General features: G+C 43.3%; 3 protein-coding genes across 5 annotated transcripts; 1 reads left to right on the forward strand and 2 right to left on the reverse strand.

Moving 5' to 3' along the window:
* Nucleotides 1-4,123: 4,123 nt before the first annotated feature.
* Nucleotides 4,124-33,025, reverse strand: snta1 (syntrophin, alpha 1). Its single transcript, XM_068595228.1, has 8 exons — nt 32,735-33,025; nt 26,333-26,518; nt 9,579-9,774; nt 9,110-9,299; nt 8,620-8,750; nt 7,990-8,186; nt 6,385-6,572; nt 4,124-5,780 (listed from the first exon to the last, which is right to left on the reverse strand). The coding sequence occupies exons 1-8, from the start codon at nt 33,015-33,017 to the stop codon at nt 5,688-5,690; spliced, it is 1,464 nt and encodes a 487-aa protein (XP_068451329.1). The 5' UTR covers nt 33,018-33,025; the 3' UTR covers nt 4,124-5,687.
* A 9,707-nt stretch (nt 33,026-42,732) lies between these two features.
* Nucleotides 42,733-77,941, forward strand: cbfa2t2 (CBFA2/RUNX1 partner transcriptional co-repressor 2). Of its 2 annotated transcripts, none has more exons than XM_068594572.1 (11): nt 42,733-43,052; nt 68,048-68,200; nt 68,413-68,657; nt 68,759-68,848; nt 70,914-71,098; nt 71,193-71,452; nt 73,075-73,160; nt 73,470-73,662; nt 75,042-75,110; nt 75,280-75,470; nt 76,000-77,941. In XM_068594572.1, exons 1-11 carry the CDS (start codon nt 43,025-43,027, stop codon nt 76,372-76,374), a joined length of 1,875 nt encoding a protein of 624 aa, XP_068450673.1. In that variant the 5' UTR covers nt 42,733-43,024; the 3' UTR covers nt 76,375-77,941. The 2 variants fall into 2 exon arrangements, with proteins under 2 accessions (XP_068450673.1, XP_068450674.1); XM_068594573.1 differs by lacking the exon at nt 42,733-43,052 and adding an exon at nt 56,482-56,950.
* A 9,501-nt stretch (nt 77,942-87,442) lies between these two features.
* On the reverse strand, nt 87,443-120,735 carry necab3 (N-terminal EF-hand calcium binding protein 3). 2 transcript variants are annotated; one of them, XM_068595108.1, is made up of 13 exons: nt 120,441-120,735; nt 115,122-115,146; nt 107,083-107,191; nt 105,227-105,252; nt 103,386-103,483; nt 101,822-101,958; nt 98,832-98,953; nt 97,125-97,204; nt 95,165-95,218; nt 92,413-92,525; nt 91,851-91,928; nt 91,106-91,197; nt 87,443-88,431 (listed from the first exon to the last, which is right to left on the reverse strand). In XM_068595108.1, the coding sequence occupies exons 1-13, from the start codon at nt 120,567-120,569 to the stop codon at nt 88,403-88,405; spliced, it is 1,092 nt and encodes a 363-aa protein (XP_068451209.1). In that variant the 5' UTR covers nt 120,570-120,735; the 3' UTR covers nt 87,443-88,402. The 2 variants fall into 2 exon arrangements, with proteins under 2 accessions (XP_068451209.1, XP_068451208.1); XM_068595107.1 differs by having other exon boundaries at nt 101,801-101,958.
* Nucleotides 120,736-121,162: the final 427 nt, after the last annotated feature.

Genomic DNA, 121,162 nt, shown 5'->3' on the forward strand with positions numbered 1-121,162 from the left:
TGTTCTGAATTAGGTCAGGACCAATCAAAGCTTAAATGCTCTCTCTCTCTTTCTCTCTCTCTCTCTTTCTCAACACTAATGCTCTTTGTGATTCCTCTGTATGGAGAGACAGAGCCCCCTACTGTTCCTGAGCGTACATTCAAACCATGCAGACTTCTCCTCCTTCAATAATCTACTGCCATCTGTCTGCCATGACACACGCTGCAGAATATGATGGAACCGGCGTCTGCATGTCATATGTGCAACCATGTGTGGGAACATCACAATGGCATTTCTCTTAGTATTGGGAAGGACTGGAAGAAGTATTTTAGAGCCTTAGTTGTTTGGCGATTCGTCAAAAGACAGCAGCCGAGACAGTCGCTGAGTTGATTAAACCGTGTGTTTCCTTTTTATACAATCTTTTACTATTAAAATATATTGTGTTGCTCATAAATGCTCTGACAGAATGGTGACGCGCAGATGGGGACTGTCGAGTTTAAGTGAAGCATCCAGAGGGTTGGCTGGGTGTTTTGTCTGTTTGTCAGTTGTATTAAAACCTGTGTGTGCCGCTCTGTGTCAAGAAATAATGAAAAGCTGGCTGCAAAAAGCTTCCTTTTAAAAAAAGTACAAATACACTATAAACCTTCCAGCATGTAATATCTTTACATTTCTATCTTTGTATTATCAGAAACATGTACTCTAGAACGTCTCCTCTCAGTGTGTTTGTTATATTACAAAATGGATTTTTATGTGTAACGCATTACATGTAGCTGGTCGAATTGGAGCTATTTTAACGACTGCATGTTGTATACTTTAATCACATTTTAAAAGGTCACTTTCTCGTTACCAGAAATGTCAAATAAATGTGATGGAGTAAACAAAGGAACAAAGATCTTCTCTGAAATGTGTTGAAGTCTAAAGAAGCATACAACCATCATACTCCAGTAAAGTGTAAATGGACTTCATTCACATCGCAGCAGATCTCATGCTCAGACCCAGGAGTTTAATCAAATGACACAGCATCCTCACGCTTTCTAAAATGATGATTATGCACATTGTAAAGCCGATCTGTCCACCGTGTGATGATCAGCCGACCTGCAGGACAAGATGCCCGGCTTTCATAATGACGACGATCATAGTGAATATATTGACGAGTGTGACTTTACAAAGGAAGAGGTGGAGACAGAAACACAAAAGGAGCTGGACTACTGACTGTGATCAACACCTGAACTCATAATAATAATGTTCATTTTACAGTTTACTTTTGTGTAAATGGAGTGATGAATTCCTAACAGAGTAATCAAATGTGAAAATGATGCCAAATGGACACGCTGGGTCTGTGCCATCCCAGGATGCTCCCCGGACAATTATTTAAGAGGGCATTTTGATGTTTTCATAAAAAAAAGACATATCCACTTTCGTTGCTCATCATTTAAATAAAAAGAACTCTTCATTGTTGTTTAATTCATTCGTTTAACAAAGAATTCAACACAGAATTTTTGAAATGATTAAAAAAAAAGGAAGATAATTTATAAAGAATGACAGATTGTAATTGGTTTAACTTTTAAAAACACTCAGTGTGGAACCTCAGACTATTTTTTAACAAAGCCATAAAACCTGCCATTAGCCTGAGAGAGAGAGAGAGAGAGAGAGAGAGAGAGAGAGAGAGAGAGAGAGAGAGAGAGAGAGAGAGAGAGAGAGAGAGAGAAAAGCCACAGTTATGGAAACATTTTATTGACTACATGCAGGAGCCGGAGTGCAATAATAATTTATTTGGTTGCAGTGCAGCAAACAAGGAGAATGTTCTCCTTATTCTTATATTTGTAAGTTTGTTTTGCGTTATCGAGCAACAGAATTAATTTGACCAAATCATGTACAATGTGGACTGAAACACATCAACAAGCGCAGCAGTGTGCGTAACCTTCGCCAGCCCTGACTTGTCCCATCATCTCCAGTCTTTTCATCCTCCTTTATGTCTTCTTTTGTTGAAATTCAAACAAAGACGGTAATGTCTGATTGGCAAAAGTGTTACCATCGCCCAATTCAGCCCTATTTAGAGTCAATAGTCCTTCTCTTTTTTGTGTGATCGTGTGTGCTCTCCAGGCTTCAACACAAAAGAAGGGATTGCAGAGTGCATCCTCTGCAGTGCAACATTCTCTCCGAGACCCTTTCCTTTCCCAACGTCATATTTCCAGACAATTTTCTCCCCCTTTTCCTCTCTGTCCTAAGTGCCCTTCTATATTTGTTAATCAAAATATATTCACACAATCTCCTCCTCCTCTCCAGCCGATCTGAGAGGCTGATTGGCAATTTCAGCAGCGAAACCCACAGTTCAGGGGGAAAGAGATGGACGCAGCCAATCGGAGCGCTCCCTGCCGTTACCATGGTAACATCTCAACAAGAGGCGCAGGGGGCTCAAAGGGGAGAGACGGAGAGAGAGAGAGAGAGAGAGAGAGAGAGAGAGAGAGAAAAGATATGATCAAATGTGAACACTCTATTCTGATTTGACGGGCTGATGTACAAGTCACAGTTTGTTATTACTAGACTCTCCCACATCCAGTTGTTGTTTGGGCACACGCATGCACACACACACACACACACACACACACGTGTGTTTAAAAAGCAGACGCACGCACACAGACTCACCCTTTTGCACGGCAACACGCAGCATCTGCGCCTCACTGGTAACCCGGCCCTCACGGCAGTAAAAGCATACGAGAGGGTACTGTTTGCGTGCTCCTTTCACAATGGCGAGCAGCAGGCCCCGCCGTCTCCATCACACACCCCGCTGACTTAAGCATCTCATCATCATCATCATCCTCATCCTCCTCATCGTCTCTGCTCTTCCCATTCTACGGATCTGTCTGGACTTAATAAATCTGTCGGACCACCAACTGGGACTGTTAAATGAAAGACTAGATGTGCTGTCTGAAGCATGAGATCGTTAAAGACCGCGAGATGTGACATCAAAACTTGCAGCTGGATATAAAAAGTGCATTAGGACGGAGTTAAAAGGGACTCCACAAGGCTGTTTGAGAGCGCTATTACAGCAGAGAGACAGACAGGCAGACAGATATAGACAGTTAAACAGATACACAGACAGATATAGTGACAGATGATATAGATAGATAGATAGACACAGATATATAACATATAAAATAGATATACAGAAAGACATATATACTGACAGATAAGATAGACAGATAAATAAACAGATGGATAACAGAGAGACAGATACATAGGCAAACATATATACTGACAGATAGATGATGTAGATAGATATGTAATAGACAGATAGATAAACAGATAGACAGATAATTACTGTATATAGACAGAAAGACAGACAGACATATTGACAGACAGACACATATTGAATCTCTTTTTCAGGATTCAGAGTCCCAATAGTTGGGTTCACTGCCTGTAATGCTTTTGTTCTTTTTCATTTTTGAAAATCATCCGGCGGTTAAAATGTTAACAAACACATGTGGGTATGATTTGAGCGTGCATTTAAGAGACGTCAACTCCACCACCTCCACCTCTTCTGCCGAATGTGGATTTTCTTTGACGGCAATTTGTAAATCCAAATTAATCTTCAAACAAATCCTCCTGGAAACAGAAACATAAGCAACCAACAGAAGAAACAAGTCTGTGTGCAGTGCATTTGTCACCCGGAGGCCTCTAAAGCTGCTTTAATCTATTCTTTTTTTTGGCCACAGGTGGCAGTAAAGAATAAACCAACAACTCAACATTATATTATACCTTAATTCATCGGTAATATTCGATACGATGTTCATCAACGCAGTTTTGAAAATGTACTCTGTGTATGATTTGGGGTGATTTATTGGAGGAAATGAAGGAGCACTGTAGTTTCCCTTGACGCTTGGCACACAGGAAAGGTTTCAAGTTAAGCAAACTCACCACTAGATGCCGCCAAAACCTGCAGACTAGACCTTTAAGTCGGTAAGCTGTGTTATTCAATAGGATTTTCAGTTTCATATTTAAACTACGCACTGCAGAAAAAAACATTACTGTGTGTATGTTCTGTGTTTTCAGTTGAGCCTTTGTTTGGAGACGCAAATAAAAGGATCAAAATGATCAAGAGTGACATTAATATGTAATCAATAAAGCAAAGTAACGTGAACAATAAAAGTTAACAAAGTTTATTACATGTTTATATACAAACAACCCTGCAAGGCACACCTTTGTTTAAATAAGAATATACAATACATTTTATTCTTGAAAGCAAACAGGTTTTAGTTTTGAAATATATATTAATACAAGTCTGTTTAGTGTTGGACACAGAGAGAAGGCCCCAAGTTGTTGATGTTCAGTCGACACAAATGAAACAAAACTTTTTTTTTTTTTTTAAAACAACTCAACATCTTTTATGTGGTAAAATAACAATTTGTGTAGAAAATAGACCATGAGTGCTTTCTGATGAAGACAGATTGTCCTCTCTTAAGATTAAAGCATGAAAAATGGAAGAAAGAAAAAAAAACTGTCCTATAAAACTTTGTACTCGAACGCTTCACCACACAGGATAAGAAGTTCAGCTGGACCGCACGCTTTGAGCCAAATGCTTGTCATCCATCAAGACGCGATTTTGAAACCTTTAAATCGCTCGACAAAAACAAAAGCTCACATTTTGTCCTTCACATGGCTGATTTGAAAGGAAACTGCAGAGTCATACTGTTAGATTTGGGCCATCCAGATTCAAGGAAAGGTGTCTTTTCTTGTTAAGATAATTACACGTTCATATCTCATTTATTGGTTAAAGCTAAAACACAATTACAAAAAAAAAAAGCTTTTTTATAATATACTGTGTTAGTCATTTCTTTTTGTTAGGCCACGGATGAGCACACTTAACACGAGGACGAAAAGAGACAGAGAGGAGAATAAAATAAGAAGTTGTTGAGCTGCAATGAAAATGATATTTTATTTGACATTTGGAAGTTGTCCTCAATTAAAAAATATGTCGCTTTTTGTTCATGAAAATTCAAGGAAAAGGCAACTTAAACATTCAGATAAAAAAGCACATGTTGTATTGTGTACATTGTTCAAATTATTGATCATGTGTTCATCAGTCATGTCATTCTGTCACTCCACTGAAGCTGCCTTTGTAAAAAAAAAAAAAAGGAAGAAAAAAAAGAAACAAAAGTTTGTCCAACATCAATCAGGACATTTGTGAAATACCGTATTGTTATGACTGCTCGCGGCGCATAAAGCGACGATTGAAAGATGAAAGGATGCTCGGTACAAAGGCCTGACGTGACTCATCAAACAAAACAAAACTTAACAATGGAGCAAAAAAAAAAACATTAAATGGTTGGGATTTCAAGCTTAGAAACATTAAGAGACAGGCTGTCGTTTCACACAGTTTGCCATCGGAAAGTGCGATGACCCACCGTAAAGGAGTTGACAGATGTCAGATCCCCTAAGTGGTTGCTGACTTGCGCCATAATGTGAAAACTCTCTTTACCGTACAACTACAAGTTCAACAAAAGCTCCGTCAATGTCGCGGTCTTCCATTCGTTCCCAAAGACGCACCGACAGGTGCCCGAACGTAAAGAGGATCCTTTCAGAGGCTGAGGAGGGCTGAAAGAAAGTGGCGAGTCGGCACCTTTTCCTGGACTGCGTCCTCCGGTGTCTTCTGGCTGTGTGTTTTAGTGAATATTCCTATTGTTGATGGTCCACGTGGTTGACCGTTATCATGCCAGGAGGCCCAGTCGCTTGACCTTGGCAGACAGGAAAGAGTGGATGATGAAGACTATGGTCTTGGGGCAAGAATGGAGGTCCAGTTGCTTGAAGAAAAAAAAAAGAGATAAGAGTTTGAAAGGGCAGGAAATATGAAAGAGAAAGAAGGAAATTCAAATTTCGAAAAGGAAAAATAGGGTTCAATTTTATTTGAAGTATTTAAATACGGTTAAAAAATATTTTCAACATCTTGACCTTTGAAATAGTGTTTTTTTTTTCCCTGGAGCTTTTAACCAAATATGGTCTCAGAGTCCTGGTACAAAAGTCACTTTAAGTATATTTAAGTACTTTTCATACATATCTTCCATCTGTACATTTTTCTTCAATCTGTACATTTAATATTCTTTTTTACTGCAAATTTTTTAAAAATGTTTAATCTGTTTTGTTACCGTTCTACTGTTTATTTATATCACTTGAATCTTGTTTATCTTATCACTGTGAGCAGTGCTGCTGTAATCCTGTAATTTCCCCACTGAGGGATTAATAAAGGATTATCTTATTTTAAAATTATTGGGGAAAAAAAATCAGTGGCAACAATTCAAGCTAACTTTGACACATAACCAAATGCATATGAGCGGTCGTATATTTAATAATGCAACAATATTAAAAGTGCGACGTGCTGAGCAACTTCAATGGAAAACCGTAACTTACAATCTCGGCCTCTGGGCCTCCAAAGTCGAGGAACATCATGCGAACGCCGTCATCTGAGGACATTCTTAGGCGCTCGAAGGGCTGCTGAAGCAGAATGCTTTTCCTGACACCCATCTCTTCTGTGAATAGTGTGAAACCCTCATCAATGTGGACTCCCAGGGTACACTCCTTCCCGTTCCAACTGCAGGCTGCCAGGGTAGAAAAGAAGAACATGGCTTACACAGAGGCGGACAAAGGGGACGGTAAGGTCATGCTTTTACAGCACACAGCTGTAGTTCTTGTGGAGTAAATCTGGATTCATATTGCACATTTCTTGCGTTCTCATTTTGCTGTGAGCCCGGTGTAACAGCGTTGAGACGGAGCCCAGAATTCTTGGCTGTATCATGTGAATGTGAGACTGAAAGGATAACAATAACATACAAAAGATGGTTATTGTTAGGAAAAAGACAATCGGCCTTCCTTAAATGGAACTCTCCTCATTCTGATTCTAAAATTAGATCATTTTAGGTTTTCTTGCACTACCTCATGCTACCAGCAGAGGGCAATGTACTAAGTGTCCAGAAGAAATCTGAATCATGGAAGTGAAATGAGCTGCAGTCAATGCAGATATGGTTTATAAGACACCATATCTATACATATTTATGTACATATAGATCGCTGTACTTGCTCTTCATACATTTAATAACCAAAAACGTTTCTTTCTAAAAACCCAGTTCAAGTTCTTTACAAACAAGCAGCCAGAAGAAATCCCCAGAGATTGAGGACATTTAGCTAAAGACTCCAGTCCCTAAATCATTGTGCAAGAAACAATAATTGTACCTTCTAATCCTGCTTTGTGAGACAGGCCCCATTTATGTAGTGAGACGTTTGTGTGTCTGCTGAATAGAAACCCCGTCTTGTGCCCAAGCAGTAATTGTTTGGATTACATAGATTTGAGCTCTTTGCACATTTTTGATTGCCAGCAGATCAGAATTGGAAATATTGTCATGTTTCACCGCATGACAAACACATCTTAAACAACTTTTTTTTTTTTACATTTGTCAGTGTGAAAGACTTGTCAATCAATTTTAGAGTGACAGCAGTGTTGCGATTGTGTTGTGTTTAAACTTGTGTTTGGAAGGAGAGAACTTTTTGTTGGTGTAAAGTAACTGTGTTCAGCGTGAATTCTCTTTAATAGAGAAACAATGATCTGGCTATATTGATCAAATGTACTGTTGCTGCAAGTATTATTTAAATACATTTCATTTTTATTACACAATTATTTACTTCTGTCTCTGATACTCATTGTAAACTAGCCGGCTCTTACTTGAAACTACTAACTGAGGCCGCAACTGAAACCTGAATTAGATCAGCTGACACCTCAACACAAGTCCTTCTTATGCACTATATTATAGAACTGATGATAACATCTCATCATGTGTCACACAACATTTAGTGAATCCATCAGAAGAAACTTGCACTCAGTGCCGTGAGAGGAGGGAGACCCCAGTGGGAGTTGACCCCTGGACCTTGGTTTGCGTCATTCCATCAGAACCTAAATTTGCATTCTTCGACTCATATGCCAAGAATGAAGATAAAGCTGCGAGTCAATCCCTGCATCCGTACCCGTGGTGACCTCCTTGATGAGCTCAGCAGCATCGTGGCAACCCTCCACCAGCAGATGAGTCCAGGTGGACAGCTCCTTGGCAGAGTCTACCCTGAACACATGGGTCTCCACGCCTTGCTTAGTGCCTGAACGCAGGCCAAAGGAGAGGTCAGAGTCCAGGAGAGGGGAACTTTTCCCTGGGCCTGAGTGCACCAGTCTGAACGGGAGAGGAGAAAGTATGAGAGGAACGTGGGTAAGAAAGAAGGGTAATTAAGATTCATAGAGAAGGATGGATCGTAAGAGCAAATGGAGGGGTAAGCATGTAGATGTGCAATGGAAAGACTAGTGGCATGTGGAGTGCACAGGAGAGAAAGAAGGGGAGGAAAAACACATGAGTCATAGGGCTGTGGTTCCACTAATGTTTTCCAAATGTGACACAGAGTGTCCGATAGTCCAGTTAATGGAAAAAGTGAGCTTGTGCTCTCCTGACTGGGCCAAAACAAGCCTAAAAAGGCCGTTTTCTCAATGCCGGGCTGCTCAGGGTGGAGGTTTATTAAATGTCAAACATGGTACGTGGTGTGCTAAGTGCCTTAATAAATACGGAGTACAGTATGAGCTGTGTGTGGATGCAGGCATCCGTGTGTGGGAACCTGGTAGCAATGAGCGGGTGACTCTTGGTGGGGCTGCTGAGGCTCTCTTTGCTCTCAGGCAAGGAGGGATACAGGAGCAGGTCTCTGTCGGTCAGTATGGCCAGCACAGGTTTTTCTGGACCCTGGGTCACCTGCACAATTGCAGCAGAGTGGGAAAAAGAATCAGTTAATCTCCTTAGCATGGTGCCGTAAGATTACAATGATCAGACATGGCATAGATGTGTCATAGATTTCTGACAGTAATGCCCATCAGGGACATCAGGAGGCTGCATATATGAATAAAAGATCTGGTTGTTACAAGACCATGAATGGACTGGTGTGCATGTGCTTCCAGTAGTTCTGTGTTGCTCCATGCACGTTAGCATAGGAGTGAAGCTTATGGCGTTTAAAGAGTGTCTTTCACCCAGAACAATATGAAAAAGGGAGAAAAGTATAAAACCCAAACCCAGGTCTTGCAGTTTGTACCATGCACATCTGCATTCTTGCACACCTGCTCTGTAATCCAGCCCAGATGTTTGACCTCCATGCCAAGCTGCATGCTCTTCATCTCCTCCCTGACTCGGGGTAGAAGGTTGGCGGCGCCGGCCAGGATGGCGTTGTACCAGGACTGAGCCATGGCCGGGTCTTTCGCCCGCAGGAACACAGAGTTCCTTCTGCTGGACGAAATCACCTCGAAATACCTGGCGGGGTGAGATGTGAGGGTGGGGGGGGGGAGAAACAAGCAGGGAGACACAATGAATACAGATAAATGGAGGAAAGGGGCATTTTGAGAGGTAGAAAGACAAACGGCAAAGAGTGAAGTGGAGATATTCACAAAGAGAATGTGTGAAGACGATGGAGGTAAGAAGTCCCTTTTACAGTATTCTTTCGCAGCCGATTTAGCTTTTCTTTAAAAGGAATGCATGAATGAATCGCATGTATGGATACAAAAATTGCTCACAACTGCCAGCATGCTGTACCTGTTCTCTGTGTCCGGGGGGCACTGTTTTCGTGACACCTGGCACATCTTGAGCGGGATGCTGCAGGGCTCCTTCACCTCAGCAGGGAAGAGTTCAGTGCCCCTCTGAGGTGTGGAGGGGGGAGAGTCCCAGGGGAGGGTGGCCCCGGGGGAGCCCGAGTTTTTAAAGAAGGCCGACATCTCCTTGATGTACTTCACTGAAACAGAGTGAGAGTGCGAGGGGCAGATAATTAGATGAAGCGGACAGGCAGGAGGAGGACGGAGGAGGAAGAGAAAAAGGAATTTGGGATGTGAATGTAGAGCCTGCGGGTGCGGAGAGGAGTTGAAAGCTGTAGCAGCACTTTACAGCCTGGAATAGAAAAAAAATCCAATTGGAGAAAATTCTCGAACCATTTCAGATTTCTTAGCTTTTAGCGCTTATCATGGTTTTTCCATGGAGAAAAAAAAACACTCCTAAAATGGTAAATCTATGCTTATATCCTCCGAAAACTAGAATAACCACCTCAGGGTTTTATGTCTTTGCCAACAACTTAAGTTACACCTTACATCCACGTCTGTCCTAAACACCACTTCATTTCATCCTATGAAACTTTGTTTTTGCGAGGTCACAGTGACCTTTGACCGCCAAATCTTAATCTGTCCATCCTTGAGTCCAAATGTGCCAAATTAAAAGATGAGATTGGGCCTGTCTTGAGCGCCAGCTGTTGACAGAGAGGTCATGGTTTCCTCCGGCTTGTCAATACGGTCAATTCAACTATTGACTGTTCTATACTCTGTAAAAGTGACCAAAAAAAAAAAAGTCATACAATAAAAAAAATAAAATAAATACAAGGAACGGGAGCTTTAAGAGCACATAACCACACTGTAGGATAGAAATCACACTTTTCAGTAGTCACACAATTTTTCCTATGTGAAATATTTCACATGGGAACAAATGGTGTGACTATTTAGTGTTTTGTAGGATATTATATATTTATTGTAGAAAGTTCACAATCAAAAAGTGTTAACAGAACATGTCTGCTCTTCTTGGTTTGTTTCCATTAATTAACTGGTCCTACTTTATTTCATCACTAGTGCATAATTTACAAGATCCTCATTATTACGAAATTGTCGTCCCACACTCCATATTGTGTTCTGCCTCAAATGAACAGAGTCAATACTTTTAAATGACCCTAATTAGAAAGTTTGGGCCGTAATTAATTTACAAGTCATTCAAAGTACAGCCTTTTGTGTCGTCTAACAATAACTGCAATATTGAGACCCACAATCATTAGAATAGCATTGTCTTCTTTTGGCACACTGCCCAGCTCTTTTCTGCTCACATCTGTTTTTATATTCACAGTTTTACCACTCACACACCTACACACACACACCCACACACACACACGGCCTTAGCTCCAGTCCAGCACACTCTGGTATGGGTTTGGCAGAAGTAGCCACTGCCAGAGTAAAAATAGCCCAGAGGACATGGCGATGCATGAGGGCGACGGCTGAAGGCAGAGCTCTGGTTTCACTGGGGAAGTGTGAAGTGCTTTTCTCACACAGGACAAGAGGCATGCAGCCAGAGGGCAAGCAGAAGAGTCACGGCACAGGACAACGCAGAGAGAGAGAGAGAGAGAGAAAGAGAGAGAGAGAGCGGGCTTCCACCATTCCAAGAAGAAGAGTCCAGTCGTACACTGATTTTGTTGAAACCTCAAGCCGTGCATCATATCACTGCGTAGGGGCTCGTTCTCGTTTGTGCTCGTACTTCACTGCAAACATTGCACTTTGGGTTTTCACTATCCGCTTTCTTCAGGAGGTGGCAGAGTGACTCAGTGTTTGTAGAGAGGGTCAGAAGTTACATAAGGCTCCATCTGAAATTCCTTTGGAGTAAGAGCTCTGAGCACCGCGAACACACCGACATTAAATCTTCACTGCATGTTTTCGTGGCTCGGTTTGAGTAACGCCTTTTAGCTTTTACCCCGTAGGACTCTGTCGTGCAAAAGTGTGACGGTGTTCAAAAAGGACACGGCCGCTTCTGGATGCAGACACTCACGCGATCCACATCTGGCTCCGCGAGGAGAGGCGTCGCCGGAAGCTGTAAGCAATGAGCAACGCGAGAGATTGCTCGCTTGTTATCGACCACGGTGGAACAACGGTTATCAAATGTCTGCGTCAAACCACAGACATCTCCAGCTGTGTAAAAGCAATTTCTCATATCAGTCCGATCTGCCAGTTTAAGATACTTAATATGTTCAAGCACTACGGTCGACCATAATTGGTTCTAATGCTACATGAAGAAAATGTCAAATGGAAGAACGTCATAAAACGCTGTGCTTTTAAAGTAACGACACGTGAGCACCGTTCAGAATGTTTGTTGCTTGGTCCTAAATAGGAAAACTGCCATCACAGCGTCCAAAGAAAAAGATCTTTCCTTCTTTTTTTTTCTTTTCTTCAAACCTGATGCCAACATTGAATTGTATGTCTGAAGGCTTAAGTTGCTGTAGAAAAGAGAATGACCTACATTTTGAAAACAATAAACATATTGTAGCTCCGCTGACTCAGCAGAATGTCGTCTTCCTGTCTCTTCTTCTTTGAAAACATATTCTTTCTCAATGATATTGTCCTGAATCTCTAATGCGTCTCTAATCTGTCCCTCAGGTAGTTTGGTTTGGGGATTTTCTCTCTTTTCACACTCTCTCTCTGGTCTCCCAATATGAGACAAACATTTATGACACACACACACACACACACGCACACACACGCGCACACACACACACACACGATTTACAATCATAGTTTTGCCAATCAAAAGCTGTATTTGTAATCAAGATTTCTAGTATTACAGTTTGTGTTTAAATAGCAATAACGTGTGTATTATTGAAAGTAATGAGAAAAAGATAATAGTTTTGATACCAAAACTCTGGTATTATATTAGCACTGGTGTTTAAAATGTTACCCAGACTTAGGAGTATCCTCCGTAGGGTAAGAAAGAAAGAAAAATGTTGTTTGTATGTTTTTGCTCTCTGCTCCTGTAATATGACATCATGTGCATGGACTTAAATGATACCCACTTATTAGCCTAATGCATTTGAAGGGTCTATAAAAGTCTATTTCTCCCTTCTGCACTAGAGAATGTCACTTGTCTACTTGCTTAATTTACACTCTGCGAAATCAGCCCTTGATACCATAAAACATGTGCATTTGTAGACCAAAGCAGCCGCATTGGAGATGTGTAGACTGGGAACACGGAAGCAGCGAGCAACCACTACGTACCAGCTAGCGCTTTGAAGTAGCTGTCAACTTGCATACGTAATGTTTCATGCAAATGAGCTGCTGTCCATTTGTTTCTGTGCCAACCCATTGATGTTTTTTTACCATGGGGCCGGCGACGGCGTTCTTGTTGCTGGACCAAGGCCATTCAAAATGTATATGGTCAATCTCAATATTTCAGGCGAGGCCAAAAACTGGCGATTGGAAATGAAACATTATTGTGGAAGATCTCCTGAACCGTGGAACTAGGCTGAATAAGAAAGAGGAGGATGTCTCGATCCGGTCCTCACGGCGGTAAAGGTACAGCTAAAGACCACAGACTGTTTTATCAGAAGTGGGCGGAGTCGTTGTGATGACGTGTGGACTGTTGTATTCAAGTCTTGAGATCGGCCTTTTTTTTTTCAGCTTATATTGGGACTGCGGAGGAGTGACTTGTGGACAAGACGTAGTACATGGTTCTGGTAGCGACCTGTCAATCCCAAGGTAGCCACGCCCATAAGCATACCCTGCCGTATGGTTAATTTGCCAAATGATTATCACGCTGTATTGAGGACCATTAACTCAAGTTCACAGTGTTTTCTTGGGTAATAAAACTAAGAAGCAGGGTCATTTTATTATAGACTTCCATACGATCAAGACTTATTTTTGCAACCAGAGGAGTCGCCCCTTAATGGCCAGTAAAGTGAATGCACCACAACTGGAGGTTGTACCTGGTTATGGCTTCAGAGATGTATTAATGATTAGAATGTCTCAGTCATGCAACTAGCACTTAATACAAGTTTCTCAAAAACAAGGAGTGGAGGAAAAAGTACGGCTCCAGGTGCTACTTTTAGCATGTAAAGAGTCTCAGTGGTCATCATTCATTACTATGTAAGACTGAGTATATGTTTATGTTTTATGCACAAACTGCAGAACAAAATAGGCTGGGGGCGGGGGGGGAAACACACCAATCATAGCAAGTGTAAGGATGCATTTCCTTTTGGAAAGAGGCTTTACTTTTCTCTGAAAACACGATGTGGAGATTAGAAATCTCATGCATTAGTGGTGGCCCCACACAACAAATCGGACGAGATAGCTTTCAAACAAAGTGGTGAATGAAAAGGAGAGGAGAGAGGGATGGAGAATTGAGTGGGAGGTGGAAAGGAACGGACAAAATGGGAAAGGGAGACGCATGAATAAAAAGAGATTGAGAGAATAAGAAAGAGTGAGACGGGCATCACACAGATAGAGCGAACATACAGTTTAAGCTCAACCAGAAATGTCGCCATGAATACCAGTGGCGGCACATTCAATACAGAGCTAAAATTAGCTGAGATGGCACTGTTATTACTTTAGCTTATCTGGCTGCCAGAGAAACTACTTTTGTGCTGTGTGTGTGTGTGTGTGTGTGTGTGTGTGTGTGTGTGTGTGTGTGTGTGTGTGTGTGTGTGTGTGTGTGTGAGAGAGAGAGGAGTGTCTTTGCTTCTTCTGCAGAATCTGCCACTAAGCTTTTCCTTCTAAAGTCTTTACATTGAATCTCACAAATCCTGACCAGACATTTTCAGCCAATTCAGTTTTGACACAATTCACTTAACTGTGGTTTGAAAACACCCTTTTTTTCTCACTCTTCCAGTGTCGCTGTATGGTTCAAATTGGCAAAGCACACGTTACAATTTTCAAACTGAGCTCAGCCAGTACTATTGTGTTGATTGGTACATACACACTCCCAACCAACCTCAACCCAACAACCCTCAGTCTGCATCCACACACACACACACACACACACACACACACACACACACGCACACACACAGTTTAATAATTGCTTCCACAGGTGTCTTACTCAGAAAACCAGTGAGTTGATGTCGTTGGCGGTCATTAACATGCGGTCAGAAAGCGCCACTCAGGGAAACAATGCGCTCCAGCTGAATGACCCCCTGCCTCTGGTTACCGTGGGAGCAGCTGGAATGCCTCTGGCCAGTCAGCGCCCTCAGAAGCTCGCTGTTGGCTCTGTAAACCATGTCGGACGAAGAATGTCCCAATGTTACACCACCAACGAGGAAAGATGTCCAAAACAACGTCATAAATAACGGGAACACTCGCTGATTTCACTCAGTACATCGGGGTCAAGCGAGGTAAAAGGAAATCAAAGTCCTCCGAGCCCACTTGAAAAAGGCTGACAATCAGAAAGTTGGAGTTTGGAGATTGTGCAAAAAAGGACGCAAGTAAATATTAGAAAGATGCTGCTTATATTTTATAGATTTTGTAAACAAATGCATGCATGGGCTCGACAGCCTGGACGACGATATCGGCTGATATCGGCCGATAAATGCAGAGTACAACATACTGATTGAAGCAGCTTTAAGGAATCCTTACGCTTGTTTGTGTTACAAACCAAATCAGATTTTATATCCACATGAGTCCTAAACATATATTATCAGTCAGGCTCTACAGCGCAGACAAATGCATAGTTTCTATTCTGACTGAGCGAATCCTCAGGTGGGGTCTGTGTCTGTTTTTAAGGCACGGGTGTCCATTCATGCCTCCTTCCAGTGATTTCTGTGACATCAAGTATGGTTAATAAATGCTGGGTTTATGTGTTCGCTGATTAAGGTGCGTCTCTTTCTGGTGGCGCCGGCCCGCCGAAGATTTTTGGCTGTTGTGAATGATTTAGATAAGTTCATTGTTCCTGGAGCCCATCTCATTAAAACCATGGGTAAATGCCAACCGTAAGGTGTAAGGTGTATGGTGTGGGAGAGGCTGAGAGGGGACGAGAGAGAAGGCCGAGCACACCGAATCAGACCTTTAGACCGATTCACATACCAGAGCACAGACAGTGTTTGATTACTTTGCATAGTGTGTCAGGAGAGTTAATTATCGCAATTCAACAAAGTAGCAGTGAAGGAAACTTGAGCCGCATCTGGCAGAGGACAAGAACAGAGTGAAAGAGGGATTGAGCAGCAGACATTTCCACTCACAACTTCTGTTTTTCTGTGTCTGAAGACCGGTTTACTGCCTAAAATGCAGAGAAACTCGTTAGATCGTCTTGATGGGATTCAAAAGGGTAACTTGCTGCCGAAATTAAACTAATCTGCAGTTGTTTTTTTTGTGATGACAAATAAAAGTCGTTAACATGCGATTCCCAATTTAAAATAGTGATGGGCTTTGGAAGGAAACTGAAATAGTTTATAAGTGTCACTGAAAAGTCACGTGATGTGGAGTAGACTGATGCATAATGCTCGTGGGTTATTATGTGAAGGTGTATCTGGAATCTTAAGTGGAAATGTGAAAAATTCAGTTGAAAAAGTCAAATAAATTTAGAGTTGGTTGTAACATCGGCAGTTTTGAAAATTGCTGAAAAGTCCCTCACTCGCCTTTTTAACATTTTTATTTTATTTGTTTTTGTATTTATTGTGAATAATGGCTGCCCACACACCCTCCTGTGCCTTTTACACCTCGTCCTCCATCCCCTACATGCACATGCTGCACAATACTGCGAGACGGTTCAGTGGAGACTGAGCCCGTAATGAAGTGAGTGGCACAAAGACCGGGCCACCAATTTATCGGGGGCCCCGAACCAGGGCAGCGGGGTTCAGAGCGGGCCTGTTAAGCAAACTTGACGCTACAGAGGGAGCGAGGGCCTGAGAGAGAGAGTTGTGATCGAATAAAGCGATGTTATTGCGAGTTAATCCATTCCCTCGCTGAGTCCAAGCGCAATGTCCTCACGGGCCAGTAGCTCTAAAGGAAAAGGAGCCATGCTTTGTATCCAGAGGGTCTCACTGCAGGACTGCACAGAGTGCAACCCAGACTGCAGGAGAAGATGTGCACATGAGCTGCATCATCATGATGATTTACTTTTGTTGCTCATAGCCATTTCTATCCGAAGTCTTCAAGAGATATAGCGGCGACATTGCAGACATAGTATTCATAGTCACACTTGCTATTCATAAAATCAAAGCGCATGATACAGTGTGTGCTGATGCCACCGTTACCATACACAAACACTCAACAAGATACTCTGAATAACTTGCAGCAAGAAAGCAAAAAAAAAAAAAATGTTGGCTTTCCTGAGCGATGGCTACATTTGGGATCTTTTACCTGAGAGAGTTGGAGGACCGGCTTGGTGGGATTTATTCCTCTCAAAGTGCTAAATACATTCAGGAATAGCACACATCTGCTTGTGTCCTGAGAAGAGTTGGTGGATGTGTATCCTATGTTGAAAGTTGTTCAACCAGGAAAAGAAAGGACACGACATCAACTTATCTAGGTTCAGTGTAAAGGAAACATATAGATCACTAGAGATACACCTTGTGTGTTGGGGTGAAATGGAACACAGGAAGATTATTAAAAAAAAAAAAAAAAAAGGTCAGATATTTTTCTGCCAGCGACTGCACACTGGAACATCCATCCATCCATCATCCAAACCGCTTATCCTGTTTTTTAGGGTCGCAGGGCACTGGAGCCGATCCCAGCTGTCAATGGTCAAAGGAAGGGTTCACCCTGGACAAGTCAAGTCGACTACACCCTGGATAAAGACAGGAGCAGTAGCACTTTGGCAGCACTTAGATGGCTCTTACTGATAGCACTTTATAGTTTGACTTTATTGAAGAAATTGCATTTTCTTGATTCTTGTTGTTCTGACTTTGTGAATGCACTTATTTAAGTCGCAATGTAATGTAAAAGTCGCCAGATCATCACAGGGCACACACATATAGATAGACAACCATTCACGCTCACATTCACACCTACGGGCAATTTAGAGTCCAATTAAACCTAAGCTTTGGACTGTGGGAGGAGGCCGGAGAACCCGAGTTAAATGTGTTAAAAAAAATGTTATTTATGTTAAAAAAAAACTACTCTCCAATCACTCAGTTTCACCGACAACTTCACTGTCTCAAACATTGCTGTCATATTCTTAGTTTTTTTTGTTTGTTGAGTGACCAAATCGAATCAAATTTAATTTAGTCTGCAATTAAAATCAGACCCCATGGAATTGCTCTCTCAGCTGAGCAGCTCTACAAAACAATACTACAACTAGATAATGATACATCTGAAATTAAAAGAGGGCTGTGATCCTTTTACCGTTAAATAATTTACTTCGATCTATCGGAGCGGAAGAGAAGAGAGCAAAGTGAGCACTGAGAACAACGATGCAAAAGGTAGTATGAAACTGGAGGAAAGGTTTATTTTCAAAGTGATAATTAGACTGTCACAAGAGCGCGAGCCAGAAACTTTTAATTAGGTGATAAGTACATGCATGTCATTGGCGTATCTGTACAGCTGCAGCATGAACACTGGTGGGGTTCATACATTTATATTTTCACCGACATCCTTTCATTCGGCAAGTGTGAATTTTCAGCAAACAGAATCTAGTTGAGAATCAGATCACAGTCGAGTCGAGTATGTGTTGATTAATTGTGCACAGGCCAATCAGTAAAACATCCGTGTTTGAGTTCACACGCTGGACTGTTGCCACATGCAGATCTACTTCTCAAGTAGCAATTACATTTGACAGGCAGGTCAAATTGAGAAAGAAAGGAAAAAATCGAAAAAGGATTTGTCCAATCCATAACTTTAAATTGGTCTTCCAGTTAAGAGAAAAGTCTTATCGGCAACAGATATTGCTCAAAAAAAAGAAAATTGTCAAATGGACACCATCGTTTTGCAGACATATTTCATTAGACGACAGCAAAGCCAATAATGTAAAATAGACAGAGAGCCCTTATGGCAGAGGACACACCAGTGACAGTACCGATGCAGCGAGACAAGCCATCCGAACAACGCTTGGTATTAGAAATGTAGTAATCCTGCAGGTCAGACTCAGAAGAGAAAAGACCGGCTTCCCCTGAGACCAACACGAGAGAAAACCATCATGTAGAACCAAGAATAGCAACACGGTCTTGTCATGTTTAAGGTTGCCTTTGGAGTGTGCGGCAACAATGATGCTGGAAGTTTATTGCATGTCACACTGCGCTGGATAGGTCTCAAAAAAATTGGTCGCAAGCTAGAGAAATGTCCGGTTATGGGACGACTGAGGGCTAAAAAAAAAAAGTCCTAGATTTCTCAAAATCAGCCGTCTGCGGACCTCTCCCACTGCGTCTGGATTGACGACCGAAGGATCTTGAGTAGCGCGGCGCGGCCATTAGCAATCAGAGCACCCCGGTTCTTTATTGCTTGACTTTCTCAGAAGGAGGTCTGAAAATCTTGGGAGGAACGAGGCGACTGGCGAGAGCCACCGAACCTCAAGGGAGATGCTGCTGCTGCCACACACCGGATGAATTAGCTGCCGCACAAAAACACAAACTCTCACATCTCCGACTGGATCGAGTCAGCGTGGCTCAAAAAGACCACCTGAGAATTTACAGTTGGGAAACCGTGAATTAGAAAAATCGCACTTGCCTCCCTCGCTACCTGTCTGGCACGGTCCAATAAGAGACACGGGTTCGCGGCGCTGGGAGAAAAGTCCTACGTCCGCGGACACGCTCAAATTGCATGTGCTTGCATACGCGACCCATGTGTGAACATGACTTAGGCTTACGCTGCTTCAGAAGGAGAAAACTTGTATAGAAAACATTTCCAACAAAGAATGAATGGTACAGACTGTCTTAGCCATCTGAACGCTGTGTCCCAATAAGGAGCTTTAATTGTACTAGCAAGAGTCATTCCATAAATCACTCAGACAGATTTGAATTAATGCTGGAAGACATATATATGTGGTATGTCTCTTCTTTTGCAGTGTCATATTCACGCATGTCCTTGAAGAGCTTGATTTGCAGATATGAGTATTAGCCCTCAAAGCAAAATGTAACTCAAACTGCTGGTCTGCAGTCTTCTGAAGGGCTGCCCCTTGTATTAATAACCCAAACTATATTAATGTAAAATGATGAACATGATCTTCACTGACTACCCACGTTACCAAAACTATACCACGTGGTCGATATCTACAGTTTAACAGCAGAAGTGCCGCGGATCACCCAACTCGTCTGTATGCACGCCATACCAATGCAGTAAGTTGAAGTATTTGATGCAGAGAGGAGCGCGAGTGGTGTGTGTGTGTGTGTGTGTGTGTGTGTGTGTGTGTGTGTGTGTGTGTGTCAAGCAGAGAGAGACAGAGAGAGAGAAAGAGAGAGAGATTAGGTTTGGGGTTAGCTCTTGTTGAGAGCGCTGACAAAGCATCCTTCAGCTAACGCTCATCACAGACACAAATGAACCTCTTCAAATCTAATCTCTCCTCAGGCGCTCCTGAAACACACTCCTACTTACGCATATTGCATTTTTCCCCCCTATTCTGGCCATTTTAAAGATGCATAAATGCACTTCCAGAGGAATGATGCAGTCAATGTGATGTAGTCGCATGTATTGAATACAATGTGAAGTGCAGCCACCGCGTCCACTGGGACTTCAAATTAAAAGCTGTAATGAAACTTGAAAATATAGCCTGCGTGGATGGCCGGATGTAAAAGAGCGCTGCAACAGACTCAACAGAGGTCGTCTCCTTATACGGAGAGAGCTGCGCGCTCATGAACGAGTTATGAGCATCTGTGTTTCAACACATTGCTTTCTTTGGGATGGAAAGAAAGTCAGACGAGCCATTTTGAGTGACATTATAGAGAGTAGAACAGGTGTTTCCAATCCCTGAGCAATAAACATGAACGCAGAAAGACATCACACAAAGCAGGGATGTGTTGCCAAAAGGCCTTCCATGTGTCCACAATCTCAAGAATCAGCAAAGCAAGAAAGTTGTAGATTAAAAAGAAAAGTAGAAAAACAAACATTTCAACATATAAAAGCATTTTAAATGAAGGAACTAGTTCTGGAGACCTGCCAAGTTCTATGTGCTCTATGTCTACGTTCATAGTGCTTTATGCCACGCCGCATGACGTGAAGAAGAAGAAGATGGCACAATATGACAGAATGTGGATTTATAGAGTTAATAAATTAAATAAAAGTCTTGCCTCAGTCTTATGGGTGTCCAGTCTACGAATCTCACTTCCCACTAATTTAATCTTTCAAACACAGTTTGGAACAAATAGGTGAAATAATAACAGCATCAAGCAGAAGGCCCTGAACATATTTGACAATAATATTTAATGTGTTAGCAGATTATAGCTTATATGCGTTTGCTTCATTGGACTAACTGCGAAACTTCTAGATGTATTTATTTTGTGCCTTTCCCAAAACACATTGGACTTTGCTCAAAGTTGCTCAACAGTTCATGCGTGCATAATGCACATTGGCCAACAGCCCAATGGGGAGAACAGAAAGCAGGAGACTTGATCCAGTTAACAAGACATGTCCTGCACAAAGTTTTCGACAAGGGAAAGATCTTCCATTTCTAAGCCGACTTAATCCATGTGTGTGTGTGTGTGTGTGCACTGGGCCTCGCACACAGACACACAGAAAAGTATGTCCCACTGGATATCAAGTAAATTCTCCTGAAATTCAGGTTGATATTATGCAACTGCCCTCACAAAAGGTATTAAAAAAAATGGACCTGACCACACGAAACAGTCAGACCGAGGCCAACACTTTTTAATGGGACAAAAAGAAAAAACAAGATTCTTCTCTCACTTCGGTAATTTATGATTCACACTATGTTTTTCATTTTGGTACATGAGAAAGAGACCTTTATTTTACACTCTTATTGCCACTGAGCATAGTTGTTAAACAGTTTAAATGAGACATTTTTTTTGGTTGAATGAATTTGTTTCATGACAAAACCTCTGTGGCACATTCAGGAGCCATTAGGGCTCCGGGTGCTTTTTTGTGAGAACATTAGAAAATGTTTAAAAGCATTCCTGAGGTTGGAATTGAAGGGCCCGACCATCTTTAAACTACTTCCGTCGCTTATTTTGTCCACAACCCAGAGGTGTACAGAGACGTCATTACCTGGATCTGGGAGAAGAAATATCTGTTTCCAGCGCATCGTTGTGATTTCCCCTTGTGGGTTTGGGTGCATCCTCAGTGCAAACACAGTGAACACTGTCCAGGACTGTGCACTGTTATCCCCATCTCACCCTTCACCTTGATGGCAGTTTTTTTTTTCATCCCGCTTTTGAGCACGGCCGCTTGGAAAAATCGCTCACCACTTTTGCATTCAGATGCGGTCGGACCACATGTTGGACAATCTAGTTTGTTTCGAACAAACCGAGGCCTTTAGCCACTGAACCAGAGGGTCAATATGCTGCCAGTAACTCAAACTGCTATATGAATGAGGTCGTTGTACAACCGCTCTGTACTGGTCTCACGACAAGCCTCACCGGCTCAATCGTGAGAACATTACATTCTTCCCCTGTGCTGCGAAACATAATGTACCAGCACTTAGACTCCTAAAACACATGAACAGCACTCTCGCACATACACACATTGACACACACGCGCCCGCTGCCTGTGAACAAACTCACACAAGCGCACACACACACCCTACCTGCCCCCCACATTCGCACTCGGCTCGGTGTCCTGACCTGTCTTTTGTAGCCCATTTATCCTTCCCGCTCTGCTTCGCACCATGTGTGCGGGTATGCGTAGTATGTGGTTGTGTGGCCGACTCACTTGGTGTGTGTCTGTGGAACATGCCTCGCCTTGGCTGGCAGGCCGGGGTGGGGGGGCAATGATGGATGCATTCTCAGTGAGAGTAGAATCCAAATTAAAATAGAGACAGAGGGGGGCAGTCCAGAGACCAGCGCTGCATTCTGCAGCTCATCCAGACCCTGAAGAGCTGCTTCATGTGTCTGCAGTCGCTTTTCTTTCTGGCCCACTTTCACTCTCGATTAAAATTTCTTAATTATTTATTTTTTTTGCGTTATGAAGCATTGTTTAATTGTTCTCACACTTAACCTTTCGCAAAAAAATGATATACAAGCCTCCTAATCTATTGTGACAGCAACCGGTAGGAATCCATAACTCCATGATATCGGCACATTCAGGTGTGATAATAAGGTGTGTGTGTGTGTGTGCCTTGGGAAAATGTCAAGGTAACCTCTGTTCATCTCCTGTTCCTTTCTCTCCTCACACACACACACATACACACACACACAGAAATGGACACAGCACATGTGCTCATACACCCAAACACAAACAGTCAGGCTGTAAATGTCGCGGGGTGGAAATGAAGGCACCTGCGGTTGTGTGGTTTCATCATGGTCCGTTATATTTATCTGACCCTCGCAGGTGTTCACTGTTCCTCTCTCGCAGGCGCACATTGATTATTCCATCACCGCCCAGACGCAAGGTGCAACAGGACCACAGAGGCAGACCGGCGGAGGGCATCCGATTAGAAACCTTGAGAAAGGCTATTTTCTTTCTTTTAAAAACAGACAGCTTGACTATGCACACGTTCTTGTTTGTGGCAGGAGGTTGAGGAAAAAACAGAAGGCAAAGAGTTTTACACAGACACACACACACACACACACACACACACACGCGCTGACCCTTTCCTCTGCTGTAGGCTGGAAAAGCAACCGTATGGGACAATAAAAATCAGATGATTTATGAAAAATCTATAAAGTGCTAAAACTATTACCAGCTGTGCCACATCTGCGCAACAGAAACTCCTTCACCCTTTTCCAAAACTAAGAATCAGCTTCTTGTTTTCCACTGTTTCAATCCTATGCACATTATCATTTTAGCCGGTCCACATCTCACTGACAGCATCCTTGAAAACATCCTTCACCTCGATTGTACCTCTGAATTTATGACGGCGTTAATACATCGCAACATTCACACTAATCTAAGTGGGCAGAAATCTGTTTAATACAGGCTATCCAACTCATGTCTTCTTCTTGACTTTCAAAAGCGTCACAAGCTCAGAATGCCGATCAGGCTTCCAATGTAACTCCCTTGGAAAGTGCTTATCTGACGTATTCAAGCCTTACTGTTCACATATTCCAGATATTTGAACGTGATGGCGGGAGCGTCTCCTTGACCCGAGTCAAGGCCGCCTGTGTTGTGAATTTCACAGAGCGATGAAAACCTGCCTTGAGCTCAGTAGCCTGCTGGTGGCTGGTTTGTTGCTGCGCACGTGGGGAGGAAGACTGTCACCCGACCTTTAACACTGAAGTCGTGCCAAGGAGGAGTTTGTTTCCGAATGCGTTTCGGAGTATCTTGAGAAAATGCCAAAACCAAAATAAATTTGTACTCAAACTACATGTCGAATGTCCTCGGAGGTATTTGTATGATGCACAAGTAGTCTTGACAGAAAAGCTGGAAGGCTCATAGCCCTCAAGTGTTATAAAGTTGTTGTTTTTTCAAATACTCCAAAAGCTTCTCGCTACAGATATGCGCCTTGTGGTCGGCGGACACAAGCGCAGACATCTAAGGATAAAAGTATAAAATACTCACAAACACACACACACACACTCAACTCTCTCCCCTCAGTGAGCCTACAAGCCTCTCCTCACTATCGGGTCCTCGGGGTGGGGAGGGTGGAGGTGGGTGGGGGGTGAACCCATGAAATGATTCCTGACACGACGGCTCACAGAGCAGCGCTGGTTGAGCCGTCTGATATCAACACTTTTCTGCCTGACTGTGGACAAGTAAGGCAGGGGGATTTGCAATGATTTCCCCCGGCTGTTGCTCTCGCTGTGTCTGCTCCGCTGACTGAAGTTTCTGATGATAGACCACTGTGCCAGCCAGCCCGCAGAACTGCTGTCACATGGAAAACTGGCAACTCTGGTTTTGGTGCTCCTTTTCTTAAAGGAATTCTCTCCAGCGGAAAGTGACTGTCATGTTTCATGAGTTATTCTTATTCGAGTTTATTCAACCTGTCTTTTTTTTCTTTAAAAGGACATACTGTAAGTGTTTGGGTTTGTTTGTTTCTGAAGAGACTTTCAGGGCATACAGGGTTTTCATTTGGAAGTATATGTTGAGAGCACATAGGGTGTGAAGTGTCAGCTCGCCTCGAGTCATTGGATATTACTGTTAGCCTCTGTTTAGACTCAGTGGGTGAGCGCTCTCCTAAAACATGAAGAGAATATACAGAAAACAGATTGAATAATAAAGCAAAGCCACTTGATGGAAACATATTCCTTTTGAATAGCAACAGCCTGTATAAAACATCAAACTGTGCCTTCAGACGCTGTCTGTTCGTAACGAGTGAGTTTCTCCGATTCGACCCAGTGACTTGATGTCCGCTTGGTGGGAGAGGCAGAATTCCTGTGATGCAATCAGTTGGCAAGACCAAAGAGTGCATTTAATCCCTTTTTTTCTGTCCTCACAGCTCTGGACCGCATCTCAGATTAGCCATGTTGTTCCACAAAAATGTCCAAGAAGATGGAAAAAAATACATTACTGTTTCATCCGCAATGATTTAATCTGGAATGGATGGTGTTTTGTTTTAGTGATCCCTGAAGGCCATCATTTTGGCTTTTCAATAGGATTATTTATAAAACAATATTTGAGAGTTACAGGTGTGAATGAAATGTTTTTCTATGAAAAATGTGTATATATATATATATATATATATATATATATATATATATATATATATATATATATATATATATATATATATATATATATATATATATATATATATATATATATATATATTATTTTTTTCTTTTTTCTTTATTTCAAATTATTTTTTTGATTTAATTGATAATAATTTAGGATAGGAATAATTAAGCATTTTTTGCTTCCACCTATACCTTTTCAGTCTTTGTTTTTGTATATTATATAGTGTAGTATAATAATAATATTGTATTGTATAATGACTGAATGAAACACACAAACACTTGCTAGCGAAATAATGCTTTCAGGCAATTGTGCGTACACAAACATGTCCAGCAAATGATTGTCCTTCTGCCTCAGTCTTACAGTTTAGACGCAGTGCGTTAGCTCTGGCGGCTTACATTGAGAGCACGAGGGAAGAAAAAATACCTGCCGACTCCACTGCGAACCCTCCTATGCACGGGGGGTCTTACCCTAGGAGTCCTCCACAGTTCTCAGATCTGACATGAACAGCAACAAAGTGCTTTCTATCAGTGTCAACCGTGTTTGATCGGGATCGGGGAGGCTGCTCATTAGCATACAGAGATCCTCAGAGGTGAGAGCCACAACAATATTAGCAAATGTTGAGCCTTTGGTTTCCTCTTCGACTCATTATTTTGATGTTTCCGAGGAAGCCTGATCAAAGTTCCGATTTCACAGATCGTCTTTCTCCCTGCTCATCATGTACGGCCCTCAAGGAGGAATCAACCCGAGTGCTGGAGAAATTCAGCGAAACATATCAAGGTATCAAAAGTTCCCCTCTATGCATCTATTTGGAGCGGTGGAGTGTCAACGGGGAAGTGCTACTTTTTCATGAAAGGCACGGAATTAGTTCTTTCATACTCTGTGGATTGTATTGTTTCAGAAATATGAAGGGCTTCTTTGTCATGCAACAGATAGTTTTGACATATTTTCCAAGTGTACCTTAAAGTTAACGTTTTAAACAGCAAAGCCATGACAAAATAGAAAGGAGAGGAGGGCAGAAATGCGGCATCAGGCGTCTTTTTCTTTTTTTAAGAATGACAAATATGTTACCTTCAAGGATGACTTCTTTGCCAGTTTTCTTCAGCGCTTGCACAGCCTCGTCGTGTGTGGCCTCCCGTAAGTCAAAACCATTGACCGACAATATGGCGTCCCCAACATATAGCGCCTCCGTCTGGTCAGCAGCCAGGCCTTTAAAGATCTTGGAGATGAGGATTGGCATCTTGTTCTCCTTCCCACCTGCATGGCAAGAGGAGGGGAAATGTTTAGCTGCACTTCATGCATACGTTCACATTCACGCGGTGCAACAAACCCTCAACCTCAGCTTCTGACCCCTGATCAGCTTTAGCGGAGCAGCTGGGAATTAAGTTATTTTCTACTTCCACAATCCACGCAAAGTGCAAGTGCTTATGCTAAGCGCTCCGGTACGCGGCCGAAATCAAACGCGACACGATGTTAAAAGTTTGTGCAACATGGCGCTGGGAGGAAATGCCGAGTTCAGACTAGAAGGTATGGAGTTTGCCCCTCGCAGTGAAGAAGATGGTACCAGGAATAATAACGGACAGTGAAACATAAGACAAAGATAACAGTTTCATTTAAACGTAAAGAGACAGTCCATTATCGTGCCAGTAGATACACAACGTTGCTATGAAACGAGAAAACTGCACACACGTTTTGATTCCAACCACTGCAATCCTCAAGGGAGAGCGCATGAGGACAGACACCGACCACAGCGATTACCCTGTTGTACTAACTTCCGCCTATTCCACTCCATCCCTCTTTCCCCAGCTCTCTCGCTCTCCCTCTCTCGTTATATGAAGGTCAGCTAGTAAGCTGATGGATCTGCCTTTTGCTGTGGTCTTCCACTCTCCATAAGAGATATCGTCATTAATGTCAGCTGGCAGTTGGACTCTGGCCTTCAGGCTACTGAGAAATGATCTGAAAGAGGATTACGTTTAATTAATTTGAAATACATCTTCCACAGGTTGCATCCTCCGGGTGATTACTTTGCATTTGACTCATGTATCTTCTTTTAGGGGCCACCGCCTTGTGCTCTTCATAAAAACAAAAAATACATACACACACACACGCACTTCTATAATGCATGCCAGCCGCTATGCTGTTCAGATTGAGAAAGAGGGATTTGCCACTCGACCGCTCTGTGACATCAGATGTTGTTTTCTGCATGACTGAGTATTAGAAGTGAGGGGATTGTGATGCGTCGATAGGGATTTTAAAGTGGAGATGAGGTGAAGGGGACTTTCAGCAGTATTGGTGGGCATCAATATACATGTCGTCACAACTTAAATCAGAATATCGACCACAATACTGAACTTAAATCACAGTTTGGAATCATTAAATACTGTAAATGTATTGGATTATGACACATAGACATGAGGGCAATTTGCTATTTGCCCATGATGAATACAACCACATGAAGTTCTGCACAGTGCAAAGGAATAAACATGTCTTCGAGCGTCGATATTCTGACTCTTTTCAAATAATGTGGCGTCGGACGAGAACTGAATTAATAAAAAGAGCAATTTTGGGCAACTGTTCAGCATCCTGGCGAGACCTCAAATGAACCCCCGATACTGAATACTGCTAATCAGCGGAGGAGAGCGGTTTAGCCAGGCCTAACCGAAGCCCACTCGAGAGACCGACTTGTGATTCTGACTGCTCGGCATGGATGAACCTGCAGAAGGACCAAAAAGAAATGAGCACAGTGTTTGCCACAGCTAGGGCTGTCCTCTACCACAGAAATGATGAGGCGACCAACACTAACCAGTTTAATTGATTCAATCAAAAGGGATTTTTCCACAAAGAGTCACACAAATGCACTAATAAGTAATTCAGCATAGCAAAAACATTAAAAAAAACAACTAATCTACAAAAGAAACCTTAGTGAACTGATACCAAAACAACCGATTAATTGACTAGTCGACTGAGAAAGGGAAGGCCCAGCCAGAACACCGCTAACTAATCCTATGAACTACATTTCCCTTCATATTCTCAGTGGTTTGTGAGGATGCTTTCATTTGGATACAGCAATTCCCACTTAGAGGCTCAAGTTTGTGGATGTAAGAATATTTAAATATCAAATCTGCAGCATAATGTTGCCGTTTTTAGGTACTTTCTTGACTTTTCTGCCCATTTACCCACAGAATCAGTGCTCATATTCTGTTTGTTTTTTAAAACATGTTGAAAATAAGAAAAAGACGTCTTTCTGTTTTGTTTTTCTGGGGTGTGTCACGTTCAACGTCACGGACGGCACTGGAAGCAGGATTAGTAAACTGGGAGAGCGTAACTCCTTTTTTTGTATCTCTGCAACCAGTTGCTGATGGTTCGCCGATAAATAACTGTGACTACTGCAGAGTTATTTTTCCGTGAAATGAATGCCGATTGTAACCTTTCTCTCTCACGGCCAAAGCTGGATGTTGGTGGCTGTTATGTCATTTGTTCATGAAAAAAAAGGGACTTCCATCTGTTGTTGTTATCGTCACTATATGTTAGATAAAGCACTTTGAATTACCCTACATACCATGTGTGCTTTAAAGTTGCCTTGTGTTACCTTATAGAATTCTTAGTAACAAAGGGAGATTGTTTTGTTTGGTTCGTAAAGTGAGCTTAACTATTTGGCTCCGTAGGAAGAAGTGGTAGACTGTGTATTTATTTACAATACCCTAGGGGAGTAATTGCAACTCTACTACTATGGACTTTCTGTGGAATTGTTGTGCTGAGGAACTGTTGGTCTGATCAAGGCTCTCTGAATCTCTGAAGAAGCGTTTGATCCTGTGAAACAAGCAAAGCAGAGATTTTTTTTTGAAGAGTTTGCTGATTTCGCCACATACTGTCAACGTGAAGCACCCTAAGGAACATTATCAAGGATAAAGTAGACATATGCAATGACGCCATGCACTCTATCAAGGGTTTCTTTTGGAGCAGATCTTCTCTCAGCAGGTCGGCAACAGAGAAAGACACGACCACGGAAGAAGGGCTGCCACTCAAGCGGTACACAAACTGACACATGTGCCGACACATGCCTGTATGTATTCCCCGATCAGTATAATTAAGATGGGAAAAAATAACACTTGTGGTTCTGAATGTCAAGTGAAACGGTCTGCTGCCCTGCGTGGCCCGAGTCCTGCTCACTGCCCCCGTACAAACCTCCCCAGCTGGTTTAGGGATTACATTTTAATACCATTCAGTCACAAGTTGCTTCTCTAACCTTCAACTTATCTTTGCCCCGAATCTGCACGGCCATAGAAACCGTAGTTAATTACATAAAGCACCTATAGTAGAACTACAGTCCATACTACGGTACATTCCTGCTGGGCTGTTAATCCAACTGCAAAAGTAATTGAGGGTCACACATGCAGGGTCGACGGAGGGTCTTGCAGACTTGGAACAATAACTGCCGGTGCAGGACGTGTCCAGCGACATTTCAGCGTCATTAAAACACGGCACGCTAATACCTCATTTCACTGATGAAAGGTGAACATTTTATGAAAGGATCTATTTCAAGTGAATGCTTGGAGAAGTGGTTAATAGACGCTCTTGTCATTCGAAAGGATCATAGTGCTGTCCAAATGACTTGGCAGCTGCACCAAAATGAAATACAGACAAGGAGATATTTAAATCAATGAGGAGACGAAATGACTTGATGGAAGTGATCGTTGCAAGATTTCTTTTTTCCCCACCACCTGCTTGGCGTCTGTTGGGTACATTACAGTGAGGATGACAAGTCAGTGACAAGTACTGCACACAGTCTTCCACTTTTATACGTCCTTTCTACTTCTCTTCCTCTCTTTGCATACCTTCAGGTTTGCCATCTAAAAACACCTTGTACTGACAAGGCTGCTGGATAAACATTGATGACATATTGTAGGAAAAATAAAGTCAACATGTCTGCCACTCCTACACAACCCCCAATCCACTCGTGTTCCCTGCCCATCCCCTTTTCCGTCCAACTTTTCATGTCAAACACAGTTCAGCACCCTCCAGCTGGGGAGCCTGTCACTCAGCTGACAGGAGCTGGTGGGGCGGAGCCAGCGGAGAAACCCGTGGCAGGTGAATGAATGGTGCTGCTTTATGCAACACTGCCGTGTACCTAATTAGGCAACTTTGTGCTAGCAATGTGTTTGTTGTGATAGTGCTCCTTTCAAGAATTCAGCATGATCAGCACTTTATTTCATCAGCTAATATGCACATAGTGCTAATGAGCGCTGGGAAAAAAAAACACCAGAAGAAAAAAATAATAACTACCACAAACCTTCAAATTAAACGTGGTTACATATCCATGATGAGTGTGCAGAGCCACATAAGTAGATAATAGCTTTTTTAAAAATAGATGTGTTACATAATTCACCAAATATTGCATGTTTGCACATATGAGGTGTTTTGGGACAAGAGGCACTCAAATGTGGTTTCACAAATTTTCTCCCTCGAAATCATCACACACTGGGATTATTTAAACAATGTCAGGAAAGCTTTTTAATCCACATCGCGTTTTGGGGGTTCCCACCGAGTTCACACCAAAGTGTTCCACCCAGTTCTGTACACTCGACTTCACTCCGACCACTGGGCCCGTCTCGAGATCTGGAGCCTCACTTCCTGGCCTTAAATTTAGACGTACGGGAGGAGGGGGTTGACTGCCTCCATGCTTTTCTGCAAGTCGGGGGGGCTCCCTAAAATTAACACGAGTGGTGTAGTCCATTCCCAGCCACATAGCTTTCATCTTTGGCCAATGACAACTGCTCGCTGTGAGTAGCTCCTCTCAGCTGTTCACAATGTGGCGTCAGCTAGCCCATAACAACTTTGCTCTGTTCTTTCATTTTCTTTCCCTATTTCTCTTTTTTACACTGTACTATTTCTTACTTTGTTCATTATTTATTTTCCCTTTTCTACTTATTTGACCCCTTGCTAGCTTGTTTCAAGTACATTTTCTTTCATATATGGCTTGCTTTTCGTGCCTTCGCCTTTCTCTTTCTTTCCCTGTGCTAGACCCGTCTTCCTCCCTCGCTTCATTGCTGCCTTTGAACAACGGGCATCACAACAATGTCAACCCGGCAGGGTGCCAGCAATGATTTTGTTTTAATAGCATGCTGTCTGATTTTCAAAGCCACCCATTTCCACAGAGATGGACATTACATGTATGTCATTAGGGGCTAGCTTTGTTGTTGTTGTTGTTAGTGGAAGGGTTGGGGGTGGTGGGGTGGGGATTAAAAGTCACATTTCACCATTTTTGCAACATGACAGCAGTGCTACGCCGAGGCTGTCTCTCAAATGGACCGTGTGCATGCCAAGTGAAAACCTGCCAATACACGGCACACAAACATTCTAAAACAATGTTCGACACCTCCAGGAAATACAAAAGAAGTATTGCTCGCACTGCATTATCACGGTGCTGTCCCCGTTATCTTTTGTATTTATTTACATGGCGCCCCATGCTCAGCCCTCCTAGTCTTTCTCACACAGAGATTTTCATTCAGATAGTAGCCTGTTGCTGCAAGTCGAAGAAAAGGGACGAGGAAAAAGGCTTTTTATCAGACACTGAACAGTACACAACGCAGGTATGTGAGCCTGGCTGGTAAGATATGGAGAGGTCGCAACCTTTTCCTATTGAAGGCAATGGGAGCAATGCCGGTGTAACTACGTTTGTAGCAGCAGTGTGGGGTAGATGCATCTTCGCTCATTGAAATACTAAAGTTAATCAGCCAACCAGAATTAAACTAACCAAAATAGTTCATAATCTGGAGGGGAAAAAATTGATGTGTTCTCTCTTTTTTTTCTGTGACTACACTTTCATACAGTGCTGAACAAGTAAGCAGCCTTCATGATTGTGGCTTTTGGATTAGTTAGTTTTTTGGGACCCTGTAACAGGCAGGTTATGTCTTTTACCCAGTCTTAACATTAACTCTCGCCCAAGTTAGTTTGAGTGTCGTCGTTTATCCGGAGGCTCGTGCGTGAGGAGCCACCCGCACTGCTAACTAGTTAACCCATAACGTCACGCGGCAGCAGCTGAAATAACGGCGGTGGCTCTCCCCCTCTGTTCAGGTGAGGCACAGCGTGAGATAATCACAGCTGTCAAGTTTTATCTACGCAAAAAACAGCCCCGAGATTTTTTTTTTTTTTTTCTTAATGGCTGGGTTAACACGCGAATGGAACATATGTTTTGACTTAACGTCGCGGACACGCGAAAATGTATCGGAAATGATTCGGAAATGTATCGGAAATGATTCGGTAATGTAGCCGCACATACGCGGGGGTTTAGCTTAACGGTCGGTTTGAAGTGAGCTTCCGTGAAGTTAACAGGCGAGGCGACGGTTCGCGGTCTCGCCGTCGTTGTCAAACTGCACTCAAACTCCTCACCAAAACTTGTGCTAACTGACGCCGACTCGCCCATTTGTGAAGTTAGCCCTTTTGGTGTAAACGGTTTACTTTAAAGTGCCTCACCTTTTATACTGATACCGAGTCCTCCGACGTCTTGCTTCGTGACTCGCACGGTGCGCTTCACGTTGGTGATGGTTTCTGGGACCGGGGACGAGCTCAGGTTTGGGGGGTCTCCGTTGATTGCGCCGGCGGGACTCTGGTTTGGCTTCGCGGGCTCCTCGACGCCCTCCCCGGGGTTAACCGTGAGCGTGTCCTCGGTGAGAGTGGCCAACACCCGGATCCAGCGGTCCACGGTCACTCGGAGCTCCAGCAGTCCCGTTTTCTGCGCCTTCATCGCGGCAGCCATGTTCAACGCATTCCTGGAATAACTCTAGACGGGCTGGCAGTCCTGTAAAGAGATAGGGGGTGGAGGGATGGAGTAGGGGGAACACACATACACACACACTCACTCACGCACACACACACAAACACACACACACAGTTCTCCCTTCTCCGACTTTGTCCCACTCAAAAGAGGTTTATCCAGTGGTAAGAAGTACAAGTTAATTGAGGGTGATACGATTAGCAACGGTGTTGACACACACACTCAAAGTTCAAAGAGCTTCTTGTTGAGTCCCTCCATTAGTGAACTGCGTGCGGTCGAGTCACACATAATTAAGTTTTGATGCGCTTTATTATTTATTTATTTATTTCAAGTGCATTGAACCACCCGGGTTCAGATCACATATCTCATTTGTAGATATATATACATGACTGTCTGTCAGAAGGAACTTATAATGAATAGTCCAGATAAACTGCTCTGCAAATTCATCTTCAGTATGAACTGTGCAGACAGAAACCATGCTTACCTAATTATACCACGTTGCTGCACGGCCATCTCGTCTTAAAAGACTAAAAGCTATATGGCATATTAGTTCTCATTCACAAAATGTAAAGAAATAATAGCAACTCTGCACGTACTATGATCATTCTGGGCTGAGGCGTAGACTGCTTACTTAAACCGGTTGTGGAAAATAAACCCTTCCAATCAATACACAGCACAATCTTAATAACAGGTGTAGGGCGAGCATGGTGTTGTGTAAAGGGTGGTCAGCCATGAGCTTTCATCCATAGAGGCAGTAAATGAGTTGGCAGCATGGTTTATGAGCACTGAATCAATACTGGCCATGCACAGACACCAACCAAAGTAAGGAGAAAGACTTCAAGAGACAACACTATATATACTGGATGTATATACTTTGTAGTCATTGGCTAAGACGCTGTAGTTATGTTGTTGGTTCTCTTCTCTCTACTCATCTGAGAAATGCATGCATAGTCCTATGGCTCAGAGCTTTGTCCTAAGTCCTCCAAATCATATGGCAAACAAGATATGTGCCTGAATTGTTATTTTCAGTTCACAGGAATACATGTTAAATAACTTTCTTAAGCAAATTCATATTCTTCTTGTTTTCTTCCACTTCCATCAGTTCTATCAAGCAATTTGGTCTGCAATATGCATTTATCATGCATGATAAAAAATGATAAATGCATGATGAGTTTTTTTTCTTTTAATAATCTATAAAAACTCAGAAAATGCTGTTTGATATACATGTTTGAAACTAATGTGTATAGTGAGCCATGATTTCAGCAGCAATACATGAGGACAAATCCATGTTGGTGTTGGTCTTGACTCCAACGTGGATAAGTACTGCACTGCTTCGGTGACTCAGCAGAGGTGCACTTAATTGCACAAAGTAGACATTAACAACATGTGTGAGTCAGTGAAACAAGCTGATGAAGCAGTACACGTTTCCCCATGCTCGAGTGCATCAGCAAGTCATCTGCCTGCAGCCCTTCAGCTGTGTGTGTGTGTGTGTGTGTGTGTGTGTGTGTGGCAGCCTGTGATGCATCTGCTTCACAGCAGGTGAAAAAACAAAGAAGTTCCAGCTTCCAAGTTTAGAAGAGCACAAGAGCTACTGTTTCCTTAATGAAAACAAGTTTGAGACATTGACTGAAAGTTGCTCTCAACCGAAGCAAGATGGTTTAAAGATGCACATCTATTAACTAAACCTCCTTATAATGAAGCTAAGCAGACACACTAGGTTCTGATCCTAACTGCTGCATTCATTTATAGTTAGCTACTATTAATATTGAGAAGTATAGTTGTATTTCCCTGAGCTGAATTCCATGCATGATTTGATAATGCACAAACTGAATGTCCTGCTCAAAACAGGCTTTTCACAATCTTTTGTCTCCCTCTAGTGGTAGCATTGCTGCATTACTTCAAACGGTTACAAATTAAAATGGTTTGACACAGGGTCATCTTTTTTGAATTTAAAGGCAGAGGGATATTCAATATTTTCTGCCTTTTTTTGTTTGAAAATCTCTTAGGAGCATTTTTTAGTTATTGCATGGTGCCAGTTTAATGTAATACACAATATTAAAAAGAAAAAAAGAAAAAAAAAATAACATGTCATTTCTGATGTCTTTTTCACAGATTGATTTTAATATATGTAATGTATATATTAATCTCTTAAGCATAGATTAAATACAATTACTCTGCCATCAACTGAAACTACATCACACCACAGTAATCTGTTCCAGGATTAATGCACCACAGTTATTACATTAATATATCCAAACATATGTCCAGTGAAAATGCATGCATATTAAACAAACAGCTCTGCATAAAACTCAGGTCATAGCTTTAAAAAAATAAGTATTCATTTTCAAAACATAAATGAAAACATATTTACTTAACGTGTTAAAGAGGCATTTTTTTAAATTAACTTTTGTACTTTTTCATTCAGAAGAGCTCTATACTGCTCACGCCACAACAATTATGTTCTTTACCAAAAGGAGCAAGATACAAATGGGATAATATTCATATGTGTAATGTTTCATAGACTATGCAACCCTTTGACAATATACAACACAAGTATTTAGTAACTATATACAACACAATTATTTTGTAACTATATACAACACAAGTATTTTGTAACTATAAGTGTTGTAGGTACATGGTTAACCAGCTTGTTTGCGAGATTTATGAATGAATGACTACATGCAATAAATAGATAATTCCTCATTTCTTTCGGATGAACATTATCTCGCAGCTCCAATGAGAACATGAAATGTTTTTTTTCAAACTAAAATGAACATAACATGCTTAATATGTGTAATGTACAATATATTTATTTCTGCTCTGCTTTTACTGTTTTACTGTGCTAACTGTCCTGCTAAATCCACTATGCGCTAACTGCCCTGCAGAAAACGTCAATCAAAGTTAGCAATAGCGAACACAGCGAAGCATTGACCTCACCTTCAGCTAGCTTTTCGCTAACTAGTCAGATAGAGGGAGTTTGTATGCGTAGGCAGATAAGGTTCCACTAAAATAACAACAGGTAAGAGCTAATTGTGAAGGATTTGTACCCCAAAGTGGCCATTAAAATAGAAGATTCAGGCAGACTCTCTTTTAAATGTGCAAGATGGGGTCTAATTAGTTGAACATGATGGCAAATCAATATATCTGCAGTTTTTTTTTATACGTCTTCCCATAAAATTTAACCACTGTTGTAAAACACTATTGTTGTATTTAGCGCGTCAGAACAAGAAGGTGTAGCAACAGCTCAGCAACAATGAACGACGGGGCTTGCCTGGAGCAGTGCATCTACCTAATGATGTTTAGCATTATGACGAAGCGTTTGACCATCTGACCTGTTGTCTATACATCTGTCAGTCTATTCCTTTGTGATGTGAATGGCAGGTGGCCAGTCTATCTTTCAGAGTACCAGGCCGTAATATTTTTTTTTTTTCCCAAAGCTTCAGGGAATGGAACAACAGGATTTGTAAGGATCTCTCGCAGACAAAAGAATATAATGTCATCTCATGGATTGATTGTAATGCACTGAAAAATGTCATGTGGAATCGTACGTACTGTGTGGACAATGAAACATGTATTTGCTAGATTTTACATTAAAAACAAGAATGATTGTCTAAAATAATGAGACACTTTTATACATTTGACAGCCCAGCAGTATTTTAAATATGTTTAAATGATCTCCACCTCGACCAATACCTATTTAAATGCTACCTACACATTAAGTCATTGATAATATTAATCAAATTATATAAACATCAATAAATTAGGTACTTTTAGTACATTTTGTTGCAAGTACTTTTGAAGTAAGATTTTGAAAGCACGATTTATACGTGAAACAATATTTCGCACTGAGGTAAATCTAAATACTTAAGAAAATTAAGTGAACATTTAAATGAAATATAACAAAATACAAATGACAAAAAAATACAAAGGATGAGGTTTAGCAACAGATAACTTCATTTCCACAAGAAAACATTCTACATTACATATATAATTGTATTTTACCATAAAAAGATCTTTTCATTTGTGAAAATATTTAGAGTTTATGTGATGCGCTCACGTTATTGCAATGGGTGTTTTAAAAGTTAGAAATGCTGAATAACGTTCATATTGAGTCAATTATATCAAGTGAAAAACGTTTTTAAAACCCCTCGTTTATGTTATGGTCCGCAAACAGTAATGTACACAGACACACACAACTGAACACGCACTCCAACCCCCTCTTGCTGTCCTCACCCCCGGGTTCAATCAGCCACATATATGCATGTCTCAACTCCCCAAAGACAGTGGACAGTTGGGCTGGCCTGCTGATTAATTTCAACCTCTCCACCCCCTCCCCTCTTCGCTCTGCCTCCTCCTGCTATCCTCCAACCATCCCTGCATCCCTCCATCTATCCCTCCCCTTCCTCAAAGGGCAACAGCTCCAGAGGTCTACCATATGGGCCAGTGTCTGAGCGGCTGACTGCCTGCAGCTTGCATGTGTGCGTTTGTGTGTGTGTGTGTGTGTGTGTGTGTGTGTGTGTGTGAGATTCAAGCCTGTTCTGACTGTTAGCCTGCCCCACCTGTTCCTCTGTAACAACAGACCAGGCCCTCTCCACTTCAGGCCGCCCCGGACAGGCTGCTGGATAGATAGACGAACAGGCCGCGGACAAAAAGATAAATAGATTGAGAGGAGGCCGGGGAGAGATGTGCAGATGTGGCAGTCGGGGGTTTTGAAAAGATTTCAATCAAACGTGACAATCACATGAGCGACGAGCAGCTGCAAATCACATAATTGATAAGCACCTGCCGAGCCATTGGTAGAGTCACCGGAAATGTGGTCAAAACGAGGGGATAAGGGGGGGGGGGGGGGAGAGAGAGAGAGAGAGAGAGAGAGAGAGAGAGAGAGAGATCAGGGTCAAAAGACAGGAAGAAACCCACAGATGGTTGGACTTCACATAAAAGACAAAGAGATGAGCAGACAATAACGGATTAAAAAAAAATATGGAATAATTTATTCTCAAAATATGAATGACAGGCTGTGCGGCGAACAGACTGCGGTAGACAGACACACCACGGTGCTCCCCAAACACCCGAGGACACGGGATAATAATGAATGAGAACTTGGGGGTGATAATGAGAGGTCAAACAGAAGAATAAGTCTCGGGCTTGTACACCTGTGGCCCACCTTCTGCCATCTAAACCGCCAAGCGACCATTTTGTTTTAAACCCCACCACGTTCAGTTACTCTCATTATAACCTACTGAATAATGTAAAGGTATATATGCATGAGGGATCCAAAGCGAGGGAGAGGGGACAGGGCTGAGGGATGGAAGGATCTACATAATAGGGCTATCTCTCCATCTGGCCATGTGTTTATAATCTTCCCCTCCTCCTCCTTAATACCAATCTATCTGTTTGTCTGACAGACCCAACGCCCCATCGGCAAACGTCCCGAAACAATTTTGCCGTCGCTAATGCCGCCGCGCTCTATCGACACTCTGCACAATCTGCCCTTTTCAGTGCGGTTTCAGACCGCTGCGACTGTGTATCAGCGGGGACGCACGCGTGTTCGTCTCTATCCGTGCATTTCAGTGTCCGTCTGTTTGAGCTGACGCGAGCACTTTGCAGCCCCGGGAGAATTAACCAGGCGTCTGCCGCCGTGACCCCGTTGACTCCGACCGTCCTGGGCTCAGCTGATACGCGTGCCGCGTGGCCCCCGACATGAGGGGGGGGGGGACACACACAAAAAGCAGGAGGAGGAGGAGGCCGAGGACAGAAGGACCAGCAGGCAATGAATGATTATGATGACTAGGGCCATCTTGATGGCCTCAGTCCCCCCCTCACCTCCCACCCTAACAGAAACCCTGGCCTTGGCCCTGGCTCCCACATGGACGAGCGATCTGGCTGGGGTCAGCGTGGGTGAAGTGTCATCACCGGGCAGGGTCTGGTCTGTCAGCTGTTGGGGATGACAGGAGGAAAGGAGGAGACAGCGAAGCGAAGCAGAGGAGGGATGTGCGTAGTAGCGCATGAGGGCGGGGAAGACGTACAAAAATAGGAGGGTGGGAATTATATAATGGAAAGATAATTGGCGAGCAGAGGGAAATCATGAAAAGCCAACAGAGGGAATAGGAAGGTAGGCGCAGGGGGATAGATAATATTGGATGGAGCAGGCTGAAACAATGGATAATAGGGAACAGGTTTTGTGGAGGTGTCATATCTGCCAGGCCTTATGCAACCTACAGAGCTCACACAGATGGCATGACTGCTGAGAAAGTAGGGTAAACAGTCCCAGCTAATGACTTGCCCCCTCTTGACTCGGTACAGTGAAGTGAAAGAGCAAATAACCAGGGAAAACATTCCCTCGCGGGGATTAAGAATCTGTCAGGTTAACCGCTGTACAGCGTAAAGGGCAAGTGAGCGGCGCTGAACTCGTAAAGGGTAAATGTGTGGGCTCATATATTCATGGCATCTTTTCACGGTATTGTTGGCACCGTCGGCTCTCCCTCCGAGGCAGTGATTAACTCGGCACACTGAGCAGAGAGGAGGGGCGGCGAGTCCACGGTGGATGGGTAGAAAGATATGCAGGTTCTCCACAGCAAAATACAGAGTGATAGTACACAGAGAAGAAAAGCACGGGAGGGTTTTCATGACATTTTTGCTCGCGGTGAGAAGTACAAATTATTATTTTTCTCAGTGGAACATATAGTTCTAATCTTTTAGTGTCCTTGAAATAGCACAGGTAAATCCATGTGTGTGTGTTCTCTTAAAATAGATGCTTGAAAATTGGTGATGTAGCTTGTCGCTAATATCATAGCTACGTAGCTGCTTGTTAGAAATATTCACTCGACACCTTGGAGTAAAATCATTAAAACAGGAACATTTATTCGTCGAAGAAGGAGCGGAGTCAGAAGTACAACGTGATAGACAAATTGCGACAGAAACCTACAGATTCCCCAGTCTCATGGCTACCAGGAGACATGCTGAGTTTGTGTGTCAGATTAAACAGAGACAGTTCAAAAAGAAGTCTGAATATAATCGTGAAACAGTAACTGATTAAGAGTGAATAGGTTTTTCCTCCAAAACTGCTAAATTAGCAGCTTTTTGCAAACTCTGTCCTCCCTCCCACAATGGATTACAGCTGCTTTAATTGTCCTCATGAAGAACGGTGACTTTTCATCCACGCAGGACATCCTCCCGTTGTTATGGCCGGAACTTTTCCTTCAAAAGTGGCTCAACGCCTCGCACTTCATTGCGCGCGTTGTGGGGATTATGGGGAGAGGGTTACATCTTGTGATATCACTTTGCGGCAGCTCAGCGTAGGTCATATACGTTCACTTACGGACACTCAGCCAGTAGGTCAGGTCAGCTGATTTGCTGCGTAACAGTCCTGCTGGTGTGATTAAAGGAGCTGTGACAAAGACGCTGAAAGGCGATAAAGGGAGTGGGGGGAGGGGGAGAGGGGGCACTGGCCAGCTGTCACACAGAGCGACCATAATGGCCAGGGCCAATCCCACCACCGTCTGAGCCCGTTTCTTCTTTGACTTCAGCCTCCTGCTAACTGACTAGTCATCTCTTTGTTAACCTGTCACTGAGCTTGTTGACAAGATGAGTTAGATGGGACATTGTTGTCACAATCAAAAGGTTTGCTCTGGATTGATGCATTGTGTCAGCGATTCACTGAATACATGTGGGTTCAAATGACACACGTTTGAAGTAATACAAATAATCATGCTGTGATAAAAAATAAAAAAAAGAATTGAATTGAAGAATCTGGTAGTTCAAAGGTCATTTAAAAGCCACATATTCTATACACTATCTTGTTATGTACAACCATAATGAAACTCAAAGGCAGGTGAACCATATAAATAGGGTCTGGTGTTCTTTCTGCATGAACCCCTGCTGATTCTTTGCGGTGTGCTTTCCCAATACCTTAAGTCGTCCCACCGACCCCCTCACCAACCCACACACACACACACACACTTTCTACAGCCTTGTTTTGCATTAAATATGTGGGACTCCAGCATGTTCTCTATTAATCTTACTGTTTTGTATCTTAAACTCTGGATGGGTCTTCATGTGAAGGGTCCTCTAATATATTTGACCAAGATGTAACTGTAAATACAGCTTATTCAAGGAATCACAGTAACATCATCTTCTTCACTTTGTTGTGTCTGTGCAGGCAGTAAATGCACCGGCTGCACCTGCCAGAGACTATGTGGGTGGTTGAGTCCCCCCCCTAACGTGAAGGATTAGCCCCTGAGTCACTGCATACACCATTTTTAGGATGTTTCTTGAAAGCAAATTGTAAAAGAAAAAAAAAAAAAGGTTTTTTTCTGTCAGTATTTCTTGTTAACTTTGAAACCTCATCACTGGACTGCAGCTTCACACTTGTGTCTAGTGCCTGACAAATCAAAACCGATTTTTTTTTTTTATGATTGATTGCATTTCAGTTCATGCTCACGATGATACCTTTATCGCAAGATTTTAAAGCAGTGATGGGCTCAATACTCAAAACCATTTCAGAAACAAACCCATAGGAAAACAACCTGCATTTAAAGAACTAGCATTTGTTGGTTCATTTATTGCTTATACGATTACATTTGAGGATGTGCAACTGTGTCTCGACGTGTTAAGAATGGACCATGGCAAACAAATGAGTACGATTTGAAGAAGGTATCCGATCATGTGTTGTTGGAAATATCACGTAATTTCTCCTTCCTTCATTGATTATGGGGGGGTCGAGCACAGTCAACAGCATGGAGACTTGCTTCTGACACTGACACAGCAAGTGGTGACTCTTAGCTTCTGCGTCCCCAGACCGTATCCCTCCCCCTGATCGGGTGATCCACATCAAAACAATTAGTGGCCCTTGGTCCTCTAGCTTTACACAAAACAATGGGGGGGAGGAGGGGCTGACCGGTGTTCTCCACATGCACAGAGGCGGTAGCGGATGGCTCCTTGGCTCTTCTATAGCAGGAGCAGTAGGTAATGACTCCTGCCTGCCGCCGTGGACCTTAATTTGTTATTGTAGCAGAGCAGCTGTGCAGCATGCTGCAGCGAGCAGGTGGCAGCCTGGCAGGAGTGGAGGATGGGGGGCTGGAGGGGGAAGACAGGAAGGGGGAGGGGGGAGCGTGTGGCATATGTGGGTGGCTGTAAAGAGGGGTGGGGGGAGATTGGAAATATGATGGCGGATGTGTGGTTTGGGGGTGGTATAGCTCACCATCTTCTCAGCCAGTGACCACGTATTATGCTTGTAAAGCAGTAACACGGGAGGCTCTGGGGGAGTATGCGTGTGTGTTTTTGTTTTCTGGTTTATGAAGCCCAACAGATGACACACACACACACTAAATATGAAACTTTTGTTTTTAACTTCATGTGTGGTTTACACTGTGCAACACTTTAAATCATAATTTGCCCCGGAAGGGCCTGAAATTGACCCAAATTCAATCCATCATGTGTAGTTCCACAGGCTCTTCCTGTCTTTGCCTGTTGCAATGACACTTTCAGGAGACATTCCAGGCTGCAGACCGAGGCTACGAAAAACAAAATCAATACGGCAACAACAAGTCGAGGTCATAAACGACTTTGCTCGAGGCAATGGAAGTGTGTCTGCTGTGGGGATTATGTGAGCTGAGCTCTGGCGTCCCATTGTTGCCGCTCGGAGTTAATCATTACAGAGACGACGTTCCCCCGGTTGCACACGGCGCGGCATTGGCGTACTGCTTTAAACGCGCCCCGTTAGCCCCGCCCACTCAACTATCCACGGCCGCGCCGCGGAGACGAGAGATACCTGTGCTGAACCGGATCCATCGTCTCTGGTAGTATTTCCTTCCACCCTATTTATTTCTAAATACTTTTTTTTTTTTAATTTTTAAAAGTGTTTTAATAAACCAAATCCGTCGGGGAGAAACACTAGGACTTGCAACAACAACAAAAAAAGAAGCCTGATCGTGCCAGCCATCATTCTGCAAAGAGGAAGACAACTCCGGAAAAAAAAAAACAGGAGGAGGATGGTCGGAATGCCCAGTGCTTTAAACTGTAAGTAGCCTTAAAATTGTGGCCAAAAAAAAAATGAAGTGTCGCACGATTTGGGAAACTTTTACCTGACGTCATGTATCCACAGGTGGGCATTATGGAGCACCTGCACGCGATAACACGCCGTGCTAAGTCAAAACAAACCGTATGCGCGCAATCCCATTTTCTTTTCTTCTTTTTTTTATTATGTTAAGTCTTTTGCCTCGTAATGAGCCCATATATCGAGGCTACATAATGTGCACTCTATTATTTTCAGATTCCTCTCTCCCGGAGCAGTCTTCAGAGAAGACCTTTTGAATGTGTTACTTCAGATCATATCCAATCATTATAATGAGCAAACAAAAACGCCGTCATCCCTTTGTCCGCCGAGATCTTACGGTCATTAGCATCCATTGAAGAGTGCGAATAAACTATGCATAACACACACTCTATTGGATGCATTATCCCTTATATAGCCCCCACAAGACAGCTATTATGCTCCCATTTGATTGAAAAGTAGCTTTCGGTTTGTGTGTCTATTCAGTAGAGGATTTGGAGCCCTTAATCCACCAGGCAAAGTTTTTTTTTCTCTCTCTCTCTCTCGCTCTCTCTCCTTCCACCATCTGGACTTTTTAAGACAAAAACACCAGGCGGTGTGAAACCAGGCTGGAGCTGCTGCTTGGTGCCAGGAGGAGGTTTTTTCCCTTTTTGTCCGTGTTTTTTTTTTGTGTTGTTGCCTGCTTTACATCAGGGTTCAATAGTACAGTCCTGCAATATAAGTGGGGTCAGCTGGGCCCGGGTGCAGGACTGTAGGCCTCCTTGTGTCACCGCGACTCCCCTCGGGGCTCCAACGGGTCCCTCTTCTCCCCACAGAGAAACAAATAACCGCATGACAAAAGACATGACTGTGATGTTGATGGTGGCGATGATCATCATCATGATGATGGTGATGATGATGATGATGGTGATTGGGCAGTTGCCACCAGGGAGCAGCAGAGTGTGTACTGTAATACCAAACTGTAAACATGATGAATTCTGGGTTTGAAAGCAATTTCTGTTTTGGAAAACTTGGTTTGGACTTTCGCCCACAAAAGAATATGTGTTCTGTTTTTACTGTAACCGTTGTTTAGTTTGGGTAATTCGATGCTTTTGCAGAAAGCTAAAGAGCCCTCTGGGAAGCTGAGATGCTGTGTGTGTGTGTGTGTGTGTGTGTGTGTGTGTGTGTGTGTGTGTGTGTATATGCGTGTACACACTGGGAGAAAATGTGTTAAAGAGCATGTAGGCCCAACATTGCTCACACTAGTCAATCATTTCCATTCACCACTGATTCAATTAGCCCTACTCGAAAACATGTGGATAATTTGGAACCCCTGATAATTTTCCCTTTTCCCGTCTTTTCTTTGGGGTGGGTTATGAGTCAGATTCCGATCCTCTGACATTAAAAGGGGAAATAAACGACAAAGGGGCCCTGCAGGTTTGCATTAGAGACCTAATTGGTTTTGGCTTGAGTGGGCTGTTAGCGTTGCCAGACGTGGGCCTTTTGTGTTTTGCCATGTGGGAGAATTTGCCCGTGCTGGAGGTGGAGAGAGGAGCCTGTGGATCTTCTCTGAGTCATGCCTGCAGTTTTCTTTTGTGTGTGTGTGTGTGTGTGTGTGTGTGTGTGTGTGTGTGTGTGTGTGTGTGTGTGTGTGTGATGTGTCATTTCAGTTACGTCTCTTGAGAAAAAACTCAAATGTTGCCGCAAATGCTGGTCTCTGCATGTTGCTGTGTGTCGTGCATGCCGTTTGGCTGTGTCTTTGTTATATGCGTGCGCTCGTGTGTGTTTGTGTGTGTGTGTGTCAGGCTGCGAGCCCAGTATCCTTCTCGCTCCCTCTGGTCTCTGCGTGGGTCTTTTCCACCAGCACTACCACCTGTTAGTGTTTTACTCGGGGGGCCCAGGGACCACAATGACTGCAGAACCTTCCAGATTTCCTCATCAGGCTCATCAGATCGGCTCCCTTACCTCAGGCCAGGCTCCCATATCGTATCGCCGGACCGATCTGAGTCCCCGGTGCCGTTCGGCTGAGGCGAGGTTGGTGCGCAGTTGAACCAGTTTTCGCCAAGTTCAATTTATGACTCATGAGCAACAACATTTTTATTCAGTGTGCTGCACTGCTGGATCGCACTTAAATGTTTGCAAAGTGTGGTTTTAGTGGGAAAGCAGGCCTTTAAAGGCTGAATTTATGGGGTCACTGTGTTGCCCGGTGCTCCACATGTGATAACCACAACAAAGAATCCGGCATCTTCTGTTTGAGTAATAATACAATGTGACCAAATGGCTGTTTAAACAGTGCATGTGCCACGTATCTACTGTTAAGGATCGCATGCTGAGATTTTAAATAAACTCTAATTGTAATGAAATGTTTACGACCCATTGGCAGCGAGAGGAAATATGTTATCTCTGCAAGCTATTATAAAGTCCCCTTGTGTCGTAGCCCAAACCGCTGCAAAGAGCATCACCAGTCCTTTCAAAGCGATAGGATTTGTCATGTTCCGTGTTTCATGAGACATCTGAGTTTTCTGTCCCATTGTCTGTTTCCAATTCAGCCCACTGTGTTCCCTGTGTCTGTTGGTTCAGACAGTGTGGCAACCTGAAGCAAAGCTTTAAAAAAAAAAAAAAAAAAAAAAGAAGAGAGATGAGTGACCGAACAGTTAAAGGGAAGGGGGGAGAGAAGGGGAGTAGAAAGGGATTAACTGTCAGGGAGAATGTGAGGCTAATTGAAACCAGTTTTGCACAGCTGTTTCTTGTTGCCGTGCGGCACTGCGCAGAGCGGCTGGGCGGATTGGATCCAGATGTGATCTTGCGCCAAAGCATCACCCGCCAATAACAATCCTCAGAAATACCAGCCGTACAGGAGACGAGGGCTATTAGAGTGTCCGTGCTCGCTCCACCTCCTGACAAAACATCACTTCGCCGCCTTTGAAAGATAAACCAGCTCTGCGCTTTTCGCTCGTGATTGCAGGCCTCGGCTCGGCTCCCTCGCGTTGTTAACACTGTCATTTTGTCGTAGCGCCGCCAGCCACCGACGTGGCCCCTGTATTCAGGTGTCAGTTGGCAGCGTAAACATCGCTGTGACACATTTGACTATTCCAAAAAGACGTCGCTCGCGGTTTGAGAGGGGTTTTGCATATATATATATATTTTTTTTTATCACATGGCTTTTGAAACATTCAGCAAAATGGGATAAAGGCGTCTTTTGTGTGTTTCGTTTAAATCATCACAGGGAGAGAGAAGAAGAAAAAAAAACCATGTATCCTTTATCAGGATGGGGGGGCCGCAAAGGTTCCAGGATTGTGTGCAAGTATTTATTCGGTCTTTTACTCTTAAGTGGAGGGACATTGGCTGGGAACAAAAGGGTCCAGTCACTTCAGAGTGAATCAGAATGATCAGGCAAAAAAAAAAGGCTTTTCACCCCCACACCTCCCCCTTCCATCATTTCCCACTTGGCCCAAACAAAGAGGAGTAAGCATTGGTTCCCCCTTTTCTCCACGCCTTCGGTTCTCAAGCGCTTTTTTTTCACCCCCCTCACCTCCTGTTTCTGTCTGACGTTCGGCCTCCCTCCACCCATCCCTCTTTGTTCCCCGTCTCTCTGTCCTCATTCCTTTCCCGTTTCCATTCACCCCCCACCCCCCCTCCCGAACCCTCTCTCTCCATCCCCGCTCACCTTGTCTCGGCCGCCACGCAGAGAGTCCGCCTGCAGCTGGCCCGTCACCGCGCCCGAGGAAAGCCGACATCCAGCTGCGTGTGAGATCTTATTGAAGACTCTGGGAGAGAAGTCTCAGTTCATGGTTTAACAAGATATAGTCAATGTCACACTTATTATTAAAACCCTGCTGCCCCCCCCCCACCCCCTCCTCCCTCTTTTCATGTGTCATTTCCCTCTTCATTTTCACCAGCTGTATTAAAGTAATAGTATCATATATGTATTACATTGTAATCCCGCTTCACTTTGGAGACTTTTGACCAAGTTTCTTGTGAACTTATTATTTTGATAATAACAATTCAGTAATAAAATATTTATATATTCATTTGTTGCATTTTTTTTTTTTTGAAATTAGGAAGTTATTGACTAAGCACTGGAATCTGATCGGTACTCTATATGAGCCAAGACCCAAAGCTATTTCTCTCCCTACTAGCCGAAACACGTGTAATATTTATGCCAAGCACATGCAACATGCAGTTGATGCGAGGCCTTGGCCTACTCTCACTTTATAACACACACACCGACACACACACACACACACACACACACACACACACACACAGAGTAACTGCAACAGAGGATCGTATAAGCCTATATCAGTCCCGAGCTCTCAAGAGTCAGTTTTATGATCGCTGTGACTCTTGTCAAGTTCACCTCGTCTGTCCCGTCTCTGGTTTCACTCCTGCCGTGCCTCGTGCTGTCGCGGACCGGGACCGGCTCTCTTGCCGCGCACGTGCACTCGCGCGGCACTCCGCCTGCTCTTGCTCCCGGGGGTCGGAATGTGTTCTCTGTGCTGTTGTTTATGTGCCTTGTCCTCAGCTGGTGTCTCTGCTTGTTGTCTTTTGCTGGTTTTGTTCTCGCCCGAGCGCTGTAGCGACACGTTGTGCCCGCGGTGGGTCCGCGGAGCAACGAGCCGAGCAGGTGCTCCCCGCAGTCGGCTGCCGTGCTCGTCGGAGATGTTTGGTTTTGTAGCCGTTCGGTGACCACTTTTGAAAGACAAGAGGAGATTTAGTTTGATAGTTGTGTCTTGAAATAAAAAAAAAAGACAGGTGGAACTTTAAATACACCTTGTCTCAATTACACACATTTTGAGGATTGTATTGCAACATTGACAAGCCCAAACAACCCTGAGGCTTCACCTTGGGGTGTGTGTCTGTATGTATGTGTGTGTGTGTGTGTGTGTGTGTGTGTGAACAGAGCCAGCCGTTATCTTCCTTCAGCTTGAATTGAGCCCTTCAGAAACCTCAAAAAGTATGACGTGCGCACATAAACACACACATCGAGCGAAGCCCAGAGGCTCTATCTCTGCCGGGCCAGGTGTTCCCGGCTCTGCTGCCAGATGAACCACCTGCAGATCACAGGTGTGCTATTGCCAGGGAAGAGAACAACACAGCTGCTCCTACAGCCTCGGGGAGAGGAAAAAAAGGGAGATTTGGAAGGTTTATATAGAATGAGCCGCTGGTAGCATGAAGCTTCTCTCACACACACACACACACACACACACACAGGAAAAAGTACAAACAGCAAAAGTACAAAGTGATGAAGTAACATTATATTGCAGGTGGTGTTGCCATCGCCTGCCTTTCAGTAAAGACGGCTTTCCTTTACGTCGCCTGCTGGTGATGTGCTTTTTATTATAGCAGCTCGGCTTAATGGCTTCGACAAGAGTGGGCTTTGTTGTTTTATCATAATACAATTTATATTAGAAAGACATCCATGGTCTTGCGTTTTGAGATTTTTTTTTGTAGGTCACTCTTAAGGCTTGATGTGTCTTGCACTCAAGGGCAAAAAAAGTCAAGTCAAGCTACTAAAACTGATCAATTCTCTGGTTATGAAAGGTGAAGCCAGTGCAGATGTGCTTTAAACTTTCATTCTTTCAGTTGGCCATCACAGGGTGACTCATATTGCTGCAAAAAGAAGTCAGATTGTATAGAAGTCTACGTGAGAATTACTCGACTTCTCACTTGATTTATTACCTCAGTAAACATTGTAAACATGGGTTTATGGTCTCAATCGCTTCAAGTCTTCTTCAATACAGCTTGTTTAGTAAATTGTGTTCCTCTTTTACGATAAAGCAAGATGATGTTGCTAGCTTGTGATTGACAGCTTGCTATCAAAGGAGGAGCTTTTCTCTGTTTGACTGAACTTTAACTCTCACAGTGTCACATTTAGGTCACCTACAAGAAATCTTATTATACTTAGCTCCACCCTCTCGTCTCACTTCTGGTTGGAGAAAAAAACCAATATGGTGACCGCCAAATGCCAAGATGATGAAAAGGTCGAACTGGAGGTTTCAAACCTTAGTCAAGGAGCCAATGAGTGACATCACGGTGACGACGCCCACTTCTTATGCCCAGTCTATGGTTTGTCTTAAGCTGTCACCCTCGAACAAGATGTGAATAACACATAAATGATGTGATTAAAATGTCAGTTTTGGACTATGATTAATTCCCAATAAAAAAAAAAGGTGGCAAAGTCACAAATCTTTTACTGGCCAGCTGGGAACAATACACAGTGCGCCTACTGTCATTAAATCAAAGCCTGTTGTACTAAGAGGAATGTCCAGTGCGTAGTTTTTCGCTGTGTGTGTGTGTGTGTGTGTGGGCTGGTCCACATCTTAGCGAGCACCATCTCTTTTAACACAATACTCCCGGACCAAGAGTTGTTTATGAGCACTCTTCATTTTTATGTGCCAACAATTGGGTGAGGCTGGCAAGTTCTGATGCGCGGTATCATTTTCCAATTAGTCAAATTGCAGCATTTAAAGGTTTAAACTGCGAGGGCCATGGATGGATATCCCCGACAGTGTATCTGGTACATAAGTTAAACAAGAGAGCGACTGGAGCGACTTTGAAAAGTGCGCTGGTTGTTGAATATCGTTTAAGGGGAGTTATTGGTGAGGAGGGTTTGGCGTCTGGCTACGCACTTGGCCTCCTTGTGTGGAAACTTCAGGAAGATGCAGCCAAGTGAGCATGAGACCCACCGCTCATAAATTTTAAGCACACATGCAGCCACTCGCTCATTCTCTCTCTTTCTCTCGCTCTCATACCAACACACTAACACTCACTTTCCCTTTCGCTCATAAAACTCCCTCTCACGTACCCCCACTTCTTATATTTACCCGTCTCTATTTGTCCCCGTCTTGTGTTTATACACACACACACACACACACACACACACTCGCTGCGCCCTGAGAGCAGCCGTGTGTCTCCCCTCTGTGTGCCGAGTGTAACAGGAGATCTGAGGGTTTTCCGTGGGTGAGTAGGCGGGTCAGACCTTACTTAAACTAATGGCTCCCAGCAGTGTTGAATAGCCAGACACACTGGAGCCGAGGCCTGAGGTTTTGGAATGCCACCGCCGGCTCAATGCCTGCCTTTCATCGGCAGAGAGAGAGAGAGAGAGAGAGAGGGAGAAAGAGAGGGAGAAAATGAGAGAGTGAAGGGGGAGGAGGAGAGAAGGGAAAATACGGGACCCATTTGTTTTGGGTGATATGGGGATGCCTGAAAAGGAGGGCACAATAGTCGTGGGATGGATGGACAGGAGAGGGAGGGGAAGGGGGGCAAGGGCGGGTCGTTGGACTGTGGGGAAAGAGGGGGGGCGTGTTTTGGGCCAGTGGGATGTCAGGAGGGGGTAAAGTACCAGTCGCTGGTTGTTTTGTGTCAGAGCACCGTGGAAACCCCCCATTCCCTACTGACCAGCCACCCATTTGTCCTCTGAATGAGTTGTGAATGAGTCTCGTATGCAGACGACCCTCCTTCTTATATACGTCAGCAATGTTGACCAACAAAAACATACAGTTGCAGTAGGATGTGTAAAAAAAAAAAAAAAGGGGGGCATCGTGGCGTGTGTACCGTCACCTCAGGAACATTGTTTACTACTCTTGGTGCTCGCTCTTGTGCTGCATGAGGATGCAAATGTAGTTTGTACAGTTGGTGGCATTGACGTGCCAAGAAATGTGGATTGCGGAAATGCACTATGGCAACAGCATACATATTCAAAAGAGCGGTTAAGCAAATGTTTCATTCAAAAACTCACAAACACACACACACACACACGCAAGGAATCAATTTGTTCCATGTCAACATAACTGGCTCGAACAAATGTTTTTTTGTTTTTTTTTAACTTATTGGATATTGTTTCTTTTTTACTATGTCTTTTGTGTTGCACTGCACTTTATGCTGCTGTGATCACGTGAATGTCCCCGCTGTGGGACTAATAAAGGATTATCTGATCTTGTCTGTACATCAGCTACCGTCAGAAATGGATACACACTGATACACAGCGGGCAGCGGTCAAAGTGTGGCTTCCCTTAAGAGTTATATTTTTCTGCGGTCCGGAGACATTCGTGTGTTCATAACGAGAAATTATTTGCAAAGTCGGTGAACATGGCCGAACCAGGAGTCACGGCACCGTGCTTGCTGATTGGCTGGCAGTTAAACTTTCCCCAACTTTTACTTTGGCTGCACTTCGACCCGGAGTCAAAACTGCACGCGGCTTTTCATAAACGTTGCACGGCAGCTCGCCGCAGGCCGCAATTCCTTCGCCGCTCTGATGGGTTTTTCACCGTAAACGTTTCTGGAGACCAACGTCAAACACAAAATCCCTCCCGGCCCCCGAGGAAGCAAACTTCCCCGACGTATTTGAAGCCGTGGCGTAGGTTCATCTCGTCACATTTCTCAACACTCCCGTGATTGGCTACTTTTGAACCACATACTGAGTGACAAACAAAAACAGGCCCAGAATTAGAAGCCCTGGAAACTCAGCCTGTGCCACCAGGCATGTTTGTGAGCTCGGCCGCACTGCTTACCAGAACCGTTTTGTGGTTTGCCGACTGCTATTAAAAAGTTCCCTGAGGATTTCTAGACCTCCAGTAGCTCAGTGGAGCGGCTTTTTGGATGAGCGGCTCCCAATTTGTTTATCGCGTGACGCTTTTGTTTGTTTGCTAAGTTGACTAAGAAAAATGCATTGAAATGTTGTTTTTTTTTGTTTGAGAACGATGAAGTAGACGCAAAAGCGTGTGTGTGTGTGTGCGTGAGTGCGTCATGTTCTCGGAACCTCATATTTCCTCTCGCCATCCGCCAGTAATACTTTTTAAAGTGTCCAGAAGCAACACATACCGTAAAATTGCTTTTTGGTCTATATGGCCTATCATTTATCTGAGAGAACATAGCCCTCCCGTTAGCCCTCATCACTACCGAGAATCGTCGTATATGACCACTTTTATGTAGTTTTTTCTTACAGTAAATGGTCCTCCAGACTGACATGGACCTGGATTATAACGTGTCCCAATTAGATAAATATGCTGTTGAAGATGTAATGGAAAATGTGGCTATGCGTGATCAGACAGGGGAATCTATGGCTGCATCAGATTAGGGAACATCAGGAGTCTGAACAGTGATGCAGGGAAAGAGGGGAAGGAGAGGGAGGGGAGTCATGCTGGTAAAATGGTTTGATTGGGGGGGACGGGGGGTGGGATGCGCCTTGGTGGGAAAAATAGCAACAACGTGGATAATTAACCAAACGAGAACTTTGTATTAGAGAGAGGGAGAAAGGCATCCGGGTATGTGACAAATTTATAACACTAAACCAATGTTTTGCCATTTTTCAGCATTTCCAGGCATCGAAAGCCGTTATTATTGCATCGCGTCCGCCACTGTTGACTCCGGTCTTCATTTATAAGCAGCCACGTCGCATATTCAGCGACCTCATTGGTCGTTAAACCGAGAAAAACAGATTTTTTTAACCCATTTGGTGTCGTTTCTTCTAGTTCTTCAGTGCTATATTTTCTTCATGCATACATGTGGCAACTGTCTGTCATCATAAAACATAAGCCATCGAGAGGCCATACAAAGCCAGCCTGTCTTTTATGTGTGCTGCTTCTCTGAACTCGGTGGATCCTCTGGAGATCTGAGGCCAGGGAAATCGAGGTCGGTGGGAGTTGGACCAGAATTAGCTGTTCTGGCTCACTTTCAACACTGTACGATCACGTGGTTGATAACTGATAAGGCCGCATTCACAAAATGTCACAAAGATTGACTCAACTCAGTGAAGTGGGAAAGCTTGTGACGGCAGTAAGCTGCGGCTGGGGGGGGGAAATACAAAGCAGCAGGACAGGATTGCTTTTTTCTTTCTTCTTCTTTTATAAGAATCTCCATCGTTTCACACGGAAACTCTCCCAGTGAAAATCCCATCATCCACTTTACCCCTTTCAAGCCGATCACTGAGTGCTGGGGTGCAAAATGCTCTCACCGTGTGTGGGCATGTATTGCCTTCCCGACATCTATGTCCTTCTATGATTCCAGTTGCACAGTAAGTGTTGAAAGCGGAGTTTATATTTTCTCTCGCCTCGCGGCGCTGATGTGACCGGTGGCCATGGAGACGTCGTTTCATCAGAGGATATCTCGCACTTCCTGATTTCCATCTTGACGCTATAGCTACACTGGAAGACTGCTGATGAAAATATCAAAGCATGGATTGGGATGCCCATCTGAATTCGTGGGACTGGTAAAATCTGCAGGGTTTTTTTGTTGTTTTTTTGCAGTCATTCGTGAATGCATGACGTGACCCAATTGGATATCTGCGTGCATGCAAAGCATTCTACAGAATCCCTGTGCCGTTTACCTTCTTTTATTGTGATGATTTGCTGCTTTTGTAATTCCTGGTAATTCATCCTCTTTACCTGTTGCAACACGCCCACATCAGCAGAGCCCCTTGATGTTGTTGTTGTGCCGTGCCGCTATTGTCGGTGTGAAAGCGCAGCTATTCAGGGTCAATGACACCCCCCCGTTTACACATCGAACTCCCACTCTCAGCACATGCAACAGCTTCTGTATGCCATTCCTGCAGCCGTGGGCAGCGTCCATTGTCATGATAATGGCACCTTTTTAGAAAACACAAATTTAACTATAAACACATGTGCATTCAGGAGGAGGTAAGGAGGAGGTAAAAGTGAATGAATGGAGTTTGTTGTCAATTCGAGTTTCGAGTTTTCCTCCTGCATGAAATATCATGAGGCTGGGGCCAGTATAGTTTTTACTCGCCGAGATGAAAATAAAATGGATACAAATTGCGTAGCTGAAAAGTCAATGCATATGCATTTCAATGGATATCCACACATAATACACGGAACCTAGAAACATTGAAAACTTGTGCTCCGATTTAGGCGATTCCTATCTCGTTTACTCAATCCCCGAGTATTAAAATCCACCATTCCTTCTTGTTCTCTCTCTAAAAAAAAAAATGCTGTTTACTTTTTCTAAAAGTGGAAGTTTGGCGAGGGAGCGTGTGAACAGAAACAGATGCTGCGTACTCTCTTGCTCTCTCCCTCTCTCTCTCTCGCTCTCCCGCTCTTTATCTCACTCGCATACACACAATGGCAAACAGCTGCGTGCGGCTTTAGCAGCTACAGTGAAAAGGAATCCATACAGTATGCGCTCATAGTATTGTGTGCATAGTATTGTTTGGACTCCTTGTTTGGTCTTGAAAGAAGCCGCTCAGACTCCAGGCCGATGCACTTCAAAGTGCTGCAAGAGACGTTTTGAATAGGGGAAAGTGAGGGATTTTCTCATGAAAATATATGGAAAAAGAAGAAAACATTTGCTTAGAACAATTAAAACTTTGCAAAGCAAATTCCATCTGACCTTCCCCACTTTTCTCTCTTGCAAATCGACCAAAGCGATTGGTTTTTCTGGATTTCTTCAACTTCTTCTCTTCTGTTTCCCGGAGCATTAAAGCCACGTGCAGCCGGTCCCACCAACTCATCACCAGACTCCGCTGGAGCCCGAGTTTGTTCGCTGCAAAACAGTTGATAAAAAAAACATGCCTCATTTGCATTTTCTTCTCTTTTTTTTTTGTTGTTGCAACGTTTCTCTTGACAATCGAATGGAAACTCGGCTAATGACAACCAGCTGCTCTCGTTTCCTTTAAGTGTAAGCAGAGATTCGGAACACTGGCCTGCGTTTAACCATGTGCACGGGGCAGCGTGGCTGAGGGGCGTGCCGTTGCGTCAGGTAGCGGCGGTGAGACATCATGTGAAATACGATCCAGGAAGTTCAGTTGAAGTGGCAGATTATTGCGTTTAAAGGCTCAGCTGACGCCTGCTAAGCCTTTAAACACGTTTTGACAGCGTTTAGACTAAACAATTTATCGAGAAGAGTTGATCGTACCGGCGATTTTTCTTTTTCACTATAAGATGATTGGAAACGCGTGACAGCTGGAGGTGGAAAATGATGTTTCTCATCTTCATTAGAATGAGTGTCACTGCAGAAACGTTGTACTTCCTGCAAGTTCCCATATATCTCAAGTTGAAAATCAGAGGATTTAATAATTTAGCGTTCAGTTTCGGTGGAGAAAAAGGCAAAGGACCCTGATGATGGGTGCCACCTGTCTGCAATTCCACCTGGGTTTTAATCTCAATCTGCTTGTCGCGTTTGTCTATCATTAGTGTCAGTAGCAGCTCATGTGCTACAATAGCATGTGGGTTACAGTATGAGCGAGGCCATCCTCATTCCTCTCTCCCTCCCTCCCTCACAGCCACCTGGCCCTGCCTCTGAGCCTGCTGGCTGACCAGATGCACCCTGAATAAAGCAGGCCTACAAGGAGAGAGGAGGGGAACTAGAGGTTATTATGGGTGATTATTCAGTTCATGTCTATTTCAACCCAGCATAATATAGCATCCCACAATAAGCTATTTTCTGTGTGCTTACAAACAATTAGATATCACGTCATTGTGGAGTCTACATGTGTTCCTTAAGGACAGAACGGAAATAAAGATGACCTCTTAAGGTTATTCGGTGCTGTTTTATACGTGCAGAGGGCAAAGATGAGTGGCGAACTGTTGGTATTTATCCGACACCATTTTCTTGTTTGTTTACACGGCCATGTGCCTGTGGATTCTCACACGTTGATCCCGTTCTCTCGGTTTTGTCGGCCGTCTAATTAAAAGCAGATTAATGCCTTGTTCACCCCAGGCGTGGAATGAACTGAGCAGCATCTTCTTTACTTTCTAGAAGTAGAGTGTCGGGGGTGAATAAAGGCTCGCAGGCCCGCCCGATTTCAGCCGGGGCCCCTATTGTCTTAACCTGCTTTGTGTCTCCAGGAGCACTTGAGCGCGAGGCCGGGCATAAATCAGCCGGTGATTTAAGTTTAACTCAGTGAAGACGGAGCGCGAGGGGGACGAGAGAGTCGAAGAGGAGAGAAGAATAACTCATTCATGATCCTCAAGTGTCCCCCAATGGGCTGGCTGGCGAGGCAGCGCCGAGCGCCGCATTAAGGAGCTGAGACAAAAGAGGGCTTCAATGAAAGAGCCTGCAAGGAGGGGGTAGATGGTATGAAAACATTTTAAAAAGGGAGATCCTCTCTTCTTTTCAAGGGGTGGAGGGGAGGTTGATAAGGAGTGGGGTTGCAGAGGACCCCCCCCACACACACACACACACATGCACGGACACACACTTTTGTCTCTCTTGGCACGGCCTCTTGTTTAGCCTTTAGGTGCCAAAGCAATTAGTTATGTTAATTGCAGGGGCCATTGCCGGTGAATGCAGGTTGAATAGAGCTTGTCAGCAGAGGATGATTGGCCAGGATCCACAGGGGGACGGGAGGAGAGGGGAGGAGACAGAGGGGAGGGTGTATGGGGTGGATGGGGGGGGGGGGGTGCTACGTCGCCGTTGCACCCGGCCCATGAAAACAGAGGAGAGGACAGTGTGTGGGAAAACAGGGGAGGAGCTAGAGTGGAAAGGCAGCGATTGAGAAGGGTGGGAGGCTCAGAGCTGGAGAGAGAGAGCGGAAGAGCGGACGCAAATTCACTGAGAGAGCAGAGAGTTGAAGAAAACAAACACAGCAGCGGCGGCAGATTGAGGGAAGGAGGTCGCGTCACATGAGAGAAAGAGAAGCAACAAAAGACACGGACAGAAAGTAAGAGAGAGAGAGAGAGAGAGTAGTGGCAGCGTTTGCGCTGGTCTACTCGGTGATCTGTCTCCATCTGGGTGCCATCTGTGTCTCTGGCTCTGGCCTTCGCCACACTGGAGCTCACATATGTGGGAATGCAAACACATGCCTGACATATGAAGGCGTGGAGTCACAGAAAGAGACAAAAAAGGATAAGAAAGCAGAACCTCGCCACGGCAGCTGACTCCCCCCCCACCCCCCAAGGACTGAGGAGTTGACTCTACTAGAGTTGAGGTAGGAGAGAGGAGCGGGGATCGCAATGTGGAATTTGTGTCTGCATTTTTCTGTGTGTATTTTCATGTATTTCTATTTGTGAGCGTGTGTGCATTTGCAAACGGTGCATTTAAGTGTGTGTGTATATGTGTGTGTGTGTGTGTGTGACTGTTCCAGCCTAATTCCCAGAGCTGTTCTGTACTGCTGTACAGATGGTGCCTCATCCTTTCCTCTTATCTCTTCATCCTTATCTACTGAGGTAGGAGGGATGAATTTGTCTGCCTGCTTCCTTTACCAGTGGACTTAAATGTCTGTTGCCATACGGACAAAATACTGATTGCTCTTGTAATCTTGTCAAAGAAGCTTTTATATGTTCCATCTCTTTTGAGATTATTTCTGAGGAATCATTTCTCTGCATGGAGTTAGTTTAAATGTTCCCCTTTTTTCCAGTTTTTCTCACACATCCACTAAATCAAGTCATAAACACTGTGGCAAATTGCAGTGTTTGGCATCATGTGGTAACATCCAAAGAAGATTTAATTTTTTTTTAATGTTGTGGCCATCTGACCTCTGCGGTTTTAGTATTTATTTTTTCCTGAAAACTCATCTTTTCGTAAACACCAAAGCAGATACATTCCCAGGTCTAGCAGCCAAAACGTGAAGCCATCTGTTGTTCCTTTATTTTTCATCTTGCTCCTAATCCCCCCCCGTTTGCTTCCAAGTGTGGCGAGCAGAAGCAACGTCAAATCCACCCGGAATGATTATGTTATGCGGGAGCAGACCTTTTCTCCCCGCCAACCCCCATCACTCCTCCTCCAATTGTAGTACTTCTAGGTTAACATAAAAAAAAAACTGCTACCTCAACCGGATAAATAAACACAGCAGCTTGATTGGCTCCACGTGTGAAAGGGGCTCATCTCGCTCAGCTGTCATTCACTCCGATAGTAATCCGTTGTTTCCAGACGGCACGCAGAGCAGAAAATAGGTGGAGAGAAGACTGTGTGTGCATCTGTTGTACAGTATCCCAGACATATGGGAAGAGGATGGGGAAGTGCCGTCTCTGTCTTTCACGCTGCGCCTACATGTTACACAACACAGATAGCAGTGGGAATGTGGATTCTAAAGGAGTGCAAATGTCAGATTGTTGCACTATGCACGTTGTGTTTAAGTAACCAGAGTTACGTTAAAATACCTTTTTTTTTTCAAATATAGGTAACTTTCTTTTTTTCTTCTTTTCACCCCATGCATGTTAAGCTACTTTTCAAGAAAAAAATCTTGTTTTTGTGCCCAGAGGGAGGAGGTGTGTGAGGGAGCAGCAGACAGAGAAAAGGCAGAGAGACCTGGCTAGTGTTTGGCCAGGCCAGACCAGTCCATGAGGGAGATAGGAGCGACTAACTGTAGGCTGCACAGTCTCAAACCAGAGACCCCTGTCTGGTCTGCTGGACTCTGTCACGCTCCTGACAGCAGGCACTGCTTGTGCGTCCGTGTGCGAGTCTTTGTGATTGCACGACGATCAAGGATGTGACATTTATATTACTCTGAAATTGTATTTCGCCTCCGCTCATTCCTATCAGGGGGGTTGGCTGTTTGTCATGGATTCTTGCGGCTTTGAAGTTGTTGATAGCACACTAGATACGTGCAGTGTTGAGTCTACGGAGGTGTGTGCCTGGTGTCTTGTAGACACTGTGTCTGCCGACAAGAACAAGGTTGCTCTCCTCTTCTTTCTGACCTCCCGCTCAGCTGTGGGTTTATCTCCTCGAAAGTTTAGCAAAAAAAAAATGGGAGAAACAGACCACCGTGACCCTTGCTCGCCGTGCTATTATCTGAAGAATTCATGCACAGAAAACCCCCACTTTTTCAACACACACACACACATGTTCACATGCACACAGAATAGAGCAGCTGCGTCAAAAAGCAGGAAGTGCTCTATTAGTTCCAGTGGCGAGGACTGTGATATCTGGCCCCCGAGGGCTTCAATGAAAGGTTTGAATGTGTGTGCTCGCTCATGTGTCTGTGTATATGAGTGTGGACATGAATGTGTTGGGTCATTTACTCAACAGAAACAGCTCAGTCACTACAAGTGGCGCAATGAAAGATCATTTCATCACTCGGAGCGTCTCCTGACATTATAAATGGCTGTGTGTGTGTGTGTGTGTGTGTGTAGCGGTGTGGGGGTTAGCAAGCGCGCAGACCTGTATCTGTGTCAATGAGCATCTAACCACCTGCGAGCCCCCTCCATCTCCCTTATTGTAACCCCATTGACATTGTATGGGATCGCCTCTCCTAAGTGCCAAGTGCATGAGTAAAGGTCTTTTCCCGGGGTCTAGTGACTCTTTACTGGCCAGGGAGACCCGCTCAGTGACCCAAGACAAGCACTCTTTTTACTGGGCTTGTGTGGTCAGAGAGGGGAAGAGTATCAGCACATTCTCAAAAACGCTCAGTCGAATTCTTCAAACAAAAAAAAATTCAAGGTCTTTGAGTTCTGCGTAAATGCAAGAATAATACATCAAACAAAACACATGGGAACATTTAAAAGTTCAACTTGATCTCTTAAGCGGCATGAATCATCTTCCGCCCCCCTTCAAAATAACAATCTCACAAAAACACAGCTGCTAACACGTTAGCTAACGGTTGCCGACTCGCTCATCGAGCAGACACAGAGCCACATGAGCGCCCCACTGGCTACCGAATGTTAGCCGTTTAGCTCATGTCGAGTCCACCGATTGCCGAGGAAAAAAAACATCTGTGCCTTTTTTACGCTCGCGAGCCAGTGCAACTTTCTTCAATTATTGGTTGCATGTACTTGGTTTGTCTAAACTTGTTGGCTTAAAATTGCTGCCTTGAGTTTTATATTTGGGTTTGGACAAGTGTTGAGATGTGCCTTTCAGTCTGCACAGAGGTACCAGATTGAGTTGTTTGTTCAGCACTATAGCTACCCTTTGACATAACAGAGTTATTGGAGCGTTAATATCACAAATTATGTAGGGATGTCTTTAACTTGAATTTTCCAACATTTAACCACGGAGGCGCAGACAAACAGAAGGGACATTGGCGTTTTGCGAGCATCTGTGAAAAACCGAGGCAACAGGATGCATTCAGACTTTCCTGGAAAGACTGTTATTTTCCAAATGGAAAAACCCAAAAGGCAAACGTTGATGCTTTGGAGGACATGCGAGAGCAAAAAATAAATGTATGCGCTGCTGTTGTTAAGTGTGTGGGTGGACACAAAATGGGTGTTGCAGCCTCTCTGCATGTACTGTCTGTCATAGTCATTATTTCCTCTCTTCCTTTCCTTCTATCTTCTTCTGAGGAAGCACGGATTCAAATGTTTTGTTTTTCCTATCATTTGCATAACTAAGACCGAAAAACTCTCACGCACTCGTTGACACTTTGTTGTAGAGAGTTTCATGTTGGACCAACAATATAATCCTACTTTACTATCAAAAAGAAATGTGCATGTTCTCAAGACATGACCTTCTAAGAAACAAAACACCGTGTTCTTAAACACGTGCGCTAAAACCTAAACAGTATGCGCACACGATCGCAAGCATACGCTCCTCCTCACACGGCTATCTCCGTCTCGCTCTCCTCATTGTTCTGTGCACAGCTGGCCTCTTTGTTTTACTTATCTGGCCCTATCAGTGGTTGCTGAGGTCTGGGTCTCTCATGCAGCTGGGCTTAGCTTACACATAGCTCTGTTTAATGGACTGGATGGACCGTACTGGATCTACTGCTGTGATCCACTGCATCCCCAAAACCTGAGTCCGTGCTTGGAGACATGATTAGAACTATACAGTAAGTGGACGTGTTTGTAGTTCGAGCTTTACGACTGTATGTGCTCGGTGTGACTCCCAGAAATGCCAACATTTCACACCTTTCATACCTCGTGAATTTTGTTGGGGGGAGGAGGGTCTCAAACCCGAAACGGAAGATCTCCAAAACAACTCGTGCCCGTCAATGAACCGTCACGCTTTCTGTCGAGAAACCCCAACCCTCTAGCCCACATGTTCATTGGGTCAAGCGAGACTGTTTAAATGTCTTCAGCATGGCCCGTGGTGATAGCAACATCTGGTTGGACATGAGCCCAGGCCATTTCGCTGTGGAGAGCCTCTGACACCTGGTCTGAAATAGGCCAGTCTTAATGCTTGCTTTGTTTTGTCATGTCAAGAGCTCGTATTTAGTTTTATGGACTACCGTAACTTACTGGTTCAGAGTGTGTGTGTGTGTGTGTGTGCGTGCCCTGCACGTGTATATGTATGATGCCGAAGTACGGAGACGAGGAAAAACAGTATTTGGACTGGCTGCGGTTTAAGTGGATTGTCTGGGTTGATAATGTATAGAGCTATCCGGTCTTAATCCTCCAGACACACACGATGAGCTACATCGTCACCGCTTGTCAGAGGAGCGCCATAAGTCGGTTCTGTCATCATATCATTTTGTTTCATCCTGAGAATAAACATGCCAGGGGCGGGGGAATGAAAACAAGGGCAACACAACTTAGTTTTAATGCTGTCATGTTCCCAAATGGCTGATCGTTTTTCTCCTCGCAGTCTTGGGTTTAAAGACTCAGCGGGCTCATGGTGATTGATGGGCAGGCTAACCAATTAGTTACGGAGAGGTGAGAAGGGTTGTAACCAGATAGGCACATAATCTACTGCCCCTCGGAGACGTGGGACGGTCTGCTTAAGAGTGTGTATGTGTGTCAAAGCTTTTGTGGTTGGAGGTCATGATTGACAGATTTTGAATTGTCTCCGTTTTGCCACAGTTGTTATTTGTGTGGGTGTGTGTGTGTACACGTGCCTAAGGCTGGCCATTTCACACAGGTGTGTGTGTCACTTTAGACCTCTCTCCACTAAGCCGATGACAAACCCAACACCTGGTACTCAAAGCCAGCACACACTCACGCACACACAATGACACACATCCACTTCCAGCATATCCCTCGTGGCTCAGCTGTGTGTGACGCAGGCTTGCGTCTGGGTTTAAGGTTTGTGCCACTCTGAATAGCACGCATCCGTTTGACCCAGTGACAGTGGAGCTTGAAACAGAGGCCGGCCACAACTAGACACGGGTGAGTCTTTGTCAAATACTAACAATTTTACTTCATTTTCTTTGAATTTACTCTACACGTGGGCCTTCTGGCCGGCTCAAAATGTTATGCTGGGACATAGAAGTAATACAAGTTGAGAACTTGGATGCGGCTGGTTTCTCTCCTTTTAATTTTAACAATTTAGGTCTATGTTAGTGTTACAATTCTTCATCAAAGATGCTGTACCTTGGGTGGAATGTAACCGATTACATTCGCTCATATATGTATATATGTACTTAACCTTTTTGTGGTGTTCATATTTTTTTTTATTCAGCCAGTGTTCGTGGGTCTGGTAGACCCGCTGCATTATTATTTTTTTTTAATTCAACACAATCCCAAAAAAATATGCTAAAATACAACAGATGTTTACTTCATCTCCAATAAGAAGTAATATAAAAAGCATACATGGTTAATATTTGCCCTTCACCTTTAGTATTGCAGGAACCAATCTTTATTTGCTCAGACAGAGTGTAAAATGTGCGGGAGTGTGAGAGCAGACAGGTGTCGGTACTTCAATTTTTTTTAACGATGTTGCAATCTCGTGTGGGAACGGCGGAGGCCGAAACAGAAAACTCACACAAACGCACGCACACACATATAAACCATAAACGAGTTAAATGCAGTTGCCCGAGCTGATACGATAATAGGGTTTGAGGAAGTGCCCAACTCGGCAATCGCAGCAACAATGAAACATGGCTTTTCTTCGACCGGACCGTTCTGGAGAATGAAGCTACCGACTTAAAAACTCCAGTATATTTTCCCTGACCTCATGTCCACGTGGACGCTATCCCTTCTGGCCGTCCAGCGGCTGCCAAACCTCTTCTCCCTCCCCTGCTTCCAGCGTCACATCACTGCGCCTCTTTTACTGCTCTTTCTTAGTTTTTTATGGACGACGTCTGCCTGCTTTGCCGCCCCCCCCCCCCCCCCGCCTTTTTTCTTCATCCTCTCTCTTTCTTGCTCAGCCACTAATTACATTTCCATCCCTGGGTGCCTTTTTTTTTCACCATGTGGCACGCTAGATTACAGCAGTGTTATTGTACTTATCTCAGTGAGTGACGAAGTCATTTCTTCTCACTCACTGCCACGGGGCAATGTGATGAGTTCCTGTCAGGAACATGTGCGTGTGTGTGTATGAAAGTCACATTGTCTCTTTATACATCTCTCTCTCCGTGTATGCATCCTTCTCTTGCTTTCCCCCCCTTTTTCGGTCAACCTTGCCACCCCCCCCCCATCTCTCCCCTCCCTTGCAGAGTGAGGAGCAGAGTGTTGACATTGGGTTTTGTCCAAATATGTCTACGGGGCTGGACGGTGGTAATGAGAGCCAAGAAAAACAGCCCGGCTCCGAGTCTGACAACCAGGCTTGTCTTTCTGATGAAACCAAATGAAAACAGTATTTTCTCTCCTTGTTATTCCCTCCATCCCTCTGCGCACATCTCTCCTTCTCCACCTCTGGCGCCTCAAACTAATTTCTTATTAAAGTCGGCGCTTGTTTAACACTCTTGCATGGTCGGATGTAGGCAAACGGCATCTTCAATTGGATTCTTCAAAGAAATGAATGCGACAATAATGCAAGATTTTAAACAACCCATGTAAACATAGATTTGTAAAATGGACCTTGTCATTATATTCAAACCAATATTGTAAAGTATCTGGTGTCGCTTACATGGAAGTTAGTCAACTGTGTTGAAAGGGGGTGTCAGTCCCAAGAGAGCAATAGCATGAATTAAATTGATTGAAATAAGCAGAGAGGACACGCGTGTCCTCATTTTCAGACGTTCGACACCATTCACATGCCAAGAAGTCTCGAAAATCCAAAGTCCTTGAACCTGTTGTTTTGTCACGAGGTTATAATGACAACCTGACACTTGAGAGACACCATGCGCTGTTGAATAATCGGTTTTATAAGTGGATGTTGTGCGAGTGTTGGTGCATGCACTCTAGCTCTCGCCCTGTGTGTGTGTGTGTGTGTGTGTGTGTGTGTGTGTGTGTGTGTGTGTGTGTGTGGGTGGAGGTCAGGAGGGAGCGCAGGATAGAGGAACAGATGTGTGCTGTATTGTGGTGGTGTGCGTGGACGGACGGGGACCAGGTGCAGCCTTTGTCTCCCTGGCATTTAAGTCCACTCGCTTGCATTCAGCCGCCTCGTGCCTCTCCACCCCTCCCCTCCACGTCCTCCTCCACTCCTTGGAGGGAAGGCAGAAATGTGTGTGTGTGTGTGTGTGTGTGTGTGTGTGTGTGTGTGTGTGTGAGTGTGTGTGGAGGAGGGGCCGCCTTGGCTTAGCGGAGGAGGCTCCAGCCGTCCCTTCTGCACCCCCCTCCTCCTCCCTCACAGGTGACTGTTGGAGGTCCCAGCTGGCCAGCTCTTGGCCGATTAGATCCATATGGTACAGGAGGAAGAGGAGGAGGAGGAGGAGGAGAGAGAAGTGCCCATCAGTTGCTTGGGTGCTAAGGGAGCTGCTAGCTCGTATCTCTTCCTGCTTACATCTTTTCCACGTAATCACCATTTTCCACTCCATGTCTCAACATTATTTTCTGTATGCTAGTCTAGCGCCTTCATATACATTGCTGTTGTTTTGCTCTCTACTGTTTTTAGTTGGTGTCTTCTTTGCTAGTAATAAGGGGGCTCTGTATAATTTAAAATGACGGATAATTGTTTGGGGTTTTTAAATGGTGTAAGTTTGCTTTGAACGAGGAATTATTTCATATACATTTTTACGCTTACTGTTATATAGAGAGTTACAAAGTTGATTCATTTTAATTTCATGGTCCAGTATATTTAGCCTCGCTTGGCACAAAGAGCAGAATCGGACGAAGAAAGCTAACCAACCCCTAAAAGAGGGGGTCGAGCCTGCAGCAAAGCTAAATCATTTACATGTGTTGGCTTAGTAGCCGTCAAGCTACGCACCAAAACACCCATGGCTTTGTTCAGAGTTGGGAAAGTGAGGACATTATTCTTAGTTGCCACGTTTGTACTGATGTTGGTCAGAAAGCTACAGTGTGGAAGCTAACTCACGAAACTCACAAGTCACAACATGTTTTTCATGAAAGCTTTGGAGTTGCTGTATGCTATTTTTATTTTGCACAGCTAGGTTATTAAGTTAGGGTATGTGTTGTGCTATAGCTTAGCACAAACACTGGAACAATTCAGCGGTGTTCCTTTAACAAGTCTTTTTAAGGTTGGACTTAGCTGCATGTGTGTGTGTCTGTGGGTGTTAACTGGGCCCACATTGTTGTAGCATTGCACATGCTCCGAATTGTCTTTTTGCTCCCTGATAAATTAGTCAGGCCTGTGTTACATCTTCTCTCACCTCCTCTCCAAAGACAGCAGAGAGATAGCGGCACGCACAATCCTACATCAACACACACCCTTGCACACTCACTTGCCTCGTGACTCACAGACGCCAAAGACGTTCAACTTCAGAGTTAGACCACAAGCTTAATAAACCCTTACACTGAACACATTTATTTATACATCACTTCGAGAGTCACTCATTTGCACTGATCAAAAGTAGGTTATCCACCCTCACGTCACAGAGGGAAGTAAATGAATGTTCTGTCTTGTTCACATTTAATTATTTAATGAATTGCCTTCGGTCACAGTTGCAGCACAGTGGTAAAATCCCTCTTCTATTTCTCTCTCGTATATCTCCCTCTGTCTCATCACGAGCCTCCTTCTAAAAGCATCATCTGCAGAGGCCCAGGCAATTAAAGCCGATTAAATGTTTTAATGCAGACGAGCGTCACCTGAAGCTGAACAAACGAGGAACACCTGGCTAGCAACGGCAGTCGTCACCACAGATGCACGCTGCTTTTCCATCCGCGCACATCAACAACCTTTTGTAAAAAAAAAAAGCAGCTAAGAAAGCCTCCGATCAGACGTCATGTTAAGGTCTAATTCATGTTAAAGAAGACAACAGGAAGAACAGCGACAGGACATTTTGAGCAGAGCTTAGACTCATTTTCTGTTGATGAAAACTTCCGGTTACTGGTGTTCAGCTTTAATATATATATTCAGTGTGCATTGGTCTTTGCAGCTTTGAAGTGTTGTCTATGCATCGTGGCCTTTCCACGTAATCCTTTGTTTCATTTGAGCAAAGACAGGTGGCCTTTGGACCACAAACACGCCATATCCTCCTCTGAGCCAACAGTCACCTGAGTTAACACTAGACCACTTTGGACACTGTGTGTGTGTGTGTGTGTGTGTGTGTGTGTGCGTGTGTGTGTTTTTGTGGCTGCTGTAACAGCTGCCTCCCCTGACAGTCCTGTGACTTCGCTGGATGGACTCAGGTGCTCGTCAGCCAGATGAAGTCATCCAACTATGGACGCTGTCTAATTGACAAGCAGAGGCAATTCTCTGTGGGCTGTCAGCGCTACATGCACACACACCTGAGGCCCTCCTACGGCGGCCATTACTGCTGTCGCGGCTAACGAGTCGACGCACCCTGCCGCATCTCGAGATTGCGCCAACGCGGCTGCGACCTAATTTTTCAGTTCTTCGGAGACGTGGGGGGTGCGTTCTCAAGACGTACGCGTGTATCTGCCGCGCGTGTTTGTTGTTCCGCGGTCAATTTGGACTCGGCCGTTTCGCTGCCAATGGAGCGCTATCAATGATGTCTCGAGTTGGGCATTCTCTGTTGTTGTTTACGTGGTAACCGTCTTGACACTAAGGCCACATGCCCCGTTGGTTCTGTTATTGAGATGTCAGTCTAATTTCCTGGCCATACGGACGGAGTGTGCGGCGCTTTAGAACCGTGGTGTGTGTGTGTGTGTGTGTGTGTGCGCGCGTGTGTTGCTTCCTGCGGTGCAATGGCAGGCCGCATGTGTGGGGGGTACAACAGTCCAAATGTCTGCGTAGAGCCCTCCTTCCTCTTCCCACTGTGTAGGTGAACAGGTGGAGCGATGGCAGGAAGGGAGAGGGAGAATATGTGCATGCTTGTGCAAATTTGACTTTTCTCTGAATTGTTAATTCATTGATTTCTGTATGTCTTCACATGTATTTTTTTTCCCGCACTCAATCTAAAATGCGTTCTATTCATTCAATGGGTGTTATAGTTCTCATGAGTTACCTACTGACGGCTTAAACCTTCCAACCCGAGCGTTTATAAACTGAGTCCCTGTGGCTCAAGGCCACGCAGAGTTCATAGCTGTGAAAAAGATATAATGGGTGCCATTGAAGCCAAAGTCCTAAAACCATGAAACCACATTTAAAAAGCTGCTCTCTGCTGACCCATGACCTGTGAGGCCGTGCTTGTCTATTAATCGTCCATTCTTGAAGCAGTTAGAAAAGTCTGATCCAGTCTAAATGGAGACGGGACCCGGGCCTTCATGGATCTTCGGGAGACAAAGCCGCCTTCTGATCCCACATCTCCCCACCGCTTCTTGCCCCCATTTCACTTTCTCTATACTCCTTATCTGGTGGTCTCATTCAGTGGCAATAGCATATTGAGAAGTTGCGTTTAACATTCAAAAGCCCTGCCGATCTTGTTAGTAAAGCGTGAAATAACCCTTTCCCACCCCCCCCTTTGCTGTGGAGCTCAATGAGGGGGCATTCTTCTGCCACACAATAGGCTTCTTCAGCATTTCTTCTGTTATTGATCTGAATGGTTGGGAGTGAGGGTTAAACTTTAGACATCTGGCTCTTTGATAGGAGGTGAGGGGGGGTTGATGCTCTGGCAGCAAGTGTTGTATGATGTGAAGTGGGTTTGGATTGGGTGGGGTGGGGAGGGAGGGCATTTTTGTTTTCTTTTGTGGCTATGGACCTCGAAGCTTTTGAATTGATTTCAACCATTGAGCTCATATGGAAAGCATAAGTGCTCTTTTTGTTTGCTTGTTTATTTCTCATGTGCTTTAGTGAGTTAAACTCCTTTTTATGGTCTTTTTTTTTTTAAACCATCTTTTTTGCACATGTTCATTTAATAACGATAATGTGACAATAACATCTTAAAAGTGATCTGGTTTTTGACCAACGGCCGACCCTCCGTTCTCTCTCTCTCTCTCTCTCTCTCTCTCTCTCTCTCTCTCTCTCTCTGCAGACAGTAGAGAGAAGAAGAGCCCTGCCATGCCCGGTTCTCCTGTGGATGCTAAGACTCATTCTCGATCGGCCCCCAGCAGCAGCGCCAGCATGCCACCCCTGCCTTCTGTCAACCACAGCGGCCCCCGCCCGGCCTCCTTTTCCACCACAGCATGTAAGGGTCATTCTCAAATTTGGTGTCTTGAGCAAAAGTTCCTTTTAATTCTATTCTGCAGCAAGCCTGTGAAGTTTCCTCCTCAACCTTTGCAGTCATTTCAGTAGATTTGCAGCTTGTGTTTTTCATAAGCAACTTGAAAGCACGGGTCCCCTCTACTATCTTAACCCTCTCTTCTTCTTGTCACCTTCACCCCCCCCCCCCCCCCACAGTGACTAATGGGAATCATCATCATTCCCCGCCAACGCTGAACGCAGTGCCATCTCCACCGCAGCGTTACAGCAACGGGCCGTCCTCTTCCTCGTCCTCCTCGCTGGCCAACCAGCAGCTGCCGGCCACGTGCGGGGCTCGCCAGCTGAGCAAGCTGAAGCGTTTCCTGACCACGCTGCAGCAGTTTGGCAACGACATCTCTCCGGAGATTGGAGACAGCGTCCGAAGCCTCGTTCTGGCCCTCGTGGTAAGTTTCTTGTGTGAGAGGAAACATATCTGGCACTTTTATCTTCTAAATCGTGACTTGGATTGACCGGCTTCTCGATCGTCACTTTTCTTGTCTCCCAGAATTCGACAGTTACCATTGAGGAGTTCCATTCACGGCTTCAGGAGGCCACGAACTTCCCTTTACGGCCCTTTGTTATTCCTTTCCTCAAGGTAAACAACCCTCCGACCTCTCCCCACTTTCCCCATATTTGCTTTGCATTATTCTGTTGGACTACTTCCTTTTTTCTTCGCAGCAGTATTTTTCTTCCCTCTCTCTGTTTAAGTTCGAAACCCGACACGATACGGTACGCCTGTGGCCCGTCAGAACCATCTCTCCCTGCTGAAAGCGTGATTAATCGCAGAATAACAAGCGATAAAGAGAAAGTCCTTGACATCAACACAACCCTCTTTTCGGGTGACGTGAATAATCTATGGCCAATCACATCGCAGCCCGAGAGTCATGATTGTAACACAGTCATTACAATGTAATACTGCGTATCCAGGATACAATGCAGTAGTCTATAAATAGACATCTTTGTAGGTTGTCTAATTGAATAAACGGCTTCGCCGCGGTTCAAAGTAATCTGTATCGAGATTTGCGTGTTGACTTGACAAGTAACAGATGTGTGTGCATGAGTGTGTGTGTTAAACAGCCTCTCGAGCCCCTTTGTAACCAGTGCAGTCTGCAAGAGTATACTTTTTAAGAGCTCCCCTCGGTAAAGCAGCCCATAAATCTTCAGTCAGTTGTACCGCTGTAACTTCAAGTGGTCAAAATCGGCTCTTTTTCCACACTTTACCTCTTACTCACCTTTGGAGCCCCTCCATCTGTCTGCCTGAGAGCGCTGAGACAAGAAACCTCTGTTCCCCTCCCTCTACTCATTTATTACGAGGGGGTGGGGTCCACACGACTTAATTCCAGTCTCCTTGAGACTAGCCTGTCTTAAGAAAGAGAGAAATGGACAGATGGGACCGAGTCATGGGGCGAGGAAGTGGAAAAGAGAGAGAAGTGGGTGAGGAGGAGAGAGGGAAAACTCGGAAGTGTGAAACATGCCCATAAAGTGTTGCCTTCCCTTTTTTATGGGCTTCCATGTGCCATATGGAGCCGCTGTCCCGTTAAAAGAGCATTCAGCTGCCAAGGCGCCGCCGATCTAGCATCCGCCCCGCTGAACCCCAGAAAGCCCTCTTCTGTGCTGACACACAGCACATGTGTCCACGAGCCCGGGGCCCCCAGGGGAAGAAGGGAGGCAGAGGAGCATGGGAGACGGGCAAAGAGGAGAGAGCGCAGGGGTGTTAAAGGAGAGGTATTGTCTGTCAATGGGGAGAGAGGGGCTTGTGGAGACGGAGCAGAAAAGGTCAGATTAGAGGAGGAAGCTTTACGAGAATCTGCTCGGTAATGGCTGAAAGGGGGGGCTACATGATAGGAGGAGGTCAGAGCCACAAAATGAGAACGGTATGGTTATTTAGTTGGTTGCTCAAGACCGTGGGGGAATGAGGGAGTGAGGAAGCGGTGTAATTGCAAACACACCGGAGTCTGTTCCCAATTAGGGGAATGCCGGGAAGCGAAGCGAGATGGAAGATAGGACGGAGACAGTCGCGGATAAATATTCCGAAACGGGGAGAAGGTGAGGAATGAGGCCGGCGTGGAGTCTGTGTATCATTTGTTATGAAATGTTTCTCAGCTCATAAGCCCCTGTAGCATCGTGCATGTGGATACTGTGACCAAAGGAGTGTGCGTAGCAACCAGCTTCAGCAGCAGCAGCAGCTTCGAAAACATTTTCATTTCAGCGAGGGAAGCCGCAGCCACCATGGAAGCAGCCACAGAACAACACCCAGGCACAAATTGAGCCTTACAGCCAGACCTCAAGGAGTCAGCGCCCCCCACCTCCCCTTTAATACCCTCTTACTCCCACTACGACGTCTTCCCTCGTAGACATATGCACAATGAGTCTCTCAGCTCTGTGTGCCGGTGGTCTCTCGCTCGCTAGGACACTTCTGCTCTGTTTGCTTCAGATCTCTCCTCCACGACTCTAATGACAAGTTGAAATGGGGACTTCTTATTTTCCGGTGGTCTCTATCTGCCTCTGAACGAGAGGGTGTGAGGGATGACTTGAGATGTGGCTGAATATGTGACTGGCAGATGGCTGACATTTAACCCGGCTACAACAATGTTCAATCATATGGAGAAAAAAAAAGAGGAAGATTTCTAAACCACACCATTTTCTTCCTTTCTTACCAGGCAAACCTGCCCCTTCTGCAGAGAGAGTTGCTCCACTGTGCACGGGCAGCCAAGCAGACCCCGGCCCAGTACTTATCCCAGCATGAGCATCTCCTGCTGAGCACCACCATGGCCTCCTCTCCGGACTCCTCTGAGCTGCTGATGGAGCCTCCAGAGGCGGTCACCAAGAGACACAGCCCCAACAGGTTAGCTAAAAGCATCCGCTAGTGGGAGTCTTCATGCGCGGGCCTTCATACGTCTGCTGATTTCATTTGAATTGCACACTTCCCCCTCCTCCAGAGCCAAAGAGAATGGTTTCCACGAGCGTGAGCGTCCGCCCCCGGCCATGGAGCCCGCCGCCAAACGGATTTGCACCATCAGCCCCGCTCCCCGACACAGCCCCGCCCACCCGCTGCCCCTCAGCGCCCAGCTTCACCCGACTCCTCCGCCCCTGCAGCACTACGCCCTGGACGACATCGCAGCGCCGCACATCTTGCACCGCGAGCACAGCCAACGCATGTTGGAGATCCGCGAGCTCAAAGACAGGCCCAGGCTCCCTGGTAAGCGACGCGCATTAGGTTCATTTTATTGGACGGGTTTGCGGAGCCTCATTTTGCATCTCGAATTTAGAGTTCATGACGACGGACGTTCTATTTGATCCTTAAGGCTCGTACTGGAAAAGATCAGTTCATTTAACAAACGGCATCAGACATTATTTCCTCTAATTTTCCTATATGATTTAAAGATGAATATTAAACCAGTCACCAGGTCATGTAAACTCTGAATTTGCCCCAAATACTTTTACTTCAATCGCGTTCTTCACAGTGGAGTGAATGCAAGCAGCGGATTTATTTAGAAATGAACACATTTTGCACAGAAAACAGCCGCGTGCGTATAATCTGCCGCAGATAACGGGTGGTCTGTGTTTGTGTAGCCGTCCTGTATATATCTCTGGAGTGCACGCGTGTGTATAAACAGAGCCGTACTGTCCAGGCAGGGAGGGTCGGATTTACTCTGGTGTATATCTACCCTCCATTTGGGGCTTGTCAGCATGCAGTGGAAACGGCAGTAGCTCACACACACACACAGACATCACACACACACACACACACACACACACACACACACAGCAACGTACCTGGTTATGTTCATGGTGGAGGTGCTGTGTTTACGAGGCCTTAGTCCCTTGTCTGACAGCCTCCCGCCCGCCTGCCGCCACTTAACTCGTATGCACACAAGCGCGCACACACACACATAAACACATCAGTCCACACACTCTGGGCTTTGAACTGATGAACACTGATGAGAAGCAGGAGTAGGGAAGAGGTTGAAGGGAAGGCTAGAGTGTGTGTGTGTGTGTGTATGTGTGTGCGTACATCAGGGAATCGTTATCCTGTTCTGCAGGCCCAGTGTGCATGTGGCCTCTTGCTGGCTGTTTGCTACTCAATTTTAAGAGATTGTGGTTTGCGATGTCTTTGGAGTCCGTTTGTAGTCTCTTTTTTATACGGCGCTGTATCGAGAAGTGGTTGGGCTCTGCAGGAGCACAAGCTTGTAATTGCTGTTAAATGTACAATTATATATTGTTTAATTCATAGTGTTGTGTAACAACTGAATTGGAGTCAGATAGTTCACTGAAAGTGTGTGTGTGTGCGCGCGCGTGCGTTCATGGTTGTAATGGTCCACAGTGAGTGTCAGACCGGCTGGTTGTGTTTAGAGGTGGAGCCACTCCACTCAGCCTGAGTGTCTCCGTACTGGAATGCTGTGAGATCCAGTGTGTGTGTGTGTGTGTGTGTGTGTGTGTGTGTGTGTGTGTGTGTGTGTGGTTGACAGCTGACTTCCAGATGTGTGCAGGCTCCGGGTGCTGGAAGTCTGTTTTGCATCACAGGCTTCTCCTTTTCTCTTTCACCCCACCTTTTCTCGGTCACAACCCAATCGCGCATCTTTACTTTGCGCATGTATAAAGCTGCTGCTGCCTGCGAATCCCCCCATCGATGGGTGGGAAATATCTAATATCGTGTGACCCATCACGCGATGCATATTGGTGGTGAAATAATGCAGTTACCGCGGCTTGAATTTGCCACACCCCTCCCAATCACTTACTGTCACTTGCGGCTTCCTTTACATTAAAAAGAATGTTAATCACGTTGGCCTGTGGTCTTTCTTGTGTGTGTGTTTTAATCAGGCTCTAACGGGGGCTACCGAGAGGAGCCGGTGGACCACAGGCTGACAGACAGAGAGTGGGCTGATGAATGGAGGCATCTGGACCATGTAAGTCTGCAGACGGACACCACTGCCACTAATGGCTTGTGATATACAAAGGATGTAAATTTGTCTTTTAGGATCCAACTACCAGTTTAAATTCCCAGAGCATGAAGGCAATGATATGTGTAGCACATCTGGATATTATACATTACATTAGTGTTTCGCTACCAATTAGAACAATCACCTCCAAACATACTGGCCTCAAAGTATATAACATTTAAGACAAAGTGAGAATAGCTTTGTAAAATGACCTATAAATAGCTCCAACAATCAATTGTGTGTGTGTGTGTGTGTGTGTCTGTCTTCATCCTCCAGGTGTTGAACTGCATTGTGGACATGGTGGAAAAGACACGGCGGTCGGTGAGCGTGCTCAGACGATGCCAGGAGTCCGATCGCGAGGAGCTCAACTACTGGAGACGGCGCTCGAGCGAGCAGGAGGACCCACGCAAAGGAGGCTCTGGCCCCGCCCCCTTCTCGAAGACACACAGCCCCCACTCTGCAGAGTCGGGTGGGTGCCGCTTCCTTTGAATTCATTCATGACAGTGTGCCGCAGGACCCAGGAGTTCTGTTGTAGTTTTTTGTGTTCGGCGCCGATTGTTCGCCGCAAGAGAAGGTTGCCTCGTGAACAAGCGGTTTGACGCCAAACCACTGGACATTTATTTGGAAAGTTCGTTATTCTGCTTTGAGCCGCCAGGTCAACCAAATTACAAAAAAAACCTAAAAAAAACTAAAAACATTTTGCCAGAGGGAATTATCTACCATGCAGATAAAGAGATTTTTTTTATTTTTTATGTTTGCTCCACGATGTGAGTTTTGGATGCTCATTTGGGTGAACTGATCCTTTTTTATGTGAAGTATGAATACGGATCAGATCCTGAAGGAACAAATATGTCTTGACAGGAAAGTTTAACTATATACAAAAGGTCAGACATACATTGAGTTTCAAGTCTGTGATCTTATATTGCCAAATATCAGATAGTGAAAGGGCTGAGCGCCAACCAGGACAGCCTCTTCTCCATTTCTGCCGTCCCGTGGCCGGTTGTAGAATTGCAGCTAAGTCGCAGTGTTATTGAGTCCCTTTCACAGTTAGTCCCCCCAGTCTGCTGTGTACTGGCACAGTTCTTCCTGAGTGCCAGCCTTGCCTCCCCCCCTGCTGGTCCATAGTCACAGGCAGGTGCCAGGACTGGCCTCGGCCATATCGGCCACAGAAGGGCCGTCCTGCCGTCCTGCAGGCTCAGAGACCCAGAGCTGGCTGACTCGCCTGAGCGCCATCTGGGCCCCCAGCCGGGAAGCCTGCCTGCCCGCCTGCCTGCCTGCCTGCCTGCCTGCCTGGGCTCGAGCTGAGGAAGACTGTAGTGGGGGTTGGAAATGGCGACCGGGAGGGTGAATGCAGGCTTGGTTGAAGAGAGTGGCTGTAAATGAAGGAACAGAGAGAATGGTGAGAGATGGAGGATGTAAAATCTGGGTAAAGAGGAGATGAGCCAGGTGGCAGTGCTGGAGAGGCAGAGCCTCGTGGAAATGAGATGAGATGCAGGGAGTCGGAGAGGGAGAGGGAGCGATTTGAGGGAACAGACAGAATGTTGACACAGCTTGTTGGTCTGCAATTCCCTCCAAGCCAAACACATTCCTTTCCAAAGCTGTCAGATCTCAGATCAGTCCAAGACTCCGAAAAACAACAATTACGTTGGTGGCGTGTTCTAGAAAGATGTGCGGACGAAATAAAAGGCAGTACCACTGTCTGCCTCTGCGGCCTCTCATTGTACTGGACCCTTTACCTGGATAGAGCTGTCGGGCACAAAGTCGGCCATTATTTAAACAATTGAATCATCTTAATATTTGTGCGAGCCTTGGCAGGTGCTAATCCCTTCTGTCTCTTCTTTTCCGCAGATTCCCAGCGCGACTTTGCTCCACGGCCAGGCTCGGCATACGTTACAGATGAGATCTGGAGGAAAGCTGGTGAGAAGACAATCAAATTTAATGACTGATGTGTTGTTGAACTTAATACATGGAGTTGGATACATAAAAATCTGCCTTTCATTCAAGCGAAGAATGTGCTCGGTGCACAGATTCAATGAGTTAATAATTGATTATTGTCCCCCCCCTCCCCTCCCGCCCTGTTATACAGAAGAAGCGGTGAATGAGGTCAAGCGGCAGGCCATGGATGAGGTTCAGAAGGCGGTCGCGGAGGCTGAGCAGAAGGCCTTTGAGATGATCGCTTCTGAGAGGGCCAAGATGGAAAAGACTCTGGTTGATGCCAAGAAGAAGGCTAAAGAGGATGCCGTCATGGTCATCAATGAACAGGAGGACTCCAGCGAGGTGAGCAGAGCTATGGGTTGAAGAGATTCTATCAAGGGATTCTGCACACAAGCACATCCGGATTCAACGTGGAGATGTACACAGTGATACTTACTGCTGCTATAATCATATATTAAAATTGGATTAAAAGGCTACATCTATGTGACTGAGGTTGAAGCCACACTCAGCTTCCACTCAGCTCAGAGCTTTACAGCGTCTCTTAACTCACTGTCATCTCATCAGTAGCGTGATGCGAGGGGTTGTTTTCAGTGAAAAAAGATCTGAAGCTCCACGGTCGGCTATCTGTACAGCGGCACACATCAAAACAGACAAAGACATCGTAGCATTTAGCAGCTAGAAGGTTAGATATTTCCCTCGGGGGCTGGAAAAAGGTTAAAGTAGAGTGAGGACTTTGCCAGGAACACGATTATCACAATATGTCCCCGCTAAGTTTCTGCTTACTCAAATAGACAGTCAAATCTGCATGTGAGACATTCCTGGGAAGACTGACAGTCGTCTTGTCTTTTTTTTCTTCTTCTCTCTTCTTAAGTGTTGCTGGAACTGCGGCCGCAAAGCCAGCGAGACGTGCAGCGGCTGCAACGCCGCGCGCTACTGCGGCTCCTTCTGCCAGCACAAAGACTGGGAGAGGCATCACCTCATCTGCAGCCCAGGACTTCAGGCGCAACCCAAACCCGTGTCTGCCATCTCTGCAAGCAGGGCAGCAGCCGCGGCCACGGCAGCGGCGGCGGCGGCGGCGGCAGCAGCGGCGGCAGCAGCCGGGGTGTCTCCTCTCGGTCTGGCCGGGGTCAAGACGCCCAACAGCGTCCCTTCAGCGTCCAGTCCTGGAGGAGACAAGGCCTCGGTCGCTTCGCGCTCCTCCACCCCTTCCACCCCAGCCTCCGCCCAGGAAACCAACGGCCACTAGGGGGCGAAGGACACCGGCGGTGAACGCGTCTCCTCTCCTCTTCCTTTGCTGCGGAAGAAGTGAATCAGCAGCAAGACGGGAACTATTTGTGGGTTAAGTTAGGATAACAGATTTTTCATCACACTCTTTGGCAGAAAGAAAATAACAGATTATGGATGACTGTTTGAGTGATATGTCAACTGGGACTTTGGCTTTGGCAAAGAACAGAAGGGAACGTCTCGAATGCATCTATTGGATGAACAGATCTCCGTAACAGATGGAAACGTGTTTGTCCGCGTCCCAAAAAATAACCAAATCTTGGATCTGCAAAGGACGGAAAGAAAAAAAAAAAAACCCTGCGTTTTTCTCTGGAAGTTATTAAAGAAGGAATATGAAATAAAACGGGAGATTAAAAGAAAAGCAGTGAGGTATAAATGCGCCTCCCCTCACACCAATATTCTCACTTTGTTGTGTATAGATTTAAGACGGCGAGGTGGTGGTGGACAAATGGAAACAGTGTAATATTACCAGCCATAAAGCATCTGTCTTCTTCCGGTAGGAAACTGACAGGAGCCCATACCGCAGCTCCTCCTGTATACATCCATATTTGCTCGCCAACTTCTTCGTCAGGTTTTCATGTGTGTGAATGCGTGTGTCAAACAGTCGTGCAGTTCGTGAATATTGTACAGCATATATGATAACTTTTGTCAAAGCAATATTAAAAGTGAAGTGTTCAGGTATCTCATCACCAAAGTTTTCAGTCGCTAGAGAGAGAGAGAGAGAGTCGTTTTCATCGCCTGTAAATGTCTTGTGAACAAGAGATAGTTATTCACTAACCCCACATCATATCTACTTTTATAAAGAGCTTAACTAGGAACGCTGGTGACTATCTTTCATTTCTGAGCATCATGCGTCTTCAAAGAGCAGAGCGAAGGGTGAGGGGGCGATCGGTTCAAGGTGAGCGCAGGAAGGGTGGGAAGTGAAAAGATGTTTTACTCCGGTTGCAGTTTCATTTTTTTCCTGCACTTGTCGGCGTCACCGGGTGTGCATGGCGGGCTCGGACGCCGCTCCAGATCTTCCACCATCGCGGCATTTTGCATCAGGGGGGAATCGTAAAAGACCGCTTTCCAACGACGAAAGGGAAGTGAGAATGACTTTTAAAAAAAAAAAAAAATCCTTCTAAATTTGAAATAATCCCCCCCCAAAAAAGGGTGGAAATTGTCACTGATGCTCACGATGCCGTGGCGATGGATTAGAGCGGCGGCTCCGGCCCACGGAGAATCTCAGGAGGCAGCTAAACTGTATTTGTATGTACAGATCATTCTGTTCTATTTCTTCTTTTCTTCTTTTGTCGCAGTCGGGTTCAAGTCAAAAGTTGATGCGGGACTTTGATCACACGCAGACGTTGTTCTTGTTCTTTTTCTTCCGTTTGTTGTAAGATGTACTTTGTAAAGAATATTATGAGAGAATGCCTTTATTTTGTGAGCCACGGTTTTCTTCGTTCTTATAACACGTTCTTTGGTTTTGAGGCATAACTTCATATGAAAAAAAAAAGATATCTTGACATGAAGTATGAAATAATAAAAAATAGAATTACCTCACACGTTTTGTCTTTTCTCTGATTTGACTATGATGATGGAATGACCGTCATTCATCGCGCTGTTATAAAACAGCTGTCCATGGATATAGAATATCATCAGTGACCAAATTAAATTGTTTTATGAACCGCCACAGTCAGAATTAACAGTACTTACTATATTTTATTATATAATTAACTGGTTTATAGAGTTTTTCAGAAATGTAAAGGCTACATATCATTAATATTACATTTAAAACCTAAATAGAAGAAATAACGCATAATTTAAATTTGTAAATGACACACTTATATTGACCCTCTTCCAAAAGAAGTTGATTTAATAGACCATCAAATTTTTGGAGGATAAAGTCTTTATTCATATTCCTTATGAATACTATATTATTTATGTGTATCTTCTTTTAAAGTGTTTAAAATATCTTCTTTATCTTAAAAATCATCAACAACAATTGCTTCTCAACCTATTTAACTGAACAAAGGTTCTTCTAAAAACAAAGTCTTGAATTTGTGCGTCCTCTTTTGTCTCCTTAATGTTTTGAAATATTCAGTGACTCCCGATAAAATATGCAAGTGGCCTCTTTGAATTCAGGTATGAAGTAATGGAGAGGCTCCTCTGGAGATTGAATTATTCTGAAGTGGCTAAAAACTCTGCCATGTATAATGTATAATGTTTTTGCACCAACCGGTTCATACTGGTGGTCTGTATTTCAAAAGGAAGCACGGTCTCCTCAAATGTTACTTTAGTCATTCTTGTGTTTGACATCGAAAGAAGCGAAAGAACAATTTCAAGAGGCCAAAATGCATTAGGAATGTGTAATATTGTCTTTGACCACACGGTGGCAGCATATGACATGTTTTAAGAAGCGTTCCACACGACCGTTGGTGTGGTTTTGTATAACAACAACAATGTAGTAATACTCTTAATCTACAAGGTAACTGCAGCCTTCAAATAAATGTAGCGGACAAAAAGTGCATTGTTTCCCTTTAAAATGTAGCGAGATTATAAAAACAGCATAAAATGGAAAACTTAAAGCAGCTAATATTAACCCTTGTATGGTGTTCAGATCAAATTTGAAATGATACAATTCATATATTTTTCAAACTCAGACTCATTGGCCTTGGCTCATTTCCTGTGGAGAACATATATTATAAGACATTTTCAATGACCACACACTTTACACCCCCATACACACTTATATTACAGAGTGACGGCACACAGGACTTACAATATCCACACTATTATTAACCTCAGGTCCAGTGGCTAATAAGAGTGGGGAAATTGTAGGTCCTGTGTACCTTCCATCTGTCCTCCTCCTGTCTGGGCCTGCTGTTAGCGTGATTTAATATGTGCGTGTGCGTGTGCGTGTGTGTGTGTCTGTGTGTGTGTTTTGTACCGACACTTGTCTGCTCTCACATTCCCGCACATGTACTCTGTCTTGCGGGAACCAATCTTTAGTTGCTCAAACAAAAGGTAAAGGGCAAATATTAACCATGTATGCCGCTTATATATTGAACTAAACATCCGTTGAGTATTTTAGCATCAAATAGTTTGATTGTGTTGAATTAAGATTTTTTTTTTTCAATGCAGCGGGGTCAACCAAATCCATAAACACTGGCTGAATAACAAAAATATGAACACCCTCACAAGGGTTAAGTGCAGTATAAGCACATGTAATTGGTTACATTCCACTCGACGTGCTGCATATAAGCAGAGTTTTTAATTGCAGATAATATATCTTAACAAAGGCAGCTGCTGTTGTTTGTCTTTGGAAGCATCATTGTTTCAGCTCCGATCTCCAAAAAAAAAACATGATTAGAAAAATGAATCATGACTCATCTGTTATTAGAGAGAATTGTGTGTGTGTGTGTGTGTGTGTGTGTGTGTGTGTGTGTGTGTGTGTGTCAGCACGCGAGCCAGAATCAGTGTAGTTTAGCAGCAGGATCATGTCGTCTGCTTCGTGCTGAAGATCAGAAATCGAGACGTTTCCTGCTGTTGCGCGGGTGTTAGCCGATTTAGCTTGTAGGTTCCTTTGGGATTATTTAACATGGATCTTTAAAAGCGCTTTTTTGTTTTTGCACATTATATTACACAATAATGACAAAGCCCAAATAGGATTTTAAATTTTGTTTGAAGAAGAAGAACAAATACATACCACATTGAAATAATAATTGGAACCCTTAACTCAGTACTTATCTGAAGCGCCTTCGGTAGCGATTAAGCAGCGAGTCTTCACGCGGCGATAAGCTTCGCATGCCTTTGGGGATTTTCAGGTTGGATGGGGACCTTCGGTGGACTGACATTTTCAGGTCACTGCAGTGATATTCAGTTGGGTCCAGGTCTGGGCTTTTTCCTGCGTTGCTATCGTTCCATTAAAAAAGGCGTCCGAAAGTGAATGTGTCATTCGCTCGGCCTTCTATCTGACCACTCTGTGTTACAGTGGCGGTTGTCCTTCTGGAAGTTTCTCCCATTTCCACAAATGGATCTCTGGAGCTCTGCCAGCGCTTCACCTTACCAAGGCCTGTCTGCCCTGAACAAGAGCAGAGGTCGTTTCAACATTGATGAGGGCGCCTTTAAGCAGAGGGGCCTTCCCAGAACTATTTGAGCATTAAACACATGTTTCTTGTCTGTTGTGCGCTGTGGACTGTGTCTAGTGTCTGCAATTAGTTTCCCCATTGGGGATTAATAAAGCTTTCTAATTTTAACACATTTCCTGCATTCTGGTACATTTTTTTATGCTCCGATTTCTGCAGCAATTGTTCGTGGAAATGCCTTTATGGAAATAAAGACAAAGTTCAGTCAGCAGGTGACAATTCAAAATATGATGGAATATAAAGCAGCAAGGCGCTCAGGCATTCTGTATTGCTTTTAAATATTTATCCACCTGTCAATCAGCTTTTCTCATTTAACGTTATCTCTGCTCAGTCGACACAGGAATGATTTCCTCCGCCGTCCCCTTTTGTGTCTTTTATTTGGGGACAGTAACCTCTCATAATGACCATGTGGCACCTATTTACCGCAGTAATGCATGAATGCATTTTAATAAAATGTATAAACCTCTGGAATTTAATAACCCATTTGTGTTTCACTAAGATTTCTGCTCATGTTCAAAACTTTTTGCACATTCAAAACATATCCTTGATAGCTGCTCTTTGAGAACTCCTTATACAAACAAGAATAAAACTGTAATTTAATGAGAATAAAGTCCCAATATAAAACATGGAAGATCCTCCTGCTCCATCGTGTGCTGTTCAGTTCAGTAGGCCGACGTTATTCAGATCTTCTGACAGACTCACAACCATGACACAATATTTAGAGAAGCGGCACGTGGAAAACTGAAGTGCACAGAGCAACCAGTCAGAGAAAAGATGCCACACCGCATCGCAAACTTTAGCACATGACACAAGCCTCCAGCTTGTCCCTCCCTGTCAGCCCATCAAATGCCAGCACTCTGGGTCTTCTCGGTGATGTCGCCTCTGGGAGGGCACATCGGGATGATTTAACAGGACTTCACTCCGAAATGAATTTGCTCAACGAGTTTGCTCATGCGTCAACAGGGACAATTGTGTCTTCCCAACATATTGTAAGGAACAAGGTTGATCATATGTGGACTCCAATCAAGGTGTAGAAACATCTCAACGATGGTCAAGAAGAAATGGGAAGCCATTACCAAAAAAAACACAGGACACTAACCAGAGGTTAGATAAAGTGTTAAGGAAGGTATTGAGCGGTTGCGTATTAATGGGGATGAATGGGGAGGGAAGCCAGTTTGTGGAGGTGGAGGGTGAGGGGGAACCAGTGACTGGTTTATCAAGACAGGGCGAGGGTGATGGCAAGGTGAGGGCGAGGCTGAGGGCGAGGGCGAGGCACCACTGTAATGTACTGCAGCTGAGTAAATTACCTGGGCAGGACAGTGACGAGAGCCAGGGTTAATGTACTGCGGGGCTAACGAGCTAATGCATTTCAGGTGTGTGGCAATGCAGCAGGTGAAACAGCTGGGCATCAATCAGGGAGCTAGGAGCGAGGACAAGCCACGCCCACGCCACATTCCCTATCCACTAGTGCATCTTTTAGTTTGTAGTAGAAGGCTGCGCGGGAGCTCCCTCAGCCCTTGAACAATTTATTCAAACGCATTAATGATGAAATAAGAAAAACCAGATCGTCAACGAGGGGATCCTGTTATAATAAACATTGCTTAACAAAATCTGTTACACTGCATTTTCACTTTTTTATTTTTGTATTTCTATTTTATGTGCCAATAGTTTCTGTCCCAACAGAGTAGTGTAAGATAGACGCTGTCCTTGTTGTCAAAGCTTCTCTCATGACGCCTCTAAAACGCCACAGGATGCAAAGCAGTGACCCATAATTCTTCCCTTCTTTCATTCCCTACCCTTCCTGTTTGCTCACTATTTTCTCTTTTTTGTATATTCTTATACCATCCTCCAGCTTTGCATGTTTGTCAGATTTGGTTTTATTTTCTGAAATAATCATTATTCTCCCACATCACCTAATTTGACAATTATATATATATATATATATATATATATATATATATATATATATATATATATATATATATATATGCCTGGGTTCTTTCGCATTAAGTGAACATATTCAGTTTAGGTTATTCACAAAAGCTTGGCAACCACAGTGCAAACCATTTTTCTAATGTAATTTAAATGTACACTTCATAAAACAGTATTTGTTGCAGATCCCTAATGAGATCCAGATAAATAGGCAGCAGGTGGAATAAATGCACAGCCTGATGCTAGCTGCACAGGAAAGCAGTATTAGTACGCATTGGATTAGGGAATACTACATTCAATGTCGGCCTAAACGGTAAAGCAGTTATCCTATGAAGATGAGTGTTGAAAGGGTTTCACAGAAAACCAAGATAAGCTCTGTGCGTCACGAGGAGATAAGATGGGAAACGTACACGTAATAGAAACAAGGTTAAACGTCTTCCGCTAAGCTAGCAGCTCATTGAGGCTGTCCTAAGGCAATGACAATGCTGACGTTAAGCAGGTATAAAGCTCAGCATATTAACCAGTTAGGTGTTTTACCACTATTAGCACTCAAGTACAGCTGAAGCTGTTGGGAACGTCATTAATTTTGTTGGTATTTGGTCATAAACCAAAGTTCTGGACAATTTAAAACATAGATCTAAATGTGACAGTGGTAAACAAGTGATGGGATCACCAACATTTTTCCAATTCAGGGGGGCCATTGGTATCAGTACCAAATGTCATGGCAATAGATGACATCTCACTAAAGCCAACAATGTCAACCCAATAGTAACATAATAGGAAAACTCATCACTCAATTCAGTGGGATTCATCATCTGGAGAGCATGAATATCTGAGATATGTAGTCTGAACAAAATTGGTGGACTGAAAAACGGTGGCATGACACATTTGTGAGATTATTAAACTGGAGATGAACACCATGACCGCACAAGGATACAAGTAGTACATGTTCCACTTAATACGAGAGCCCTATAGTGATGAGAGCGCAGCAAAGTAAGAATATCAAGTTTAAAATGACATAAATCCAGTGCACTCAATAAAAGTTAGCGATGCGCAGGGAGCTAACGTTGCGTCCGTCAGCTCTGCTCAGTCTGATGCTTAAATTACACACTGGCAATGGAGGATCTGTCACAGTTCATCATCCCAGGGAGGCCAGGGGGACATTGGAGTTGATCTTACTACCAGGCTGGACATCACATAACACATAACTATTTTGTGGATGATAAAACTTTCTTTTCCCATCTGTCTTTTTACCATCTTCACGGACATTGTTCTTTCCCTTCCCTCTCCCCTTGCCTGCTCCTCTGTTGAAATTTGCAGATGTTCTTTGACAGAACGGTATTAGGAACACTTGATGTTCTTCAAGGCCAGCAGTGACGTAGTGGTCAATTTCTGAGACTGTGTTGTGTATGTTACTGCTACTGTGCTGGACCAACACAAAGACGCCACATGAAATGTTGCTTTTGTTAGTCGACACGACTCCTACATGTCTATTAAACTACTAATACACAAACAAAGGCAAGAACAGTTGGTGTGTAAACTATTAGATCTTAAAGGTGCAGTGTGTAGGACTTAGTGGCATCTAGTAGTAAGAAAAACATACTGCAAGTGATTATTATGGAAGCCCATTTCCGCCACAATAAATAAATAAATACGTCGTGATTATGACACCAAAAAAAATCATAATTATGACCCCAAAAAATAAAGTGACAAAAAAAGTCAACAAAAAAAAAACATAATCATGAAAACAACAACAAAAAAGTTGAAATTATGAAATAAAAAGTTGAAATTATGAGATAGAAAGTGTGCATGCGCTGCTTTCTCTTCATCAGGGACAGTACACATGCTATTGTGGGCCACAGGACCCACCATCAACACTTATATCTCCTTTTTTTTTGGTCGACTTGTTTTTGTTTTCGTCATGACTTTAAAAAAAAAAAAAAAAAAATTGTCATACTTTTTTTTGTGGTCATCATTATGATTTTTTTCTGTGTGTGTGTGGTGTGAATGGGCTTCCACAGATTATACATGAAAGAAAACATACTTTATAGTATATCACATTTATGCCAATAAATTCCCCCACATGCTACACACTATTCTTAAGTATTTAATTGCATTTCATGACAAACTGCACGTCTGTGTGAGGCATCTCTCAGTCAAAGCAATCAAGTGAGTTCAACTTTCGGAGGCGAGACATCCTCCGAGCGTGTTTCCTCCTACGCAGTCAAGCTTTCAGGGTGAAAGAAATGAAGATACTGAGGCATGAAATAGGACAACAGCTGTCGCTTTGTCACCTTTGGCCCCCAGTCTTTGGATTTCTGTGAAGATAAGTTGAACACGTCAGACACGCGCAAATAATTAACCATCTTGTGGCCTAATTAATTCTGATGAATTTTCTATTTTTCTTGGCCTTCTTATTTTGCTGCCTGCACCTCATACACACTCGTATAATTGTGTCTGTCAGCTGCAACACACTGACAGATTAGCTTTTAAAGTATCTAAGTGCTTTTGTGGTGATATTCTTCAAGGTTCACTTCAATCTTGTAATATTTATAACTTGTCTTCTCCCAGCATGTAACAACAAACACAGGCTTTGACTTTCGATGTCTTTTGTTTTGCCTTCTGCACAATAAAGTACCCACGATGGAGGAAACTAAAAATGAGGGGGGGGGGGGGGTGAAATGGGACAACAGATGTCGTGTGGTCACCTTAGCCGTGGCCCTTGGTCCTCTGAAGTGATGAGCTATGTTCGCACATCAGAGCCAAGGACACCTGCCTGAATATATAAATCTCCTGCTGAAGGAGAGCGCTATTCAAATGATTTAACTCGGGCTATTCATCAGTGTACAACCTCCCTTTCACCAGACAGAACAGTGTGTTTCAAGAGCAGGAAATGAATCACAGGGAAATATCCTTTAATCAAAATAAAGGAGTACGGAAATGTGCAGGAGGCTTTTTTTTTGGATATCTTTTAAACCATTGTATTGAATTATAGCTCCAATAAGACATGTATCCAAATAGTCCAAAGTCAAAGAAGCCAGTCGGTCCTTATATTGTTTCAGCGCCTCGTTGGAATTTATAACTGCAAGAAAACATCTCATGAGACTCCTGGGTTGTGTTTTGAGAGAATAATGCATTCCACAGTGGTTTCAGTACACACAGCTTTCATCCATAAAACAGGGAGAACACTGTCTGTAGTGTTTGGCTTGGAGAACATCCCTTATAGCAAGGGGATGAATGTCTATCTTATGTGGAGCTGGACTTCACTAGGAGCCGGATACATTTTGTGAGAGACTCTGAAGTGGAATTTATTTTGCAACCAAACTTCTGTCACCTTTTCATTTATAATCCTTAAGATTTTCATGAAATCAAATCGTGACAAGTGTTTTCCATCGTTATCGTGGCGGGGTCCGCCAGGATTCAAATGACTACCTACCTGCACACACACACGAGGGAGTCAGGGAGCCTCGTCGAGTTTGGATCTTCTCATTGTTACATGTGTTGCTTTCGGAAGAACAGTTGGAATCCAAAATGATGTTAAAAATGCTCCGTCCATCTCTCACTTCTTCGGTCTGTGACATCTGCTATACATATTCCTCTTCAAATAGCACCAGCCTTAATATATATATATATTTTTTTGCTTGTTAGACTCTCATCTCCGGTGTTGGTAAAAGATGAAGTGGTGACGTTCATCCCTCAGTGATTACAGGAACAGGTGAGGACCAGGAGGTGTGGGTACACATCCTCGCCCTGATCACCACTATTCATTCTGTCTTGCCGGCACACTGCCAGCCTGACGAGAGGCTGAAGATGAGAGGGTTTCAATTTGCCAGTAATCAAGCAATCAAATATTACAGCCTCAGCAATCAGTGCAGTGATGTGCCAGCCTCGGCGACTGTGCACCCACTTGCGGCACAAAGCATCTCGGCATTACGTTTCTGTTCCAGAAACTGGCTGTAGGAAGGGAACTGGACATTTCATTGCTATTCAGAACTTGTAAAACATTCGCTTCAAACTATTCGGATTGCTAAGGGAAGAGGAAAAAGCTGCTTTTGTTGAGCTCTCTGCACAGCCTTAGATTACAATACATTAGATGCATGCAGCATCCCAAGTCCCAATTTGTGTACCAACACGAGCGGCAACACGGAAGCTTTCTGAATTATTCCGCTCACACGCTTGAATAATCTTAGTCAGGAAAGTGTCTGGTGTTATCCATGGAAACTGTCAATATTTCAAGGCAATCTGGGGAATTTAAAGCTCACAGAAAGCTGATTATTATTTGCATGCTCCCCAATTGAACTAGACTTCAGGATATTTTTGTTTTCTGATTGCTTCCTGGATTATTCTGATTCTTTACCAATTGTATTCAGACTCATCTGGTATCAACTTGGATGCGATGCTAATTCCACTGAAGGCAGCATCAGTTTGTGTGTTTGACGTTAGCATTAAATTAAACGGCGTTAAAGTGGAAAGTGAGAACAGTTGCTTCTGACACACACATGGGCGACTTTATTCTCTTTAGTTTGTTTAAACCTTATGTTTACTTCATGGTTGAGTCAGAAAACAAAAACATTTGTAAATTACCTCCTGTCCTTGAAAAACAAGTTAGCAACTTCCTGTTTATGAAAAGCAAACATCCTGAAATATTTATTGGGCGAAACCAGTGCTAAAGGAAACTGTGACCCCTGCGTTGTTACTTTGTGTCTGCTGAACGCCGGCGTCTGCTCAATGTTTGCCATAACGACTTTATGAATTGATAATCCGTCACTGAGAGCTCTGCATCTGTCAGCCTTGTTTGTAATTATTCCTCTCCTCAGCGGTCCAAAACTTGATTAATGCAGCTTTAAATGCTTCTGTGAGAAAGGGAATCTTGGAACCAATGGAAACAGAAACATGAGAGAGGTCAGAATTATTGAAAAGAGGAAAGTATTTGAAGAAAACTGAAGATTCAGAGACATTTTCACTCGTTAAAACAATGAACAGCTTTAATCTTTATTGTGTTGAAGTCGAGTTTCAGTTTGGTTACAATTAGTGATGATGATTACGGAACCAAATTACAACATAAATATGAATATATCTCAGTTACATATGTACATGATCAAAGCAAATACATGACACTTTAAATATATTTTCTATTCATAACTAAGTGATACAATTAAATGTCCAGACAAAGTGTGACTTCTGTAAGATATTCACACTTTTGGAAATACTTTTGAAACAAAGAGAGTGTTTCAGAGGAGATGTAACTAATATAAATAACTAGTCTATCTAGCAATAGATGGGGAGTCAGGCGTAGATAATTCTGAGCACACAACAGTAGGATAGCTAACTAAAAAAGAAAAACAATGCTACAGTATCATACAGCATATGCAGCCAGGGTTTAAAGGAACTATTGGCCACAGTCGTCAGCATGCACGTGCTGCCTGAAGAAACCTTTCATTTCCTATGTAACGTTATTCAACTGGAAACAACTGATCAAAAGCACAATAACTACTGGCGTGGTGGATTTCATTGAATTGGATTTGATCTAGTAGCCTAGCGTATTTTGGGTTGTTCTCCACCGGTGTAATAGCAGACAAACACTGCAAGAGAGAGCAGGCCAAGTGAGGGACAGGGTTGTGAGAAGGAGGATCAAACACGTTCAAGTCATTAGAATGGTTAGTGGGATGCAACTATCCCTTTTGATATAAGCGGCACAATAATGAGCAGTCGGATACAGAGGAACACACAAAAAAAATGCTGCTGGAGAGTGCTGGATGACGTCATTGTCTCTGTCTCCTGTTGCTTTCAAACACATGGATGCCTTCTGAATTATCATGTGTGTTTGCGTGTGTGTGTGTTTGTGTGTGTGTGTGTGGGCGGGTGGGGCGCGAGTGTGTCTTTGTCCCTGTGACAGTGTAGGCAGTAGATGTGACATTCTGGATTCAGTTGCTAGTTGTTAGTCATAATCCACCAGGAAGCTGAGGAAACACACACAGAGTTGGGTCATCGCACACCGACAGAACTCAGGGACGGACACGTCAGGGTACATTTAGAAACCATCATGGATCATCATTTGTGGATGGCTATTAAAACAATGTATTGCTGGAGAAGCTCAGCCTCATAGATACAGGGCGGGTCATTGTGTGCACAGAGTTCTGCTGTTTTCAAATCATTTACACCTTATTGTTTTGTGTGATAGTCAATTTCCAGCAAACACCGGACAGATAGAAAGCAACATATTTCACATTACGTTTAACCGGGAGTCCTTTTCAGTCAAAGAGAAGATTCTTAGTGGTATTTAAACTGTAAGTAACCATGTGCAAAGCTGCCCCTGGAAAACACGTAAGAAGAAAGGAGTGTGACTGTCGCTGACACAGACAATAATAGCCTCAGCTAGTCGTGTTTTATTTATTTTTTCTATTATTGATTCCAGCGTTGACTCCTTCCTGCGCTTTTGACGGTCGCCTCATAAACTGTCCTCCCTCTTTGTGGCTTCACTTGTATCCCCAGCAGCCAACCTCATCTGAGACTTAGAGCAAAGTTATGCAAAAGACATCGAGTGTTCTAGAGGAAGCCGCTATTTCATTGGAAAATAAGCACTTTTTTTTTCTTGTTTTCCAAAACCATATTTTTGCCTGTTTACGCCTGCTTTTTTAAAAGTGACTTATTTAATTCCTGTGTTTACGCCACAGTGTAAGTCGAGTCAAAGATGTGGAAGTAAACAACCATGTACAGAAACCTAGCAACGAGTGTGACCCTCGCAGCCCACACAGATAAAAACCCTCTGCAACGGACGCAAAGAAGCACTAATTATAATTCCTCCTATTGCTTTCTGAAGCATGTTTTGAGGCCCGCAAATGAATCAAACGTCAAGAGAGTCATGATTGTGGCCTGCACTGGGCTGACAGTGATCAGTGCTACTCTGCCATGATCCTGCTGAGGAGTTGATGATGTTGTGACGAGAAAATAGGAAATGTGCGTCAGATACTAGTCACAATGCCAAGTGTAAGTCTGCCTGCTGGAAAACATTTTCCACACACAAAGAAAGGGTTTGATAATCTGTGTTTTTGCAGTGATAACACCTTTACAACACACATATTGGATCTGTGCCATGTGAGCAAAAACAAAAGAGCCGGTTCACTATAAACGGGCAGTGAGAACGTAGCTCAGGGTGCTTGGGGAGAGTATCCCCGTTTAGATATTTATTTATTCAGAAACGTTCAATATTTTCACAGTAAATCCCTGATTTGAAAACATTTATACCTTTTAAACCAAATTCCTGAAGTGATTTATTGTCAGGAGGCCCAGAAATTCCGGACGCACCTCCGGTTTCCACAGATGGGAGGTTTTAGTACATTTTCACATACTACAACACACGCAGGCGTCATGTGCTAATGCAACAGCTGAATGTGACACACAGTGATTACCACATGAACTCATGTTGGCCAGTGTGAACGAAGGCTGTTCGGCCAACAACGATCCACACCTGTGTCCCAATTACATATTACATAATATGGACGTCATATATGACTGCGCCCGGTCAGAAATAACTCCGGCCAGGTGATGGGACTGAGTTTTCTGACCGGGCACCGCCTCCAAGAGCGTAAACGTGTGTCCCACGCTGATGACGTGTCACCATCGTGGCTCGCGTCGGCCAGTTGATGTTAGCCGATGCACTTAACTAACGGGTAGTAACGAGTAGTAACTACCTGATCAGACATGAATTGCAGCATTCTTTTGTATCATTTACTAACACTTTACAAATGATCTTATCAATCATCTACAAGTCCTTAATACTTGATTTACCAATGGGCAATCCATAATTCGCAAAGTATGAAAACCCAAGCTTATTAATCAAGAATGAAACATTTAGAACCGTTTATGAATTGCATACTAATGAGTCACTAATGAGTGTTCATGTTAGAATATTGCTATATAAATGATGAGTTCAGTGTTTATTCATGCTTTACTAATGCTAAATAGTATGCACTTAATGTAAAGTTCTACCAAATGTTCGTAGGAAAAGTATGAGGAGTCAGGTCATCTGCACAAGCCACTGGGTGTTTAATCAATCGTCGATTTTGCTTCACGGCGGCCTAAGATGACGAAAGATAGGCTGATAGTAAGTTCAAAGCCATGCACTCGGTGGTGAATGTGAGCAGTTCCCCGTCACGGATATATGTGGCAACCATTTTCAAATGTTCAAATTCCAGTATCGAAAAAGACAATTTTTCCTAAAATATATTCTTTAAAAAACATGGAATTGCTGATGACGCAGGGTAGAAGCGCGGCTCTGTTTGAGTGACAAGCACAGTGTGACCACAGATCACAGAGCCAATGAGCAGCGGCGAAGAATTCATAGCCCTTAACGGCCGAGGGGTTTGGGTCTAATGTGCCATTACTGGATGCGTGTCAAATGAAATGCTAACATCATAATGTCTGTGTTCCTTAATGCTACTGGACACCACAACTAGGTCTCACTGAAAGTCAGTTCATGGGAATGACTTTGTCCACGTATGACATGTGTTAAACTTACTCTCCGCAGGGTTTACATGACTGGTTTTAATGTCCATTTAATAACATTACAACTATGAAATGCTCATTAATACTATACACACACACACACACACACACACACACACATATACAAACCTGGCAGCAACATGGTAGAAACTACTTCAGCATCCTCCAACATGTCAATGGTGCAGCGCTGAAAGTCTTTACTGCTGTTGGACTGCAGATAGCTACAGAGAAGACGAGGAAGCAGAATAGAGACGGCTTTGAATTGAGCATCAACTGTAAAAAAAAAAGTAATTACAGTGAATTAATGCGTAGTAACTACCTGAATTAATCATGAATTGCAGCACATTACACTTTTATGATTTTGTTAATAATGTATAAGTCCTGAATCCCTTATTATCAAATGGGGAATCCATCCTTTATAAAGTATGAAACCCTAGCTTATTAATCAAGAACTAATCATTTATAACTGTTTATGAATGAGTTACTAATGAGTTCATGTTTTGGATTAATGCCTTTTAAATGATTAGTTTATGGTTTATTCACACTTTACTAATGCTAAATAGGTTGCACTTATTATAAAGTGCTCCCAAATCATTTAATCTACATCCGTGTGTGTGTGTGTGTGTGGTGTGTGTGTGTGTGTGTGTGTGTGTGTGTGTGTGTGTGTGTGTGCGCGTGTGTATGTGTACTGAAAGATGGGCCATCTGCTCATCTTCCTTGGTGGGGAACATTTCGATCAAAAAGTTAGTTAAGATTGCCAAATAGTCTGCCAATATCTCACACGCACGCACGCACACACACACACACACACACACACACACACACACACACACACACACACACACACACACACACACACACACACTGTACTGACCTCATCCAGGAGATGCGGTCTTGCCAGAACTCATACATTATGTAACACAACTTTCCCGGGAGCTTCTGAACGGACACACTGACAGCAGGAGGGAGAAGAAGAAAAGAGAAAAGAATACATAGTACTCGTACAGGATATGCAACTTTATAGTTCTCCACTTTGTCTCAGAGGCAAATATTAAACTTTTTGCTCCATCACAGTAGTTTGACACCTTTCATTACGTTTCAGAATCAATTTCTGTCAACTCTTTCTGTCAAGTGAAACCCATGCATCTAAGGATGTAGCGTTCCTTTATATGTTGAGAAAAGCTATTTTAAAACCATCTTGGATCATAATACATATCAGCTATATGGATGATGGATGATGAAATGCTGACGGGAGCTTTTCATGAACAGTAGTTTCCCTCCGTCGACTGAGTGTACTTTTCAGTTTTGGCAAAATTGACGCTCCAAAACCCAGATTCAACATGGCCTCAATCTCAATCAAAGCTATTTCAGCGGCAGAGTCTGACGCTGTGTTTAAAAGATATATCACTTTGTCTGAAAGCATGCAGAGCACTCACTGCAGGTTGTCGGAGTGGGCTGCGGTGGCATCGATGTAGCTCTTCAGAACTTTCTGGAAGTTGTCCGGATCTTCATCGGTCAGCGACATCTGCCTCTGAACCAGCAGGATGTTCTGTTTGGCAACGCGGCAAGAGACGGAGAGGGGGATATGAGAGATGACACGTTGGCAGCCCAGAAGAAGAGTGTGTGTCTGTGTGAGGAGGCTCACATCACCCCCTGAGGTGCAAGCGTGTGTGTAGATATTGTCAAGATGAATACTTATGAAGCATTTGATGAGCAACTGATCATACCCGACTGTAGAAATATCACTATCACTCACAACAGATGGGAAAAAATAAACAATTATGCCACTTAGTCTATTGTTCCTACTTAAAGCACTTTTTGGGACATTTCGTGTGTCAATATAACTGGAAGCAAGATCGAGGCACTACAATAAAGTAATCCTAAAGTGAAAAAAAGTGATAATTTAAGTCAATTACATAAAAACCGCGTTGCATAATCGAATTCTGAAACAATAGTGGCCCCATAATAACTGTTGCCATTACACCAGTGTCCTTGTCACTTCTTCTTCATATAAAATACTGGTGACAGCGGCTGGCCGGCTTTTCCATCGAAATCAAAGTTGAATTTACAGTCAGTGTCTGACTTCACAGCTCACTCAACGCATCAACTAAACGTGACATGAAAATGTCCCCACAAAAGGATATGACCTGCATCACCTCCTGACAGAGGAGGAGAAAAGAAACTTTGAGATATATATAAGGTTATCGATTGATGGACCCAGCTAACGAGCAACATCGTCGCAGCTGGCCGTCCTCTTCAGGGAAACTGGGCTTGAACTAAAGTCCCCGATGCCCGACGTCGACCTGCTGCCAGCTTTACTTTCTCAACAATTGAATGCACAAGTGAGTCACCACTGTGACCATCAGGGAACCAAGGGAAACAACTGTGAAACTGTCATGAAAGGTCTTCATGACAAAAAGATATTTTTGGTTGTATCCGCCATGTTTAGTGTTCAGTTACCAATTTTTCAAAATGTCTTGGGATTTTAGTCATCACTCAAATACAACGAAGGAATAAATTGAATGGCTGATGCTCATAGCATTAAAAAAAAATACATTTATAAACTACACAATCCCACAGACCTATCTTTAAAAAGATGTTATTAGACTTCTTTAAAAATAATACCTATGAAAAGCATAATTTGTCAGTGTTCTGAGGGGCAAACAAAGTTACAATCATCTCAATTGTATTGCAGTGGCAGAAACTTTATAGACGCATCCTTTAAAACTCAGCACATACAAACAACTGAGGACTGAAAAATATATAGTTTCTTAATTTAAGTAAAAAGTCTAGCATTAGATCTGAAAAAGGACAGGGGTTTATGCATGGATCCTGTGTGTATTTTAGTATTATGCCACAAGCCTTTATTCAAATATTGTTTGCTTTTTTACTGGGTTTCATTTCGAAAGGCTTATTCTGAAATCCCAGAAGAAACAGAGAAACACAAACATTGCCTTTTATATCATTTTCATTTTTGTCAAGTATGAAACTTGTGAAAACCGACTTCCCTTTACTATTACCGTCATAAATACTTTGATGTCAGTGTCACTATAGTTCCCCCTCACAATATAGGTCACTGGGACTCTCACCTGTCTGTGTTTTCACACCATTTCTACCATCACGCGTCAGTAACTTCTTTTGTCCACGTGTTCACTACACTCGGAGCCAAAAAGCAGACCAATAATCATGGACTCAAGGGGAAGCTTGTCAACACAAAACTGGCCCTTGCCGGCTTCATTGTTGAACACCATTTCATCTTGAGGCTAGGTCATGTATTGATTTTCATAGCTGGAATGAACTAGAATGAATACAAAATGTGAGCCACCTGCTGTTATGGTACCATTTGGTTTGAGAAGGAAACAGATGCGCTGCTTGACATTTAAAATGGGAACAGTGGACAAACTGGGTGAGCTAAATCTAGTTTCTAGAGGGAACCATCTCTGAGTGTGTCTGTTTGGTACGTACTGTAACTACTGCAGGAGTTCACAGTCAGAGAGAGAAAAAAAAACGTGGAGTAACTGGGGGTGTTAATGGAGTAGTATATTTAGTCATACGTGAATAATGCAATAACAAATCATTTAGTTTCAAGTGTACCCTACTTATCAGCTTTCAGTTCCTCCCACACACTTAATCAGTCAATTCAGAACACCTGTTCACACCTCGTTAGCTCTATCACGCTCACCTGCTCATCCTGCTGCACCTACTCCCGCAAATGTTGAAGTTCCACCTTCACTCACACTTAATGTCAGATTGTTCTCCGCATTAATGCCAGATCCTGCGGCTATTGTTCTCTGTGTTCTGCCTGACGATCCAGCACTTCTCCCCCTAGCACGACCCCGCCTGCTTGGACTTCTCACCTTGCCTCTGTCTGGCAGACACCATCTTATTCTGTCCCCGACCGCGTGATTCCTGCCTTCCGCCTTGTGTGTTGCCCCTGTGTTTGAACTCTCTGTTCAAAACCCACCATCCAGTCATGTTGTGTTTGAGCCCTCCCTACGTTCTGTAATTAGCAATCTTTTTACGCCTTGCTTTAATAACACCCAGTGTGTGGCAGCCTAAAGTTGAATGCAGACACTTAAAGTGAACACTAACCGTTTAATGTCGAAAAGCTCAATGCTTAATAAAGACTACTTGCTTCTTTACTTAATCAGTGTTTCAGGTCAACTTCATTCATCAGTGCTGACTTACAGACTTGTACGTGCTGGCCAGTGTGTCCTCTTTCAGTGGCTCCAACTTGGGACCCTGCAACAAGAGGGAGACAGTATGAGAAGAACTTCTTGAATCTGTTAAACATGTCTGTATGAAAGCTTGGTGAAGCATGAGTTCTGAGTATTATTTTCTTTCTGTAACCGTTCATTTTTTCTGATTGAATCAGTATTCTTTTGAAAGTCATTACAACAATTCATGTGTGTGTATATCCATGCGTTCAATAATGTCATTATGTTTCTCATAGCGAGATATGTCATGTGAAAGTAAATGGATGATGGGCTGACATTCGCCATTGCGCTACAGAGAAGAAAAAGTGTCATTCAGTGCACATGATGTTTTTCTTTCAACCATATCTGTAGGCTATATACAGCACATAGTCTATAAATGTATGATGTGATGAATAATGAAATAGTCAATATGATAAAATAAACAGATTTAGCTTTTCATCTTAAAGGTTATAGTTCTTTGTGTGTGCGCATGTGTGTGTGTTTTGAACACAGAGAACATAACCTTTGAGGCTGAAAACCCATTCTGTTGCATTTGAGAGAGCAGAGAAAGGGAGCGAAGTGGACAGAAGGTGTGTGTGATGCTGCTGGCGTTGACGTGTGGGAATAGATATTGCACTCAGAACATGCTGCAGGTTATGAATCGCTTTTGATATTGCACTCTGAGACCCTCTGGGTCGGCAGAATGAAGGGCTGGAGAGAGAGAAAAAGCTCTGAGAGCGACTGAAAGGAGAGGAAAAATGAACATCGATAGATGGGAATAACGGGAGTTAATAATAAAGAAAACAACAAGCAGAGAGAGAAAAAGAGGGAGCAGGAGTGTGACAAGGTTTTGAGACTCGGCAGCAAGAATGGGTCACGGGATACATACTGAGAAACGAGAGGCGGAGAGGTGACTGTGCTCGGCACTTGACAGATACACAGGTCTGCTGAACTCCTCCTGGAAAAGTGTCGTATTTACATGGTTCCAGTGCACCTTTTGCTCGTTTTGCACATCACAAACGCACAAAGATATGCTCCGAGTTCCGCTCATTATATGAAACGGACAGTTTGTAAGCCTAAACAACTCAAAGGGCAGTCGGCTTTTTGTTTTCCACAAAAAAACAAGCTGACGCCTTGTCCCAGACATTGTATAATGAAAACAGAACGTTGAACAATTCAAGAGAAATCCACGCGTCCTCGGTATTCTCGTAGCCTTGCAGCAAGATTTTCAGGAGGAGATGTGCAAAAACCTGCAGCCCAGCTGTGTACTTCTCATTCTTCTCAACACATTAATAATTCTGTGCCCCAAAATGGTCGACAAGGTAACGCTTCAGGCGTTATTGCTTTGCAAATTCTTTGCATAATTTGTCACAAGTTGTTAAATAATCCCCCAAAAAAGGTAAAATGAAGATGCAGGATTCTATTACATGTTCAACACACTTAATAATGTTAATGTTGATGGCTGCTGGATACTGTATTTGTATTCATGGCACAGTAACACATTTCAGAGGTTCAAAATATGAAACCTTTGTGCTCATATTTGCTTAACCTTTCAGATTCAATCTGTATTCCGCTTCAAAATGCATCCTGACAGGAGGCATCATAAACTGGTATGGGATGAGCACGGCCCAGAACAGGAGGGCTCTACGGCCGGTGATTAAAACTACCCAAAACATCGTTGGTAGCCATCTACTGAGCATCAGTGATATTGTTAAAAGAGTTGCCTGCAAAGAGCACAAAGGGTGAGAGAGTCTGGTGAGACGGTACCCAAAGACTTCATAGCAGCTTCTTTCCTCAGGCTACTCGTGAATTAATCCTCCACCATCCACCATATAATATAGGTTGGTTTAGTTTTTGTGTGTGGTTTTTTTATGTAGCAAAAATGCACAACCTGGTCGTACAATGACAATAAATGAACCTTTTAACCTTGTACACAAAGAGTCGCTTCATACCTGACACTCCAGTTTATCCAGCAGTTGCTGCAGCCTGTTGATTTGAGAGCACCAGTTCTCTCCATCTTCCATGCAGACACCTGCAGACAGCACAACGCTTAGTCATCAGAATGTCCAACAACAATTCATAGTTTCCCAGCTCCAGTGTGCATGCTGCCACTGACTGGATTTGAGCAGTAGTATATATAACAGTACTTTTTTTTAAATTATTGATGTATACTTTGGAGCAAGAAGACATTGCCGAGAGTTTCCTTTCTGTGTTTATCATTTGAAAAGACCAGTCTGGTCAAAACAGATGGCTTCCATCTGCTCAAGGACAAAAAACACAGAAAGCAATTCAGACATGGTTTTATGTGTGTGAAAATCCCTCCCTGTAAAAATGTATTTGAAGCAAAATCATTTGAATGATCCAGGGGAAACTAAAATCCTTCGACTATATGACAATTACTGAACACTTGCTGACTTATTATTATGTCTAGAAAAAGACACTCAACTCCTGAACAGTTGAGTGAAAATTATTTTTTCTTTGCAGGCTCAATATCTGAGTCAACTCAGTCTATCAATACTAACATGAAATATTAGTCTCTAAAAATAGTCAATATGTTCTTTGCAAGTGAAAAGAGCCCTCAGAGAGCGCTTACAGACTTCCAATAATGCCCAATACTTGTAATGACAATGATGGGATTGATTCATGTGTACACCACTGAACACGTTTCGCCAAGGGATGACAATAAGTACATGTCCTATTAATATGCTTTGGTGGGAATGTTTGAGATGTTGATTTATAACATGGTGTCATTTGTCCAAGTGGGCAGAGATTGAGCCAATAGATTTACGTCACACTGTAGAAAACCACAACCGCCAGAAGGAAAAACAATCGGCTCCTTAATATACAACCAAGGACTGAAAAGAAGCTGAACAATTCTAACTAAAAAAAGCCAAAGGATTATGTTAGCACCCTGTGTCTGCCAGTGTTATAGTTGACAACTAAAAGCCTCATGGGATGGGGACAAGTTAGCTGTTAGCGAGCTAATGTGTCAGCATGCTACTGTATTTAGCTACACTTGCAAACATAATACTTCATGGCTTTCTGATTTAATCAACATTGTATCATAACAAAAGCTCTCAAAAGGCTTTAGCGTGACTTAAAATATTTTTAAAACATTTGCTTTCCAATACTTCTCCCAATGCCTCACGCGGCTGATTGCCTGTATCCTCAGTTTTCCAATTCGGCGGCTCACGAAAAACTAGTTCTGACTGTTAAAGTCAGCATCGCTGTAGACTTCCTGTTGGAAGGTTATGACCAAGTCCCTAGAAAGGGCATTGTCTCTGAGACTACGAACACAGGATCTCGTCTGCACTAGAGAGATGCTCAGAAGGTCAGAAAATAGTGACCGGTCGGTGGGCTATTCACTTTTTGACAGCGAGGTTTCTTTTGTTTACTTCTATGATTTCAACATGGATTTAGTGTTCACAAAGTAGCATCGTCATGGAAAAAAAAATGGTGTGTCACGTGTGTGGACACATCTATGGTGAGTTGAGAGTTGAGAGACTGAAACAGTGGAAATGAGTGAGTACTGACAAAGCATCCATTAATTAAGTGTAATAATATTCATGGGGCTAACTTGGCGTTTGTTTTTTCTGTGATTTTAATGAATTAAAATGATTAAACCCTTTTCTTTATATAGTATGCTAGTCTTCCTATACCTGTGGTCAGGATGTCAGAGCAGGGATCTGATGGGGACATGACCAGGTTATTATGGATCCTGCGACCACACCGCCTGCCATTCTTCTGCACTGCAGTCAGCTCCGGTGCCTTTACCTCTCTCCTGCCATGGCAGCGGTCGAGACCCAGGGAGACAAACATCAGAGAGAAAGACAGCTGCTGTCAGAGCGGTGTGGGGTAGGAAAAAAAAAGAAAAGAAAAACTGAAATTGAACACACAAGGGAATAACGAAGAGGAAACGAAGGGGGTGAAAGACAAGATGGGGAGAGAGGGTACAAGAGAAAAGATGAGGAGGTAAGGAAGGATGCATTAATAATTGATTCAAATCAGAAACGGAGATAGGTTATGATCGAGAAAGAGAGAGAGAGCGAGAGAGAGACGTTTAGAGAAAGACCAGATACACACTACTGCTTATTAACCCACAGGCTCGGTGTTGAGGTGGGTGAGCCCTTGCACACACTCAAATATTCACACACACTGTCTTGTTTTCATGACTTTTTGTGGGCATTACATTTATTTTCTGCACACTTAGCCTAACTTTAAGCACTGCCAGCCTATTCTTAACCTTTACCTTAAACCAAGTCTTCTCCCTCAAATGTTCAACTGTCCCCTTTTTGTACAAAAAAAAGGAGGAAGCAAGTTCCCACAATGTGATCAGATTGTCCCCCCAACACAGGTAAAACACCCCCCCCCCCCACACACACACACACACACACAGCTCTATACATAGAAGGTGTTTGTCGCCTCTAAATGCATCATGTCAAGGGCATTTGTGAGTGTGACATTGAGGCACATTCACAATGTGTGTGTGTGTCTGTGTGCACGTACATGATGGGATTTCACTCTTCACTCGTGTGTCTCAATGTCTCGAAAGGCCCTCACACATTAGTTTTTCTTTTTAGTGTGTGCCTCTCTCTGTGTGTGCGTGTGTGTGTGTGTGTGTGTGTGTAGCGTCATGCTGACGGCGCAGAGGGAGCGCATTGCTAGGAGGTTTTCATGCTGAGAACAGCCTGGAGCCCAAAGGCCACTGCAGCAGCTATACATCCACTGCAGGGAAGCAGAGGGGACAGAAATAAGCTATTTGTTACCAACTCAATACATCTCCAATTCAGCCGCTTCCAAAATCTATACCTGTTTATACAATCATAAGTTATTTGTGGACAAAAAGATCCTCATCGTGTCCTTGTTTCTCTTTCCGTTTTTTCCCTTTCATATCAGACCTTCATTTAATGTTGTATTCATCTTTCGTTTGCTTTATCTTTCTCTATGACTCACTTGTTCCATATTTCAATGCCACCCATACCATCCTTTCACAATCTGCTCCCCTTCTGCCTCCCCTAGTCCCGTCTCAATAATTCACCTTGGCTTTATTCACTCCATTATTTTCAATAATACCAGTGTGGCACCCAGAGGCGAGAGAGACACACGCAGTGTACCAGACAACCTCAGCTGCAAGTCCCACAAATTGGGTGGCCACGAAAAAGTGGAGGAAGCATCTTTGTTATTCAAAATAGTCAACAGTCAGATGAAATGTTAGTCAGGGTATTGACCTGGGGTGAGATAGATTTCTACTCATCAAAAGGTCCTTGGCGGATTGTTCCTCTCGGCATCTTCTAATAGGTGATGCTTCAAAGAAATGCGGGGGCCTGTGCCGAGGTCTTTGATGAACCACAACGTATGGAGAAAAGTATTGTGCAGGTTTTTTCATTTCCAACAGTGACTGTGTTCCTTCATGCGACAGTCCACCAAATCCCAGATTAGTGACAGCAATTTAGATATGTTTTTATTCTATGAGCTCCGTTTACAGTCAATGAAAGTGAGGCTCTTTGATAGAAATATTGAAATTCAAGCAGTCTGCCTATTAGTGAGGCGACTGTTTGAATTACTGTGAGAATGTAAAAAAGAAAAAAAAAAGCCCTCTGCAGCGCTGATTAGTTGGATTTCTTGGATTTCTTTTCTGCTTAGACCAAGGCGGACTTCCCCAACAACATTTTCATTTTATAACAGCATAGTTGTTGAGCTGCTATGCTTTTGATAATATGGTGTAGCAAAGAAACAAAACGGTATATTTAGTCAAAGTGTTTTTCTTTGCTGATTGTTGTGTGGCAAAGCTTTTGAGCTCCAGTATTCAAAACATAAAAATCAGAATTATGACAACAAAAATTCAAAGTCGAAATTATGAAATAGTAAGTGCGCATGCGCTGCTTGCATTAACTTCACATGTCTCTTCATCCCCTCGCCGGTCTAACCATGCAAACTATGCAAGCGTAACTGTTGACGTTTTGCTCAACAAATAATAGCTATGTTTTAATGTAGCTGATGCTGTGTTTCTTAAAGGGGGGCTACCGGTACCACAGCCTTTTTTGTTGTTGTCATAATTCTAACTTTTTTTTGTGGCGGAAATAGACTTCCATAAACAGAGCATCTTTACTCTCTTTTCATGTTTTAAAATATGTTTAAATCAGTTTTTAGCAAACAATGTGGTTACTTTTTTTAGCCTGTGGTTCCTGTAAGTAGTTTTTCTTGTTTGGTTTTGGTATGTTTTTGTCCCCTGTTTGTTGCCGTACATACAAATGTTTTGCCGATCTTGACTATCAATGGGACTTTTCTTTTTAAGTAAAGGATAATACAAGTATAATTTTGGGTTCATGAGAACAGTCGTGGTCTTTTGTTGAAGGATGATTACAGGCAAACACCATTTACTGTTTTTTGGAGATACCCATAGTATATTTTCTTTATCCTGCATAACAACATCACATTACTTCCTGCTTTGGCATTGAATGTACAAACGTCTTATTTTCTTCCTGGTTCATCATTGTAACCTCTGTAGGTTACAATAATGAACCATGACAAAAAATAAGACCTGACAAGCCAATCAGAACATTGTTCAAGACGATAGTGCAGTGTAGATAATGTTTTGGTATCTGTAGAAGTAACACAGAGTACAGACGTGTCATAGTGCAGTACTGACGGTGCTGGGCTGCTCTGCTCTTCCACAGCCTCCATTGCACACTGCAGAGACCTCTGAAGAGACTGTAGCTGACTGGACGTCTCTCTGAGCATGAACCTGGTGACAAACTGGCCCAACACACTGGAACCCTGATACTCCTGAGAGACACACAGAAGGAGCGGTTAAAGCACATGATGCTCAAAACAGAAGGAATAAGAAAGAAAAAGCATCTAAGAGAAAAGCCACATAGATGGGGTGGGCGAGATCAGCTTGATAGCTTTTCCAAAACAACAACATATAGACAGACCCACTTGTGAAATGTGTGACAAAGGCAAATAAATAGGCTAATTAATTATCGGAGCACATGCATTATTCAGCACCACACATCCAAATTGCATGGTGTAGGAACTTCAACATAATTGCTGCTTGATTCCCTAAACACAAACGTGATTATGCAGTCTGAAAGGAGTCTTACTCCTGCAAAGTGCTAATGAAAAACAGTGCAGGAGCTCTTTGTTCAAACTTATAATGACAAGTTGCCTGAAAACGCGCCATGTGATTAGGATCCAGAGCACCCTGTGACAGACCACAGCTGCTAACTAGCAATTGCACAATGCTCTATGGAGTTCTACAATCCGACAGCTTGAAAGAGGAGCCAGAGAGGAACAAGGTGATCTAATTATGACGGGATGCATAATTATTCAGCACACATCTCCTCTCCTCATTTAACAAGCATTGTTTTTTTTTCCTATGGTATTACAATTCAAATACCTGATTCAGGGCTGTTACCCGAAAAGAGTCATGCGGTAATTTGAAACTAAACGATATATTTACTGCGAAGCAAAATGTTAGGCTTCTCTGGAGTCTTAATCACACATGCATATTTAGTCAATAGTTTTCTGCAGAAACAACATGATTAAAACTGGCCAGTCTCTCCAACACTAAGCTAAATCCGTCAACTGTGACATGTTCTAAGTGAAGACTTATCCGCTAACTTTTCTAGACATAGTCCTACATTTTGGGAAATGCCTTCCTGCCGCGAGCCTTATGAGAAGCTTAATAACTGTACACCAAACATGAGGTTACCACCAATAGCCTGCTAGCTTAGTTTAGCACAAAGACAATGGGAGACGGCTAGCCCGGCTCTGTCCAATTTAGCTACTTATTAACGTGTTATATTTTGTATATAAACAAACTAGATAGTTTGGCAGATTTCTTTAGCCTTGGACAGAGCGAGGCCAGCGGTTTCCCACTGTTTCCACCCTGAGCGCTAAAATAAGCTAACAATCTCCGTACAGACCTGAGTATAATCTCCTGTAACTCTTAGCAAGAAATGTAATTAACATATTTCCCACCATTATGAACTATTCCTGTAAAAACAAGCATAATACATTGGAAGTGCGTGTGGCTGAAATGTTTTTTATCCCGCTTTAGTTAATTCATCACTTTTTGGAAACTTGCCGCGACATTGTCTCCATTTGTATTTAACTATGCATATCTGTAACACATACGCTCAACTTCCATGTGTGCTTTTGTACTATAGAAGCTTGATTTAAAGCAAATTCCCACAACACATGAAACTTACCTCTTTAGTTTTATCCATTGCCTTTAAAATGGCAACATTCAGGCTCTCCAGAGATGACAGTACATTGAGATACTCCCCCAGGTGCTCAGAGAAATAATCTAATTGGAAGTAGAAAACAAGCTGTCAGTGTTATTGTAATGTCAGAACAGTCAAACGTTTCTTTTGACTCATGGCAGTTTGGAGACACATTCTTATCTGCTGGCATGACATTTTCCAATTAAAAGAAGACCCTGACAAAGGCAGTGAGGTTGTCTTAGACATGGGTAAAAATAGCCACCTTTAGTTTCACTAACAAGTCGAGTTGGAAGCGTTTGATGTTCACATGCCTACGTATTAACAACAATTAATGTTCCCTACGGAGTGGATATTGTGTTAAAAACAACCAACTGATGAAGAAATTCCTACACACATTAATATTTACTCAAATGAGTCAAGGTAAACCAGCAGAGCAAATAACCAATTTTATCTTAAATAGTTACAACCAAAGAGTGCCCTCGATATAACACTCATATCCAAGGTTAATAGATCAACAGCAGCTTTTACACTGCTCTTCCTCAGATTAATTAAACTATCCACCTCAATTTTACACCTCTCAAACACTCTGTGAAAAAAGAAGACCAGTGCCGACAAGTGAACTGAATCTGAGACAAGCGGAACATTCTGTGATGGAAAACAGTCAACTTCTATTGACGTCACATGGAAAAGATGCCATTTTCATTCAATAAATTATGCAGAAGTTTTATTCTGGGTTTTATTGGTATTTACGGGTCTCTGCCCCATTTCTTCGTTATATTCAGGCCATCTGACTGACACTCACATGCATTTCTAAGTTACAAAGAAATAGGTCAATAGACTTGTGCCTTTTTTTCCCCTCAAATTTGTTTTTTTTCCCCTCAGATTTGTGGATGTGGTATTGGTTGCAGTATTAGTACTTTTTGAACTCCAAAAATATCCAAAGAACAGAGAAGAAGAGATATTGTGGCGTAAAATGAGACAAGTGATAACACTTGTGTCTGTGCAACACATGCTCCCCCTAATGCATGAAATACCGCAGCTTGGTCCGTGGCCTAAAGTGTCAAACTATTATGCTCTGTGTACCCCTCCACCGTCAACGTATGCTCGTGACACGGGTACTGTCTTTCCAAAATGAACTTGTGATTTCACATAGAGGTTCGGCAACAATTCACTTAGTTTGGTTTAGAAAGAGTGTGATTGAGGTTAACTTGACTAACCATTTACTTTGAGTGACGTGACTAAGCACTCGCGTGATCAAAAGGTAACATTTACATTTAGTTTTTCGCGTGGGACTCAAACAGCGGTTCACTGGAATAAAGTGCTGTTTGTGTGATAGTTGTTAGCTTCAGACACCTCTCCTCCTGACACCTTTCCGACATCTCCTATATCCTATATATACCTAAAGATAGCTTTCATCTTGCCTTCTCGTGTGGCCATTCTGATCAGCTATACATTATTTTGACAGCTTGTTGTGTAACCCGACTCGAAAACTAAAACCAAGCCCGATCTCAGCTGAGATCGGCTTCAGCCCCCCCGCGACCCTGAAAAGAAGAACGTTACGGATAATGGATTGAAAGTCAAGTGTAAAAAAATGTTGCACTGTTGAGCCGTCTCCATCAGCTTCCGGTAGTCATGCTAAGCTAAGCTAACCGTCTGCAGGCTGTAGCTTCATATTTACCAGACAGATCAGATCGATTTTGCTCATTTTAAAAATACGGACCCACAGTGAGACAACAATCTCTGATGTTGGCACATTTTAAAGAGATCTGCAGCTTTACATAAATTATGACACCACATTAAATTAGACAAAGCACTTTCCAACCAACCTGATAGCTTGTCAGTATCCAGATTGCTGCAGTGCAGAACAAGAGATAAACATGGTGATGAAATGAATTCAGAATACAAAATCATGCTGCTCTTTATTTCTGCTACAAACTGTGTGACTATTGCAATATTATCCCAAGAAAAAACTCCAGCACTAAAACCATGCAAATCAGTACAATTTAAGTGTGCACCGTAACATCCACAGCTTCAAATCTATTTTTTCTTGATTGAAAGACTACACTTTAAAGCTATCTTGAATGTTTTCATTGAAATAACTATGTATGTTATTTCAGTTATCTGTTGCCACTGATGAAAGTATTGTAATATTTATATAGACAGTCCTAGAAAAAAAAAAGGTTTTGTTAAACAGTGTTTTCTGCATTATATACAAACAATTAAATGGAACTTTGCACACAGTTCAGGCCACGTTTCAACAAATTGCATTTCATTTTGAACTCACTCCACTGAAAACAGAGATAAATACTCCTTTGGCTACAAAGTCTACGTTGGAGACTTAATCATTTCCAGTTTGCTAAAAGAGGGCACCATAGCAGATAGGAAAAGTTTCCCTGTTGTTTTACTGGCACTGTACGAGTAATTGTCCCTGTCAAATGCAGACTATAAGCATAAAGTCTTGTCTCAGTGGAAACAACAATGCATGTTGTTGTTTTTTTTTGTTGATGTCCACACATCTCTGTTGCAGGCAATCATTACAATGAGCAAAGAGATTATTTATTCAGTGTTTTCAATGGAGGGTATATTATCTGTGCTATCTATGTGACTTTTAACATGAAAAATACACGTAAGCCTTTAAATGTTTGTTTATTTTGTGTCTCAGAAAAGAAATTATACGGTTAAAAGCACTTTTATTCAGCACAAGAGTGTCCTTTAATTAGACATCAGAGCTCTGTTCGTGCCAATCGCCTCAAAGCGTGGACACGGAGGTCCGAGGGCTGGTGTGTCCCATCAGTCCCAGTGTAAAAACCGGTCCAAAAGCAATTTATCACACGGTGATGGAATAACTGGCGCCACAACAAAACATAAAAGCACAGTTGTTGTTGTAGCCAGACACTATTCTCACTCTAATTGGTTAGGTGTACAAAAGAACAAATTCAAAAGTAAACTCATCGATGCATCTGCTCGTCCGTGGGTTTGTTTATGCTTCCATCTTGTGAGACGAAAGCAGAGACTTGACAATCGCAGAGAATTCAATATTTCACCTGAGCTGGTACAAAGGGCTTGACGGCCGAGTCACAAAGCGTGGCGTAGTCTTTCAGCATCGGGACGTAAAGAAGCGTACGATGGAGAAAAAAACGTTTCATGAAAACCAATCTTTAATCTCCAAAAGATAACCGAAGAACTGGCGTTAGAGAAGGGATGTAAAGCATTACATATCCCACGGTGAATGGTTTTGTCCCCTCTGTGGCTGCAGAGAGTTAAACATTCTCTGCAGACCAGTGATTTCAGCAGCAACCCTCAGGCGGATTTCTCTGATTGCAATTGCGGGCGAGGTTTTGAAGTGACTGCTACAGTCCACAGTGTGTTATGTCCAAAGGAAGGGGGTAAACATGAATTCGGCCTGCTTGAGTTTGGCGGCAGGGCTCATTTTTTACTGAATACTCCCTCCAGCTGTGAGACATTTAGCCTGTAACTGATGACTTGAAAGGAACACATTAACTGTGGTTCAAAGCCTCAAAGACTTGCTGTTCTGTCTTTTTTTCTGCAGTCTTTCTAACTGTGAAAGGCACACGTTTAATTTAGCGTTTGTAGAAATAAAACAAATCAAAAACCATTTGTTATTTTTCAGCATGAGGGATTACAATCAGAGTTTATTTAAAAAAAAAAAAAAAAAACTCACTTATTTTGTCGGCCATCTATGGAGAAGAAAAGCTCCTGCAGCTCCTCAGTGGTCAGGATTCCATCCGCAAAGTAAGTATTGAACTCCTCAAATGACAGCTTGCCATCATCTGGAAGATAGAGTACAACACAAGTACCGACTTACATAAGTACACAAATAACTATAAATTATTATTCACAGGTGTCACATAAGTGTGTTGGCTAGATCATAAAGTCATAATAATCAGCCTTTTATTGTGAACAAAAACATTCTCGTGGGAGATCGTACAATCATATAAAAACATTGAGGCGCTGGAATCAGAGCAAGTTTGACATTCATGCCTTGGTTTAAATGATTTACCGACATTCAAAGTACAAAATACAAAAATTAATTGATTTTTCTGTGAAATTGACCACTTGATTATTCACTCATTTCTACTGCAGTCTAACGGTCTCGCATCGTTATGCTGACAGTCCTTATCACTAAAATTGTATTACTACAACTGTGCAGAAACATTCCACAAACTTCAAAATGGAAAGGAACACATATTGTCAGCAGATTGGATTTTTTTTCTTCTTCTGATTCTCCTTTAACTAGTTAGCGGTAAGCACAGCTTGCTGTGACGGACAAGGCAAAGAGAAATCCGCAGAGGAAGATGAATAGCTCGGTTGTCATCAGTGAAGAAGTGCTCCTCCGACTCCATCAGTCTGTCGACTGGCACAGATTATAGATCAGTCAGCAGTTAGCCTGGCAGAGAGGAAGTGCTCATGAAAGAGTCCACACCAACAGATAGACTGGAGTCTGTGGAAATTCCCTGAGCCACGACAGGCACTCGAGGAATCAGAATAAGGAGTTGGATACACAGTCAGTCACTGTGTGAATGGTCAGAATGATAAATTACAGTCAAGATGACACAAAGACAAATGAGATTGTATTGAGTCGGACAAACAGACTGATTTTGTCCCAGAGGGTCTCAGTAGCTGTCTCGAAGACACTGAACGTCATGCAGCCATGAAGGAACTATGACCACTCGGTGTTCTGCCCTCCGAGTGCAGGACGACTGTTGGCTTGTTGTCTGGTGCGTTCCACCAAAATAATGACCCTATCTGCACAAAGGCGAGGTAAAATGAGCGCAGCTTAACACGCCACAGAGTTTTAGTTGGCTGACTCGGCAGGGCTGAAAACTCAAGGGCGAGCGCCAAGACCATCTGCTCCGCTGGAGCCTCCGTGACATCGTCACCTCGGACCAGAACGCGCAAAGTGCCGGCACTTTTGCTACTTTTCCCTCTTTTTCTTTAAACTGAAATGGACACGTGCAATAAACACAGGTAATTACACAACACATGTCCAATAAAGTCTATAATTTACTAGTGACTGTTAATTGGCAATGACTGTTCTTTAAAATAACATACATAAAAACATGTTCACTGACTACAGGGTAAATGGTAGATTTTGATGACCGTATGAAATTAAAACTATATATCGATATACACACTGCAACCTAGACATCTGTCTCTCTTCCCTTCTGAATGACAGCGTCTTTTTGAGTACTAAATGATTTGTATTAGAGCCACCCACGGTCATTTTTTGGCGCACAAGGAGAACATTACGTATATTCTTAAGGTGAAGGCCAACCTTCATCTTTTTCTTATAAATGTCCCCCGAGAGAGTTTATGGTTGACACAATGCTGCAATGAAACCATTTAGTCCATTTCCGTTGTTTCAATCATTTACTGAAATTGTAGCAAAACCCAATCATAGTAATTCAATTAATTTATGAATACAATTCATAAATATTCATTTAATTCAACCTAAAGCATCCTTTGCAAACTATACATTAATTAATTATATTTTAAGACAAGCTATATCCATGCAATAATATACTTTTGATGTCTTTTATATTCAGTTAATGCAGTTTCATTTTGATCCCATCTGCTGTTAGTTTGTGGATCTGTGACTAAAGATCCCTCCACACATATTTGTCCTTTCTCAAAGTGTTGTATTTGGAAGGATTCCCATATTTGGGGTGCCAAGGCAGCAGCTATGCTCTGAAGGGACATTGTTGATAATCAGTTTGATGGACTGACGACGACCAGCAGTCCCTTCTATTCACTTTGACAGTTCTGGGTCAAATGTCCTCCTCATGACGGAGGACGACCGCAACAAATACACACACCTGCCCTGGGCACCTGTGTGTCTTACTTCTTCTATTATTAGAACGTTTTATGATCCCTGTTTGTCAGTTTAGGGGTCTTGTCACCAAGGGAGATCTTTCGCACAGTATTTAACGCTAAAGATTTGCACGTTGGCTAACGTTGTGAAGTGGTGGCGGTTGGGTTTAGGCAACGAAAGCATTTGAGTTAAAAAAAAAAAAAATCCTCGTGGTTTAGCCAAAAATAACGCAACCTGAACTTTGGACTTAACGTCATGTGACTCAGTGATCTAGCGTCACATGACATAAGGTTATATGACATAACGCCTGCTCTGCTGTCCCGATTAGCTTATGCTTACGCTAATCGGGTCCAGTCTGCATCCAGAACATGGTATAACCGTACACCCCAGCCCGTTGTACTTTCTTCATTTTCTTAATTGTTGTCCTGAGTTTGTACTCATAGTTGAATGCACTTATTATAAGTCGCTTTGGATGAAAGCGTCAGCTCAAAGAAATGTAATGTAATGTAATAGGGTCACATGACATAAGGACGTTAGTTAAAATAACTAAATCTTTTGGATTCACAATGGACACCAACACGGGTCCCTTGAGTTAGTTTGTCCCATCCATCAAAGTTGCAATCTGCAACCTCCCCCAAGGCGCCACTCACGCGTACACACTGGTCCTTAAAGTGTCAAACAGCCATCCTGCTTTCTCACGCAGATCCATCATTGCCACCATGGCAACAAAAGATGACAAAAGAAGATCCACAATTAAAATGATGGGGTTACATGTTTGCTCCATCAAGACTCATACCCGTTAGCCTCCTCTCAATCCCAATGTATGCATCCTCACTCCATCTGCATCTCTTATGACGACTTGACGGATGCGAGGATGAAGGAATTGATGCAACGCCTATTTGCCAAATGGGACATTCTTGTTCAGTCAAGCATGATCCTGAAGTGATGTTTATCATTTATGAAGTCGTACGCAGCTGGATTATTCATCACAAGGCCTGTATTGGGTGTACTGTTCTGCACAGATTTGTTGTTTTTTGTACTGAAGATTTTCTCGTGTTTGGGGTCACAACCCCATCTGAGATCACTTGATAAGCAGAAAGCGTGAAGGGAGATTTGACATATTTATATATTCAAACATTTCTTGACCCACAACTGCCAAAAATGTACAGTTCATAAGCTCTTTCCTTACAGCTTGCATACACTAAGCTAATATTATGTCACAATATATTTGAAACTGTATGTGACTCAAATGCATCACTACATGCAATTCCTGCTACATTCCTGTCAGAGCCTCCACAGTCATCAGTTACTAAGCAGATTCCCAATCCAGGCGCCAGCTGATGCCTCAAGATTGATGAATCATTAATGCATGGCCCGACAAAGAGACACACACATGGGTTCTCTAAGTAGATCACAGTTTCCAATAACACTCATAATATACACATTATGTATATTATGAACACAACCTTTGAAGTATTGCTCCTGCCGTGCTCACAGTTAATATGAAGCTATTTCTGGACTTTTTTTCAGTGAACAAAACAAGTTTCCTTGTAAATAACTTAATCATAGTCCACACGTGGATCATATCTCTGCATCAGCAAACTGGTTTAAAGGAAACAGAAGCTACTTATACAAACATCCGTTTGTATGTCTTTTACACTGTAAATTAGACTTAAAACTTTATATTTCATCTACTCTTAACCTTCCTCTTGTGTTAGGATCGGCACCGACCCGTTTTAGGTTATAATGCATAAAAGAACCACAAACAATTTGTTTATTGCATCAATGATTTTTGACTTTATCAGGAACCTCTATTTCAACAAAATACAAAAAAAGAGTTTTACTAAATTATAAAATGCTCTCGATGAAATTGTGACATTTGTGTTGTTAGGGTCGGTTTTGACCCAGTTACTGAAATCCCAAACTGAAATCACAAGTGCTCTGTCAGCCAACACACTGACAGCCAGCTCTTCTCCCAATCAGGTGAGCTTTAGGAGATTCTCATTTTCTCAACACAAAGAGCATCCTCGCCAGCATCCTCCTCAGCCAGCCCTGCCTCAACATCATTTTTTTAGAAATTGAAATCAAGGTTTACTGACAAAGAAAAGGCCCAGAGGCCCCCACCAAAAATTATTTAAAAAAAAAACAATATTTTCATGGATAAGGAAGCCTAACAAGGTAACCAAGAGAAGAGAAAAAAGATTGGATGATAGAAAATTGTTTTTAGTGTATTCTACAGCTGATTTAAGACACGGGTCGCCACCGACCCGCTAACACAGAGGACGGCACTAGAAAGCTAACACAAGAGGAAGGTTCATCTTTCATGTTATCTCGCGCTGTTTTTTTCAAAATAGAAAAAAAGAAGGAAAAGCTCAAAGGCTAAAAATAAATCAATTTGCATGTTTAACAATTTCTAAGATCAAGAAAAAATGTAAACGCCACACCCAAATCCAGAATTAAAAGCGGTAAGGCGTAATGACACCCAACCCAACCACTTATGATTGGGGATGTTTGTCTGAGCAGTTGTTAAAAAACAATAAACCCCAAATTTGAGGGTAGATGCAGAAGAGAATATTCGCAGCACATGTGAGAAAGAAAGGCATCATTTTACTGTGAGATATCCTCCTTTTAGTTAAAGCCTTGGTACAGCACATTGCTGAACAGGCAATTCTATTAATACAGCAAAAAAATAAAAGTAGCTATAAATCATACTTGAGCCAAAAGCAATGTGCACAAATTGCTTTTTAAATCTCAGGCAGACAAATCGCTAAAGCATTTCAAGGTGAGAAAAACGTTTCCATTCACGGATTAAGGCATTTGAAATGTGCTGATTCTGCAACACTGCAGGACATAGACAGCTCTTATGTGAACTTTTGTCTTTAAAAAAAACAAAAAACTCATAAGACCATGAGTAAACAAGAACTAAATGAGTGAGGGAGGAAGTCCTGTAAAGTAGGGCACAAAGTAGGCTGCGCTCTTATCACTCCAAAGGTTAGTCCCATTGCTGCCTCTCCTAAGTGGTTTATAAATTCCCATAAATGCATCACAGCTTCACAAGCAACGAGTATTGCACAGCGAGCTGGGTCTTGTTTCTTTATGGCAAACTCCTCTGCAGTACTGTACACCCAAACCATTGCAGATTGTAGTATTCTAATCACTGACGCTCTACTTAAGATGTGTTCCACCAGGCCATCTGTGAGGAGAGCTATGATATAAGCTGCCTTTGCATATCCATATCCTGATTCAAGCCTCGATGCTGCTTTTAGAGTGCATATCACACTGCTTCTCGATTCTCCACCTCACTAATGGTCTGCAGCTCGCTGGTCTTTTCCCCCACGTTGGAGCAGCCGTCAGGCGAGAAGCGAGGTTCATTAAAAGCTGAGGAGAAAAAGAGGGCATGATCTCTCCAGCTATCACAATGGAGTGTTCTATATGTATTGGAAATATACTATATATAACAGCAATGTTAAACAGGATTGCTGATCTGTGACCATGTTGCCAATGAGGTTGGGACAGTTGGGGGTTATGGAGGATGGCCCATTATCCTCAAGATGTCATGCACATGGGTAATATTTGGTCTTAAACCATTAAAAGTGTATGCTTTGAACCACGAAACGTCAATTAACTTGAACTGGGTTTAATTTAATTCTTCACAGTTCTTTAAAATCGGCTTTCATATATATGAAAACAACGCTAATGTAATGATCCAGCTTGCCACGGTGTCTTTGTGGATGGAGTTCGCTCAGTTGCAGATGGTTTTGTAGACGACATGGACGCTCAGTGAGTTATAGAGCCTTAATCACACTTTTCAAAAGGTTGGTAAATGTGAGGAAACAAGGACAGGGCCAAGTTCAGGTGATTATTGCAGATTAGTAAATAAAAAATTTAAAAAAAATCTAGATTGGTTGTTCAAGAATTACGTTTTATGCTGGGACTAATTGATTTGATCAACTAAGTGCAGTGGAACAATCTTCTAAATCACTCAAGTTCAATAGAACATGTGTAATATCTTGCAGGCACACAGAAACATTAGCATTCATTGAGATACCAGACAAATAGAGCGCATGGACCTTGAGTTGGGATTGTTTTGTCATAATACTCATACGAGCCCTCTCGGTTTCTCCCGGTCAGTCAATACAAATTCCTAACATTGTGTATTGACAATTATATTTATTTCAACAGACATATTTTCAATAGAATCCTGATGACACATGGTCGTGCTATGGACCTTATCTTTATTTTGTTGATATTACATTACTCAGTCTATAATCTCAGTGGTGTTTATTGCTAAAAGATGAAGAGCATGTAGCGCAGCATATATCTACCTTGTGTTTTCTTTTCATATTAATGCTGCTCCTCACCTCCTCACCATCAATTCTCCATGACTGGTTCGGTGACGACGTCTGAACTGAGCTCAATATAATAAAAATACGACGGCGGATTCTAGCAAAATTCACGACTCTTGTCAGGCTTCAAGTAATCGATTGTGTCCGCACTGCAGTGGACTGGACACAATTGGCATCTTGGAAGGCGCTACCGGCAGCTAAAGGAGTGGTTCAGGTGTGTGTGACACCATTCTAAATCCAATTAACTCCAAAAAGGTCAGCACACAGTCTAGCGTGAGTTCAACATGGGGTCATTGTGCGCCATCATCAGGGCAGGATAGCCTCAACACAGAAAGATGTCAGTGAATCCAACAGCACGTACTGTTATCAAGTCCAGTCACATTTCCTGGGACCTAAACCCGTGAAGGCAAGACAGTCAGTCAAGTAAAATAAGATGAGACAGCTTGAGGAAAGGTGGCTACAAAAAAAACAAATTAATTCAATCACAATACAATTCCCTGACGGATTTGTTCGCGGTAGCCTGATGATGTATAGCAGTGTAAGAGGATCCAGAGGGTATCGAGGCAAATTGTAACTTCAACATACTCCCTTTGATCCCCTGTGATGCTTCTGTGGCGTGATCGCCCTAACATACATACCTGCAGTATCCTGAAGGCCCCGTGACACTCATTTTAGAGGGTCATCGCAGGACAGGACTAATGCAATCCTGATTGCTGTACATTTTGTGGAAGGATTGTTCAATGACTGCCTGTATTGCCTGGACGTTGTTTTGTATCAATAAAACATACAGTATGTTGGTGCTTGTAATGTTTTCTGTGTCATTTCATGCCATATTCTGAGTGATTGGTTTGTAGACAAAATCATCACACACATCACATGATTAATACATTTCTGTCATTGGTCACAAAAACAAAATTAGATGTGACTTTTAGTGCACAGGTGGTGGAATAGAACTACATTTACATAAATATTGTTCTAAAGTATACATTTTAAGATACTTGAAATTATTTTCAATTTATTTTCAATGTATGCTACTTTTTACTTTTCCAGTTCATTCTTAGAGTTTTGCACCAGAGTATTTCTACATTGGGAAGCATGAATTGAAGAAAAATGTGTTAAAATTACCAGCATATGTGTGTATAAATGTCTATGAGCTGATATCTTATTTGCAGTCACTAATAAAGCCATATTATTAGGGATCCACAGCTAAAATGATAACTGGGCTCATCTTGCTTTAATATGACTCATATTCATTTGTAAACAGCACCTTGTCATCTGCATCAACGCAGACAGAGAGGTGCTTTATTTGTGCGACACATTCTTCCAGTTGTGGCCAATTCAGCATCTTATCATAATTTTAATTGGGCAGAGAAACTCTTTGGTGCGTGAGGAGGAAAGGAGCTTCAGTTCTAGAGTTGTTCATGCAAATCCTTTATTTCTCCGCCTCGATTAACTGAGGCATAATAACTAGTAGGAGAATGGGAGGAAACAACAAGCATGCATCGCAACAAATTATTCATCAACAAACATGTGTTTACTCACCGTTTTTGTCTGCTCTGCGGAAAATCTGAAAAGAAAAGAGGGCAGAGACAGTTATTACCTCGAACCAAGCCTCACTAAAGAGGTTCTTGCAATATGTTAGCGGGTTATTAAGAATTCTGTCAATTCTGTCAACAAAAAAACAACAATATGGATGTCTGATGAAAGTAAATTGCTCTGCTGTATCAAACAGAAACATGTGAATGTACACAAATGCTCTGGGTGTGAGTCATGTACGGTTGAATGCCAGTTTGTAGTACTTGTCAGTTGTAAAACCGGTTTAATTATCACCTCTGGAGTGAGCAGCTATTTCAGAAGAGGCTTAAGGCTGTCGAGAAGCAGAGAGGCTTCATTCAGTCATGAGGAAAAACAAAACCAACTGAGATGTTTGTAATTAAGAGGTTTGTTGTAATTACAGTCCAAGTGGTTATATTGTTTTATTGTAGTGAAATGAACCGTTTCCTTTACTGTAAGTGTACACATTTAGTCATTGGGATAGGGATCATAATAAACAATTAACAGAGGAGCAATGGCCACACGTTGAGTCATCGTTATTGCCCAGAATATACTGTCGATGCAGGCGGGAACACCAGGCCAGCTGGTCTCTCCGAGCACTAACAATCTCCGAGCAGAGAAGTCTATTTAAAAGCTTGACTCCAAGTATCAGTCCCTACAGCTGCTTCTTTGGGCTCCTGTTACAGCTCACTGTAATCACCGGCCAGTGGCTGCAACTGCAAGATGAAAGACAGCGCTTCACCCATGTGGGATTCAACAGACCATTTCTACTGAAGACATGTTAACACGACATGGAGAAAGGAGCGCGACAGCATTACCGATGGGTGAATTACAGGTTCAGGTGCGATCATGGATGATGGCTCATTTGGAGGGACAAGCGAAAACCAAAAAGTAAAAAGTGTATGACCTCGACCCCTAAAGAATGAGCAATACGACAAGGACCCGTTGACTTTCAAGCAAAAGGCAAAACACGCTTTCGGGGATCTGTCGTGATAAGAAATTGACGTTGTGCTCATTGCTCCTCTGATTGTGTGACGGCTCTGGAGTCGTCAGGGATTAGTATTATATGAATTTCCATGGAGATTTACGATGTGCCTGATGAAAAAGCCTATTTTTGACAAAAAAGGTTGAATCATACTTAACCACAGATGACAGCAAATGTACATCACCGCCTCGCTTCAAGGCACATGACAATAAACGTTGACACAGATCGGCTGAAGGCAACAACAGAATGACTTCCGTATGTGCGAGTGACTAACACTGGGAAAGCAATTTATCGGCTGACATGAAAACGAAACAAAGCCATACAATATCTGGCTGATCATGTGAGGGGGTAGACAGCTAGTCTTTAAAACGAGGTGCCTCCGGGACTACTGCAGAAAGTTCCAGTTTTCCAATTGTGTTTTCCAGCACAGTGTGTTTTATAGGACCTTCATGTAGTTTAAAGAAAGACAAACGGAGTTGATCACTCCAATCTGTTATTTTCACTCACCAGGTGAATTCCTGAGATCTAATAACACGGCAGGATCAGAGGACCACCAACTGCTCTGGGCAGCTGTACATACGACCAGGCAGGTTTTTAATAAGTCCCCAGTGTGACCATAATCCCTGAACCACTTATCTAGACTGAAAAAAATAGGTCAGTGCACCCAAAAGGCCGATTGTAATCATCCACTGGGTTGTTAAGTTGCGCACACACAGACAACTAAAGTACGGTGGGTCAAAGTTGGAGGAGCTCTTGAAAACCAAATAGATGTTTACAGTTGACAGTTATTATGAAAATAAGAGGACAAAAACAAAGAATCAGAAATTAAAAAAAAAAAACTGAATCTAAAACTAGAATTTTAAACTACTATATTTAGTTTGAACCCATTCATTTATCCTTTTGCATCAGTTCTGCAAACAGGATATTTCAATACAAATGCAACCGTCCGCAATTTAAATTCGACATATGTCGCTACTCTCATTTGCTTAAGATTGACATAGACAGCACTGCCATCAATCACAGACCTAAAAACACAACATGAATAAATCTAACTTCATCACAGATGTTGCAAAGAAGCGTTGCCATTGAAGTGAAGAAGCGTGATCCGCTCTCTCCCATCACTTCTACTCCACGCGCTCGGTTTCTTTCCATTGTTAGTTAGCGCTCAGGGGCGTCACGCTTGTCAGCTTTGACCTACAGGTTATAAATAACAGCAGAACCTGCCTCACCTTCATCTCCCGTAGGTCAACAAGACGTGTCGATATGTGTCAATGCATCTCCACAGCTTCAGCCCTTCCTAATTACCAGAGCCTGGTCATTTCCAACCACTTCACAACACGCGCATTGCTCTGTTTGAGATTTGTCTGTCTAGACGCCAAGGTGACTTCAAAGCTGCAAATTACTGCCTGTGTTTTTAAATAAAAGTGAAATGCTGCTTTTAATAGCACAAGGGCAGAATAATCTGACCCAGCAACCCTTCTTGTTCACTGCGTGAATCTACCAGCACTCTTTTATTTCCCCTCCTCGGCCCTGTAACGCGGTTACACGTGGAAAGCCGCATTTCCCCTCTCCTGCTTGATTCAGTGAAGAACAATAAGACAGTAAACCTCTTGTTTTCGGGGTTCGGGTTAGGCTCTCCTGTTTCAGGGGATGATAATGCATCATTTACAGCGAGCCCTAAAAAAAAAAAAAAGGTCAGACCATGTTCCCCCAGAGCAATGTTGTTCTGATGTGGTGGTTGCAGGTGTGAAGACAGCGGCTTCTTCAGGCCCTGCTGGCACACTGTAATGTGCAGGGCTTTAGATGCATTTGAAAAAAAGAGGAAACAGGAGCACATGATCATATTTTATTAAGGATGTTCTATATATGTGCCATTTTTTCCTCGGAGATTCAAAGTGATTTACTGAGTGTCTTTCCTTCGGTTTCCTCACATGCCACGTTTTTTGTGTGTGTGTGTGTTTTTTTTGTATTTCTCCAGTGTAAAAGCAGCAAAGCAAGAGCTGGGGGATGGAGGGAGGAGGGGGGTGAGATGAGAGGGAGGACAGTGTTTGCAACAGTAAGAGAAAATCTGAGTGAGTGCTTGTGTCGGAGAAAGCCTCAGAAATGCAGATCCACGGGATACACAGAAGCAACGCATGAGAAAGAAGCGGCAACAGGGCGGATGATAAAACCACCTCCAATGACCAGCATCATTAATTGTCCCCCGAGTGCTTTGAACAGGGTCTTTTTTTGAGGCATTGCTTTGACACCCACTCTTGGGGATGTTACTCAAATACTGTGCAGCTCTGCATCTCTAACATTACTGACTGGCTCATTATCATGTGTTAAGGACTCCTTATTAAACCCATCGTTGATGTATTGATCGCTCTTCCATGTTGCATGCATGTTTTTATAATCAGTTGGTCCGATTGATTGAAAACGATTACACTTTTTTTTTAACGCTGATTACCATCCCCGTCTACTCAGTAATTGTGTGTTGTTTCAAAAAAAAGAATCTCCAGTAGACTATTACAAATCAATGTGCATACTGCAATAAAGAAGTTCATCCACTGGCCTTTTCTCTGAAAATCAATGACCATTGATCTGCTTCACATCTTTTACCGCAGACACACAACACATTCAATGCTGGTTTTTAGGCGTTAATCAGCTGCCACCTGATTCATTGAGCGTACTTCACACCGTGGGGACTGGTGGACAGAGCATACCCATAACAATGCCCCATATTTTCAAGCCAAAAACAACAACAACAAAACCACATACTGCTGATGAATAAATGAGGCGGCACGTCGGTGCTGCATCGTGTTCAGGGACATCTTTCACGGACAATCCTGCCAAATGTGATCCGTCCTCATTTAGACAAGGCCTGACTGTGTACCGCAGCGTTATTGACAGAGTAGACGGAGAAATGTCAGCTCGTAAGAGCTCTGATTTGGACACATCCTTGGCCTACTAACCCAGAACATGACAGTATGTGATGGACGGATAATTACTGTGGCGGTGGAAAGTTTCTGCTGTAGCGCCGCAGGTAAAATCAGGCAGCGAGTGTTGTCCTTCCAATTGGGATAGGTGTACTCCGAAATACGAGTGACATTGGAAACAATACATATCACAATATGTCGGACCAAACGTCTTGATATTGATATAAGACAGGGTTGACTGTTGGTGCTCTTGCGAGAAATAATTACACAATGAGGTTTTTGTGTCACAGTTCAGCTCCACACCCTCCTCACTCTACTGGTCAGCCACTCCCTCCTCGTTAGTCTAACTCCCTTCACCTGTTCACCCACCTGCCCCTGATCACTAATCAAGCCCCCAGGCTCCTGCCTTCCAGACGCACCTTTGCTACATTGTTCTTCGGTTTTTCACGCCAGACTCTCCTGCACACTCTCGTGGACTGATCACCTGTTTCCGACCCTGCACGCTATCCTGACTCCCAGCCTTTTGATCCTGACTCTGTTTAACTCTGCCTGCTGTTTCCGGAAGTTTGAAATAAAAAGGTCAAAGATCCCTGAAATCTTGTGTGTTGCATTTGGGTCCAGATAGGACCAGTTACGTTTTGATGAAAAAGCATTAGTAATGTGGATATGCTGACTAAGTAAATGCTAAGAGAACAGCAGAGAGCAGTCTTGTACATCACTTTACCGGCATGCAGCCAAGCGGCAACCTGGAGGTGTTGAAAAACGAAGCTCTAAGTGCCAAAAACTGCAATTCCTCAAATGACCAATGATGCTGCAGTCTGGAAAACCAGGAAAATACAACATGTACTTTTTGATATTACAATATCCGAAATTTAAGATGGAATAATTTTCACAATATATGATATATTGCCCTGCCTTGGGTGTGTGTGTGAAATATTAATTCGATAAAACAAAAAACATTCTCTCTTTCTGTGAGAGTGCGTGTGTGTGTGTGTGTGTTGTTGCGTAACACTTTTGAGAGGTGTTTGTGCAGCATGTGTGTGTGCAACAAAGAGAGGAGAACCCCCAGCAGTCCCTAAACCTGTCCGACTGTGAGAGCTTAATTTATCATGCAGAGGCAGCAGCTGCAGCTCTTCCTTTGGCGCACACACACACACACGCACGCACGCACGCACACACACACACACACACAAAACTAATGATAAAAATGCCTGTTTTCACTTTTAAGGAATTACAAAATGTACTACACTACACACTACACAGTTCACCCATTTGACACGACACTGAGAATAACATTGATGACAGTAAATAGCTGACAGATGGAATTTGATGGACAAACACCACTTTGTGCAGTGATGCAGGGAACAGAGAGAGAGAGGGAGAGGGAGAGAGTCATTCACTCACATCATGAAAGATAGTAAGCCCTTGTCCGGCGTTGTGCTGCTGCGGCTGCGGCTGCTGCTGCTGAGCCAGAAGGTGCTTCTGTTTGGCCGACTGCAGGCACATAGTGATCATCTCCGTACAAGCCAGCATCTTTGAAACGCGTCGAGACACTCCTGGATGGGACGAATCGCTCAAACTGACGAGGGGGACGGGAGGGGGGGAGGCTAAAGTAAAGTCACGGCGGCAGTCTGGAGGAGAGGCAGGGAGGCTGCAGGTGTGACAGATATACCAAGTGAAGGCAAAGAGCGGGCGGGGACTCGGGGAGATGCTCTGCAACTTTGTGGTGCGCTGCCGAGCGGAGAGCTGCCAGCCAATCGCAGCCCTCCTCCTGCTGGAGCCGCTGTGATTGGCTCGTTTATCTGCGCCGGGCATCTGGAGCAGAAGCGTGAACTTCATCAGGACCAAATGCTCCGTCACAATGTTTTGTTTTGCACACAGTTCATCATCTTTCAATGCAGCACACACTTCGGATTCAGAACTATAACCCACTATGCAAATAGCAATGTGCAAATAGCAATGGCATTTTTGCAATTGTAGAGCTATTAACACCAATAAAGATGCCATTTATTTTATTATGACTCGCACTTAATACTGCACAAAAATGCATGTGTACATGCAACGTATATTTCCAATGCTCGTTCAACGTTGTGCGTGTTTGATACATTCACGTCAAAACAAACTAC

Source organism: Clinocottus analis, unplaced genomic scaffold (assembly GCF_023055335.1).
Source record: "Clinocottus analis isolate CAN_PGR_092001 unplaced genomic scaffold, fCliAna1.0.p SCAF_3, whole genome shotgun sequence".
NCBI lineage: Eukaryota > Metazoa > Chordata > Actinopteri > Perciformes > Cottidae > Clinocottus > Clinocottus analis.

Excerpts from the sequence above, each read along its gene's own strand:
- snta1 (XM_068595228.1), bottom strand. The coding sequence starts at position 33,017 with ATGGCTGCCGCGATGAAGGCGCAGAAAACGGGACTGCTGGAGCTCCGA. Across the intron at positions 26,519-32,734 it reads ACTCGGTATCAGTATAAAAG|GTGGGAAGGAGAACAAGATG; the intron begins GTGAGGCACTTT and ends CTTGCCATGCAG. Across the intron at positions 9,300-9,578 it reads CCCCCGGACACAGAGAACAG|GTATTTCGAGGTGATTTCGT; the intron begins GTACAGCATGCT and ends TCACCCCGCCAG.
- necab3 (XM_068595107.1), bottom strand. The coding sequence starts at position 120,569 with ATGCTGGCTTGTACGGAGATGATCACTATGTGCCTGCAGTCGGCCAAA. Across the intron at positions 115,147-120,440 it reads GGCTTACTATCTTTCATGAT|ATTTTCCGCAGAGCAGACAA; the intron begins GTGAGTGAATGA and ends TTTTCTTTTCAG. Across the intron at positions 92,526-95,164 it reads TGGCCAGCACGTACAAGTCT|AACATCCTGCTGGTTCAGAG; the intron begins GTAAGTCAGCAC and ends GTTGCCAAACAG.
- cbfa2t2 (XM_068594572.1), top strand. The coding sequence starts at position 43,025 with ATGGTCGGAATGCCCAGTGCTTTAAACT. Across the intron at positions 68,201-68,412 it reads CTCCTTTTCCACCACAGCAT|TGACTAATGGGAATCATCAT; the intron begins GTAAGGGTCATT and ends CCCCCCCCACAG. Across the intron at positions 73,663-75,041 it reads CCCCCACTCTGCAGAGTCGG|ATTCCCAGCGCGACTTTGCT; the intron begins GTGGGTGCCGCT and ends TCTTTTCCGCAG.